This window comes from Scardinius erythrophthalmus (genome assembly GCF_964197995.2).
Source record: "Scardinius erythrophthalmus genome assembly, chromosome: 11".
In the NCBI taxonomy this organism is placed as follows: Eukaryota; Metazoa; Chordata; class Actinopteri; order Cypriniformes; family Leuciscidae; genus Scardinius; species Scardinius erythrophthalmus.
The window spans coordinates 40,634,491-40,778,669 of NC_138231.1; the positions used below are offsets into that span (position 1 = coordinate 40,634,491).

Below are 144,179 nucleotides of genomic sequence, written 5' to 3' on the forward strand. Positions count from 1 at the left end.
GCTGTGGAGTACTTGTATTTAACGTTACTGTCGTAAATACCACTCAGGCAGAGCCGTCTCTGCACTCTTCCGACCGCGCTTTCTTCGTTGACGCTCAGAAATGCGTGCTAGTGTCTTCCATAAAGGCTGCTTCATATGTTGTTGATGTATGTGATGTCGTGCCGTAAAGCAAGTCATGATTCTCGCGAGATTTGACGGGGCGCCACATCTCAAACTTGCATTGCTGGTTTTGCCAGCGGTTCTCATTTGCATTTAAAGGGATACACACTAAATGGCGCATTTTTCTCAGCCCCAGAAAGTAACAACATTTTAAAACTATTTGTTTCTATGCTTTTTCCAGGCATGAAATTCAGAGTCTTGAGACAAAGGCAATATTTGTTTCAATTTCTAATCTGCTTTTAAAGATTTAATTAGATTGAAAAGGCTCTTTATACAACCCTCTGCTCTGGTATTGTTCATTTAGCAGTCACACTCGTGTTGAGACCTTAATTGTATAATAATTTTGTTTTTATGAAATGAATGCAGTGCACTTTATTTAATTACAATACTGTTTTTTCTTTGATGTGTTATTTTAAGGGGATTTTGTAACAAAAAATATTCATATCTAAATTATGGACCATTTATTTCTATATATAAAATATTTTTTGAATAATAAAAATAAAATAAAAAAAACGCTTTATTTTTCAATTAATGCAGTATTTAAGTAGAAAATGGAGCAAAAGTACTTCAAATCTATTGAATGGAGGTAGATTAGTGCTGGTGGAAAAAAATAAAGAAAAATCATTAGTAACACCATAGCCACTATGCCTAGCCATATTTATGAATATATACAGTGCTATATTCCCTAGTTACTGAAAACAGCGTTTTCAAACATAATTACTTACTTTTATTAGATTTTACATTTGGATATATATTTAGAAATTATCAAAGATTATTATTATTATCAAAGACTTTTTGCCAAAGTTTAGATTTTAATTAATTTGAACATCCAAATTCAATAAAAATGTAATAAAATGAACAGGAATGCTTGATCATGAACTTGATTCATATTTGTGAGTGAGTGTGTCTTTTTTGCACTCTTGGACCTGGATTTAGACAGACAGGGTTTAGAGTAGAGGTGTGTTCCACTGTACCTTGGACAACTGGGCTTGAGGAGTGGTCATGAACAAAGGCAGAGTTTACCTCAGGAGTCAGGCTCCTATATCAGGCTACCAGCTATCTTCAACATTTAAGACATAAAAAAAAAAAAAAAAATCAACTCAAAGGTCACATTCAGACACCAGAAAGTATTTGAAATAACTTCCGTTTGTGATCCGACGAGGATTCTGGTCACCATATGAGACAAAAATATATTTATATGCGATGCTAAAGGCTACTTATGCTAACCATTGTGATAATACATACACACGTTTATGGAAAATACCAGAGACCGCATAAAGGATGTAGACAAATCATATATAATTAAAATTGTGTATTTATTTGGTTTCATGTTTTATCTGTCTCTTCCCTGTGCCTTTGTTGTATCCGCATATGTCATAAGACCATGCACTCCAGTTAACTCATATAATTCATAACTCCTGTTTTCTTCTCGTGAGCTCCCTCTGTTGCTCTGGATGAAAGGATAACGGTATAGTGAGATGGGAGAGATTGCTCAAACGCCCTCAGATTGAGTTATATTCAAGATAACATTACAATTGTAAATAAATGTATTTTATAAAAAATAAAAAAAACACTCTTGCCTGAATGTATCTTAGTGTGGCTTTACTTTGTTCAATTGTTTAAGTTACAGTTATAAATATGTTATGTGAATGTTAGTTGACAGGATATAATTGAGATATTTCTCCTTTAAAATAATTTGAAATAAAAAAAAACACCTAGAGAAAATGGACTTTTAACTAGACGTTTAACCTGAAAACAGACCTTTATAAAGGTTTGCCAACTATATCGCTCTGTATTTGCTTTCTGTATGTCTGATGTGAGATAGAGAAGGTCAGAAAGTAGAGGTCACAATGGCTCAACCGTCAGTCTTGCCACTGCTGTTTAAGAGTTTGTCGCTGGTAATTGACTTGGACATCTGCCCTTGTTTAATGAAGGCCAAGTTTACAGCAATGCCTGTGACTCCAAATAACATTTCCTGTGTATATAATAACATCTTGGGAGATACATATTTTACAAATACATATCAAGAATACGTCTGTTAAAGTTTAAAGTCACATGATGCGATTTCTTGTTTTCCTTTTTCTTTAGTGTGTTATGTAGCTGTTAGTGTAAGTATAAGATCTGCATATTTACAAAGCTCAAAGTCTCAAACCCAAAGAGATATTCTTTGTAAAAGTTAAGGCTCAGCCACGCCTTTCTAAAACGCTTCGTTCAAACACGCTCCCACAAATCCACGTCAGTGTGTGGGGGCAGAGTTTCGTAACACCGCCCAAATGTATACGCAAAGAAAGAAGGCATAACTTTTATTCTCGCTGTATTATTGTTGCCGCCAATGTTGTGGAGACGCTGTGTTTTTCGACGCGAAAGCCAAACTACTTTGTTTGTCCTTCCAAAAGAGGACACAATTGTCCACATTTCCGTCACAAATGTTGACACTTCTGTCACTCGCTTAAAGGAACACTCCGACTTTTTGGGACTTTAGCTTATTCACAGTATCCCCCAGAGTTAGATAAGTCCATACATACCTTTTTCATTTCTGTGCGTTCTGTAAGTGTTATTTGACACACCCACCGCTAGCCTAGCTTAGCAAAAAGACTGGATGTAAATGGATAAGGTAGCATACTAATCCCAATAAGTGACAAAATAATGCAAACATTTTCCTATTTACATGTTGTGATCTGTATAGTCACAGCGTGTACAAATAACAAGGCTATATGAGACAGAGACCATTTTTAATCGTATAAATACGGAACTATATTCTCACTAGGCGTAGGAGCACAGCTACTTGGGCGGAGTGGCTACTTGGGCAGAGTGATTAGCGCAGCACACGAGACGCCCTGTGGTGAGGAGCAGAGAGTTCGCTCAGAGTTGGAGTAATAGAGTCAGCAATTACTAGATAGTAAATTTATAGTTTACAATCATGGGTGTTCGCTGTACAGCTTCCAAAGTTTGTAACTCCTTGTCTGTGTATTCTGGCTCAAAACTATATGGTTCTGGATCTTGGTTTGATACCCAGTAAAATTCCTCTGACAATTCCTCAAAGTCAGCCATGATCATGAGTCGCGTTCACTACTAGCTAGTTAGTCACGTTTGTTTTGTTTACGGAACCATCAACAGGGCGTCTCGTGTGCTGCACTAATCACTCCGCCCAAGTAGCCACTCCGCCCAAGTAGCTGTGCTCCTACGCCTAGTGAGAATATAGTTCCCAGTATTTATACGATTAAAAATGGTCTCTGTCTCATATAGCCTTGTTATTTGTACACGCTGTGACTATACAGATCACAACATGTAAATAGGAAAATGTTTGCATTATTTTGTCACTTATTGGGATTAGTATGCTACCTTATCCATTTACATCCAGTCTTTGTGCTAAGCTAGGCTAGCGGTGGGTGCGTCAAATAACACTTACAGAACGCACAGAAATGAAAAAGGTATGTACGGACTTATCTAACTCTGGGGGATACTGTGAATAAGCTAAAGTCCCAAAAAGTCGGAGTGTTCCTTTAAGGTTTTTGGGCCAATCACAATGCACTGGATCGCCGGCCAATCAGTGCACACCACGTTTTTCAGAAAGATGAGCTTTGTAAGAATCAACGTGTTTCAGAAAGGCGGGGCATAAAGCAGCAACAATAATAGAAAGTATGTGTAAAATAATGACTTTTTTTTTTTTTTTACCTAAAACCGCGTAAACACATTGTATTAAACCAAATACACAAAAATAAGAAATATTTTTAGAACCATCATATGACCATATGACATTTAAAGGGCACATTGCAGGGTTGTTGTTGTTTGTTTCAAAATTAATATATAAACTTGTATGAAAATACCATATGCAAAGTTAATGCAGGATTTAAAATTGTTTTGCAAGACATAAGGGTAGTAGAAAACGTGAGTTTCCTTGAAAAAACAAGGAACATTGTTTTTCAACATCGCATCATATTACGTCACAAGAGGGAGTCGTTAACAGGTGTTGTGCCGAATTTCGACCTCCGCCAAATTATTACCCCCCTAGCATTGGTAGGTTTAGGATTAGTTGTGGGGGAGGGGTTAGGATTAGGCAATCAGGTACTGACTTCAACGAGGAGGGTAATCATTTGGCAGGGGGTCGAAATTCGGCACAACACCTGTTGGAAACATGATGGTCACGGATCCGTCAGAGATCACTCATTCTACATCTGTTTTACAAAATGTGCCTTTTGTCTAAAGTTAATTCATGAACATATCCTACATAAACTTGTAATGTAATGCATTTATGTGTTCGTTATTAGTCTGCAGCCAAAACTTATCATTATAGTAGATAATTCATTTTCAATCTGTACAAAACCACTTTAATGTTTGTGTTGGCTGTTTCTACATACAGTATGAAGTTTTTATACAGCAAGACAGTTGTGATTGTGATTATTTTTTTATTCATTGTCACCAAAATAGGGCCATTCAAAGCCTTTATAAAGTCCCTCTTTCTCTGGAAACTGACAACTGATGTGTTGTGGCTGACACAACACATGGCGGTAAGGGTCCAATACTTTGCTATTGCCTGATACATGATAATAATCTGAACAATATTGTGATCTGAGCATAGCGTTACCTATTGTGAGCTAATGTGTTATAAGATGTTATATGTTATATATATATATATATATATATATAGTGTTATAAGCTGACACTGGTCTCTCACCAAGACACTGTTGTCTCCTCTGACCGTTGTTTTGTCTAATCCTGGCCTGTCCCTGCTCTCTTGGCTGTATAGCAGGCTCATAATTAACTTATATGGCTGAGGTCCGTCATACGAGTAAACATTTACAATTTCCTCAGCGTCCAAAATGTCATTGCGATCCATTGCTTTCCTATTGTTTACTTTGACCGCACTCCCTCCCGTTACGCCACTTCCGGTTTGGCGGAACGACACTAGATGCCTTAATAGCGTTTATTTTATATTTATTTTATAAGTATATATTTATTTTTAAATCTAGTTCCTACATTATTTGTCTATACATTGACTCACTGGGTACTCTAACCTGCAAAATGCCCTTTAAGATTTAAAGAATGGTTCTTGTAGCTCAACTGGTACAGAATGATGCTAGCAACCCAAAGGTTAATGAGATGGGATCACATGGGATTTAAGCATACTTAAAATTAAAGTTACAACCACAGTATATGTAAATAAAGTCGCCTGTGAAAACCACGCTGATGAATATAAACACTAGACCTTCACTGCGGTTTGGAATAGATCCCTTTGATTCTCTTCCCTTTCATACTGTAACGATGGAGATAAGCGTCACATGCATTTCCTTATCAGGCCCTAGGCAAGGCTGAAGAGACCCTTATAAGGTAAGGGCCATCCTCGTGTACGAATGAAGCACTGACCAATCACCTGCTCGCTACACACCCGCGCGGGCACTCCATAAACCACAGGCAGGAACATCAATGACTTCATGTTTCTCAATTACTCTGCTCCCTATTCATAAAAATAAAGAGAGAGAAAGACAGTTTAGAATTTAGCTTTAAGTGGGTATATGATTGAGTTTGTAGGCCACAGATAGGGCGCTCCCATTAATTAATTTTTTGATAGTTCTCTGAGAAGGGGCCAAGATTTACAGAAGCATTACTAAAGCCGGGTGCACACTGTACAGTTTATAATAGTCCTTTACAACTGTTGCTTGTCAGACTGTACAAACATGATCCCCGCTGTCACTGATGTCAGACTGTACGGCAGTCAAGACACGTTAAAAACGGACGCAAGAAGACTCGTCTCGAGTTTTACATCATAAATTCGTGACACGTGTGGGATAGAAATGGTGTCAAGTAAACAAAAACAATCTCTAGCGTTGATTTTGATCATGGCTTCTCTTGAAAATACATACAAATACACAAACACAAAATAAAACAATATATAATTGACACATTCACACGCATCTTTCAACAAATTGAGAATAACTATAATTTAATCAAAAAGAATTAGTTATATAAAAATTATTACCAAAAGATAGGTTGCTAAATGACATGACAAGGATACAGACACTATAGTTGTATTAAAAAATTACATACAGACATTAATACACTAGGAAAGCTTATAAATATATAGATTTTATTTCAATATTTCTTCATAATACAGTATTTAGGCAATCTGTTTTTTTTTTGTTTTTTTTTATTCTTTATATAATAAAGAGATTTGTGAAGTGAGTTTAATTAAATTTAAAAGTGGGGATAGGATGGAATAACGTTTGCAAATTTTTGCTTATTGCCACATAAAATAAAATAAAAGTAACAATATACTCTAGAGGACTATTTTTATTAATACTGTAAATTCATTAACAAATAAATAAAAAAGTGTGTAACATTAGCAGAATCAAATTTGTGAGAACCTAGGTCAGACCGATTTTTTATTTTTTTTTATTATTTTTTTTTGGGGGGGGGGGGGAATAGGGCATCCAAAAAAAACAAATGTCTTCTTTGCACAGTCTCAATTCAGAGGCTCATCCTTCAAAGGGCTCGTTGGAACGTGGATTGCGTCACCGCTGCGTTATGAAGGCTCCTTCAAATGCGTCCTTTGTTTCCTATGAAATAAAGAATCCAGCAGATGGATCCTTGCCTACCCCAGAATTCATTGCGTGCCAGTGACAAGTTTTTTTTTTTTTTTTTTTTTTTTTTTTTTTTTGAGAAATTGCAGAATTACGACCTTTAAAGTCCTTCGAAGTATGCAGCCTCTGAATTGGGACACATCCGTTGTGTACTGAGTAACTGGTGGTTTGTAATCATGAGATGAAGAGAAATTAACAGTAATGTTTTTTCTCCAAATTACCACAGAAACTGCCTTCATTACAACCTATGTCAGTTGCCTGTCCAATCTAGTTAGATGTCCCGTTCCCCTTGGCATGCTTAGCCCCACCCCTTTCATTTAACCGGGCACCTATTTTACTCAAGTTCATGATGATTACACAGCAATTGTGTGCTTTATTTCATAATCAGAAGGGCCATGTCATTATTATTTTGTTTTGATGACCTCTAACAAGTTATGAATAATTCATAAAGTGTTTCAATATGCAAATATCTGTCTTCTGTGATTGAACACATGGGTTTAACCGGAGGGGACTGTAAAGTGTGTTTAATATTGAACTGTATTATAAGGAACAGTGTATTTAAATTAATCCACCCCTAATCCTACAGGGAGAGAGCCGGATGTGACATGACTTTAAAGGGACATCATTATGACTGAAATAACAAATAAACACATTTACGCACACACTCAAGACAAGGCATTTGCAAAATGCATAATGAGAGCTACATTTACGTTTCGAATAGGCACAGCTTCCTAACATGAATCCAGAATGTGGTCACGTTTTTATTTTTCAGATTTGCAAATGCTTTTCACAAAAGAGATCTTCAAAAAGAGCCAACTTGGTTCTATTCATCCATGTCTATAAATGCCAATTCAGTCTGTGTACTACATCTGTTTCATGAACAGATGTTGATTCTGTATCACTGTCTTAAATAATGCATCGACAGCATCTTAATGAGAAGTAGCAAGAGTAGCGATATTTCATTTTTGAGAAATAGTAATGTTTTCAGCTACTATTGCACAAAAAAAGCATCCTGATGTACAAAATAATGTTTAAAGGGGCGGTTCCCCCAAAAATGAAAATTTTGTCATCATTTATTCACCCTCATGTCATTCCAAACCTGTCTAACTTTCTTCTCTGAAAGATAATATTCTAAAAAAGATAATTGGACCCCACTGACTTTAATTGTTTTCTTTTATTTTCCACAGAAGAAAGAAAGTCATGCAGGTTTGGAGCAACATGAGTAAATGATGAGAGAATTTTCATTTTTAGGTGAACTATCCTTGTAAGTATCGATTATATTTCTGTGGCACAGTGACCCGTAGTCTGGACTCCGTAGCAGCTTTCATTGTCCAAGGACTGCCCAGACGGTGTCTGACTGATGTGTAAAGCTACCAATCACAGTTTGTTTTGTTCAGCGTCATGTTTAGGGGTGTGAAAACATAGATATGTATACGTCGATGCCACATTTGACTGCTCAAGACAAGTCGGCGCGTCCACCGTCTTGGAACGGTCAGTGTGTCGTCACTCACAGTAAAGAATTGTTTAATCATCAATGAAATCCATGATGCCACAGCATCGCACAGCTTCTGGTCGTGAAACCGCCCTGATTTAAATTCCCAAATAAATGGGATAACCTTTCACAGGTGAGAATGTGTTGGTTTTGTGTTTGTATATATATTAATTAAAATTTACAGGTTTTTGCTATGGTACTTTTAATGTTTTTTACTGTTAACATTTTAATGTTGTGTTAGCTGACGCCTTCGTCTTGTATTGTGTTAGTTTAGCAAAATCATCAGCTTAAGTCTATTGCAGATATAGATATTAATACCTGTGTATAACTAATTTGCAGACTCACAGTTAACTTACTCTTGAATGTTCACAGACCGGCTTTGAGCGTTCCAATTTGGTGGACAGTGTACATATAGCGGCCCATAGAAACAACCACTAATGAGGCATCTATATATACTGTATATACAGTCGATGTCCCTACAATAACAGACTGGCGTGTAAAACCTTTGGACCTTCGTGAACTTCACATACTTTTGAAAATCCAGCGTTTTGATCATGATAAGCACTAATGATCACAGTCGCAAAAACATGACGGCTTTCTTCTTCCATGAGGGGGTTTAGCGTCATGACGCCTTTGTTTCCAGGTGGACCGTTAAAGAACGCAACACACACGTCTCCCGTAAATCCTGTAGAATTCAACCAATCAGGTGGCAACTTCAAAACTCCTGAAGTGTTTCCAATTGTGTATGCCGTATGCATCAGAGATCCAGCCAACAGTCCATGGGCGTGACGTCTGAGACTAGGTGACCCATGATGACCTGAAGACTTATGGAAACTGATTTCTCCTCCAATACTACATTTTCAAGCAAGGAATTTTTGTTTTGTGTGGTTTAGTTTTGTATTTACAAGTGTGTAAGTTTTAGCGGTGTAACTGTACATGTATTCGTCCCAAACCATCACGGTGCGGACGTCCCGGTTCGGTGCATACAGACAGACGACGAATAAAGTCATTTACAAGCGATCCACACTACAATCCAGAAGGGGGCGCGTGGTAATGTAACACTGTTTGCTAACTGCCACATCAGGAAAAAGAGCAGAAGAAGAGGCTGTAATTTGCTATCTGTTCAAAATAAATGAAAAGAAACCTAGCAATGGGGATTTGTTGCTTTTGACTTCTGTGTACCATTACACCCCTAATAAGTTGGGGTGGGTGAGTTTCCTTGACTTAAAGGATAATTCCGGTATTTAGCACTTTGAGTCTCTTTTCTGGTTTGTTTAGGATGAACTAGAGTGGTGGACACAGAAACAGGTCCTGTCTCGACTTTTTGACTCTTTTAGAATCGCCTTTGACCGCTTCAGAGTGGCTGGCTACGGGCATGCACGAACATGTCCTTAAAACAACCCTTAACGCTCGATTTCAAAACTGTGCAACTCACCGAGTGGTTAGTGGTGTTCGTTGATCGAACGTTAAGGGTTGTTTTAAGGACATGTTCGTGCATGCCCGTAGCCAGCCACTCTGAAGCGTTCAAAGGCGATCCTAACGAGTCAAAAAGTTGAGACAGGACCCAACGTCAACATTTCTGTGTCCACCACTCTAGTTCATCCAAAACAAACTAGAAAATAGACTCAAAGTGCTAAATACTGGAATTATCCTTTAAATCTGACACAATTTGGGGACATCTGGCAACATCTTAATTTGTAAAAATAATGTAGTTACTGTATAATTACATGAAAACGATAGTAGACTACTGTATGGTACAGTATGTCCCCATTTAGATGGATAGATAAATGTGTGTGTGGGTGTACTGGCTTGACAACTAAAAGTCGGTGCTACAAGGAGGAACATTAGGAGAGAAAAGAGAGAGAGAGGTTGTGTCATTTGCACTCATCACAACACATCTGCTATCAGCAGGAATAATCAACAGATGCGATAAGACACCCATCAACAATTCTCAGCAGACACATTCACACACACACATACAGATGAACTCACTGTGATGACTAAACTGCAGGATGCTGGCAATGATACAAAACACCCATCACTGAGCTTTGGAGGTGGAGCTGTAATTTAAATAGCACAATAAGATACAGAAGAACAGAGAAAATATGCTCAAATCAAAGGAGACAGCTTTACATAACATTAAATACAAGGATATATTTTATCATGAGCTTTATAAATTATGTATTGAAATAAGAATTCATATACAATAAGCTACGTTCATCCATTTCCAATGGATTATAAATCCTGTGACTGACTGAAGGGTCACTCCGAACTGATAAGTTCAAATATGGAGTCTGAAATATGCTATAGCATTACATTTTTGATGCGTTCAGAATTTCTAATTTGGAACATTTGTCTTAATATGGTCTAAACTGAGGAAGAACTCCTGGGCTCGTATTACAGAAACGCATCATGGTGATTTAAAGGGATAGTTCGGACAAAAATGATATTAAACCCATGATTTACTCACCCTCAAGCCGTTCGAGATGCATATGTCAATCATTTTTCAGACGAACACATTTTCAGTTATTTTAGAAAATGTCTTAGATCTTTCAGTGGTTATAATGTGAAGTAATGGGGTCCACCTAGCCTAGAAATCTAGACGCACCCTAGCGGCAGCAAAATGTATTTCGCAGCCAAACCTTCTCGCTGCAAAAACCCAGATTGGGTCAGGCCAATCACGTTGTGTATAGAGTAGGCGGGGCGGGCTTAACATATGACGACAGAGTTGCGACGGTTACCTGGCTGCTGCTACTTGAAAACAAAGAATGGCGGCTGCTGATGGAGAACAACGGTCTTTCGAATCGGCTTTGGCCGCGACTCTGGAGGACTTGGAGTTAAGTTTTTCTTTGAGAAAAGAGCAAAGAACGGCACTTAAGTCATTCTTAAAAAAAGGAAAATGTGTTCGTCGTTTTGCCAGCCAGATATGGCAAAAGTTGAATCTATCAACTAAGCTCCGCTGTTGGGAAAACGCTCTGGTTGGTTGAAGCGCTGTCCTATTGCGTGCAGAGGGAATTTGAAAGTCAGCCGTTTATCCCGCCCCTCGGATTGAGCCGTGACTATGGTGAGTTTCCAGACCTAACCAGTGTTGCCAACTTAGCAATTTTGTTGCTAGATTTAGCAACTTTTCAGACTACCCTAGCAACTTTTTATTCAAAAAGCACCTAGCAACAAATTTAGCTATTTTTTTAATTTATTTGGCAACTTTTAGCAACTTTTGGAAAGTGATTCTAATCCAAACAACACACGTACAAGCTAGCTAAATAGACAGAGCGGTTCATTCATAATTCCTGAAGATCGCTGCGGAAATGTGGAAATCGCTGTGAAAACCGGAAAACAAAAGACAACGAGCGCAGGGGCGGGGCTACAGGTCTTATAGCCAGGCACAGAGGCTGCGGGCGGCAGCAGCAGCAGTAGCACGCATTTCACATTTTTGGCAAAATAATTTAAACACATTTCATGTTTCACTGGTTGATAAGAAAATAGCCTACGTTAAATGTAATTGTAAAGTGTTTAACTGTACAATATCAATGTTGTATTTAAAAGTAAAAAAAAAAACTGATCATGAAAAAGTGTTGTTTGTATTACTTTTACAAATACTGTAGCCTATGTATGTATGTATGTATGTAATATGTATACATATATATATTTATTTATTTTTTTACAAACAAATCTTAATTAGTATTTCAAATAATATCTACGTATTACATAATGGCGTAGTGTTGCGTTGCGATTACGTAATGACGTCATAGCACAATGACGTCACAACGTCATTTAGCAACTTTTAGCAACAAATTGATCTGCCTTTAGCAACTTCCCCTGAAAATTAGTTGGCAACACTGGACCTAACATCTTGATGTAGGTCTGGCTTGCCAGGCTAGGGTCCACCACCTTCAAGTCCCAAAAATGTGCATGCATCCTTCACAAAAGTAATCCATCCAGCTCCAGGGGGATAAACGAAGGCTTTCTGAGGGTAATCCGTGCGGTTTTGTCGTAAAAATATACATATTTATACATAACTTTATAAATGAAAATAACTGGCTTCCAGTAGCGGTCGACACGCGTTCACGGAGATAGATGCTGGCGTAGGACGTAGCGTAGGAAGCGTCGTGACGTAGAACGTTTTTTAACGTTTTAGAAAGTTTTCAGTATGTATATTTTTACGACAAAACCGCACGGATTACCCTCAGAAGGCCTTCGTTTATCCCCCTGGAGCCGGATGGATTACTTTTGTGAAGGATGCATGCACATTTTGGGACTTGAAGGAGTGGACCCCATTACTTCACATTATAACCACTGAAAGATCTAAGACATTTTCTAAAATAACTGAAAATGTGTTCGTCTGAAAAATGATTGACATATGCATCTCGAACAGCTTGAGGGTGAGTAAATCATGGGTTTAATATCATTTTTGGCCGAACCCTTTAAAGGAGAACTCCGGTCAAGAATTTGATAAAGAATTTGAAATGAGCTCAATTTTAACATTGAGCTCATTTTTTTGTACATTTGGAGTACTGTCAATAAAGAGAACAACAACAAAAATCGGTGTTGCCTACTATTCTATTTTAAAAATTTGCACCCTGTTGATTTCAATGGGGCAAGTAGTCGATTGCCGAGTTCACACGCATAGGTTTAGTTACCTATGATCACGCGCGTGAACTCGGCAATCGATTACTTTGGACTTCAACCGAAAAACAGGATGTAAACACAGGTATTTGCGCTGGCTTAAATAACATCATTTTTATACATATCTTTCACATCTACTGCAGTCAGATTCACTCGTGTTCACTCTGAAGGAATCACTCACATTTTCTGTGCACTTGTAATGACACTTTAAGGATGTTAAGAGGCTAAAAGCAGGTTTAGTACTTGCCCCATTGAAGTCAACAGGGTGCAAATTTTAACAATAGAATAACTCGGTGTAGGCAACACCGATTTTTGTCGTTGTTCTCTGTACTGACAGCACTCCAAATGTACAAAAAAATGAGCTCAATGTTAAAATTGACCGGAGTTCTCCTTTAAGTTAGGATCTCATTTAGGACAAAAGCTATAACAGAACTTAAGACCTATTGGAAGTTTCAGCTCTGAATTCAGTATCTCAGTCTTCACTCTTCAAACATAACTCTAAAAAATCCCACAATATCTCAAGCACAAAAGTGATGAAGAGAGGAAAAGTGATTGGCAAAGGTTGAATGGCATGTCTTGTGTGTTGTCAGGGTTTAAAATAATACTATTACAGTTTCCACTTACAGCATAAGGGTAGCCAGCGAGACCTCTGTTCTCTCAGCTCTCCTCATCCTTGGCCAAGTCAGAAAACTATTTCAGGGCTTCCTGTTACTAGCATCTCAGCACAATAAAGATGGCAAATGGTCGTGTATAAGGGCATTCTCTAACATCTACACAAATCATTTCCATCAGCCAGACTGATCGAACACCTCTCTGGTTTTAGACGACTTTAAATGTCAGCTGTCAATCATTCAGTCTGATGTAGAGACAACCTCTTTGCTCTCTTCCCATTTCTTATGTTGCTGTGGTTAAGGTACACTTATAGTTAGTCTAATATTATCTGACTGTTCCTCTGAGATGCTTAAACCGCTTAAAGAGCACTGACCTGTACCACCTGACTGCTGCAGAGTCATTTCGGCGTTGATAATGTTGCCATTGAAATGCATAACTTCGAGTCATGAACCGCTCCGAGTATAACATCACAGGTTTCCATCTCTTCCAAAGTACAGTTTTGGTTTTGTTCAGGAGGAACTGTAAAAGGTGGCTGCTGTTGCGGTGCTCGGTGACTGACGTCTGTCTAACTCTGCATAGCATGAAACGCGCTGATGACGTGTGATCGATTGGACGAAGATATTTTGAAAAAAGTTTTGGGGCACCATTGACTTCCATAGGAGGAAAAAAAATACTATGGAAGTCAATGGTGCCCCAGAACTGTTCAGTTTCCCACATTCTTCAAAATATCTTCTTTTGTGTTCAACACAACAAACAAATTTATACAGGTTTTGAACAACCCGGGGTGATTAAATGATGACATAATTTAAATTTTTGGGTGGACTATCCCTTTAAGTTCTGAGGCACCGTTTGAACAGAATGCTTTTTTTAGCGCAATTTTCCACCGGACAAATTGCGATTGTTAACTCATGATTTCTGTTCTGTGTGTCTGTGCGCACCAATCTTGCACTTCTATCTACTCCTCAACCAGACCACCTAGAGACTTCGGGTTTTCGGCATTATGTTAAGGACGGTCTAATCTCGGGATCGCACAAAAAAAATCCAGGAAAAGATTTACTATCTCTTAGTGTTGTGATTCCATGAGGTGAGAAAATTGCGCTAAAACACTCACCGAGTTTTTATTACTTGTTTTACATTCTACTGAAATATGCTCTGTTTTCCCCTTGTTTTTATATGTAAACGTGTTTGACCGTTGTTTTAGTGTTGCGCTTTTTGCAACGTCTCGAGCTCTATACTATGGTTTTCTAAATAATGTTTTCCCCTCAAACGTCGAAATAACGTAATTTTTCCCCCAAACCATTTCCGCGGAAAATCCCGCCCTGCATCTAATTTCATTGGTTAAGGAGTGAAGGGTAGGGTTAGAGATTAATGTTGGCAATTAGCACTGTGATTGACATGACCAATTAAATATTTAGAAACGGCTACTGGGCAAAGTTTCCGCTGAACTGGTTTAAGCGCCTGAATATTTAATAAGGCAAACGCTGTTCAGTTTATGATTGGTTGATGGTAAACAACTGGCCATTCAGTTCTAACTCTGCGTCTATTCTCTCAATGGCAAAATCTGAATTACACATCTGAATTCACTACATATCTATCAAAAATGCGGTTCTAACCTGCTTCGAAATCGGAGCACGGTTTCATATCCCAGGCAGGGTTAAAAGTGCAAACACCCTTTCAAAATTACAAGAACAAAAGGCTGCTTTGGGCCATTACTAATGCAGTTATGAAACCTTCCCAATTAAGTGCCGTCATTCAGAGTGTGTTATCAGAGTCTGAACAGAAAGTCCCATCATATCATGTGCCCTGATGATGCACGGTTCCAGATAGGGTTTCTGTCTTATTTCTGTCAGCACACAATCATTTTCTCATTACATAAACAGCAGGGATTTATCTCATGAATTAATATTGGTATAGGTTCACCTGAATATTTAGGTGTCATATTACTGCTTAGGGGGTCTGTGCACCACACACATACATATTACTGGTGTAAACTATCAGGGCTTAGTGCAATTATCCTTTAGTAGAAAGTTATTATTTGATTTCATCATTGTCTTAATTGAAAAAAAATAATAATTATTTCAACACCGTCTATTTGTATCTCACAGGATTAATGTCAGCATGAAATTTGAGACAGTCTTCTCTTTTGTGGCATAACATCTGAAATGCTTTTTGAACAAGATAGAAAGTGGGGTGGGACTTGTTTTGTCAATCGGGAATTGATTGGATCATTATGGTTTTCTATTGCTGTGATCTCATGTAAGTTACAGGATGTCCCACCCTCATGCCAGTAAACTTCATCGGAAAAGATGTTGTTGCACTAGGTAGGGGAAGCTATTTTGAATAAAGATTACATGGGCACACAGATTTCATGGTGACTAAGATTTAAAGCCATAATTCTCTTACCTTCACTGAGCCCAACATGACACACAAACCAGTAAAATGTCAATCACTGTTGCCCTTGTTCAGTTCTTTTGATCGTATATGAAGACAAAGACATTATGGTGGTACGACACTACAATTAATATTTGAGTCCTCAGTCTAATCTCCACAGTGCCATCAGCCAAAATAGGTCACGTCTGGCTAATAATGATTATTTTATTGAGGTGTGTGGCACTCAGGGACTAGAATTAAATATTGTGCATTTGCCCAAGTACTTCATCACACCTTATATGGAGCTGACTGGTCTGTGATACAAGAAAAAAGTCATTTTTTGTGACTGCATGTGTAAATTCTGTCTGTGGCTTAGTGGATTAGCTTCCTTGGTTGGTATAGCTGAAAGATAACAGATTGCAGACAGAGGAGAACAGAGAACAAACAAACACATCTCCCTGACCCTACATTACTGCAGATGTTTTGCTTTACAGACAGAGAGAAAAACACCCCAACTCGAGTTTATGTCTGTGTTTGTTTTAGGGATGAGAGAACAACAGAACAGAGAGAGAAAAAGAAAAGGGACAGAGAGAAAGATTTAACCTCAATTATCCTTATGAGCAGAGACATCTTACGAGTGGCTGTGAGTAATGCTCTAACGTCAACTGGATTGGAATAATATCTCCAGGAGCAGACCTCTCAAAACCCCTACAAAAAAACAGAAAATACTGCAGTCCTACCAACAACTAAGGGCACTCGCTCTTTCTGATTCAGAACGTCTCACACATCAGTATGAAGTGGAAACTAATGCATCAATGGCATCAACTTATACATGTTGATAAAGATTCACCAAATTAAGGACCCCATAAAATCAAAATTGATGTTTTGTCATGTTTTGTATATGCTTTATATTCCTGGAAAATGGTCTAAAAATATTGATCGTCTCATCCTGCGATATGTAATTTTGTCAAATCAAATGTTCTTTACATTGAGAATGTTCCGTAATACCACCTGAAACTGACTAGCAAGTTGCAAATGGTGGTTCAACTAAAGCCTATTGGCTAATAAAAAGGGATTCTCAATATGCCCTGCTCTAATAGAAAATGTCAACACAGAAAAGAGAAATGTGCTCATCAAGCCATTTCATGGGGTCCTTAACACACATCTTAAATCACATAAGCTGCATCCTTCAAAGGTCGGTGCGTCACAGGCTGTCCCAAAGGCTCTTTCAAATGTGGCCTCTTAATGCGTCCTTCGTTTCCCGGGAAATGAAGGATACAACAGATCCTTCGCGGCCTAGCCTACCCTATTGAGCATGATGACAGCATTTTTTTAGAAATTGCCGGATTACACATTTAAATGTAAGTATTGGGTTTCAACTTCCTTGAATATCTAATGATACAAAAGTATAACCGCTAACATGCGATTTTATATTGTTTATACACTTTATTATGTACATAAATGGACCAAGGTGAAGTTACCAAGTTTTGTTTTCAGGCAGTTTAACATGTTACTGTCCCTCATCAACGGCAGCTGTCACAGTTGGCGACAAGAGAAAACCTCCGTAGGCTAGATCGTCCCATTTAACAACGCTCGGTCCAACCTTCGCGGACTTCGAAGGATGCAGCCTCTGAATTGGGACACAGCTATGGTAAAACATGAAATGGATGTCATATACAGACTGTACCTAAAAGCTGCTGGCCACGATATTGTGAAGATGGGCGTTTAATATTCTCTTCAGATCCTCAAATACGTTGGTAAAATAGCAATAAAATAAATAATTTATCACAGCTATTCCTATACTAAAAGTAATGAATTTTTTGGGAAGATTCATCAAGAGTTTATTTAAAGTATTTATTTTGTTTAATCACATTACATTGTCATTGTCATTCAGCAATAAGCAAGAATGTTGGAACTATAATTTTCCAAAACTACATTTGCCATGTCTTCTGGGAAGCAGAATCAGCCACTATGAGACAGGCTATCCTTCAGAGCTACTCAAATCAATCCTGACAGTAACCATTTAAATAAAGAATCACAGAGTAAGATAACCTGACAGAGAGAGGTGACTCTGCATGCTAATCTTACAAACTGGATTCACTTGCTACAAAGGACTCTTTATATTGATATATTGTCAAAAAGGACAGACAATGTAATATTTTTGATAAAAAGAAGAGTAATATTAAACTGACTGACTGACTATTTTATTGCTATGAAGTTGTAGTCAATCATATCACTTCCTTTTGCCCCCACTTTTAAGTCCACTTGACTGGACCACAATAGGGTTTTTCTCTAGCTCGACCTGTTCGACTGTTTCAATAGGTGGCTCCTCCATTTTCTTATGTGACTGTCCCTTGAGGATGCGAGATCGGAACGCCTCACGAGCCTGCAGCATCTTTTGCCGATATTCATCCATTGTGTCCTATAACAAGAACTCAAAATGTTTTCCCCGATACATTAAAAAACATTTGTTTAGTGTGGTGTAAATCTGCATTTATAGTATTAAAACAAACCTGAAAGCCAACGTAAGTCTCCAGCTGTCTTTTCATCATTTCCTTACGTGCAATTTTTTCCTGTTTACGCTGTTCCAGAATGTTGTCCCAGATCAGGCGGAAACTTTGGAACTTCTCAGAGCGTTCCCTCCTCTGCTCCTCCTCCACCTCTTTATCCTTTAGACGAGGCTGCGGCAAAGACTTCCTTTAAACAAAAAGAGAGTGAAACAATGAGAGAAAGAGAACATTATGCATATGTTACCGGCAAAGTGTGAAATCCCGGTATTGTATAGAATGCCTGGGCAATGTATAGAATGCCTGATGGTTTTTGGCAAAAATACATTACCTAATTCTATACATTACCTAGGCATTCTATAGAATGCCGGATTACACACTTTGCCGGTAACATATACACTACCATTAAAATATATATATATTTTTTTAAATAAATCATACTTTTTTTTCTTTTGAAATAAAGTACACTTTTATTCAGCAAGGAGGCATTAAATCAATCAAAAATTACAGTAAAGACTTTAACACTGTCACAAAAAATCTATTTCAAAAACATCTCGTTCTTTTTAACTTTCCATTCCAGAATGCTGGGGGGGGGGGGATGTATCACGCTTTACACAAAGATATTAAAGCAGCACAACTGTTAATTCAAAAAACAATGATAATTCTAATAAGAAATGTTTCTTGAGCACCAAATCACCCTATTAGAATACTTCTGAAGGATCATGTGACACTAGAAACTGGGGTAATGGATGCTGAAAAGTTAGCTTTGCCATCACAGGAATAAATTACATTTAAAATATATCAAAATAGAAAACAGGTATTTCACAATATTACTGTTTTCACTGTATTTTTCATCAAATAAATGCAGCCTAGATGAACATTTTCTTACTGACCTCAAACTTTTAAACGATAATATAAAATAAATTATAATATAATATAATGTACGTGTTGTACCTGATAAATGGTGTATAATCAATATAATTTTTGTCAGCGTTCTGTGTGAACTCTCCACTCTGTTGGGACCGAGGTTGTGTCTCTAAACATTGAAATACACACATGCACATATTATGCCATGTACTAAACCCATATGCAACTATATTAAACACAATATGAGCATGTGTATCTTTGTGTGTAACCTGTCTCAGCTGTGAAAGGTTCTTTCCTCTCTGCATGTTCTTGCAGCTCTTTGAGATAGCGCAGTCGGGTCTGATGAGCCTTCAAAACAAACCAATCATTTACACATGCGGAATTGTTTGAGCAGACAGAGCTGATTTACTTCTAGTACCTTTACAGTTATGTAGTACCTTTGCTGCTCTGCCGGGCTCCGCTGCTTCCCAGGCCAGTTTCATGGCTCTGATCTCCTCCAGTCTCTCAGTGTCTTTCTTTACTTCTATATTTTCTGCCTCACTGTGGTCACTCACCACACGCAGGATCCAGTGGGGCTTACTCGCATCCAAACTCTACACACAAACACACAAGTTGGTACATTTACACTAGGATTCAAAAGTTTCAAAAGGGTCAGTGAGATTATTTTTAATGTTTTTGAAAAAACGTCTCAAACTCAACAAGGCTACATTTATTTGATCAAAATACAGTAAAACTGTAATATTATTACAAGTGATAATATATGTATATTAAATTTTCTATTTTCATATATTTAATAAGTAATTTATTCCTATGATGGCAAAGCAGAATTTTCAGCAGCCATTACCTCAGTCTTCAGTAACATGATCATTCAGAAATCAGTCTAATATGCTGATTTGCTGCTCAAGAAATTAATCATTTTAATGCATCCTTGCTAAATAAAAGTATATATATATATATATATATATATATATATATATATATATATATATATATATATATATATATATATATATATATATATATATATATAAAATATCCAAGCTTTTGAATGGTAGTGTATGCTTATAACTCATCCTGTGCAAATATAAAGTATGTCTCTTCCTTACAAGGATACACTGGCAAAAATGCACTGTATAAAAGCTTAACCTTAAAAACATCAAATGTATAAATTCAAACATGGTATATTACCCACAAAAAAAAAAAAAAAAAACCTTGTGGGAGAGAAATTTGCACTTTTGTGTAGCACATCGAACAATATTCATGAGACTATCTCTTTCTGCAAGAGAATATGGGGGCGAATGATTTAAATATATGGTGTGACTTGATACTGACATTGAAAAATATATATGCACAGGCGCACAAACTGTACTGACATGGTCCATAATGCAGCTTGACTTAGATGCTAGTTTGTCTTTGTCCTTTTCACGTTCCTTGGACTTGGATTTGGGAGCATTTTTCTGGCCTTCTTTGTTTTGTTGGTCCGTACCCACGGGCGTGGATGTGCCATCCAAAATATCCCCAAACACTGCCCATGTAAAATAGAGAGATTAAACAGACAAGGTGATCCAAAATGTCACAAATACTGAGGTCTGAAATAAAATTGAAATGTAAGGCGTGTAATTTGTTTGCAGAAACAACTATATGCAAGCCATTTCCACAACAATTTGTCCAATCTGTCTGTGGCATTTTGAAAACAGTAATTATTCATAAAAATTTGAATTTATTCACAAAGAAATAATCCTTTAAAAACCTCTAAATTATAGTGTTTAATACAAAGCCTCTTGAAGCTTTTTAGAAATGATCCTACTAGATGGCAGTATTGCTCCATTTAAAAACTGTACTCTAAATGTCTTTCCTTTCTTCTGTTATTCTAGGTGTAAGGGTACATCCTACTGGACAGTTTACTTAGGGCACCAACAGTATCCATAAGGACACCATCACAGAACCCTAATTTAATCTGATGTCATGCCGTGCTCTGCTGACAGCAGTGTTACCATACAACATGTCCCTACTGACTGAACTCACTCTCCGAAAGTCATAATAGTGTCATCACTGAACCAATAAAACAGAGAGTATGGATTGTCTATCGCTCGTCTAATTCATATTGGTGGTGGTTGAGGAGATTCCCCCTTTCTATGTAAAGCGCTTTGAGTATCCAGAAAAGAGCTATATAAATGTAACAAATTATTATATTAATGTACATTATAATGTAGTATATATATTATATATATATATACACAGACACACACACAATATATAATTAATTGATTACAGGATATGTGAAAACAATAAAATTCTGCACTGTCTGTGACACTGGGAACACTGAAAGCAAGCACAGAGGTCATTCCAGCCGGGAACCTAAAGGGCAGCCATACTTTATGTCTTCCATATGAGGCTGAGTTCAGTGCACTGGGTCTGGTTCCCATGTGCATTTATTGATTGGTGTGTGTGGTAACTGTTCAGGGTGGCTCTGCTCCACTGAGAGCCACTCAACTGGGTTAATTCAATTCTCCTTCCTCCAGAAATACTTCCCAGGTCACCAGAGGGCAAGAGCCAACTTCATTTGACTTCCCAATGACCCATTTACACATGCTTATCAGAAAACGAAATGAGAGGCATGTGTGGAGTGTGACGCACACGCTCATGGAAATACAGTGCACGTGCTGATCTACACACACTCACATCACTGATAAAAGCCCAATCAGAGACATTTAACCTCCTACTGTAGATTCAGCAAAATTTTGGATGCACAAAAAATGGAAAAAACAAGGAATACATTTAATATCAAGGGATCAGGAGGACAAAAGAATCTTAATGTTATTATTGGAGCCAGGCAATCATGCAAACTAGTTTATTTCCACAACCTCTTCACAAAACATGCAAATCCAATAGACTCCTCTTTCTCCATCTCAATCCTTCCCATTTCCATTTCTATGAGCTTCTTGTTTATTCATTTTCCTCAGTAAAATCAAGGTTGTTTGCAGCCCATCCATGCGCTGACCAACAGCAAATGACCTTATGTCATCCAACCAAGGGCAGAGCAAATCGCATTTCCCTATTTACCACAAGCAGATGAATTTAGTAGGCTTCCATTATATTTTCACGGCCAGCTCTCGGTTAATCAAAGCAGCACAGGTGGGACGAGAGTCAGCCTATTCAATACACCTCAGATTGAATGAGAAAACATGAACAGATATTTAAATCACATACAGCCAGATGAGTCCAGGACCAGGACAAGGTTTATATAAAAAATAAAAAAACATGAAAATCTTTTTCATTAAAAATAAAACCAGGAGTTTGCAAAAGACCAACAAAAAAGAAATGACATTAAATGTGCACTACAATGCTAATCAAAACTAAATAGAATAAAAGATTAAATTACATTTTTTCTACTATTAGAAGACAGTATCCTGAAGAATTTAGAATCTTGTTTCGCTGATACAAACACCCTCAAACAACACATGAGATTTGATGGCATGAACCTCACAAACGTCAGCAAGCAGTTGTTTTCTGAAATTAGTGGATCCAGACTGAATCATCAGGGATGAATCAACCAGAAATGGCGCATTTAAGCACATTTCACTGCCAAAGCACTCCAACACAGTATACTGTGTTTTTTGACAAACAGAGATTAGCTCGAGTTGAATCTTAATGGTAATTTGGTATTATTTCATGATGCATTTTTATAAAGCCTCACGTTTCTATCATCATCGGCAGATGGTGCAATTTGTTTTGCTGTAATAAATGAAAAAAAAAAAAATACAAATATAAAGTAAAAATACTAAAAATAAATTATATATATAATTTAAGATAATTTTATTTCATCAATGAAGCACAGTATATCTGTCCAATATACTGCATTATTCAGTGGGTCGCAGTTACAAGTCTAAAGGCTGTGACACACCAAGCCGACATCAAAGAACTTGCCGGACGAAAGTCGATTGTGTTTGTCACCTCGCGTCAGCTGCATCTGGGCCAAAAAGCTGTGCTTGAACACACCACAAAGACTACATGCGACTGTCAACTAGCATATGTGTTCTGCGTGTAAAGAAATAACTCTATATCAGCAGGTATCAATAATCTATATTAGTTATTCAAATAAGAAAAGCAAAACTAGGACTGCAGATATACAAACTGTAAACAAAGCAGTGCTTGCTTACCATTTTGAATATTAATCTTGCTGTTCGCATTCTTCAATCCAGGCGGCAAATAAAAAAAAAATAATTACGTATTGGAATGCTCAGGAGGGGAGATATATATAACGACTGAGACAATCAGACACATAACTATTTGTTACATTTAACAAATAAGCTTCAAAACACACTCTTAGGAATGAAACATCCCCCCAAAAGAGACAAGAGAGCAGGAAAGGTTTCAGTCGCCAGGACGACGATCAGATAAGATGTCTTTATTGCTGTGAAAAATGTGGTCATGTGGTCAGGACCTAGGCCATAGGAAAGACCTACAGACCTTAAAACAGACTTTCCTGCATTAATTTATCTACGAACTGAACTATTAATGAACATGCAACCCAGAACATTTTGTGAAAGATTTACTGTCTTGCGTAATGTCTTTTAATACTATTATTTTTTCGATACTGTGTATTTTACAATACACTCAATGGACAATGTAACCTTACCTATACCATGTTTGGTCTCTATAAATTGGTACTTTGAAGATTGAAATGATCGTGTATATGATATGTTGACAACTGCACAACATTAGTATTACATGAATCTTTCATAGTTTCTTCATCAGCAACCAATCCAGCTGCACATGCAAATGAGCACGCCTGAAACAAAAGATCCTAAAATCGCCAACAGAGGAATTTTCCCGCTTGGAAATTCCACCTTTCTCATTGGTCAAGCAAACCCGAAGAGGTGGGACTTTTCTCAGGCTTTATTAGAGACTATCTTTTCTCCTGGCCTCTACTGCGGCTTCTTCTGGTTGATGTCTGTGCAGACCGTGACCACAGCCTGCTATGCCTTCACTCTCCCAACAGAGTCAGACTGTATTTTCTTCAATCCAACTCAGAAGAAAACTGCAACTTTACCATCACTGAATGGGCAACCATCAACTCTTCCGACTTCCTCACTCCTTGGTTGCCTGCGTGGCCTCTCCGGCCCAGGGCCGGCAGGCCACCATCTGCATGTGCTCAGCCATGTGCTCATGGAGAGAGAGAGAAAACCTTCAACCAGAACAGAGTCAAACAAACCCCTCAAGTTCACCAACTTTTCTTCATTCAACGGCGAAGAAATCGATTGAGACTCATGGAACCATCAAAATCCTTCTTCAGGAACTTCAAGGAATGTTTCCACTGCAAAGGCCATGCAAGTATACATTTAACGATGTGCTCTGAAAATTATAAGCTGATGGTTCTTTTCATAGTTAAATGGATCTTTCCCATAGTTCCATTTCCTGCTTCCAGTTTCATTCTGTCACTTTCCATTTTACCTATGCATCTATGCATGTATGTTTAGATTAGTTATGTTTGTGATTTAGTTAATAAAACTTGTGCACAATTTGTATTTGGTTCTGATTCTCTGCTTGCAACAAAGTTTATTTTACTATTTAGATTTTGACTACAGGCTCCTTGTAGTACTGTACAGTAAGAAAGACATTTCCCTCCCCAAGAAATGAACATTTCTTAGAATTAATAAACAATTAACACTGAGTGTTTACGGGACGAACAGGTTGATTGATTGTAATATTAATTTTACTACATTAAGTTAATTCTATTAACTGATCCAAATATTCATAATCAGTTATAACAAGTTCTGATTGATTATTAATATTTCTTTAGAGCTAATTTGCTACATATAAAATGTATATCAGCCTTCAGTCTGGGCCCTCTTAACTTCTTTGCTTGCTCTCATCACTTTAGCTGATATTTTCATGCATTGACTTGTTCTCAAAACTTAACAGACTATCAGAGTGATCTCTCTCATTGACGGCCTTGACGCTGATTCAAACATCTGCCGCCGACATGTGGAACACACCGCAAAAACTAGCCCGACTGATACTCACCGACATCGTGACCGTCGGCTTGGTCTGTCACGGCCCTAACAGCCTAGAAAAAACAGCTGTTTGATAGGGATCGTAGTATCTAGTGCAGGGAACGGCAACTGGCGGCCCGCGGGCCAAAACTGGCCCGTCAGCAATATTTTCTGGCCCGCCGGATTATTTTGGCAGTCCTAAATGCTGTACAAAACTCTTCCACTACTTGAGAAAAGCCGTAGTCGCGCGGCGATTTCACCGCCGCATACTGTGTGAAACGCCCATAGGGAATCATGCGGTGCAGGATTACATTTTAAAGTATAACTGTGCGTTCACAACGGACGCGAATAGCGCGTCAAATTCGCGCCTGCCGCGTCTAGTTATATGCTTGACCACTTTGTGTCCATTCGCGCGTCAAAAGACGGTAGCGGTCAGAACTCTGGTGTACTTATGACGGAGCGTGCGGTCTGACTGACAATAGCCAACTCCCGACATCTTTTGACAGCGTATCCGCACTTAATTCTGACCGCCTGTACACCTAGCTCTGAGGAGCTGTTTGGTACTGAAACCATTGTCAGTCAACAACATTCTTTTTTTGCAAGGATGTTTGAAATAGTTCGACAGAAAATAGCCTACTTCATTTCGTCAGTAGGGCAATATGATTTTCGTTTATGTTGCTTAGAAACTTGAGTGATAGGCTTTGTCCTATTTAATTCATATTATTTATATTTCATATTTTTTTTCTGTGACATTTTTTTTCTCTGCTGACAGTACAATGTTAAAATAGCCTAATATTTATACTGACACGAACACAATTTTTGTATAGCATTTATAATTATTATAGGCTACTCCAATCTCCTTCTTTCCATTAGAGACATTTGAATGTGAGATTATGGAAACGAGATCTAAATTTTGTGGACCCGTCAGGTCGGGAAATAAAGCGGGTGAACACCGAGTGTATTTTAAGCGGTTGCTGAATAGAACCTTGTGGGAGCGGGACGAAAAAAAAACAGTCCCACGCAGACCTCCTTAAACCTTAGGTGTGTATGTGTGTGTCCCCGAATAAATAATAATAATAAAAAAGGAATAAAGTTCAAAAGTCGGACTGTACGGAATGAGGCATGATTGCTATTCACACCTTTATTAAAATGGCTGTAATATGTTACCACAATAGTAGCCTACTTGATCTGTTTAAAATGGTTTCCTTGATATATGCATAAGGTGTTAAATTAAAACTTAAAAATCAAAATTTAAATTTGTCTAATCCAGTAATTCATTTTTTCTATTTTTGATCTGAGCACAATCAGAAAATCAGAAAACCCGTCCTTATTTTTTTTTTTTTTTCATTTCAGTTTAGGAAATAAATAATGGAAAAACAAGTCGTTTTTCATCTTTTTATTTTTGGTTTTAATTTGAAAAAAAAAAAAACCGATTGAATGAATGATCCACGGACGGTGACGGACCCATCATATTCCGCAATTATAGGCCTATATAAGAGTATTTAATTTGTATCCATAGGCCTACTCTGTGTAGCTGGCCCGCCATCTACTGGCTAAAAAAAATATTGGCCCGCGGCCAAAGTTACTTGCCGACCCCTGATCTAGTGTAAGACTGAACGTACCTCTCATTTCATTGCGCTCTATGTCTCTGAGTTTCTGGATGAAGGAGGAGACAGATTCATCTAAAGGCCAGCTCTCCTGTAACACCTCTGCCTGTATATAATACTTATGAAACTGTAAGACACACACACAAGCATAAAAAAGTCAGAAAGTAAAAAAGTCAGTCCATAAACAAAAGAACATGCAAAATATAAAATAAATCAGCCATCAACATGCAAACAGACTGACTTCAATATATAAACAAAAAATCATGTACTTTTTCTTAGAACTTTGCAACTAGAAGTTCAGATGCTACCACAAATACACACAAACAAACACACACAAGTGACAGCAGAAGCTGTCTGTGGTGACAGGTACCAGTGTGTCTGTAGGGTGCTGGTCACTCCCTTCCTTTCCTCCGCCCCCTCCTGTCACTCTCCCTTCTGCTATAAGGCTGCCCTGATCCTGCCTCGCCCCCGCCTGGGCCACAGAACCGCCTGCAACCAATACACACACACACACAGACACAAATGAACGCCCTATAAATACACTCTGGAGCTGGCAGTGTCAGGCTGTAGCTAAGTAACTGAGACAGTGACTTTATAAAGTGAATATGTGTTAAGACAAAATGTGGAGTGGGTGGACGCGAAGTCTTGGACTAAAGGAAAAAAAAGGAGTATAAACTATAGCATTTGTTTGTGTGAGTCTATGGGGATTTCAGTCTGTGTGTGACAGACTGCATCTGTGATTTATTCATGTGTCGAAATATGTGAATGTGTATTGAGAGTCCAAATATATTTCTTAATTTGATCGATTAATTATAAATCATTTTAAGTTTAAGATAGTTTGTTGTTACCTGTTTTTATTGTATAATTAATTACTCTATATTACACTAAGTTCGGGGTCAGTATGAAAAAACCAATGAACTTTTATTCAGCAAGGATGCATTAAATTGATCAAAAGTGTCAAAAAGACATTTATTCTTTTAAACTTTCTATTCACTTGTATTTCCACAGTTTCCACAAAAATATTAAGCACACTTCTTGCCAACATTGATAATAATAAGAAATGTTAGCAAATCAGCATATTAGACAGAGTAATAGATGCTGAATATTTTTTTCAATTAGAAATAAAATTAACATTTTCAATTTTTTTAAATTGCAATTATATTTCACAATATTATAATTGGTGAGCATAAGAGACTTCAAAAACATGTAAAATAACTCTTACTGACCCCATAGTGTGTGTGTATATATATATATATATATATATATATATATATATATATATATATATATATATATATATATAGTGTGTGTGTGTGTGTGTGTGTGTGTGTGTGTGTGTGTGTGTGTGTGTGTGTGTGTGTGTGTGTGTGTGTGTGTGTGTGTGTGTGTGTGTGTGTGTGTGTGTGTGTGTGTGTGTGTGTGTGTGTACAAACCGTTGCTGGCTAAGAAGCAGTAGACTGGGAGGATGACATGCCCTTTGCCCTGACTGCTGGCGACCTCTTTCTCATGATCTAGGATATTGAGTTTAATGCTGACGTCTGATTTTGAGGTCTGAAACAGCACAGTAGCACTGTGATCACTGGAGACTTTTATCACATGTCTGGTAGGAAAAACACACAGTTTAGATCAGTCTTGATGCACTTAATCTCAATTTCATTGCAATGCTGTGCAAAGCTAAAATCTAAATGGTAACATGAAGCTCTGCAGTGATTACAAAATAACTTGAACATAAAATATGCATATAAGCAGGGGTGCACATAAGTGGTGCGCATGCGCGACCAAAATAAAAAATGAGCTGGGTAAATAAGTCCAGATCACTCATTTGCATACCGACATGGTCGACAGCTATTAATGCACAATCACCATTTTAGATTGAGTAACTGTAATACTGTATAAGATTTCCATTTTAACTGAATACATAATAAATCTGCCGGTTTCAGAGCAAAATGCAAAGCTGTGACATTCACTGACGCGCTTCACTCATCAGTGCTAAAACAAGCAGTGCATATACTTACTTCCTGGCAACCCTCCAAAATAAAAGCGTGCTGACTTTAGGTTTGAAAATGTTGAAAACTCATTTAAAAAGAAAAGTGTAAAAAAAAAAGAAAAAAATGTAAATATTAGTAAATTATTTTTAAGTGTACTATAACATAATTGTATTTGATTTAATACTATTTTTATTTTATTTTAAAACATAATAGTATTATCACACTTTACAAAATAAAGTGCAATTATGCTATTATTAATTATTAATTTTTTTATAGTTATATTTAATGGGTCACACTATGTGCAGTGTGAGCACCAAACCGAATCTCCAGGTGCTCTCATGAGAACCAGACTGAAAAACAGGCATATAAACTAATACGTAGTACGCTTGATGCATGTGCTAACCTGCAGATGATGTTCGTTTGATTAGGAATGTAGTAACCTTTCAACTCTTTTAGTGAAAAGATATTGCTTGGGGTTTCTCTGGCTAGTTGTGGTAGGGGTTCTCGGGAGCCAATCAGACGCAATCGCCACTGTCCTCCAATCACATGCGTGTCTCCAATATGTGCCTCAGCTACAAACGTATAACCACCCTACAAAGTGTAAAACAGAAGACATATAATATAAAAAAATACAATGTATGCATGTAAAAAAATTATGGAGAGGGGTTGTCTTTCTGACAAAGACAAACCTTGTTTGGCGTGTATATGTATGGCTCCACCCTGTTAAAGACTCTGGGTATCTCCTCTAAGGTGTCATTATTGATGACATGCACAATACATACAGGAAGAGGGGAGAAGATCTTAGGAACAAGCAGCATGTTCTTAGGAACATGAAATACCTCCCTGGAAATGAGAATTGACATGAAAAAAAAAGGTTATTAAACAAATACACAAGGAAACTTTGAGCTCAATGTATGCATTTTTTAATAAAAGTCTTTTTTAGTCAATTATTGTTTTGCTTTAAATGTAAAATGACTGTTCCTGACCTGAAGATCAGAATCCAGGAGTTCGCTGCCTCTGGTACGGGCACTGAATAGTCAGTGAACGTTATTCTGTTGTACTCGTCCTCTCTACAGGGGTACAGCTCTGCTATTCCTTCACCATTAGAAACCATGTGTCTACCAGAAATGCACACTTAGTACTGGATAAAGATTCAAGCAGACAAAAACCAACCCATTACACCCAGATTGTCAGAGTCGGCTAGGTTAGACTACAAGCGCTGGGAGAAGATAGCACCCACCCACTGAGCCCAGACACATGCCACATTCAACCCTCCAGGCCAGAGGTCACTCTCTACAGACCCTCCCCGCAACTAAAGCTAGGCGAACAGACAGTAAACAGCAGATGGTACCACCGAGGGACACGACGGAGGAGAGAAATGATTCTTTAAAAGGAATAATTCACCTCAGTAAAGATACGGCATGTTTCTCCACATCTGATTCCACAGGAGCCCACATCTCTTGCAGAGTCTTAGCGATGCTCAAATTTTCCTTGGTTCCTAAAAACACACAAACAAACAGGAGCACACCGTAATATGTACTCATACAAACCCACACCGTACACCTTGGAGCTGTGAAATTGGATTGAATAACATGGTTAGAATTGGCCCAGTTTTAGATTAAAAGATGATGCAGAAAAACATCTTTGGCAGATAAATGAACCCAACAAATCTCAGTCCCTATGCTTCTATAATGCCAATCATTTTACCAGCCAGTTTATTGAAATATTGTTCTCTCCTCTCTTCAGGAAACATAAAATTATATTTATTATATCTGCCTCTTGTTAAAGGAGAGCTTGAAGGGAAAAAATGCCCCTAAAATGAAATTAATTTCATACTGGTAGATATGAGACAAACCGTTCTGAGGCTCATTTGTGAATGAAAGTCATAAAGACACAAACTCTTTCAGAATGATAAAGAGAATGACATTCATTAAAAAAAAAAAGTGGAACCAATCCAATTTTACATTTAATAACTAAATTTAACACTGCTAAAATGTGTGTGTTCTATTTTCAATCTGTTATTTTAGTATTATTAACAGTAGTATTATTAATCGTTCTATTATAATATTTATTATTATTTTGAATTAGCTTTCATTTTTATATATTTCAGCTTTCATTTTTATATATTTCAGTTTTCATTTTAATTTTAGTTTTAGTAATTCTTTTTAGAAATAATGATTTTATTTGTTTTTATTGATTTATTTGTATTTGTTTTAGTTTTAGTAATTTTTGTACTCCAACTTAACTTATTTTATTTCAGTTTGTTGCCCCAAGGCAACATTTCTTATTTTCGTTTTAATTTTTTAAGTTTAAGTTTTTCTATCTAATATTATATTTGATTTCATTTCAGCTTTAAATAATTAATGAACTAAATATTGAAAAGAAAGATATGAACTGCATCTTTCTTTCCTGCACGACCAGCTCATAATATTAAAAATGTGGATTTATGGTTTAGTGGCAAATCTTTTAAAGACTCTTGAATAGGCTCCTGTTCATCTGTGTGTGACTGCTGAATCCACACCGTAATTTTCACATAATAAATGGAATTTTTGAGGTAACTAAAGCTTGATGAGCAATAGTAGGATCTTTGGAGACTGCTTGCCTGTTTTAACTCAAAGTTGGTTGAGCTTCCCCGATGCTATTGCTTCTTGAAATATAAATTGACATTATCTTGCTCAGTCGGATTCAACTACATCCTTTATCCTTTTTATTCTTCCTCTCACTTTCCCTTCATCCTTTCCAATACCGCTGCATCTTTCTTTCTCACTTTCTCTCGGCCACTCTCCCTGTCACTCATGCTGTCAGGCTGGGAATGGAGTGATGCTTGGAGGTATGGAGCCAGATGGAGAGAGAGATGGAGAGGTGTGTTTCTCTCTTCTGTCATACTAGCTTAGAATGACTGGCAGCTTCATTGATAAGTATGAGCTCCAGGGCCTTGCAGCTCTCTCTCTCTCTCACACAAACATAAAAACCGACAGAACAGATGTCAGACATAACTGACCACAAGAGAATGGGTACGAATCAGATCGGAAAGACAATTGCCATAAACTCCTGAATCCAGTCTCTTCTCTTCTTTTATACTAGGTATCATTAGATCCATTTCAGGTGAAGCTGGACTTTACCTGGTCTTGCTGCAGTGAGGATCTCTCTGACAAGGTATCGCTTCCAACCTGCCTGCAGGACCGTGGCTGCCTGCATTTCCTTGTCTGTGGCCTGCCTGCCGTTCCAGCGCTCTGGAGTGTCATCTATTGCAGGGCGAAGATACACGTGTACATAAAGTCATGCTATGATAGGTGTTATATGATCAAACCCAAAGAGAGACTCTGTTAGCCCCACATTTCAAAGACTCACCTGATCGTGCATCCATGGCTTTATCATTGCTGCCATGTGGCGATGGGTCTCCGGTCAGAGTCTGTACAGCAAACAGCTCCTCAGAGGTCAGTTTCCGCCCCAGAGCAGAGCAGAACATATGATACACGGCCTCGCTGAACACCTGTACAAGACAGAAACAATATACATTCAAAAATATACACTATATAAAAGCAATAAAATACAATCTACTGACCTCTATTTTTATCTATTACTGTGTTTGTCTGCAAATTTAACCAGTCATTTATCACATTTGTCACTTTTACATTTATTAAATGTGGGTTGTGTTCTATCGCCACTGTCTGAAGTACAGAGCAATGCACTAATTTGTTTAGTGAAACAAACCAAAAAACTAAAAGCAAAGCCTAACAAAACTTAACTTTAATTGTAAAAATTAATAGTTAAGATGTAATTAAAGAGGAATAAAAGATGTGAAGAAAATGCATTTTGAATTAAACTATAAATACAAAAGATTAGCAATGACATTTTAACGGCTGCTTGCTGATACAGTGGCGTGAACATTGCTGATGAGTCATAAAGAGCTCAAATTCTGAAAGACAGTCATTATTTTAATTAATAAAAAAATATGTGCTATGCTATGCAGTTGATGTATTTCATGGCTGTTAAAATACAAAAGGAAATACAAAATAGTTTTGTATAGTGCTGTGCATGTTCCCAGGGGGCCGGCCCATAGCACCGACTCTATATATAACCCACCCTTTGTTGCTGTATGCCTACACCATGGGTCTTCTCAAGTTCTTTAGAGGTTGATGGTAGTTCCTCTGGATCTGAAAAGCAGCTGATCACTCGACCCAGAGCTCTCACGATCATTACAGCCTGCTCACAGAACCTCAGACTCTCCTAGACAAAGGCAAAAAAGAAACAGGAGGCATAAGAACTGACAATTTTATTTTTGCACCCGTCCAAATTGCTGCTACAGGTTATTATATAAAGCCAATGACAGTCACTCATTGCTACAGTATGTATAGAACAGCTGGTATTGATATGTCAGAACTAATCAACTAACAGTGCAACCTCAGAGTGTATTTGTGTGTGTGTGTTACTGTGGACATGCCTTGCCAAGGTGTGGCATAACAGTCTCCTCATCACCAAACACAAAAGGAGACATGCTGCAGAGATGAAGGTGGAAGGCAAATGAAGCGCTTGTGTGCAAATGAAGAACATGACGCCTAGTGAGAAGAAACAGTGATGAATAGAACTGTTAAGAAGGAGAAATTCTATCATTGTTCTTTAGTGCTACATTGTACAATTTTAATTGTTCAATTGTTAAAGTTAATTATTAACTTTAATTTTAAAAGTTAATCTAAAAAAAACACTGGATCTAGTTTGTTGAATATTTTGATTTCCATAAGAACAATTAATGTAGTCATCCCCTCGCACTTATCACCAGAAGCACTATTGCTGATGCAAAAGGAACCATATATCTAGCATGTGATCATCATATGAGTAAAGGCCTGTTCACACCAAGAATGATAGCTATAAAGATAACTATATTGGACAATATCATTCTGTTTATTCTAAGCACGTGCTTGTCTGTCACTTTAAATGCTCAAGCTCATTACAGCAGGATGGATTCTGATTGGCTGTCAATGTTTTTATCCTTCATCAACTGGATAAAATCGTTCTGAAAGTGATTCCAATGATATTGTTTCTCTGTGACATTAACGTTATAGCTGTGGTGTGAACTCTGCTATTCTTTAATATTGTTTATTTTTTATTTTTAGAACTATATATTTATCTTTATAGTTATCGTCCTTGGTGTGTATGGGCCTTAAGAATAAATCATATTTGGTTCACTCAGACTGAGCTAGGAAAGAAAAGAGTCAGCTTTGTTTTCAGGTTTGGCAGAACACTCCTAATTCACATATTCTAAATAGGAGACTGATTTGCAAGATCATGAACTATACAAGATATGATACAGGGATTTTGTGCATGTACAGCAGATCGCAGTCAGCAAAATCTGCTTTACCAATTATTACAATTTCAACTGAAGTTGCTCTTACGCCTTTTTTATGCGCCCTCATAAATCCTCACAGAATCGGGCAGGATCTGCATTAACCTATTAGCTTTACATAATTTGCAGATGAAAATCTAAGGAAATCAGGATTTCTCATCACAGATGAGTTTAACAGAACAGTATTAAGTTGCAATAGAGGAAGACAGTGAATGAAATAAAGAGAGAAAAACAGCATGTGAGAAGTACAGAAAGGCTTTTCATAAAATCTTATTAATCTTAAATATCTTATCTTTCCTTTTTCCTGAATGCATGTACATCAAAAATCAGATGTGCCTACACTTGCAGTGTGACCTCTGAATATAAGCCCTCAGCTTTTAGGCCACTATGCTGCTAGAAATAGCAGACTGGGTCATATCTCTCTCTCTTTCTGTATCTTCTTAACCCATCTTCTTATCTCTCTCTCCTCTGTTCTCCGCTATTACAGAACTGATATCACAGGTTGGACCACTACTGAAAACACTTCCAACACATTTATACACATATATATATATGATTTTGGGTTCCATGTTTTATGGGGACTTTCCATAGATATAATGATTTTTATACTGTACAAACTGTATAAACAAACCCCTGCACCTAAACACAAAAAACTTTTCTGCATTTTTATATTTTCAAAAAACATTTTAAATTTCCCCACAAGGTCAATGATTTTGGGAATTGCTAATCTTTTGGGGATCAATTTTGTCTTTTGGAGTAGACTTACACTACTGTTCAAAAGTTTGGGGTCATTATGTTTTAAAAAAAAAAAAAAAGAATTGAATACTTTTATTCAGTAAGGAGGCATTAATTTGATCAAAAGTGACAGTAAAGATATTTATAATGTTACAATTATTATGACCGCCGCTAGCGTAGCTAGCGAAAGCGGTCATATAGGGATTGTCAAAGTTTTTTTTTTTTTTTTTTTTCGTCACCTTACTGAATTTTTCGTCAACGATACCAGGGACACCGAAGCACCGGGGAACATGAAATTTGGTGGGCATGTAGCCCCACTAGACTTCTAAGGAAAAATTTCGTTTGGTCCCCGGGGGCCACTCCCCCCCTGCGCTGGGCCCCCCCAAACCCCAAAAAATGCAGTTTTTCCTAAATAACTACCTGAACCGTGGCACCGAGGATGAAGAATTTTTTATGGTATGTTGGTCTGCTAGATTTTTACGGAAAAATTTCGTTTGGTCCCCGGGGGCCACTTCCCCCCCGCGCTGGGGCCCCCGTAAATTTTTCGTCAACGATACCAGGGACACCGAAGCACCGGGGAACATGAAATTTGGTGGGCATGTAGCCCCACTAGACTTCTAAGGAAAAATTTTGTTTGGTCCCCGGGGGCCACTCCCCCCCTGCGCTGGGCCCCCCCAAACCCAAAAAAATGCATTTTTTCCTAAATAACTACCTGAACCGTGGCACCGAGGATGAAGAAATTTTTATGGTATGTTGGTCTACTAGACTTTTATGGAAAAATTTCGTTTGGTCCCCGGGGGCCACTTCCCCCCCGCGCTGGGGCCCCCGTAAATTTTTCGTCAACGATACCAGGGACACCGAAGCACCGGGGAACATGAAATTTGGTGGGCATGTAGCCCCACTAGACTTCTACGGAAAAATTTCATTTGGTCCCCGGGGGCCACTCCCCCCCCGCGCTGGGCCCCCCCAAACCCAAAAAATGCAGGTTTCCTAAATAACTACCTGAACCGTGGCACCGAGGATGAAGACATTTTTATGGTATGTTGGTCTACTAGACTTTTAAGGAAAAATTTCGTTTGGTCCCCGGGGGCCACTCCCCCCCCCCCCCGCGCTGGGGCCCCCGTACCAAAAAAATGCAGTTTTTCCTAAATAACTACCTGAACCGTGGCACCGCGGATGAAGAATTTTTTATGGTATGTTGGTCTACTAGACTTTTACGGAAAAATTTCGTTTGGTCCCCGGGGGCCACTTCCCCCCCCGCGCTGGGGCCCCCGTAAATTTTTCGTCAACGATACCAGGGACACCGAAGCACCGGGGAACATGAAATTTGGTGGGCATGTAGCCCCACTACACTTCTACGGAAAAATTTCGTTTGGTCCCCGGGGGCCACTCCCCCCCCCCGCGCTGGGCCCCCCCAAACCCCAAAAAATGCATTTTTTCCTAAATAACTACCTGAACCGTGGCACCGAGGATGAAGAATTTTTTATGGTATGTTGGTCTACTAGACTTTTACGGAAAAATTTCGTTTGGTCCCCGGGGGCCACTTCCCCCCATTCGCTGGGGCCCCCGTAAATTTTTCGTCAACGATACCAGGGACACCGAAGCACCGGGGAACATGAAATTTGGTGGGTATGTAGCCCCACTACACTTCTACGGAAAAATTTCGTTTGGTCCCCGGGGGCCACTCCCCCCCCCCCGCGCTGGGCCCCCCCAAACCCAAAAAAATGCATTTTTTCCTAAATAACTACCTGAACCGTGGCACCGAGGATGAAGAAATTTTTATGGTATGTTGGTCTACTAGACTTTTACGGAAAAATTTCGTTTGGTCCCCGGGGGCCACTTCCCCCCCCCTGCGCTGGGGCCCCCGTAAATTTTTCGTCAACGATACCAGGGACACCGAAGCACCGGGGAACATGAAATTTGGTGGGCATGTAGCCCCACTACACTTCTACGGAAAAATTTCGTTTGGTCCCCGGGGGCCACTCCCCCCCCCCGCGCTGGGCCCCCCCAAACCCAAAAAAATGCATTTTTTCCTAAATAACTACCTGAACCGTGGCACCGAGGATGAAGAATTTTTTATGGTATGTTGGTCTACTAGACTTTTACGGAAAAATTTCGTTTGGTCCCCGGGGGCCACTTCCCCCCCCGCGCTGGGGCCCCCGTAAATTTTTCGTCAACGATACCAGGGACACCGAAGCACCGGGGAACATGAAATTTGGTGGGCATGTAGCCCCACTACACTTCTACGGAAAAATTTCGTTTGGTCCCCGGGGGCCACTCCCCCCCCCCCCCCCCGCGCTGGGCCCCCCCAAACCCAAAAAAATGCATTTTTTCCTAAATAACTACCTGAACCGTGGCACCGAGGATGAAGAAATTTTTATGGTATGTTGGTCTACTAGACTTTTACGGAAAAATTTCGTTTGGTCCCCGGGGGCCACTTCCCCCCCCCTGCGCTGGGGCCCCCGTAAATTTTTCGTCAACGATACCAGGGACACCGAAACACCGGGGAACATGAAATTTGGTGGGCATGTAGCCCCACTAGACTTCTACGGAAAAATTTCGTTTGGTCCCCATTCATTTATGTGCACATTTAGTGACTGTACACTCATCGGCCTGTAGATGGTGCTGTTGAGCGAAGGGTTGCTGGTTTAGGATGATACTGTCACACACACACATGCAGGAATACAAACAAACGCAAGCATGCACACACACTGACATCCACACGCACAGACACACCCATACACACACATACAAATCCACATGCACACACATGTACGCACACATACATACACGCACAGACACACACACACACACACACACACACTTACACACACATACACAAACACACACACATACATACACACACACACACACACACACAGACAGACATGCACATACTATTACTGTTTTTAGGTATATACATAAACACACAATACAGCCAAATTACTCCACGTCATTTATTTTTGTGGTAAGCCAGTGCAGGCCTGAGCGGCGGTCATATTTTGTACCGCGATGCGGTACATCTAGTTTATAGTGTTATTTATAATGTTTCCATTTCAAATAAAAGCTGTTCTTTTGACGTTTCTATTTCTATTCTATTCTGTAGACTAGAGTAATCACTGCTGATAATTCAGCAATGGTGGTGATATAGTTACCCAGGAGGAAGCGAGAGTAAGACAGCTTTACTAGCAGTGGTTTGGATCTGCACCACGGGGAGTTGAGAGACAATGCTCTTCCACGAGAAAGGCTTAGCTGTTAAAGAACCAGGCCTGGTTGATGACTCCTTTTCTGAGCACACAATAGACACACACATTAGATTGGATCCTTGTTGTTGTGAAAAGACAAACTGAGTGTGTATAGTATGTCCATGTGTCCTTACTCTCTTCCACACTCTCTCCCCAGTGCACTAAAGCTGAGAACCCAATGACAATTTCTGTGGGTAACAGGTTATCAACAAACAGGAAGTGAGTACCTCTTCCATCTGCAGACTGAGACAAGGAAAAACAATAGACAGAATGGGTCAGCATCAGCACATATTATTGTGTTTCAGCTTTGTATTTATCTCAGGAGACAATAGAATACACACACACACCATTACATAAATTTACACTCACAGTAATTACCAAATATTAAATCAAACCACATGTTCTCATGGGATAAGGTTTAAAAAAAAAGTATTACAGCACAACAGAGAGAGAAGAGCAAAAACAGCATGGTTATCGAAAACCACCCATTGTGTGTGTGTGTGTGTGTACCTTTGTGTAAGCAATTCCAGTCGAATCAGGTTGTCTAGCAGGAGCGGCCACAGAGTGGGTGGAGGCCACAGCGTTGGACAATGCAGTAGCAGACAGTCGAGAGGAGACGGAGTTCTAACAGAGAATTGAGTCACTTTCATGTTCTTTCCTAACACAACACATCCCTCCCACCACAGATACCATAATTATACCAAGCTCCATTACAAATGCCACAACAACAGGTTTAGTTCAATCTTGTATTAGGTGTTTTTATGATAATGCATTCTGAATGTCATCGATACAGTCAGCAAGGGTCCCAGCCCACCTGTAGGGGAAAACAAATTCCAGTTACTATAGCTACGCACTCAATCCTACTGGAAAATTAAGAATTTAACAGAGAAATAGATTTAGATATATATTTAGAATTTATTTATTAAATAAAATGTTTGTTTAAAGTGGCACTTTTTTAGCCAGTGCACTGAACAAATAAAGCTAAGAATAAGTATGGTGAACCTTAAATCTTACCCCCAGTAAATGGTTATGTATATGTTGCTGACTGTATCAATCCTCAAGAGATTTACATATCCATATAACAGTCAAAAGTGACAGTAAAGACATTTATAATTACAAAAGATTTCTATTTCTAATGTTCTCTTGAACTTTGTATTCATTAAAGAATCTCACGGTTTCCACAAAAATATTAAGTGGCACAACTGTTTCAACATTGATGATAATAGATAATAAGAAATGTGTCTTGAGCACCAAATTCGCATATTAGAATGATTTATGAAGGATCATGTGACACTGAAGACTAGGAATCATCACAGGAATATATTGATGATAAAAAAAAGGTTACTTTGAATTGTAATAATTCTTCACAATATCAATGTATTTTTTGTGTAAACTAGTAAAAATCTTAATATTCAGGCACACTTGATATAGTCTTTTCCTTCAAAACCCTACCTTAAAGTGTGATGTCCTGCATTGATGAACATATTTGTTTGGCTTGTGGAAAATCAGCAACGTCCTACAAAACATGATTATTAGCATATTTCAGCCTGCAGCTTAATAGGAACTTAAGAACACGAAGAGTTAATGTGACAAAATAGCAAAGGATTAGCATAATATGGCTTAGGCTTTTTCTGAAGATGATAGACCCTTACTGGAAGCATTTAGTGAAGTTGTGCAGGTCCACCCAGGTCTCCAGCAGCAGGGGTTTGTCTGACGCTAATGCATCCTGGGACTGAAGCAATGCAGCACTGGATTCCTTGGGTGTCTGCACCCTCTCCTTATCTTTTCCATCTGTCTCTTTGTCAGGGCCTGAAGTTGACTCTACTACTTCCGTATCTTGGAGAATGAAAAAAATATGTTATGCAACAGTCTATTACAAACCAAGCAAGCAATGAAATGCTGGCAGGAATACACAAACACATGACCTTGCCTTTTTCAATGCTGAAATAGTAACGCTGTATTACACATGATATGCAATAACAAAGGCCTGAAGTTATTTGTAATTTCCTGCACAGATGTTTGAAATGAGATTATCTGAATAAATATAGAGAGGTACTATGTTAGCATGGCTACTACTGTACATCCATACAATAAAAGCTATTTTGTTTGCTTAACTTTTTTACAAACCTTTTCAAAAATGTATGGAAATAAATCAAGAGAAATCTGTAAAAAAAATCTAATTGACAATCTTAATTATTTAACATTGTACAGTTAGCATTACACAGGACCTAATAATGGGACTTCAAGTTGAGATGAAATGGAAGTTTTGACAAAAATTTTCTTCAGTACTGTGACGAACATCGGACTAAAACAGACTATAATAAAGAAAAAAAATGGATGGGGACTTGGTTCCCCAACCATCAACCATCGGTTGATTATTGGATAGAGGCAGATCTGAATGTGTGCTTAGTACAGCTTACCAATGATTTTAAGTAAGAGGTGGGTTGTCATTGTCATAGGTCACCAGAGATAAGTTAAAGTCATGACCATTCGATTAAAAAGGTCAAAAAGAAAAAAAGAAGAAACGGAAACATGGAAGAATCGTTTACAATAAGATCAATTACAGTCATTTAGAAAATAGATAGGGTGAATTTCCATTTCATGATGACAGAAAGGATGTTAAACAATAATCGAGCAACTACTCTTAAAAGAAAGAAAAAACAACATTTTAAAACCAGCCTAAGCTATTTCTTTTTTAGGATATATTAGTTTTCTTGGAAAGATTGACTTTCTAGGCTGACAGGGACTTGTGTGCAGGGAACAGTAGAACTACTGTTACGCTTGAATGTAACTCTACACCCTTGCTTCATTTAGTATACGTGGATTCATGAATATGCATATTATTAGTCCCCGCCTCCACTCACTCACACCAGTTCCGAGATCCACCCGCTATATTGCTAAATGTACCCAATTTTTCATATCAATAGAAAAATATACCGGGATAACCTGGCTCTTGAGACTCCCCTGCTTCGCATAGTTACCGATATGCTAAAGCCTGCCCCCCTCGTGACGGGATTGGTTACAACGGCATTTGTGACGTACAGAACGACTGCTGATTTTAAACCACGTTTTTGAGACTGTCTTTGGTTCACAGCAGTTTTAAGGAGAAAATACTCAGCAATAGTGTTGACTTATGAATTTGCACATGGTTTGTCTTAGGCCTATAGCATATTCAAAACCCCACATACACATATAAACTTGATTTTCACCACAGGCGGTCTTTAAAAAAAGACTTTTCATGAGGATACCATGATTATCTCAGTGGTGCCAATCAGTAGAGCTCATTAAACCAATCAGTTGCACCATATTGAATTTATAAATGCTCTTTCATAGGTGTCACTCGATTCATTATGACAATTAAGTGAAATACTGTTATATATTGCAGCTTTAACTCATTACACTCAGTGTGGTGTTCTGACGTATTAAACCATATAATGAATATAGACGCCGTAGCAAAGCCATTCACTCCATTTACTTATCCACAGGTGTTACTAAGCAACACACTGGGCTCTCTGGGAAAGCACATAATTGGCCTGTCGTGATGAGGGGCGAGTGCACGATCATGATCACAGAGATAGAGATGATGCCATGCGTCTGTGTGTGTGTGCATCTGTGTTTGTGCTGATGAAAAGAAGACGGATTGGATGGAGGAAGAGTGGGATAAACGAGAAAGTGAAATTGTGAAGGCAGCCAGCTATCATATCATTACAGCAGCTATTAGCCTCCCTGCTCTGATGGCTAAACAATGACTGGAGGGATATAAGTGAGGCGAATTATCGTCTGCCTTTTCAGATTCATTATCTCACTTTACTTTCATTTCTATTGCACATTGTTACAGAAGCACTCAATTGAAAATGAGTAATGCTTTCCCAATATTCAAAGTGAAAAAAAGCTTATAAATGATGGCACGGTTTTTGTGAATAAATATATTTAGCTCACGATCAGCTTTCAACTTCAAAATTTTTACTTTTTGTAACTGCTAACTGAGATATGTAATATATATGATACATTACAGTTTACGATAAGTGTTTGAGTGACAATGTGGACTGTGCAGTGGCATTGCTCATGGAAACAAGTCTTACCGTTGGGGATGCTGTCATCCTTTTTCTTGTCCTCTGCTGTTACCTGGGGGAAAATGGGGGGATTAAAAAGTGTACACAGTGAGCTGGGAGAGACATGGCGGAGGAGGGCAGAGGAAAGCAGTGGAGACAGAACGTCCATATTCATCCAGTCAGCATGCGCTGAGCCCGTTTGGCTTCCAGAGCACAATGAGAAATCCTCTAATCTGACATCTGGACTCGCACCAGAGAGGGCTTTCTCCTTCAATTAACTGCTCACAGGAGAGCAAATGCCATAAATATTAAGGGCACTCGGAAGGTGACAGGATTAGAAGACACGGGTTTGATTAGCATGTCAGTCTTTACCCGCTAATTGAGACACCTTTTTGTAAAACTATTCAAATGTAATTTTTTTTACCCTTTAAGTAACAGTGTGGTGCCATGGAAACAATCCAGCTGAAGGCCTCAGAAACTTCTCCAATGTGCTTTTTTTCCATGATTGAGCCCCAACCTCGTGTCACTTAGAAAAGCCTTTTAAAGCCTGAGGAGTCGTCCGACTGTGCAATTTAAATGTGGAGGACAATTAGGGGCTCTCTCTGTGCCACATCTAACGAACGACAGCACCAGTGATTCAGAGATAGACTGTGACTCACCGAAGAGAAGAGAAGAGAAGAGAAGAGAAGAGAAGAGAAGAGAAGAGAAGAGAAGAGAAGAGAAGAGAAGAGAAGAGAAGAGAAGAGAAGAGAAGAGAAGAGAAGAGAAGAGAAGAGAAGAGAAGAGAAGAGAAGAGAAGAGAAGAGAAGAGAAGCAGCGGTATCTAGCTATATAAAGAGTGAATGTTTTATACATGGCAGTAAACACCTCAGAGTGCATTCCACACATTACTGTGGTAAAACTGCTCCTGTTTATACCGAATTCAGCTTACAACATTATCAAAAACTCAATAATAAGTCTAAATCATATCAGGTGACCTCACCACTCATTTCTCATGGCATGATCCAATAGCTACTGTAAATGAACACTATGTACTAGAAAATGTACTAGATATTTTGAAGAATGAATCAGTCACTCAAAAAGGGTTTATAACCTATACTGGGACCAACCACCGGGGGCGATTGAGACGCTTTGGCTTCACTTTTCAGGACTTGTGCGGCACGCTTGGGCAAAACTAAGTGTTATTTTAGTATTATTTATATATTATAATAATATTTAATAATATTTTAAATCAGCTGTTGCTTTTTAGTCATTTTGCTATGTGATTTTGTCATTTTTATAAGCTCTTGTTTTTTTATATTTCTATTCAGCTTTATCTTTACTTCAGTTTTCGTCATTTTAGTTCTTCAACTAACACATTTCAGGCAACATTTCTAATTTTCATTTAGGTTTTTTAAGTTCTTTATTACAATTACATAACTTATCAAAAATATTTGAATAGCTTTAGTTTTATTTAACAATAACAACACTGTAAAAAGACTGGATGTTATAATTTTCAGTGAATAACCACTTAGTTTTGTGTGAGAAAAAGACCAAAAATGTATTCAACTTCCAATGTATTCAACTGAACGGGAGTCATGTACTTCTTTTTTTTTCTTTCACTGTGTTTTATTGTGATTTTACAGCTTTACAGACCCAGTTTTCATTCACTTTCATTATATGGAAATGAGTGGACAGGATAAATAATCATGTGAATTTGGAAAAACTGTAAATAATGTAAGTAAAAAAATGACACTGATGATTTTATTTTTGGGTGAACTATTCCTGAAAGGGTACAGCAATGCTATTAGATCCCACAGGCACACACACTTGGACAATTATCTTACAAACTACATGGAAGCTATCAGTCTCAGTACGATCTCAGCTGACCCCCCTGTAAGACATCCACTCTGATGACTGACAGGCTAATTGTGCTGCTTTTTATACATTCCGAGGACACGACCTGTCCTTTTATGTAAAGAGGCACGTGTGTTTTACCACTCTCTCTTTCTCCATCTCTCTAATACTGGATCTGCCAGTGGCGCTCTCTTGATTAGAGAGACAGGCAGAGTGACATTGGAGCTGGAAAGAGAGAGGCGTTAGAGGATGTCATAGCCTGTCTCGGCCTCCCGGCCACCAGCCGCACTGCAGCCAGAGAGCAGAACATGTTGATGCACACTGCTTGTACAGATGACACAAACTGAAATACACTGCCAGAATGCTGGGCATCAACAGTGCAACCCCTGGAGTACAGTCGAACCCTTGACTGAATCTGTTCCGAGAGACCAGTCACCATTCATACGACAAACACTACTGTTTAGAAGTTTGGGGTCAGTAAGATTTGAAAGACATTTATTCTTTTAATCAGCAAGGATGTTTTAAATTGATCAAAAATGATCAGCATGTCAGAATGATTTCTGAAGGATCATGTGACACTAAAGACTGGACTAATGGCTGCTAAAAATGTTTTTATTGTTTTATACAGCTTTTACAGTATTTTTGATCAAATTAATGCAGCCTTGGTGAGCATAACACTCTTCTTTTAAAAACATTTTTAAAAAAATTACTGACCTCAAATTTTTAAATGTTATTGCACCATTAGGGAATCATTTCCCTTAGGCATACCTGAGTGGTTTCAGTGATGTCCAGTGTATTAAGGCTGTTTTGGGTGATGTCATTCCGAGTGTGGCCATCTTCACTATCATCCATTTCAGAAAAGGAGGAGAGATTAGAATTATACCCACGCCTCTTTACACCTCCCTGCTCCCTAAAAACAGACACACAAATAAAATAATTTAATAACAAACATTACTATTTTGTGCTTATATGAGAAATATGTCAAACAAAACCACCAATTTCTGAGGTTAAACACACATTTATTGTGCTCTAAAGAGATTCAGATTAATTAAGTATGACTGAATATTGTCTTGTGCTCGAGAGCAGCACAATGAGAACCAGTCTCTGTCTCTGTCTGACTCTCCCACACAGCCAATTACTGCTTTTAGCACTCAGTGTACTAATGTACTCACATGTGCAACTGAAAAAAAAAAAAAAATACCTGGAGTTAAAACAAGGCTCATATTCAGACTCTCTAAATAATTCATGCCTGGTGGGATTCAGCTACGTCATTGGTTCAGTTATGACATGTTATATCTGAGAAATTGTGCATTATCTATCGATTGATATGAAAAAGCAAAGTACTTATTACCACTTGGCCTATAGAGAAATGTACACATTCAGTACATAAATAAATGCACCTGTGTATACATTCAGTGTTAAGTAGTAGCCTAACTACAGATGTCAGGCATCATTAGCTCTGTTTAGAATCTGAGCAAGTGATTCCTGTTTTGCAAATACATAGTTTGAGTCAGTTCTTTCCAATGAATCGTCATGAAGCGGTTTGCGATTTCAGTCTGGACAAGATATAATGTTTTCTCACTCTGTAAAATAGTAATGGGAACAAAAAGAGCATTTAGTGTGACATTTGCCAGACATGTATTTATTGTCAGTAATTAGTGGTTTTGTTTTATGTTTTTTGTGGGATAAATAAAAAAAAATGGTTAGGGAACATTAAAGGGTTAGCCTAGTTCACCAAAATAATGAACATTCTGTCATCATCCCATGTCATTCCAAAACTTGTACGACTTTCTTTTCATCCATGCACCACAGATGAAGAGTTTGGATGAAAAAGAAAAAGTAACCAAAAACAGATTTTAGTTACCACTGACTTCAACTGTATTCCCAAAAAAATGGTTTCTCTTTTATGTTCCACAGAAGAAAGAATATAGGTCATACAGGTTTGGAACAACATGAGTAAATGATTAAATTTATTAACATTTTTAGATGAACAATTCCTTTAAGCTTCAACACACACACTTCTGGTTTACTATCTTTGTGGGGACTCTCCATAGACATAATGGTTTTTATACTGTACATACTGTATATTCAATTCCCTTACACTAACCCTACCCCTAAACCTACCCATCACAGAAAACTTTCTGCAGTTTTACATTTTCAAAAAAACTCATTCTGTATGATTTATAAGCGCGTTTCCTCATCGGGGACCTCAAGTTAGGTCCCCATGAGTCAGTATGCATTCAGGTTGAAGTCCCCACAAAGATAGAAAAACATGCATACACACAGACACACACACACAGACACAGACACACACTGTTCCTAGTTGTCGTCCACTGATGATGCCAACATTTAATTTTAGACACTATATCTGGAAATGCATCCTATAATTTGCCAGCAATAAAGAAGGTATTTATTAAGTTAAACACCTGGATGTGCATCTTGTAAATGATTCAGTTCTGCAAGTAAATACATTAGTGACTTTCTCTAGTTTTCAGGGTAGCTTGGGTATTTTCCTTTAATGTAATTGGTAGCTTAGTTTACAGCGCACACACACACACACACACACACACACACACACACACACACACACACACACACACACACACACACACACACACACACACACACAGAGCTTACATGTCATGTGCAGCCGTAGTCATAAGTTTGAAGTTGATGAAGGGGCTAGAAACCTCAATGAACTGCTCTGGCTTCTGAACAGGGGGCTCTAAAGGGCATAAACATCAGTTTGATCCAACTCAAGCAATTATCATAATAATTACATAAGAAATTAAAACACATAAAACACACACGTCTTACCCTTGGGTTCATCTGTGATGTTAGTCTGCTTGCGGGGGCGGATGAGTTTCCACTGAGGAACTGGGGGTGCCTTAGGAGGGGCCACCAGGGGGCAGTCTCGAGTGCAGGTGAGCAGCACAGGGTGACTGAAGAGCTGAGAGAGCCCATACTGCCTCAGACTCTCAGACGAATCAGCCTGGAGAACACACCCATCACAATCTGACATTTTAGAAGAGAAACTTAATAGCAGATTAGACAACCAGCGCTAATCCAAACAGAGCCAAATATGGGAGAGGGAGGGAGAGTGCCATTTGGGACAGGTTTTAAATTAATGAGCTTTAGGCAAGTGTGCGCAGTGGAAGAGTTATATTAAACAAGCTGAGATATTGGTCTAACCCTAATGTTTTTGAAAGAATTTTTTTGTGCTCATCAAGGCTTCATTTATTTGATCAAAAATACAGTGAAAACAGTAATATTGTGAAATATTATTACAATTTTAAATAACTGTTTTCTACTTCAATATTTTTTTATGGGTTTTCCGGTTATGGTTTTCAGCATCATTACTCCAGTCTTCAGTGTCACATGATCCTTTAGAATTCCTTCTAATATGCTGATTTGGTGCTCAGCGTTGAAAACAGTTGTGCTGCTTCATATTTTTGTGAAAACTTTTTTTTTTTTTTTCAGGATTCTCAGATGAATAGAAAACTACAAAATAACAGCATTTATTTGAAGAAACCTTTAGTAACATTATTAATGTCTACACTGACACTTTAGATCAATTTAATGCAGCCTTGCTAATAGAAGTATTAATTTCTAATAATTTTTTTTTTTTTTAAACTTACTGAACCCAAACTTTTTAAATGTAGTGTGTATAGTACAGATTGAAAAACATGCTTACCATCCTTGTAAGCACTGAGGTCCTTTTCTCCAGCAGGTGCAAGGGCTGGTAACTGGCACACACTACCATCTGAGGAATAAGACCAGTGGCTAAATCAGAAAGAAGAAAGAGAGAAACAGCATGTGTGAAGAAGACTAAAAGAATTATACATGAAAGGACGTGTCATTTTTAGGCCCTCAAAATCTAAGCTAAACTTTTTTTTCCTGTTGTCAGACTTCCGTTTCTTTAATGCTTAAAGCATAATCAAATGAATGGAGCGCAGCCTTGAATAAGAGGAAGAAAGAACGAGTGGATAGATCAAGGTGTTAGCCCAACTAAAGGTCCAATGGCGGTCTCCAATTATACGGGGAAGGTTTCTGCGCGTCTTTCCTTTTACGCAACACAACAAGATTAAATGAAATACATTTTCTCACATGTATTACCTCGTTATCCATAAATGAAAAAGGTTTTAATGATATCTGAGCATCATTAAAAGTGAGCGAATGTTTGATTATTCTTTTTAACTCTAAGTATATTTTACCCATTCCAGATTAACTCAGAGGTCGCTCAGAGGTCCTCACGTCTTCTGTTTAACGCGGGTCTCGCGTACACAAGCTCATCAGTTTTGATCATCAAACAGAGGTAATTACTATGTACCTGAGATCGGTCACAATCACGCTTACACAATCAAAGATACTTTGGTAAAGCCCCCATGGAATTGAATACACTTGAATTTAACTTAGCGTTTACTTCAGTAGAGGTATGGCCACTATTACAGATATAAGCTGACCAACATTACTTCTCTTATAATAGCTTTGGATTGGCCATGCCGTGGTTTCCCACGTACACTTATCTAAAGTAACATTAAATTAAAACAGAGGTAAGACACACCCAGATTTAGGTTGGTCAAGCAGCATTTGCTGTTCCAAAACAGAAATTCACTTCTTGTCTTTGCAAACCAAGTATACTTGAATTGGTGCCAAATATTAGTCGTCACTAATTGACGCAAAACTTGCGGGAACATACGAATCCGTTTAATCTACTTGGGAAAACAATTTCAGAGTCAAATCAAATGTTTACAATTTATTGACCAGGTAATAGAACAATAATTCAAAATCCAATTCATAGAATAAAATCATCGGTCAATCAAATATAATAACAACAATTCGGAAATCGAGGGATTATAGAAATATTTACCTGGCAATGATCGTGTGGGAAGTCTACCTACAGACTCCTCGAACCCTTTGCCCTTTTTCCTTATAAATCCAGATAATCAATTTATCTGGGTTTATCTGGGTTATTGATTTGCTTACCAAATGGTGGTGTCTGTCATTATAATTAGATTTTGGTCCCCTATTGAGGGGTTCACAACTGTGAGATCACAATATGTAATTGAATGGGTTAATACTGATTTACTGATAATACTGATATATATATATATCCCTTTTTTAGGCTTGTTCCAAATGTGATAATCAGGGCTGCAAACCTCAGAGAAAATAGAACATAAAACAGTGCATATAATATTAGCAAAACATGGAAAATAAAATGAAAAGTTGTCAATCCACATTTTCTAGAGGTTAAGCACCACCTTTTACAATTTGTTAAAAAAGGACTTTAAGAGGTGCTGGACCTATTTTGTGTCCTATTCATGGAAAGTGCCATAAATAGAATGAACAGCGATCATGTGTGAGTACGTTTCAATAAGAGATTCCCCTTTAGGCATTGAAGATCTAGGCCACGGTGCCAAAGTGATATATGTCAAAGCATGTTATAATTTCCAACCCATTAATTAGTATCAAACACCCAGAGGGAGTGAGAGGATAACAGAGGGGACGGATTCATTATATGGATTAAAGGACCCTATAGATAAGAGGATAGAGCAAATGAAGAATGTTTGTGAAGGATAACAAGAGAGAGAGTGACTTTCAGCAGCAAACATTGCATTATCCCAGTGTAATCTGAACCACTCACTTTCAGAAGCCAATTATCCAAAACAGACTATCTGAACAGCAAACCATTAGCCTCAATAGACTCATCAAATTGTTAGTCTCCAAAGACCTGTCAGAAAACCATGTTTACATGCACACTGACAATTACACCTTCTTATCACAACAGCACTGAGCTTTTCAAAGCAGGTCGGTGTAAAATTGATGCATATTGTGTATGTGTGAGTGTGTGCATGCCTGATTCGCTGCTCTTTGCTCTCCTTGCATATTTCAGGCATAAACTGTACAGTAACAGAATTGACAGTGCTCGCCCGAGGCCATGCCAGATAATTCAATTCAGATCACACTACCTGAGAGAAAAACACTAGCGCTCTGTTCACTGTCTGACACAAACACACATACAGTTTAACACACCCTTCTTCGGTGAAAACACAAGCACAGTTATGCACACAAAAATACACGTGCACAATCACAGAAAAGGGGTTGTTTTATTTATTCATGCTCATGTTACACATCTGGCAGTGAAGGCTGTGGCACTGACTCCATAATGCATGAACCTGCAGAAGAAGTGATGCATGGAGACGGAAGAGGGTGCAACCTGAAGATGGGGGGTCAGAGTGGGCATACTGATCCTTATGGGTCATTTTACCCATAATGCCTCACTAAACAGATCACCATCCCTATACGGAGAGCTCAATGCCACATTGGCTGCAATTTATTATTGTTTTCAGACCGCATATAGAGAGTTTCTGTATGAAAATCAAATATTCAACTACACTGAATAATGTATGGTTAGGAGAGAAGGGAAAAGAACCATATATGAAAATTTGTATATATACACAAGTACAAGGACAAAAAAAAAAAAACAATACTGACTTTGATTTGGATGGATAGCTGCACTGGGCTGAATGGTCTTTCTGCCTTTGTTCTTCCTCTTAGCTGACTCTTACAAGAAAAACAGAACATTTTATGTCCACATCTTAAAGGGTTAGTTCACCAAAAATGAAAATTCTGTCAGTAATTACTCCCCCTTATGTTGTTCCAACCCCGTAAGACTTTCGTTCATCTTCGGAACACACATTAAGATATTTTTGATTAAATCTGAGAGCTGTCTCACTCCTCCATAGGCTTCTATGGGATCGAAACTTGACGGCCCATTCATTTTCTTCTGTGTGGGCCTGAGTGAATTAATGTAGTGTAACAGCGCAGCGCTTCTGTGTTGTACACCACAACATAGGCTCACGCATCACACACATGACCAGCGTCAGCGACTTTTCTGGGCCAGCAAGTCTCAATCCCATAGAAGCCTATGGAGGAGTGATACAGCTCTCAGATTTAATCAAAAACATCTTAATTTGTGTTCCGAAGATGAACGAAAGTCTTACGGGGTTGGAACAACATGAGGGTGAGTAATTAATGACAGAATTTTCATTTTTGGGTGAACTAACCCTTTAAGGATCATCTTTAAAGACCCTAAGAATATGACAATTTCAGTTTTCTTGTTTTGTACTGACATTAAATATTAAAACGTTTTATTTTATTATTTATTGTTATTATTTCATTATAAAAAAGTCAGGTGGCTCTCTATGGGAAAAGGCATTGGGAAAATAATCAAAATACAGGACTATAGAAGGGTCCCCACACTTTCGGATCAAAGAATTTCCATGACTTTTCTATCCTTTTATGATAACTGAATAAGGATTCTCAAAAACTAATTTTATAGAGATCACACGAGTAATGTCGGGGACACACTAAACAACCAGCTGAAACATTCTAAGACTGAACTGAACACACTTACAGACTGTTTCCAACGACTGGAGCAGATTTTAAACACCGACTGAACGCAACTATCTCTGACTAGAAATTACATTCATAATCGGCCTTAGTCGTTAAGTGTGTCCCCGGCTTAATATGTAGTCGAAGACATAATCTGAGCATTACCAGAAATTTGGACCATGACTTTTTAGAATATTATTAATTTCCATAACTTTCCGTGGCAGTCACAAAGAGCAACTTTAGCAACTAAAATACCCTAATATTAAATCATCAATATTTGATCATTTTCCAAGAAGAGACTATAACCTTTAAATTTGTATATCTGCAAACACAGAGGTCTTCAACCCTGCTCCTGAGACCTAGGCTGCATTCCAGTCCAAAATTATCATGCCCTTCACTAGCTAACTTCCCTCCGTCTCATTCACTCGGATGTAGGAGCACAGCTACTTGGGCGGAGTGGCTACTTGGGCGGAGTGATTAGCGCAGCACACGAGATGCCCTGTTGTTGATTTAGCTGTCCTCCTACGCCTAGTGAGAATATAGTTCCCAGTATTTATACGATTAAAAATGGTCTCTGTCTCATATAGCCTTGTTATTTGTACACGCTGTGACTATACACATCACAACATGTAAATAGGAAAATGTTTGCATTATTTTGTCACTTATTGGGATTAGTATGCTACCATTATCCATTCACATCCAGTCTTTGTGCTAAGCTAGGCTAGCGGTGGGTGCGTCAAATAACACTTACAGAACGCACAGAAATGAAAAAGGTATGTATGGACTTATCTAACTCTGGGGGATACTGTGAATAAGCTAAAGTCCCAAAAAGTCGGAGTTTTCCTTTAATAATATAATTCAGCATCCAAATGTATATAGGTGTATTTGGGTTGTTTTAAATTAAAAATATATATAATTAATATATCATAGAGTTGTTTGTTGTGGTGGTGATTAGACGAGATTTGTGGTGAAAACAATCGTACTGCATTGTGGGACATATAGGTGCCTGAAGTGTACATATAAAGTAGACTCGCTCCCTCGGTCAAAATCGAGGGAACGAGGGTCTGTCCATATAAACTTCCCTCATCCACTTCACGAAGTGGAACGCACTTCAAAATGGCGGCAGGGATTCCCCCGAGGGGAAGTGCTTAGGGAAGTTCGCAAGTGCGTGTCTAAAAGTGGACTGGAACACAGCCCTACTGTCCTGGAGAGTTTAGCTCCAACCCCTAATCAAATAAACCTGAACAAGCTAATAAAGCTCTTCAGGACCATTTGAAAATCACATTAGTGTGAAATTCAGGTGTGCTAAAGCAGGTTAGATATAAACTTTGCAGACAGGTCTAAAGGAGTAGGGTTGAAGACCTCTGTGTTAAAGGGTTCATTTTGTCAATTTTTAGGAGTGCGCTAGCACGGATATGACCTATAAGGCACGGAAAGCCTTCCACTTGCAACAGTTCTATAGTGGTAACCACATGGCTTCAGATTGATCATGTGAGGCCCTGTGGATTTCAAGTGCAAAATAGCTATTAATATCCCTACTCTCACTAAATACTGCCATTGTACCTATAAGCCTAGGAACAAAAGGTTACCACTATGCCACTGAACTTCTACACTGCAACATTCAGAATGACAATCTTGTGCATTTACAATAATCATCATAATTATGTTTTCATTAGCCTCTATATCAACTTACAAAGAGTGTTAGCACAAGGTATCATAGACTGAAGTCTCAAATACTTGTTGAACACTTGATATTCTACACCGTCAAACTTAAATGGCTTTGAATTCTAAAGCCCCATTTTAAAATTCCATTAGAAAACTCTTAAAGAAAGAGCCATTTGCACAGCAGGCATCTTGCCATATCGATTCTCTAATTTACTCTCTCTGCCGGTGTCTTTTAATCAGACATGTCACACACTGTTAAGGGATAAATGACTGTGATGTGTGTGCGGGTCGGTACCTCCGCGCTTAAGTACTGTGGGAGATTCAATCTTGATCTCGTTCACATTAGAATCTGTTGTCGTGGTCTTCTCCTCTGAGCTCTCTTCCTCCAACTGGAATTGAGAAATATTGTCCCTCAGATATTCCCAAATTTTCCCTGTATACCAGGATCTAGGAACAACATAACACATGGAAGATTAGTGTCAAATGTTTTGATCTCCATCTCTTAACTGGGGTTTTACTGTGAGCTTATCTAATAATCTCAATTTATTAAGTCTGAGAATAACAAAAGGCTTGCATCAAATTAATGGGCAGTCACAGGGTCAATGGATGAAACTTATAAAGCTTAACAAACAAAGCCTCTGCACTTTCGTCCAGTCAATAAATAGCAATTAGAGACAGGTGAGCAATGTTCAATTAACTGGTACAGGGGATCACTACAGCTTGAATTAAGGTCTAAACAGATAAAAACAAAGGCAAACAACACACACTTTTATGCTTGTATTCAACTTGAGAATTTAACCTTCAAAAAACACTACCATCCAAAAGTCTGTGGTCTGTAAGTTTTTTTTTTATGTTTTTGAAAGAAGTCTATTATGCTCACCAAGGCTGTACTTATTTAATCAAAACTACAGTAAACCAGTAATAATGTGAAATATTATAACAATTTAAATTAACTGTTTTATATTTTAATATATAAAACATATTATATATTTATATATCAGCAGCTTATACTTTAGCTTTCATTGTCACATGATCCTTCAGAAATCATTATAATACGCTACAGGGTATACAGAAATTTCTGTACAGTTACATTTTGTAGGGATTATTAATGAATAGACAGTTCAAAAGAACAGCATTTATTTGAAACTATTTGTAACATTATAAATGTCTTTACTGTCACTTCTGGTCAATTTAATGTGTCCATGCTGATTCATTCTTAAAAAAAAATCTTATATCCCTTAGACTGGGTAAACTCAGCCCGATTTGATTTCGCCCTGCAGCTCAGGCTGGAAACCTGTACATTTTTCTATCCTGCTTCCGTTACAAATCTGTGGGGACCAATCACAACCTGGCTTATCCACCTGGCGCGCTATTGTCAGGTTTAATCTCGACAATGCTCAATGGCTTTTTTAGTTTAGCAAACAAATCGCTCGAGTGGGTGTAAATACCACTCACTTTCATGTTTTTTTTGCACAACTTGCAAAAATCGCTTGATGCCATTGCTGCTTCTGCAAACCACTGATCAATGCTACAAACCAACACGTTTGTTGACACGTTTCCTGTCTGGAGGTTTCACTGCAAAGTACATCACCCGGATCATTGGTCTGATTGGTTGAAGGACTATCCAATTGCGTAGTCATTTGAACTATGCCTGTTGATCACGCCTCTTGTACAGCAGAAAATACAGAACAGACTCCCCAGACTAATGTTCAATCTTAAAAAATTGAGCTTGGTCTGCTGATAGCTAGACTATATATCCCTGGTAATCTTTGAAAAGTTTCTTTTCACTCATCTACTTGTCCATGTTTTCTAATTTCATGCTGAAAAGTTCTCAAATTGTTCTGCCATCACATCCTACACTGTAAAACAACTTAAAACAATAAGGCATTAACACATCCAACTTTTTAAGTTAACAACTCATTTGCTCTATTAAAGTAGATCTAATGAGTAACAGGTAGTCTTTTGAACTTTAAATTCTTGTCAAGGCAACCATAGAATGTTTAGCATTTAGCAATGCAAGCAGCTATAATCCTTGTTTAATCATCCCCATGTTTGATTTAAAAAACAAAAAACATGACATGAATATTATTTGATTATTAAACTAGAGACAAACTTTTTACCCTGTTATGCAAATATACTGCAGATCTGCGATTAAAAGTAGCAGTGAGAAGCACATACAGCTCAACACACACATCTCAAACATTGTGATGATCAACAAATATTAATTCAGTAAAAATATGAACTCTCAACCTTATGACAGCTACAGACAGTAATAATAACAGCAGCAGCATATTAAGCTAGTAACTGCAAAGCAATAATTAAATTAATAAATGTAAAAATTTAAATAATATTTACCACATACTTTTTTCTAGCTGCAGTGCATGCTGAGAAATGGCACAAGATTGTTCAACAAAAAATTATTTGTTCAGATAACCCCTTTTGGAAAGTTGGGACAACATTTGGACAAGTTTTAGACAAATACTTGAGAATCTAAGTAAGTCAACAAAACTTTTGTTCGCAACTTGTTTTGAGTATTCTTATTTAGTTCACTCAATATATAAATATTATATAATAATAAGATAAACAACTGACTTGAACTACAAAATAATCTCTGTTCAAGCTACTTTTAATTTTTTTTCAAAAGAACATGGTTTTCTTGGACTCTCTTGGCTCTCTGATGTTCAGGCTAATATGTGAGCTGTTGGAGTGAGATACGACTCCAAGAACCTGCAGGGCTGCAACGTGAAGTAAATGACCTCAGGAGACTTTACTTTGATAGACACACCAGCCAAGCCTCGAAAAAAAATGATAGCACTCTAGAAGATATGACAGCAAGATGTGTGCTCTCTTCTCAGCGCAATTTATTTCTCCAAAATACGAGTGTACGCTCTCTGAAAACGTGTTTACTGGTCTCTTGAGGAGCCGCTGAAACACGGAAACTCATCAGAGCGTAAATTACGAGACACCATGCCGTGTTTCCCAAAACAGAGCAGATGTGAGAGTTATGCTGAGGAAGTGACAACAAACTACAGAGACAGAGTCAAACACTAGAGAAGAGTAAGTTACACGCTAATTTCACAACAACATTCCTGCAGTAACTCGATAAAGCCGGAACAGCAAGGAAGGCCAGCTATTTGTTTGCAGAACAACAGCGTAGTGTCTGCAACCCATTTCCTCCTAATAAGGGTGGCATCAGTGCACACTGTGAGGAAAAGAAGGACATTCTGTATCGCAAAGCACAGCTTAATGAAGCTTGTTAGCACATACCACAGACAAACACAAAGCTATAGGCAGAGAGAACGGGCTAATAACTATACAACTTAACTAAAAGCTCTCAAAAAAGTGAAAACTTGTAAGACACCCTTAATTTAGTACATTTTAATAAAGTGAAGAATTCAGTGTTACTATAGTAATGAGTGCTGACTATTGCAAATCCAATCCAATTTACTATAAATATGTTTCGATGTGTTTTTTAAGTCGTGATGTAACAGAAGCACCGACAAATCTTTTCTTCAATATGGTGACGTACATCTGAGTGAAACAGATTACTGAAAAAGAAAAAAAAAGTAGGGTGGGGACTTGGTTCTGTCCATCCGTTGTTGATTTGATGGTTGCAGAACTAAATGTGAGCCAAAATGTATTTTTAAATTAAACATATACAGTACATGGATTAATCATCCACATTTAGATTAATAACATGCATTTATAAAACAGATAAACTGTTTGTCCTATCCCAGTGTCTCAGGCCTATGAAAAAAATAAAAAAAAACTTGTTTAAGTATTCATAAAGCATATCAAAACTGTGATATAATTGGTACATTGTGTGCTAACATTAATTGAAGATCAATCTGTAAAGCGATAAAAATGTGCAGACCAAATAATCTTCAAAAACAGAAACCTGGGCCTCATTTTATCTAGTAATCAGGCATCACAGCTGCCAAAGGGCCATGCCTAACTAAATATTTATTTAATGATAATCTGAATAACTTGAATATGAATAACCAATAAATTATAATTTATTCACACTTTTGACTAATACCCCACAACATTTAAAAATGTTGTATGTAAAACAAAAAGTATGTCATTTTTTAAGAGGACGTGTTTAAAGAGAGCCTCACTTTAAAGGAATGATCTCTGGTATCCATCCAGTGAGACAGTGCATGACTGTAAAATCTCCAAACTCTCTCCCAGAGCCTGAGACTGGAATACTGGAAAGAGAAAACCATATCACTATTACACATTAACAGTTTACTTGTTAGCCAGACAGCCATACAATGCATTCAAATAGGTGTGGGTACATCCTAAAATACCAGAAAAAAAAAACATTGGTTCTCCTTTCAATAAAGACTGCATGAATATGCACGCTCAGTTCCAGTTCCATTGTGTCATTTCAGACATTGATCTGTGCATGTCTATGAGTGTGTGTGTGTGTGTGTGTGTGTGTGTGTGTGTGTGTGTGTGTGTGTGTGAGAGAGACCTCTTGCTCTCTTTCTCTGAAGAAACCAGATGGCTTATGTTCTAATTGTGCCTCACGGGATGTTGTATTCAACCAGTCCGGCAGCTATTAATTATCTGCACGATTTCACTGTTCATCTTCACGCAAAGAACCATTCCATCATTATCACTGCCACACAAGAGCGCATGCACACTTCAAACTGGATGTACAGTGGCTTCAGGTGAGTCACGACTGTGATCACTTTAGAGCCAAACCTTGGCAGTAATGAATTCTACAGCATGTACTATGTGTTAATTGGGAATTGCCCTCTGGAAGCACACAAATGTGTTTTTTGTTTCCTGACCATTTTATTTCGAACCATAAATAATTAACTGTCTCAGAAATGGTTCATTTCCTAAGCTATATAAAACTTTAACACCATGAAAAAATGAGTCCACTCTTTCATTCTTCTGGGATGCACAAAACCTCTGCAAAATAAATTTTGGGAATAATGCACTTGTTCCTTTGCATGCAATGCATGGAGACAGCCATTTCAAAAATGATGCTAAAGCCAATCAAAATATCATAAAAGTGGCCCATTTTAACCAAGCTTTCTGTGATGAGCAGACTGAAATTTATGTTGTTATTCACTAATAAACCTGCACTGGCACGGTGAGCTATTCTAGTGTTAAGTCACGTAAGCTGAAATCGAGAACCTGGTCAGTCAGATTTGTGAATGAATCATTTGGACTGGTTTTATGAACTAATTCAACCGATTATTTGACAATTCAAACACTTGAATTAAGTTTAAAAATACTCACTCAGTACTGGCCACCTTTAGTATACCCTTAGCCAACAGCATCGGCCAAAGCTCTGATTGGTTTGTAGTAGCAGGAAGCAACAGGTTATCATCTTTGTCAAATGGTAACATGTCATCAACAGTAATCTTCCTCCAACTTCCCTAAAAAAGCAAAGGACAATTATAAAAAATACATCCATTATCATTAATGAGATAGTAAAATATATCAGATACACTCAGTAAAAGTAAATCATACAATGGCACATTCCATCTGGATAGATTGTAAATAGTCAGATTTGTGTGACTCAATAACATTTATTCACTCATGGATGTGCTGTATATAAGGAAAGTAAATATAACAAAGTAATACATTCAATTTGTAATGCTCTTCTCACCATCAAACTCATCTTAATACACACAAAACCAAAGGTGCATCAATCAGAACTCAGATGAGCCTTTAAAGTCCACGGTTCATTAGTGTGCATTTTGTACACAGTAAAATGTGCAGTGAAAATGCTGTGATAAACATCATTAACTCTAATGGAGTTATGTTAAAGAGAGTGATCTTAGAAGATCAGTCAGCAACAAAATAACTATTGCCCAGCACATAGGCCTTATCTAAAATGCTCTTGTACTTGAGAGAGCGCTACTTTACTATTCTTTGATATCACCTGTCAAACAAATCATTGTTACCAACGTGCAGGTCAGTCTTTTCTCATACTTACAAGCCGTTAAGATAAAAAATAAAAAATGAATTCTCGGTTGTCTGTGACCAGAGGACAGAGCACTCTACCAACTTTCTCGGCTCCCTGATAAGCATTGTGTTCTCACTTAATCACAGCCTTAAGGAGACAGTGTCGTTCTAGCAGGAGAATGTGAACAAATGCTACAATAGGTATAGCATATTTGGCAATTTTGTGTATCACCATGCATAACCTCTCATTCATTAAAAGATCATTTTGTATTCCAAAGATTAATTAAATTTGTGGTTTTGAAATAACATGAGGGTGAGTTTATGAAATTTTGTTTTTTGCTGAACTATTTAGTTATTCCAGGGTTTTTGGAGAACATTACTTTAAGTTTTTCTTTGAATTCTTGTAACAACACTGTTCTAGTTATTCAACTGTAAAAGAGACACAAAGCTGAAAGGAAATGCAGTGAATGTTGTTCACATGTTTTCAATAAAAACATTTAATATGGTGTCTATACTCAACCTGAACTTACCATCCAGTAGAGTTTAATGACATACTTCCCATAGGCATTATAGAGGGGCATGTGATCCTTCTCTGCTTTACAAAGGGAGTAGATGTGTTCCCAGGGTCTCCAAAGGTTGGGAACTGTTTCCGTAGAGACGGCCTTGTCCTCTCCTGTGTTGCAGACTTTCCACAGAATGTAGAACTCACTAATGATCCATCGAATAAGCTGTGAAATCGGCGAGCAGGGCGAGGAGTGACCCACTGTAAGTTAATGCCAACTAAACTAATAATTTTTTGTTCTAATCAGTAACGCAAGTCATCCGAAGTGATTTAATGACTCACCTCACTTGAGAGTAAATGCTCATTTGCTGAGGTGAGGTCAAAGGCAGATTTATTTTCCACCACAACAGGAGTCTGTTTTAAAGGACAAGATACATATAATGTCAGTTCCTGAAGATCTACCTTGATGATTTTAGTTTTCTACTCTAATTAAACACAAACTCAAAACAAACCTAAAGCAAGTTCAACCTAGTTGTCTTTTATTAAATATATATATACACTATTGTTCAAAAGTTTTGGGGTCAGTAATATATATTTTTAAAGAAATTAACACTTTTATGCATTTAAATGGCAAAGTTATAGTAAAGATTGTTACCAAATAAAAATGGGGAAAATTATTATTCCACAGTATAGTTTTTCAAAAAATATTTCAGAGATGTTTCTTGAGCACCAAATCATCATATAATAGAATTATTTTTAGAGTAAGAGTTTTGATTTAAGACTAGAGTAAATGTACAGGGTGGGCCATTTATATGGATACACCGTAATAACATGGGAATGGTTGGTGATATTAAAGTCCTGTTTGTGGCACATTAGTATATGTGAGGGGGCAAACTCCTCAAGATGGGTGGTGACCATGGTGGCCATTTAGAAGTCGGCCATCTTGGATACAATTTTTGTTTTTTTCAATAGGAAGAGGGCCATGTGACACATCAAACTTATTGGTAATGTCACAAGAAAAACAATGGTGTGCTTGGTTTCAACGTAACTTTATTCGTTCATGAGTTATTTACAAGTTTCTGACCACTTATAAAATGTGTTCAATGTGCTGCCCATTGTGTTGGATTGTCAATGCAACCCTGTTCTCCCACTCTTCACACACTGAATGGCCCCCAAGGTCTCCCGATCTGACCCCCTTAGACTTTTATCTTTGGGGTCATCTGAAGGCAATTGTCTATGGTGTGAAGATACGAGATGTGCAGCACCTGAAACTACGGATACTGGATGCCTGTGCTGGCATTTCTCCTGCGGTGTTGCTATCAGTGTGTGAAGAGTGGGAGAACAGGGTTGCATTGACAATCCAACACAATGGGCAGCACATTGAACACATTTTATTTGGTCAGAAACTTGTAAATAACTCATGAACGAATAAAGTTACGTTGAAACCAAGCACACCATTGTTTTTCTTGTGACATTACCAATAAGTTTGATGTGTCACATGGCCCTCTTCCTATTGAAAAAACAAAAGTTGTATCCAAGATGGCCGACTTCTAAATGGCCACCATGGTCACCACCCATCTTGAGGAGTTTGCCCCCTCACATATACTAATGTGCCACAAACAGGACTTTAATATCACCAACCATTCCCCTGTTATTACGGTGTATCCATATAAATGGCCCACCCTGTATATTAAAATGATCAAATGATTGGTGACTTCTTTCAAAAACGTAACCCCAAACCCAGTGTGATTATTTGAGATTGCACCATAAAACAGCTAAATCTAACTGAACAATAATTATTGAAAGTGATTATAGTTTTGCTCACTTGGTCTATTATAAATATTAAAATTTGTGTCACTTGAGAAATATCTCCCATTTTCCAAATGTTTTCTTCCCACTACTGTCACAGATCATCTCTGAGGGACATGAATATTTGCTTCCATGAATATTTGATAATCTTCTGTAAGTGGACTTTTAATTACATGTAAATCAAAGGCTCTTAGTATCACTCACATACTAGGAGAGAAGAATCGCAGCTATCATCTTTTTATCCCAAATGTTGCCATGGAAATGACAACAGAGCTGACCTTCATTCGTTCTCTCAATTAAACATCTTAAATACAGCTAGTCAGATGGCAAAAAAAAAATTGGTTTTAGAGCTCTAGTGCCTAGTCTTGATTGCATTGTGATTTTGCAGCTTGTTGTGACTTTTTAGCATCCCATGACTTGGCAGAGTGAAATGCTCTGCTAGGCATGAGGTAATTTAATCACAACCCAAACATGATATGAAAGCAGCATAAACAGATTTCATCAAGTAAGCTCGGCATTGAAGATAAGACTGGATTTTTCCAAAAACATGCAATTAAAGAGCAGAGTGAACACAAATATGAGTTATTTGGTCATTTTTAACATGTCAGTTCAAATAGTACTTCACATTGTACTCAAACAATCTCAAATAAAGTACAAAAAATGTGACAAAAAGCTCTGTTTAACTTTACCTACCCAGGATAATGCAGTTCCATCAAGTTTGTTTGACCTGCTAGTGATGATAATCACTTCTGTGGCTACTGAAAAACTCTTACCTTATTAAGTATGTACTCTGAAGGACGTTTCCAAGTGTGTACTCTCAAGGAGGCAGGAAGTTCAACCTTCCCTTCTGGATCGTCAAAGAGCTGTTGACAATGTTGTTACATAAAAGGCTCAGTATGGTTTTAGATTCACAATCAAATGGGAAAACAAATACAAAAAGTTAAAAAACAATGATCAAATTGCAGAGTGCATGGTACCAGCCACTCTGACTCATCAATTGCAAAGCTACAACTCTCAAGCCAAGCAGTTTGCTGAAACAGATTTCTACTCTTACCAATGGACCAACATAGACATTATTACGAAAAACATTGAATTGTTGTTCTATTCATGAATACTCACCTTGTTCTCCTTAGGGGTTTTATTTGAATCCCATTTCTCTGCATTGACCTCAGTGTCGCTCCACTCCGGCCAGAGAGAGATGAGAATCTTTGGCTCTTCAGGGCTTTCTGATGCAATGATTACTGAAGATGCTCTAGAGACAGTGCTTTGCTTTTTAATGTAATCTATTAAAATTATCACTATTTAACATAATCATTTCATTATTGGTACTTACAATGTAAGCATTTGAATTTGCATATTGACTCGTGGTTGGTCTTTTCAATTATTATTATTATCTATCTTTAATCTAAATTGCATATTACCATCAAGCTATCTCTTACTTTAATTCCAAACACTGATATGTTCTCAGGAAATGCAAATCTAATTCAATTTTATAACAGGAGTAAAACATTAATATAACTGTGTCATTAACCTATGTTTGACCCATTGACCTAAACGCAAAGAAAATGCAATTATCCGTTATAGATGGTAGAAAAGTATGCCTGTTGTTGTTAATGTAAAAAATACACAATTTAGTGTAGGCAACCATAAAAGCCACAAGAAAAATGCAATAAATTAACTTGCCAAACACAAATGATGTAACGTTAAGTTAAGTTAACGTTATGTTGTTGTCAAATTCACAACTGGCAAAACAATCCGTAACGACCTCCAATATTGTATTAAAACATAATATAATAACATAATACATAACATAATAGTAAAAATATAAGGAGAATTGGTGAAATAAAGGCTTTATTATTTATATCATCTGTGAAAATATTTTGCTGCCATGGCATCATCACAGGATCAAGTCAATTCTTACTCTTTTTTGGGAGTTTGTCCAGGCGAGGAAGCGACGAGGCTGGATGAGGACACCTTTTTCTTGGGTGTCTTCGACATTGCAAGTGTATGTAGGCCTTGTTTCTAATAAGAGTTCATCGTTTGAAGGAACACTTGGCTGAATAAAGCACGGAAATTAATGATGAACAGGAAGCGATGGCCAGGGTGAGACTGTTTTCAGTGGGGAAAGTTTGCCATGTTGCTAGGCAACAGGATCGCTGGGGATTGCCGACAGCTCGAGCCGCAGAGCTGTATTACCACCTCGCGCCAATGCACTCCTCCTGAGTCCTGACCTCTTTAAACAAACTCTTATGTCTATCTACTGTCGTTTAGTTTCTCTTTTCTTCTTTGGTGTTTCACGGCAGTCGGCATGAATAATGCTGCATTACTGCCAGTGCCACCATAGTTTCTCTTTTCTTTTGAACAGTTCTTTTCAAAGAAAGAACCGATTCCAAAAAGCTGAATCAGCTTTTACGTAACCACGTAATTACGTCATTACGTGACAACGGATTTTTTTTTTTAAGTCACCATTAATTTTGTTTCTTTGATTTAAAAATATATATAAATTGAAAACAAATTCATTTGAGTTGAGTCATTTCTCTACTCACGTTCGAATGAAACGATACTCGGTTCAGAGTTGTTTAACCTGTTTAAAGACGATTCATTGAAAAGATCCGACTCAAAAGAATAATTTGTTCACGAATCGGACTTTATAAAGTTTCTCCAAAACACAGTTTGCCTATCCACAGCCTCTTAAAAGCCCATGCGTATGAAATTTGTGAAATCGATGGCACTCCACTGAAGCAACCTGCAAATAGGCTATTAAAATATAGATAGCTATTCATATTTCTTATCATACAAAGCTCATCCTCAACCTTAAGATGACTTCGGCAATTTTTTGTATATTTCATCATAATAATAATGTCACTTTTGTTAGAATTTGGAATTCATGGCACATTCTCTCATATTTATTGAGCATACAAAGAAAAACCCATGAACATTTAAAAAGTTTTATTTTGTCAGAAATTGTTACTTCAACAAATGTTTGTTTGCAAACTTGACAGAATCGGTCCAGCATATTAAAAATGTATATTTGACCTTCAGTTCATTGTAATATAAAGCCATGGACAGAGCAAGTGCTCAGATCCCTCATTCAGTACCAATTAAAAAACAATTACCGTAATAAACACGTTATCATGTACAAGCCTGAGGAAACCCAACATGAACCACAAATGTACATCCATATAGGCCCATGATTCTTTGGCCTATATGGTCCATTAGAAGACCTATTCATTTTCTTTTTCCTTGATAAAATGGTTTCATGGTAAAAGCTTCAAGATTGTTGGTGGTTGGATCTTCACAACAGACTAAATGCCCTGGGAATATGTAAGATTTTTTCAGAAAGTGACATCTTGAGAACTTTTTTCCTGCAAAATTTAGGGTGGCAATTCCCAGCTTGTGCAAATAGTCTAGCAGAGTACATTAAAACAGCTCACCCTCTGCGACAAAGGCACTAGTTTAATTGAATTTTGGCTAAGAACTTTTACTGGTATTTGCCAGGTCCTATGACACCCATTTAGTTTCAACATGCACACATTGAAGTAACTTGCTTGACACTACAAAAGGACAAACAAGGCACGGGGCAAGAGAGAAAACTGGTCATTAAAAAGACCAGAAAGATGTTTTATCTGATCAGATCATCTGTCCTTTTGGTGATGTCTTCTCCTCCCCTTTTAGAGCACGAACTGACATCTGTTGGCCCCTGGTTGTGATTGTGATCCGTGGCAGGGATGAGTTGGGATGGGGTTTGGGGAATTTGTTGAGCCTCCTGCCTCCTATCCACAGCGGATAATGGGACACACAAGAGCATCCACACTAGCAGCAACCTGGCTTGCTCTCAGCAGGCACTGTTTGTTGGTCCAGTTTAATCTTGTCACCATTGTTTTCTTCATAGGAAAGACCTTTATCATTGAGAAGGATGTTCTCCACCAAGAACCGGGCAGCCTCATCAACGTTGATGTTGTCCTGCAGTGAGCAAAGTCAAATGTTAAAGGGATAGCTCACCCAAAGATCGTTCCTCATGTCGTTCCAAACCTGTATGCCTTTCTTCTGTAGAACACAAACTATGATCTTGCTCTTGAACTGTTTTTGAACATACAATGAAAGTCAATTGGGTCCAAACATCAACAGACCTCATTGACTTTCAGTGTATCGCTGAGACATTCTTCAAGGTATCTTATTTTGTGTCCTGCAGAAGAAAGAGTAAAGTCATACAGGTTTGGAATGACACTGGAACTTTTCCAGAATATTCAGATCATTTACAGAATGGTCAATAGACTTAACTTGTTAAGCTAAACTGAGTGCGTGGTGAAGCTTCAAGAGGTACTTCAGCATGAAGCTGGATTGATGGCACCCGCCTACACAACTTCTCATCTGTTTTTTGAGATACTTCACTCTTTCCATTTACATCCCTCTATCCTTAAGTAGTCTGTGGTTTCAAAGCGAGAGTGTGAGTAAGATTGATTTAAGGGAAAGGGCAGAAAACAGAAAGGTTAAACAAAAGCCAACCATGCGTATTTGTCATTCACCCAGAGTACTGAGCACAATACAGGTGGCAAGGCCATGCTGAGAGACAATTAACGTTTGCATGAAACAATTGATGTCCAGTATATGGAGGGCAAGAAAACACTGTTTTCTTGGAGTGAGCAGTGTAATTAACTTGAATGTTCAAGCTTGTTAAGAACATCATGAGACTGCTTTGAGCCATGACTTTCAGAGAGTGTACTGTGCCCTTGCTTGTTTTGAATGGTGGTGACCTGTTGTGATCTCTTTTGGTAGGAATGATGGTTGAAATCATTGCCATTTAGAGATCTGTATAGGCCATTGAGAAGCTTGTATCAACTCTACCCAAAGACATGCTATGAAATTATGATAATAATCAAATAAAACTAAAGATATCAAAGAAGACCTTCAGCCTATTTGTCTGCCCACACAGAGCAAAACAACAAAATAATAAACGGAGCAATTCCAAATATATCGGAGCAAGTATTTTTTTGTCTTATTTTCCAGTAAAAGTTTCTAAACATTCTTAAAAATGTATACATTTTCCTTAGATGCAAAAAATGTGTATGACATAAGAGCATAACTTGAATTAAGTTTGCTGTTCAATTTGCATGCAATCATGAGACAACTGCATTTTAGTGAGGTTTATGCTTAAAACAAGAAAAAACATTTTTTGTTTCAAGTATATTTATTTTTAAGGATGTTTAGACATGTTCAATGGAAAACAAGAAAAAAATCCTACTTTTTTTTAGGTGTGTTTTAATGGAACACTTTTGCAACCTCTGAATGAATGAACAAACGAACGAATGAACTAATGAATGAACAAATCAATGAACTAATGAACGAATGAGTGAGTGAGTGAATGCATGAATGAATGAATGAATGAATGAAATTACAACTTTCTCCTAATTTTTCATAAATGCTATTATGTCTCCCAACGTGACTGTTTCTCACAATGTGACTATTTCTTATTTTAAACTTTATCTCACAATTATTTTCTTCCTTTGTTTTTTACTCTCAAGCAATACGGGCCTTTCCATCCATAAATGTCATTTGAACAAAAAAGGCCTAAAAACTAAATACACATGCATCCCACTGGGAGAGGAGCGATAGAAAAAAAGAGAGACTCATACAATCTCCCCGGACTAGTCAGCACAGAGGCTTGACTGAACACAAGGAGGTCCTGATAGACACATTCACCATGCACACATGTACATGCACTGAACACACATACATATACACACACACACGACAGGTGCCAGAGCTCCCAGCCAGACATCTGTGTGCTTGAGTCCCTAATGGAGAGATCTATTTCAGAAACATGTGCTTATGCAGACTGACTGATGAGACACCTTCTGTTAAACAGTTAAGACCAGACACCGCAACAGACAGAAACTGAACAAACACTTTTTAAATAGCAAGACACAGTCAAGATATTTAAGGCCAAATCGTGTGACTTGAAAATGCATTTCAAGGGGTACAATTTAACAGGGTGTTAAATACCTACTCAATCACACACTCCTCAAGACACTGTATTCCCCAGAGTTAACAAACAGACATTTTCTTCTCTTCCGCCTCCTCTCTTTACCTGTTTTCTTCCTTCTCTCTTATTTCTACATAAGACTATTTCTCTTCAGCCAACTTAATTTACCCAGATCCACCCAGCATCCCTCAAAATGTGTGCGCAGGAAAGAAGATTAATTTGCCAAATACATCAAAGAAACTGCTGATGTAAGACTATAAACACACATATTTTGTTCCCTTTACTCTTGCAGTGTTTTCAAGATTCAGCTGACACTGTAAAATATGTGACTATGAATGTTGGTCATGAATGACATCCCTTTGTAATAAGAACCATGTGAGAGTCAATATACTGCAGGCACTAAGAAAAATAGATGACTTCCATTATACAAAAACAATGCCATAAATAATAGCAATAGTAAAATAAATGAATAATTAAAAAATGCCTGCTGCTATTTCTCCAGTCCTTAGTGATCCTTCAGAAATCATCCAAATATGCTGATTTGGTACATTTATTATTATTACACTTGAAAATGATTGTGCTTCTTAATATTTTTTTGGAAACAGTGATCCTGTTTTTCCGAGATTCTTTAATGAATCGAAAGATCAGAAAAACAGCATTTATTTCATATAAAAATATGTTGTATACATAAATGTCTTTATTCTTTACTTCTGATCAATTCAATACATCCTTTCTAAATAAAAGCAATCAACATTTATTTCTTTAAAATAAATCTTAAAGTCAGCATGAAGTGGAAGTCGCGATCGTCTTATCTTCCATATTATGATGTATAACTGCGTGAAACAGCTTCTTGAGCGAGAAAAATGTAAAGCGGTACTTGATTTTCTAAATTTCCTTTATTTTCATTGTATGTGTATGACTCTCATTGCACCAGTCCAATGAAATTACATGCATTTGTACACTAGGAATCGATTGAATCACTGTCGTTTGCTAATTGCTACGATCTCATGTGAGTGAGTGAGTGGAGTGTAGGGATTATTGTCCCTCCCTTGCACCGGTTTATCCGTCATCAAGAGTCAGAGATGGCATTTTGAATAAAGATTATGAGGGCATGAATAATTTTTTTTTATTATTATTATTAAAAATTCATCATTTTTATTTCTATTTTGATTTCATGGTGAATTTAAATGAGTCCAAACTTTTGAACGGTGATATCCATTTAAAAAATAAAAATAACTCATTTTAATAAAAATAAATGGATTAAAAATGTATATAATAAAAATCAATATTGCACTGGTCATAAAAAGGCAATATCAGCCAATCTATTAATGTAGCAGTATCAATCAATTTTGATACTCAATTTTTCTCCAGTGTATCAAACATTGTTCCACTATCTATCCCATTTTAAAACAGTGGGCAAAGACTCAGTAGTTGAATAGCTGAGAAAAATCTCCCTTAAAAATCCCATACATACGGCTGCTTCACGTGATGAGCTGCACATTGCACATTTGACATATGTCAGGTGATTCAGGCATGAGGAGTGGCTAATGTTCTTAACACTGCTGCAGTGATGCCGTTTTGGCCCTAATACCATGGAGAATGTCAACCATCTTAAATACTTGATCTAATATGGCAGCTTTCATGGTCGTCTGAGCAGATCAGAGAGGAAAGGTGTAGTAAGAAGCTTCTATTCTAAGCAAAACTCTATCGTGACAAGTTCTCCTTCATTTTGACCTAGTACAAACAAACACTTAAGAGGCTAAGTGAACACAGAATGAGTTTAGATTACCTTAGCTGATGTTTCAAACCAACCCAAAAACCCAGCCTCCTTGCAGAAGTTGTCCATAAGTGAGGAACTGTTGGATCCATCTTTCTTCTGGTCACATTTATTGGCCAGAAGGACGGAAGGGATGGGATTGCCATTGGCCAGCTTCACCTTGCTGTCCAAATCGTGCTTCCATTTTGAAACAGCCTCGAACGTAGAGCCTCGGGTAATGTCAAAAACAACAAACGCACCCACTGCCTCCTTATAATAAACTCTGGTCATGTTCCCAAACCGCTCTTGACCTAAACAAGAGAGACAAACAAAACAATAAAAGCAAAATTATTTTGAGTCATATATATATATATATATATATATATATATAATATATATATATATATATATATATATATATATATATATATATATATATATATAAATTTATTCATATATATACTAATAGGTCATTTTCTAATAACTAATAGGTCATTTTCATTGTCATTTAAGTGAAATTACTGAACTTAAATATACAAGCTTGATAAAAATGATCATTCTAGAAGAAAATTTCAGATGGCACTTAGAAGCTTTTCATCTGAACTCTTTATATATATATGTGTATATATGTGTGTATATATTATATATGTATATATATGTATATATATATATTTATATATATTTTATATATATATATATATATATATATATATATATATATATATATATATATATATATATATATATACACACCCAAAAAAAGGTAATTCAATTAAAAATTATAAAATGTATTAAATAAGGGAAGATTTCATTGTTTATCAAATTAATTACAATTAAATAATATATATTAATTCGAAAATAAGATTTAATAAACAATCAGGTCTACCCCGAGTTTTTGTCTGCTACAATTATTAAATTATCTTGAATATCTTCATGTGGGGATGGGGAGGTTCTCAGCAAATACTGATATATATTGCATGTATATCATGTAATTTTATTTAAATTTTAATTCAACCAATTTAAATTCAGTTTAATTTCCCATCACAAACCCATAAATATTTTTAATAATGGGAGATAACGGGAGCATGTGGCTGCTAATTGAAGCTGGTTTATGTGTAGCACTGCAATGCTGCAGTCAATAGTGTTCCAGCCCAGAGAACATACTTTCTGAGCAAGTCTGGACACAATCAGTTTTAGATGTGCTGCTCTGTCTCATAGTTCATCTTGCCTGAGGAGGGATAAAGCCCGGCACAGCACAAAGTCTTCGAAAGCTAGATGGACAGAAAAAAGGAAGAGTGGAGCGAAAGATTCGCCCAGCGGTAGTTGCTAATAACACACCAAAGAACTGACTCAGTGCACACACCCCTCTCATATCCCTCTCACCTAAATTCACCACACTCCCTTTATCATTACATTTACTGCCTTGATATGTAAAAACCAAGAGAATACATTATTTTATATTCAAGCTTTAATATTCAAGTGTGCATAACACCACTGTTACAGAAGAGATTAAATGAAAAATGAATAGACCTTGGACCTTCAGTGAAAATGGCATTCTGCTTCACACTTGCTCAAAAGGAAAAACTGAGCTTGACCTTTTTTATACAACACAATGAGGCATTAAAACAAAGGGGGGAGGAAAGCAATGGACAATTAGAGTAAGAGAAAATGATAGAAAGAGACAGTCAACATTGAATGTTAAACTCAATGGAGGGAAAATATAAATAACGATTTCTACAATAGCAAGATTAGCTGAAGACTTTAGATTTTGAGTAATGCTGCATTCACAGTCCTAAATGTCAGCATTAGTCCAAGACATCTGCCATTTTAGCAAGCCCAATATTAAAAATGAATGGGTGCCTTAAAGCTACACTGTGTAGGATTTTCTCCCATCTAGCGGTGAAATTGTTTATGACTACCAACTGAATATTACTTTCTAGCCCCTCCCATTCCGAGGGCGTTTTAACTCCTACGGTGGCCGTATTATTTCAAATCTGCTGGCAGTCGCGAGTAATCTCCCTCTCGCATTCGTCACGGCGCCACTGAGTGTAAAAACGCAAAAGGTGAAGCTTGAATTTCCAGGTATGTCCCTCTTTGGCTAATGTATTTTCAAGATGGAGGCGCAACATGGCTGCCGCCATTCGAGCGACTCGCTCGTATGTATTCTAAATGGCAGATTCTACGCTTACGTGAATACTTGATTAGTTGGAAGAAGTAATTACACATTAATGAGCACATATAATTTTGAAAGAACAAAGTGTTTTTTGCTAAGAATCAACTTAAAAAATTACACAGTGTAGCTTTAAATCTAATCCTTCTAAATTGGCATCAAAAAGATGTTAAGACAATTTAAGACAGAATAAACAGGTAGGCCTATATTAACAGTAGGCTAAGATAAAAACTAATTTTCACAAATGAGATGTGAACACCTAAATCAAGCCACCTACAGGCAGACCCCTCAGAATCAAATCAGTGGCTTGTGACAATGTGCTGTTTCGCATATGAATAAAAAGACTTCAGAGCAGCTTCATGTGTCTAGAACACTCTAGTGTTTATGCCACAGTTAAGCCAGAGCCCAAAGCACTCTCTCAGATCAGAGTTCAGACAGAGGAAGACTGTAATCATGGGCCTGTCTCGAATGCCTGACATTGCTTTGTTCTTCACTCTCTTTCTCTTTCTTCAGAGTGTGAGGGAAGCTGGGGAAGTGCAACGAGGCATCCATGTGCGTTTGTGATAAGAGAGATAGTTGATTCGCATATTTGTGTCAAGAGGCTGAAGGATATTGCTATTTCTGGTAACAAATAGCAATGAGTATGTTTAATATTCTACTTTAAAGTCCAACTGAAATCAAAATGGACCGTTAGTCTGCTATGAGCAGAGATGGAGAGGAGGAGCGCTAGAGTAAAACCCTGCCCTCTGTTCAATATTCTGTTTCACTGGGAAATACGTCACAACACTGGAGAAAAGTCATTTGCAACTTCCGGTTCACGCGGACTTTAAATTTCTAGCTAAATTTGGTGGGCAACATCCCACAGTTTTTCCCGAATACGGCTGATCATCTCAACCTCTAATGGATGGTTATTCAGATTTTTTTTTTTTACGTTTTTGTTTTTTTAAGAAATGTTAAATAAATAAGCGAGTTAATATTCAGTAACTTAGATTTACAAACGTACAACTTATATTATAACTTAATAACTTATAAAGATTCTTTATAACTTATAAACAATATTCCCAGTTAAATCGCCAAAGAAAGTAGCTCAAGCTCAATTAAATGGCACATATCTCAGAGCAACTCACAACAGTGATGTTTCATTCCTGAATGTTGTTGAATGAGTATCTGAACAGTACACAACCCTAATGCACAAACTGACAGTTGCTTGTTTGTTTGTTTATTTATTCCAATGTTTAGTTCTAATAAACTGAAAATGAACTCAATAATTAAGATATTAGTAAGTCTGACAGTATTTAAAAAATAGTTATGACCGGCACACAACTCAAAGAGACGACGTTAGACGAAGAGGGAAAAGGAGAAGGAACGCACAAAGTCCCGAAGTTACATTGGAAAAGCCTGCTTCAGGAAGCACGGAAGGGAGGGGACGGGATGAGGAGAAGGGAGGGTCGAGCTAGCCTCCATTTTGTTTGACGATACTTTGAACGTCAACAAGAAGTGACGTCACCCAACATCGCTTAGAGCACTTTTAATTAAAAGAAAATTATCATTAAAATTACTTAATATGGTGGTTTATAAACACACACACACACACCACAATCATATCATGTTAACTTGACAGATTTTATAGTTACTTATAGCAGTAAATTCACTTCAAAATCAATGTTTTACTGTCAATTGTGCATTTCTTGTGACAAAAATATGCAAAATTAATAATGCTAACTGCATTTGATATTCAGTAATAATACCTCCTGCTATTAAATTCATTCATTCATTCATAATCAGGCCTTCAAAATGTTCATAGGGGATTGTGTGGACCAAACGGACTGGATTTTTTCCAAGGCCGGATTTTAGTCCCAACTCCCAACAGTCAAACCCTGCTCTCCAGCATTGCATTCAACACAGTAGGTTTGTACCATATAGACTTTCGGATGTCTATATTTGGTTTCCAGTGATCAGCATTAAAACATGGAGCACATTTCATCCCCCAACAGTCTCAGTTGAGTTCCATTATCTTCGCTCGTTCGGCTACGCACTTCACACGTCAAAAGCTTCTTAGGTCTCTCGGCAGCTAATTGCTCTTGATTGCTGGACTAAATTTAGACCATTTAACCTCAGGTGAACACATGGGAGGGCTGACACATAAGAAGACAGAACCTAATTTTTGGCTCCCAGTCCATTTTGGGCACACAGCCCTAAAAATCTTAAATAAAAAAAAACTGCTTTGATGAATTGAAGATACCGAGTATTCAGAGACCAGACACAAACGAACTCATGAACGCATTTGGCGAGTTGGGCCAGCTGTCACAGAGCAAGTCAAGCAAGAAAATCGCAGAACTGCTTTTAGTTCCTAAAGAAGGGCCAGAATCATTCTCTTATGCTCAATACTTTACGCCACATTGTGCTGTGCATGCTGTTATGTACTGGCATTTTCTCACAATTAATAGTTATATGTGTGGCGCTATTATAGCAAAACAGAAGACCAGTGAAGTTTGACTGAGCAAGCGAACATTAGGCTACCTGAAGTGCTTCACAGAGAGTCGGCTATACTTATCGAAAGAGAAAAGGAGAACTGCTGGGAGAATAGTGTGAAAGAAGAGGCTTAGCATGAAATGAAAAAGGCAAAATGGAGTAGTAAGCTCTTGTATTAACTGCGAAAAAGCCACAGTGTGATGTAATAGTTTCACAATAAAAGGTGCTTTCACTGGTCCATGGCTCCCTGAGGGGTGTGTAAAATTACTCTAAAATGAAGAAGCAGAGAAAAACATTTTCTGAGTTCATCTAGGTTGTGCAAATCAAAGAAATGCACTTTTTTCTTTGATTATGAAAACAATTTATTGTCACGTTATGCTTGTTAAAACTTTTACTTTCTGTAATAAACTTTGGCTGAGGACAAAATCTGAGGACAAACCATCCAATTGGATTTAGAGAAACTGTGGAGAAAATAATTATTTGATCCCCTGCTGATTTTGTAAGTTTGCCCACGAACAAAGAAATGAAGGGTCAATCATTTTATGGTAGATTTATTTTAACGGACAGAGACAGAAAATCAACCAAAAATCCTGAAAAATACACATTATAAATTGATTTGCATTTCAGTGAATGAAATAAGTATTTGATCCCCAAGCAAAACATAATTTAGTACTTGGTGGAGAAGCCCTTGTTGGCTAGCACAGAGATAATATGTTTCTTGTAGTTGGTCACTAGGTTTGCACACATCTCAGGAGGGATTTTGGTCCATTCCTCTTTAAGATCCTCTCTAAATCCTCAAGGTTTCTTGGGTGTTGCTTTGCAAGTCAAAGTTTTCGCTCCTTCCACAGATTTTCTATGAGACTGGAGACTGATTAGGCCACGCCAAGACTTTAATGTGCTTCTTGAGCCACTCCTTTTTTGCCTTGGCGGTATGTTTTGGGTCATTGTCATGCTGGAAGACCCATCTTCAGTGATCTGGGTAAGGGGAGAAGGTTCTAGTCCAAGATTTTACGGTACATGACCCCGTCCATCAGCCCCTCAATACAGTGAAGTCGCCCTGTACCCTTAGCAGAGAAACAGCCCCAGAGCATAATGTTCCACCTCCGTGCTTGACTGTAGGGATGGTGTTCTCGGGGTCATAGTCAGCATGACCCCAAACACAACGAGTTAAGTTGAGTTCTCTTCCTCCAAACACAATGAGTTGAGCTGATGCCAAAGAGCTCAATTTTGGTCTAATCTAAGCACAGCACTTTCTCCCAAGCCTTCTCAGAATCATTTAGGTGTTCATTGGCAAACTTCAAACAGGCCTGTACATGTGCCATCTTGAGCAGAGGGACCTTGCGGGCGCTGCAGGATTTCAGTCCATTATGGCGTAGTGTGTGTAACCAATGGTTTGCTTGGTGACTGTGGTCCCAACTGCACTGAGATCATTAACAAGCTCCTACTGTGTAGTTCTGGGCTGATCCCTCACCTTTCTCATGATCATCCATACCCCATGAGACGAGATCTTGCATGGAGCTCCAGACCGAGGGTGACTGATGGTTATTTTGTATTTCTTCCGAATAATGGCACCAACAGTTGTCTCCTTCTCACCAAGCTTCTTGCTGATGGTCTTGTAGCCCATTCCAGCCTTGTGCAGGTCTACAATCTTGTCCCTGATGTCCTTTGACAGCTCTTTGGTCTTGCCCACGGTGGTGGAAAGGTTGGAATGCAAGATACAGATTCTGTGGACAGGTGTCTTTCACACCTACCTTACACCCATACACCCTCAATACCTGTGACCTGGACTTTGCATTGCTGCAAAAACACTCCAACAACCTTACCTCCATTCGATTTATTAATTGCACCATGCACTTTACTGGACATAGCACTTTATGGGGTTTTCTAGGGGTATTTATGGGGAGTTAAATTAGGTACAAAGTCATGGGTAATTTAATTTATGGGGACAAATGGGTGAACAACTTATAACTATATGCCAGTCTGTTTTTGCTCTAACAACATTTCGTTGTTATCCCGTAACAATGACAAATAAACTGAACTGAACTGAACTACCTTGTTTGGTCCGGATTTTCTGACTTTTCAGTTTGGTCCGACGAAAAGAGGTAGTCTCGGTGCGGATCAAACTGAAGAAAGGTTTGGTTCATTTCTAGTGTGAAAGCATTTTCTGTATGGTTCGGACATTCAGAACATTTACAGGAAGTTCCGGGAGTTCCCGCGTAGCCTAAACAACTGAAGAAGAATATTTATGTGCAGATCTGTCAGTCCTGCCCACAGCGTTTCTTTCAGCTGATACACACACACACATACATACACACATATGTCCTGCGTCCTGCTGGCGACGATAAAATGTTCGCACAATGAGGACGTTCATTTGGCGAATTTGAACTAGCCTCTAGAACAGTTGGTGCTGCAGGGAGTAATGGCATAATAATAAAAGTATAGTGGCAACGATATGCATCTGTTCATTCATTCTTGTCAAAGTTCCCTGCCAAATTGACAACACGGTTGACGTCAGATGCACGTCTGTTAACAAACCAATCAATGTCAAGATTCAGTCCATATAGATGATGACGACAGGACGCAAGTACGTCATGTAAAGTTCTTTAGTGCGCTCGCATAATTGCATGTGAAACCAAACCAAAACTAACCGAATGTATACAATGTATCAAAACATGAACTTTGGTTCGAACCTTGGTGCGGACTTTCAGGTGTGAAAACACCCTTATACACATAACAAGCTGACATTAGGAGTACTCTCCAAAAGTGACAGGACTAATCTGTGTTTCACATGGGCACATAACCAATCTGTGGGAGGCAGAATTCTTGCTGGTTGGTAGGGATCAAATACTTATTTCACTTGATCAAATGCTAATCAATTTATAACCTTTATATAATGTGTTTTTTTTTTCAGGATTTTTGGTTGATATTCTGTCTCTATACGTTAAAAAAAAATCTAGCATAAAATTTCTAGACCCTTCATTTCTTTGTAAGTGGGCAAATTTACAAAATCATCAGGGGATCAAATAATTATTTTCTCCACTGTATATATTTGGATAAAAGAAGAAAAAAAACTAACCTTAAATTACATAATATGGGGGTTTATTTGCTTTCTGTATTTATAATATATATATAGTTTGGAAACATTACTATTTTTAATGTTTTTTCCTCATGCTCATCAAGCCTGCATTTATTTTATTTATATATACATATATATATATTTTTTTTTTATAAAAACAGTAATATTGTGAAATATTATTACAATTTAAAATAATGGTTTTCTATTTTTAATATACTTCAAAATATGATTTACTTCTGTGATGGTAAAGCTGAATTTTCAGCATCATTACTCCAGTCTTCAGTGTCACATGATCCTTCTGAAATCATTATAATATGCTGATTTGATACCCAGTTATTATCAATGTATACTGTATATATATATATGTGTGTGTGTGTGTGTGTGTACTGTATATATAAACCCCCATTATAAGTCATTTAATGATAGTTTTCTTTTAATTAAAGGTGCTCTAAGCGATGTTGGGTGACGTCACTTCTTGTTGACGTTCAACGTATTGTCAAACAAAACGGAGGCTAGCTCGACCCTCCCTCCTCCTCATCCCGTCCCCTACCCCTCCCTTCCGTGCTTCCTGAAACCTTTTCCTTCTTCTTTGCAATTTGTTAATCGGAACGTCGTCTTTTTGGCCATGTGTCGGCCATATCAAAATTCAAGAGAATATAATTCTAATGTTAGTCGTTGTCTAGGACATCTCTCCTCCATTTTCAATGTCCAACTTAATTCCAGACCATGTTAAAATAATATTCAATACATTTTTACCATATTATGAGGATTTTACAGAAAATCATGCTGTTACTGGAAATGTCCAGTTCATTCTTTGTATGTAAAACTTGTAAAGCTTGTATATACTTTTTTTTTCAGTTAAACTTCTGAGTAAGAAACGCGAAGGTTCAGTTGAGCCAAAAAGGATTGTGCTTCCCCTGTATTTGATCAAACCTCTACTCATTACAATTTACAATGATGATTCCAATGGCTGACAAACCATGGCTTGTTACGTAGGACAACCACAAAAGATCAGAATTTTGTTCTTTAATGAAAGGCCATTTTTGACAGTGATGGTAACTTCTTGTTTTTTTATTATTCTTTTCGCGCTGCTGATCAATAATGTGCACTCCAAACTGTTCATGCCGGGAATAAGAGTCAGGAATGACATGTCAATAATTGTGCAGAGGGAGACCTTATTCTCTCCCCTGGAGAAGCAATGTCAAGAATCAATCTCCATTTATTAACAATCAGTGGTCTTGTCTTTATAACTCACAAAAGAATCGATGGGACGTCGACCCGCCTGTAGCATGTGTAAATATAACACAACACAAACTGACAGTTTCTCACCAGCAAAAAGGGACCCGAGGTAAACAAAAGCTTTGACTGCATGACAGCAATAGAGACAGGCCGATCAACATTTTGAGAGGTCAATAGCGGCTAATCCTTTGCAATAAATGTGATTAGCAATGAACTGTTTTGACAACACTGAGTGAGTCTTAATGATAGTGAAGGTTTATTCAGTGGCTAGTTCTGATTGATGTTTCTGCTACTTTCTCTTTAAAACCACAACATGTAGCACTAGCTTTATGAATTACACAATCCGTCAAATTAGATGTCATTGCATTACATATTTGGAAGAGAAATTCAATATAGGCAAATTATCTTTAGGAAACCGCTTACAATATACTGGGTCAATAAAATAAGAATGTGCCAAGTTTTCATGTTGATTTCACATGGTTTTAATAAGGAAAAGTTTCAATAATTGAATCACTCCAAAAATGTAATGTGGTGTAACCATAAAGTAAAATTCTTATTATTTTTTAAGTTCTTGAATTTTTTTTTTCAAGGTTAACATTAAAAAACAGAAATTAAAAGCATGCCCATATTAAAGTAACTGCATGAATTAACATTTTTATGTCACTGATCCACATCTTCGTACTGTACATTTTAAAATACAATATTATTAAATTTCTTACTAAGATGTAAAAACAAATCTGTGTATTTCTAAATATGACTGCTAATGTTAAATATGCTGATTCTGAATTGAAGATCACTTAAAAGCTTGAGACAGTGAGAGAAAAGAGAGGGCGGAGGCATAGGGAGACAGGGATACTTGCTGTCCATAGCCATGGAAACCTGAAGTTTCTCCTGCATGGCCTTTATCAAGATAACAATCTTGTGGGTGTGTTGCTATGGCAACAATCCAAGCCAGACGAGCCAGCTGCATATTTTTTTTTCTCTGTGGAACAACAACACACTTCAGACGCTTTGGGCCATCATTACATACCCAACCAACAGCACAGCTAATGACCAGAGACAGAGGCATCACTGCACTGGGGCAAAGGCTATCTGCAATCAACACCCCAAAGACCACCCAATACTGACAGCAAGCGATTTAACTGTGATTCAAACTAATTTCAGCCATTTAGAAAAGCTTGAGTATTTAGTTAGTTTAGCAGTTGAGCGCTGAATTGGCCCGTCTCTATTGCCGATGGATGGATGGATGGATGGATGGATGGATGGATGGATGGATGGATGGATGGATGGATGGATGGATGGATGGATGGATGGATGGATGGATGGATGGATGGATGGATGGATGGATGGATGGATGGATGGATGGATGGATGGATGGATGGATGGATGGATGGATGGATGGATGGATGGATGGATGGATGGATGGGGCTTGTAATGTCAGTCAGACATGAATTAATGAAACACACTGCTTTTCTAGCATGTCATCCCAATCACTGGCACAAGGTTAAGACTTTTCTTTAAAACTCCTTGTCTGTAATAAGCATGTCCCTTTCAGACAGCCTCAGTGGAGCACTGCTATTCTGGGCCAAGGTAGGCGGGTGAGCCCCTGGCTTCAGTCAGGGTCCGACACATACACATTTGCAGAAGGCCTTGATTACAGTCATCCAATTCAGGGTCATTATCGTAATCGCTACTCGGTGTGGGTATGGAAAAGCAGCGTACTTGATTAGTACCACTGAGCTACCAATTATGTGCATGATTAACAGGGTAAATTAGCAGTGTAGAAGTAAATGCGTAAATGGGACAGACTTTGATCAACTTTATCCAGGATGATACAGGTCTGGACTGGCTTCGGGAACTGGGCCAGGATGTCACAGTGAACAATTGAACGCCTGTGTTTTTAATCCCACATCCTTGTGCGCCACAGTACCGTACCGTATATATTCCAGCTGTTCTCCAGACACATTCAAACATGCACCCACATACAGACTGAAAGAATGCAACCTGTGTAATTCACACATCACTGACGTTGTCCTTGCAGCTCACTGTGACAACCATGGCTGCAGTGAGAGAATAAAAGGCTGAGTGAGAAAGCAATGAAGGAAGATGGAAACAAAAAATTGAAGGAACACTGGGGTCTAAATGAAGAACAATCCACAGTTGATGAAACTGCCACTCACTGCCCAAAAAACAGCTTTTAAAGGCTAAAACCAAAATATGGATGGAGACACTGTTTATTTACAATACATATATTTTTATTTGCCATACCTAATATCACGAATTCAGTTCTTCCTGTAAAATAACCCCCCCCCCCACTATTTGTTCATAATTGCCTTTTGAATTGGTTCTCAAAATGTCCAAATGCTTAGTAAACAACTGGAATGTCCAGATAATTTCACAATAAATTTTTCTTTGAAACTTCCTCATATGAGCTATCATTTTTCACAAAAAGCCTTAGTTCACACAACATGTTTTTCCACTCCTACTTTACCATTGTTTTTCTATGTAAACATGCGCTAGTCGGAAGTGTATAACCGTTGCGCTTGCATGTCATGGCATTCTAGAAACACAGCGCTCAAGTTAAAGCTACACTGTGTAGTTTTTTAAGTTGATTCTTAGCAAAAAACACTTTGTTCTTTCAAAATGATATGTGTTCATTAATGTGTAATTACTTCTACCAACTAATCAAGTATTCTCGTAAGCGTAGAATCTGCCATTTAGAATACATACGAGCGAGTCGCTCGAATGGCGGCAGCCATGTTGCACTTCCATCTTGAAAATACATTAGCCAAAGAGGGACATACCTGGAAATTCAAGCTTCGCCTTTCGCGTTTTACACTCAGTGGCACCGTGACGAATGCGAGAGGGAGATTACTCGCGACTGCCGGCAGATTTGAAGTAATACGCCCACCGTAGGAGTTAAAACGCCCTCGGTATGGGAGGGGCTAGAAAGTAATATTCAGTTGGTAGTCATAAACAATTTCACCGCTAGATGGGAGAAAATCCTACACAGTGTAGCTTTAAAATCAGTTCAACTTTTACATTGCGTTTTTTCCCCCATTCCACTGCCCGCGTCTCACGTTTTTCAAAGCAAAAACGCGTTCTGTGAGAAGGAGCCGTTTACAATGTCTTTCAATTTATTTGCCTGAAATTCTAAGACAGCAAGTTAAACAAACCTCAGAGGAGTTCCCAGAAGGCAATCTAGCCAGCTTGGGTAAATATGGACAATTAAATATTAACACTTTAAAGATAAATGGAACTTCAAAACTTTTGCTCAGTTTCATAATACTACATTTACACGACAACGATATGTTTAAAATGGAGAAGTTTTCCTTTGAGTTTTTCGCTTGTAGGTAACACCATTGTCAAAACGATCCTCATTCACACGGATCCGCGAAAATGACTAAAAACCCTGTATTCTGCTGCCAGGCCATTAGATGGCGATGAAACACTACAGACTGAACACATAATCCGCATGTGCATGATTTCATAGTCTTCAGAGATATGCGTTTTTGTTGTTTACACGGAGACCATTTTCAAAAACTTGAACTTTGAAACCCGTTTTCAAAACTTTGCATTTTCAGGCACCCAAAAAGCTGTTTACACGACACCGTTTTCAACTAAAACCGTAAAACGTTTGTGTTTTGGCCGTTCGGTTAGGCCCTACTTGACATCTGTGTTTTGGGTGCCTGAAAACGCAAACTTTTGAAATGGGTTCCATGCTAACAACAAAAATACATGTTAAATCTATAGTGTTTCATCACCATCTAATGGCCTGGCATACAGAATACAGCGTTTTATTTATGTGTGAATGGGGATCGTTTGACAATGGTGTCGTCTGTACGCAGATAACTAAAGGACAAACTTCTCCATTTTAAGCATATCGTTGTCATGTAAACATACCCTAAATATAACTATTCAATCAATTCAACACATAACACGTAATCTTCTCAATGTCTCAGGTGTAACCAAGATCAGATGTTTTGGCTCTGCATTGTGTGTCCCAGTAACAATATATAATATATGTTATATCAGACTCACATTCATGACAACGCGGGTACAAAGAGCACCTCAGAACATCAGAGATATATTTTAACAAAAGTTTTACAGGCAAGTCTCAAACAATCTGAAAATACATGTCTCATGCTAGAGTGAAGAGTTTAAGGTGCAAAGCAGAAAAGCGATAAAGTTGTTTATGCCCGTCTCGTTATATGTAGACTTGTAGACATAAATGCACATAAACCATCCCAGCCTAACAAATCCTCCGATTCAATTTCACAGGATGCTGACGCACATGTCACTGAAATTAAATTGAAAACTGCAGTTGTCCATTTGTTTGCTGTGGACAGTTGGTACAGTATATTGAATTAAACATGCCTCCATGGTCCCATTGTGCTCGAGGAATACTGCAGTGGAAAGGCATAATCTGTCATTGGGGAAATATAGATATTGCAGTGTGGGTCTTCTCTAATATGAAGAGAGAGAGTGTGAACAGATTACAGACAGCTCATCTTCCAGCTCTCGATTGTCTCAGGAGCACTTTAGTGTGAAAATGCCAAGTCATTCTGAGGCATATAAATTAACCCTATAAAGCCTGAATACCTGACGCCTCTAAATTAGCTGAACTCTAAACTTTGCTGAAAAACCTGTTGTAGACAATCTTCAACATGACTTCCACCAAATTAAAACAACAGAGCATTTAATATCATTTTATTAAGACATATTATTGGGATTTATATGTGACAACAGATATGTATATGCATTTTATAAAGGTAGCCTGTTATTTATTTTAATTACATTTATTTATTTAATATTAAAAAAAGATTAATAAAAACACAATATCTGCACAAAATTGAAGTTTGGGAGTTGGGACTATAAATCAAAATGATGCTTTTTCGTCCTCAAGTGGGAGCTCCATATTCTCACTAAATCATATTTTATAGACCATAAAAGGTCTACGATATAAAACATGCAAACTTCATATGAAAGGTTCAATAAACTGCATAAAGGTCATGAGCAGCTTTAGAAGAGCTGTGTTGTTTTTTCCCCCTTCTGTGGAGCAATCTGACGAAAGTGATTTTATAAGCAACTGAAATCAAGTAGTTACACTATTCTCCCAAATTATCTTTCATGTCATATAAAAAAAGAAAGAAAGATTATTTTATGAATTGCTTGCATTCCACAACGGCACGTTAAGCTTTCGGCGGTTGATACGTAATTTCACTTCCCTTTTCAGCAAAGCATGCTAGGTTACACAACACTGGTACTGTGGGACTGTTTTGCCACAGAATCAACATAGGATAACATTATGCGGGTTAGTGAAGTCACGCACATAGAGCTCCTTCTCAACATTTTTAGGCACGTTCCTGTCCGGATCATGTGGTAGCAATAATGGCATGAAGCATATCACTCCCCTCCCTTCTCTCTAGTCTCACAACATGACCTACATTGCGTTAGTAATTATGTTCGCTACTCAAACGTGGTCACAGTAGCCTAAGCTAGAGCTCGCACTTATCCTGGGCTTTCAGAAAGTTTAGCGCCTTCTTTCCAAACAGAATTTTGGCGTTTATTCAACGGTCATATTGCCAAAGCAAGGTCATACAATGTTTCACTAACAGTAGCGTTGGGGATGCGTATTGTAACCGTGACTCAAGCGATGACCGAATCGTTTCGAGTCGGATCTTTTCAATGATACAATTGAACCGGTTCACATAACGATACTGAACGGAGAACATCTATCGATCACACACGAATCGTAATGATTCGAGAAAACGATGAGTGTGTACATTTTTATTTTATTGAATTTTCTAAATTATAGAATTTGATATCAAGTTCTTGATACATTTCTTTTACACATTTTCACATTTGGTAAGTAGCCTATAAACAACAATCATTTGGAAAAAAGAAAAGAAACAAACAAAAGATAAAGGGCATCACAAAAATTCATTTAGCGGAGATAGCCTACAGATCTTTGGGCTTTTTGTTTTTTTATGAGTGTGTAAAACTAATTGATAGATGTAATAATTTCGCGTAGAAAAAAAAGGTTTAATTTAACTCATTCAACCAAGGCATGTAAAACGTTGAGTTTAATGTAGCCTGCAAATTATTAAGGTTAAATTTCTACGTATAGCCTAATTAGGATACATGAAATTGCACAACTAGCCTATCCTTTAAATAAAACTTCAACGAAATGTAATTAGCAAACTGTGCTATTGATTTTATTATTTATCAGATTTATTGGAACAGACTAGTTTATTGCATACATGCTATCAGCCCTATGAGTCGACCACGCGATGACGCAATAGGCCTACGTCATACTGTCATTAAAAGTTCCATCTGTGCACGATTACGATTCTTTGAAACGAACGGTTCAAAAGAACCGAATCTCGGAATCGAGTCGGACTTTTCATCATTAGTCTCTCAAGCTCAGCATTACGTCAAGAGTCATATGCTTGAAGGCTTATTTAATGTCGAGACAACTAGACTAAACTTAATATTATAAGGGTGGTCATACAAAGGCTAGTTTAAATAAAAAGTTAGTTTAAGACATTTCCGTTTAAAAGTCTTCCTTACCTGCGATGTCCCACAGCTGTAGCCGCACTAGTGTTTTGCTGTCCCAGTGAAGGACTTTGAGTGCAAAATCCACGCCTATGGTCGCTCTGTAGTGTTGCGAGAAGAGTTGATGTACGTATCGTTTGATGATGCTCGTCTTACCCACACCAAGTTCCCCGATCACCAAAACTTTAAACAAGTACTCTTTACACTCCGACACAGATCCGCCTGCCATGCTGCCAAATGTCAGTTATGAGAAAGGAAAGTTTTGGCAACTTTGAACAACCACTTCCCCTCTACTCCCTCAGACAGTTTGGAGAAGTGCTTTTGGTTCGGGGACTAGAGTAAGGAAAGTATTCAAACAGAAAGCACACACTCCCTCTCCTCCCACCGGACAACCACCTGATAAGTCATAGGACCCGGAAATATCACGCCTCGATTGGATTGCTTTGCTTTTCATCCGCTTGGGTTTTAGGGTCAAAGAAATAAAAGAACACGCACTCATGTGCTTCAGTCAGGTGAGTCGTGGAAGTTGAAAAAAAAAGTGGTTGGATTTTAACGTGCAGTTCTCGACTGTAAAAATTTCGTAACATCACATTTGGTGTGATCAAAAGCAGACAGAAATTAACAATCTAAATAAAAACCTGATGTTCTATTTAGACTGCATTAAATACACAGCATGTGGGGTTAGAAAATGGTGCCTTATGAAATAAAGAACACATTAAAATCCAATTTCAGAGATATTAAAGATAATGATACCATGTCATAATATAACTAAATGGATACTAAACTGATCCTTAAAGCGGTGGTTGATTATGATTTCACTTTTCTAACTTTAGTTAGTGTGTAATGTTGCTGTTTGAGCATAAACAACATCTGCAAAGTTACAATGCTTAAAGTTCAAAGCAAAGGAAAGGAAGATATTTGCTTTTAAAGAAATCGTTATTTAAGGACTTATAACGCTTATAACGTGATTTATAGATTATCATGACAGAATATGCTAATCAATGACTAGAAGATACTTAACATGAACTTCATAAATTCATAAACTAACCATTTAGAAATGTCCTGTTGCATTCTACATGTTGTAACTTTTTCTTGAGTCTCTCCATTATTGTCCGACTCCGGTTTTAACTAGGGCAATATTGCGATTGCGATATGCAATAAAACAAATGGTTTCATGAGTCAACTTGCTTGGTTCTCAAGGAAAATAAATGCACACACAGATTAGTGATAATCTGCCTAAAGAAAAAAGTTATTTAGTCAAGAGCAGTGAGTGTTTTTCTGTTCCCTTTGTTCTTTGATTAACTTTAGCGACAGATATAATTAGTGGTACTGTGTACTGTCCCTTTAAGACCAGCCGCTGCTGTCAGAGACGCGGATATCTCACGCGCCTCATTCTCTCACGAGTCACAACTCTTCACGTTCATCATAAGACTACTCCTATGTTATGAAGATACTCGACAAAATACTAATATACTAATACTACATAATTGTGTGTGTTATTGTTCGTTCAAGCTCGAAAGATAACTGTATTCTGGTATGCTGTTTTGTGCGCACGCACGATTTTAGCGCGAGTCTTTCTGTGTGTCACAGTCAGGACATTCACAGCACATTCTTTTTTGTCTTATCGCGCATGAATGGTTTAAAATCATGCATGAATAAGAGCGGGATCATGTAATACTAGCCAAAGGATGCCAAAAATTAACAGATGCGTTAATTGCGTTAACAGCGCTAATTTGTTTATTTAATATAAAATCGCAGCCGCGATTGCGATTAATCGTGCAGCACTAGTTTGAACATAAACATTGAAATTTCAGTGCATGTCTGCGTGAGGTAAAAGGACACAAACTGTTGAAGCTCCGCCCCCTGTGCTGGGAGCAGCAGCTCATTTACATTTAAAAGGACAGACACAAAAACAGTGCGTTTTTGCTCACCCTCAAAAAGTGACAATTTTAACATGCTATATAAAAATACTTGTGTGGTGTTTTGAGCTAAAACTTCACATACACACTCTGGGGACATCAGAGACTTATTTTACATCTTGTGAAAAGGGCATTATACCACCCCTTTTAATAGTGTATTAAATATCCACTTGTATTTGCAATTCATAAAACAAAGTGCATTTCATTCTGAATCCATATAAGCACCAAGCTCTGTCTTACACTGAAAAGTTGGTGAATAAACTAAAGACAGCATTAGATATAAAATATTTATTTTACAGCATGATTTGTCCTGGCAAAAAGAGCATTTCCCTCATTTAACCATGTAAACAGGTGATCTGTCAATTACACTGAGCAAATGATTCTGTTCCCAAACAACTTACACTAAAATACCTAATATTACAATCCATTTTAACATTTACAATATGTAAGATATTCAAGAATATTGTTCTTTTGAGAGTTGCATCCTAATAGTCCTGTTAAACTTAAAGCGTTACAGTCGCAAATTCATGTGATAATCCTACGCAAAATTGGCAGTAAATGCTACAAGTTACCACTAGAAGCAACTACTCATAGATACATTTTAAAAATGGAACATTTAAAAGTTTGTAAAAGTTGCTGAAAAGTTACTCCAGCTTCAGTGCCACCATATACGTCCCTTTATCACAAAGAGCAAGTTATAAGACTTCGTTTTTAAAACTTACAAATATCTCACATTCTAATCATAGAAACATATAGCAGAAATACAAAGACACCATCTGTGTGGAAAACGATAGATGGCAGAACAGTATACAAATGTTTGAAAACATTGTTCCCATTTTCAAGGATGAGTTCACACATGACACAGTTTCTTTTATTTACCTTGGCTCCACATTTAAGCTAAAAAGTATTCTATACCTAACAATCAGCATTCTTGCCTTTGACTCTAAGCAAAAAGCACTGAAACTTACATTTGGGAGCCACAAGGAAATTGGAAAATACCTTAGCTGGGAAACTCCATATTCACTCATCCAGTCAACCAAGTGAGGGTTATTGTGCACACATGGTTTCATTGTTTCACTCTGACTTGTCCACAGTTACTGAAAACTGTTTAAAAATGGAAATCAGATACTAAAACCACACAGCAGCCTGATACTAGATGTGTGTGTTGTACTTATGTCTCAGTGCTGTCTACATCCACAAACCCTCATTTTTCCATCAACTTTTTGTTAGTAATAGTAATAGTAAGTAAACTTTTTAATCAGAACCAGTCCAGCTACATTGTTCAAAAGCACAAAATCCCAGAAAGTGCGTCTCATCCTGCTAAGAGTGTAATAGTAAAGCAGCAAGCTAGCATTATCACTCCTGGACTGTTGTGATGTCATTTGCCAGCGGATTTCGGGCACAGCAACACAATAATATTTGGCACTCCAACTTTCTGCAGCATTTTTGGAAAACGGATGCTGCCAGCGCTGCCTTAGAGAAAAATATTCCCAACAGGATGTCCCACTTGTTAATTTTATGGTCCTTCTTGCTTTTCTGAAACATTTTGACAAAGACTTGCAAAGATAGCCGAGTAAGCAAGCAAATTATATCCTGCAGTGATCGATTAATAAACAGCGGCGTCCTGAGCGTGTGCTTTTACAGCGTAAAAGAGCTTTGTTTTGGGGTGTAGTTCATATTTATGGAAAAGGGAGGGTTGTTATCAGAGCCGGGGGATCCGGGAATGGACTCCCCTGACCGAAGCGAATCCCTGAAGGGGGAAGGTGGAGTGAGCAGAGTCAGCTTACTCTGTGCCAACTCTTCCTCCACACCTTCCTCCTCCTCTTGTGTGGCACTCTCACACAGAAACCCCTGAATGAGGTCAAGAGCTTCCATTTCAGAACCTTCCACAGGGAACGCCTCTCCCTGCAAGGGAAGAGGCAGCTGATTGGTGGACAATTTATAGTCGATGGGGCTTGACTTGTTGCCCGTGCCAATTACAAATTGCTCAAAATTAGGAACCGTAGAGCTCAGAGTGTCCACCGGCCCCCCTTGAGGACAATCAGTGTTGTGGTCTATTAAATTAGGGGGGGAATAGGAAGGTGGTACCACTCCCTCCTGGGTTGTTGGATGTTGGGGACCCACATCGTGCCCCTCGTTGAGATTGTAGAGTTCCTTGTCTTCGGGGTGAGAGCCATTGGGGGGGGTGTTGAGACCAGCATCATATTCAGACTCGGGGGGTTGTGAGGCATTAGTTAGGGGTCGTATGACCGCCATCTGACTCTGGCCGACCGCTTGCCTCCTCACATGCACAGACAGTCTGTGGAACACACTCGACCCCCTCCCCTGGGGTCTGGCACCTGATTCAGACCATGACACAGACTTTCCATTAGGACTATGAATGAAACAGAGACCCAATGTTATTCCCATGGAGAAACACCAGAATGCGACACAGAGACAGAGAAGAACATGACAGAAAAATGATCATTATGCATGTCATCATTCATACAATTGATACAATTATCAGCCATAAAACTCATGATTAGGGTTAGCACACGATGCGTTACTCAACATTGTTAATTCATGAAGTCGCTGACAGAGACCTCCCTCAAACATGCTAATTGCATATGCTCATAATGACCTGCTTACAGAGCATTATGAAAGCCACGATGGCCCATTCTCTGCCATCCCTTCACTGCACTGCTATGCTTAAACTGAACGTCATGCAGTATGAATAAGGGTTTCATGGTATTCCCCTCAGTTTCAGATCAACGTGGCATTCGCTGTCCGCTCTTAGTGTAATTAAGTTAACCGGACAGAGAGGCCTCAGAGCTGAAAGCTGCATCAGAATCAAGGGGCGTTCACACAGACAGTGATTTGCAGCACCAAACTGGAAGTCACTCTTTTTCAATGAGAGTGAATAGACTCTGGGCGATGCGATGTGGGTGTGTGCAGTGACGCGTCAATTTAGAGAAACGTTTTAGTCTATGCAATTGAGCAGCGACTACCAATGGAAGGAAAGTTTTTACAAACATTAAGGTTTGTGCAAATGAGCATCGACTTAATGTGGCGTCAAGTGATGTGTCAACGTTAAAGGGATACTTTAAAATGAAAATTCTGTCATCATATACTCACCCTCATGTTGTTTCAAACCTGTATGAATTTCTTTCTTCTGCTGAACAGAAGAATATCAGTAACCAGACAGTTTCTGGTCTCATTGACTTCCATAGTATATTTTTTTCCTACTATGGAAGTCAATGAGACCAGAAACTGTCTGGTTACTGACATTCTTCTAAATATCTTCCTTTCTGTTCAGCAGAAGAAAGAAATTCATACAGGTTTGAAACAACATGAGGGTGAGTATATGATGACAAAATTTTCATTTTAAAGTGGAGTATCCCTTTAAGAAAAATTCATGTTTATGCGAATGAGCAGCGACTCGACAAGATTCCATGTCAAAATAAAATGACTTATTTTTAATTAATCAGATTTTTGATTAGATTTGTGATTAGATTTTCTAAAGCCCACCATTCACTTTGGGGGCATCGAGCTGTAGGAATGTCAACTAGCACAAAACATTACAGCAACCTCCAGTGATAAAATCATTGTCAGCGTAAACGGGGCATTAGAAGGGAATAGGATATGCGAGATACAGCCTCAGAGAACTGGGTTAAATTTTTAGTCAGGAGAAGGTTTGACATGGGGGGGAGGAGGCACACTGTGAAGTGGGTTAATACTGAGGAGGAGAGAGAGAGAGGGACTAAGTAAATGGGTAGTTTGATGAAAATTAGGTTATGTTTTTTGGAAGAGGACTCAGCACAGATAGAGGACGACCGGATAGTGTCAGTCCCTAGCCAAATGCTACGTACATACTCTTGGTTTGCAGCAGGTAGAAAAACATGGGAGAGACAACTCAAATACACACACATGCTAGAAAGAACACTTTCAGTGCTATCACTGCAGTCCAACTTGTTGGTGTGCTACTGAGAAAGAAATACTATTATTTTATTTCCATACGTTTCATAGCCTGTATGTGCATTTAGCTGATATTTCAGAAATGTGACTCAAACCTATTATTAGGTGTCACTCACTTGGTGCTGCCGGTCGCATTGTTGTTGTTCTTCTTCTTGCGAAACATGTTGAAGATGCTGTTGCTCTGGCAGGGAGCTGGCTTCCCATCGCCCACGTGCATACGAACCACGTCTGAGGTCGTGAAGGCGCTGCGCACGTTGCGCTCAGGCTTGGAGATGATGATGTACATCTTGGGTGTGAACATGCAGCCCAGTGCTACGGTAACACTGAGACTGACAGAGAAAGAGGTGGTGATGATCTTGTAGTTGGAGCCGAAGTAGATGGGAACAAAGGCCAGCCAGATGATGCAGGTGGTGTACATGGTGAACGCGATGTACTTGGCTTCGTTAAAGTTGGCCGGCACGTTGCGGGTCTTGAAGGCGTAGTATGTGCAGCTCATGATGAGCAGGCCATTGTAACCCAGCGGAGCCACTACGCCCACGTTACTTGTGTTACAGATGAGGAACACCTCCCTGATGCTGGGGTAGCTTTTCACCGGCTCGGGGGGTTCCAGCACGATCAGCGTGATCTCCACAGCCAGCTGGAGACTGATCAGGACGAAGGCGATGACCAGCTGGGCCCAGGCACTCATGAATCGGGGCTTGCGTGTGCAGATTTTCTTCTTGCTGCCGGCTAGGATGCGTGCAATGCGGTTGGTCTTGGTTACGAGGGCGGAGTAGCACATGGAGGACGACAAGCCCACCAGGAGGCGCTGCAGGTAGCAGGAGAACACAGTGGGACGCGCGATGAGTGTGAAGGGGCAGATGTAGCCAAGGAAGATACCCGCCAGGATGATATAGCAGAGCTCACGGCTGGAGGACTTCACCACCGGCGTGTCACGGTACTGGATGAAGATGAAGGTGACGAACAGCGTTACCAGGATGCCGAGGCAGGAGAACACCACTGCGATGATGGACTCCACGCTGCTCCACTCTAGGTATTTGAGCGGGAGAGGCTTGCATTCTGGAATAAAGCAGATAGGAAGTCAAAGTTAAGTGGAAAATAAATGAAGAACAGGACAACGAGACACAAAGAATTGGACTTCTGGATCTGCCAATCTTCTTGGTTGAGATTGAATCGCTAACATGCGGTTTATTTACCATGCGTGTGAGTTTTGATGTTGTAATAACATTGGATAAATTATAAAGAAAATGGACAAATCTAGTTTAAAATATGTTGGTTTCACATGGTAAAACTCAGATGTGACTTTAAGAAAAGTTTCATTGTTATTAATTTAAAATGACTGTTTTATATTTTTTCATCTATTATTTTAATGGCTTTTTATAACAGGACAGTTAAAAATGAAAACATGCTTTTTATAGAAGAGGTCTATTCAAGTTATATGTACACTACCTTTCAAAAGTTTGGGGTCAGTAAGATTTTTTTTAAATAAATGGATTCTTTTATTCAGCATAGATGCATTGAAATTGATCAAAAGTTACAGTGAATACTTTTACATTGTTAAAATTAACAGTATTTATTTGAAATAGAATTTGTTTTTAACATTCTTTTCATTAATGAATCCTGAAAAATATATATATATCACGGTTTCCACAAAAATATTACGGAGCACAACTGATAAGCACCAAATCAGCATATTAGAATGTGAAGCATCGTTTGACACGGAAGATTGCAGTAATGGCTACTGAAGATATTGCTTTCACATCACAGAAATAAATTACATCTTAAAATATTCAAATCGAATTTTGTACAATATATATTTTTAAGTTGTTTTAAACTGTAGTAATATTTCACAATATTACTGTTTTTTATTAAATAAATGCAGCCTTAGATTTCTTTAAGACACATAAAAAAACGGTAATGTAACGTTAATTACTTTAATATATTTTTGAATAAATTAATAGAAGAGTGTCATCGACCCTTAAGCATATGCCCCACTTTTTCTGTGTGCATTCTTAATGCTCTCATTCTCTATGACAGAGCTTTCTATACATCTCTGAAGGGCCTCTCTTTCTCATTCACTATGACAGAGCTTTTTCTCGATCTCAGATCAGTCTGTCTCTCTGGTAATCAGAATTCCCTGTTGCTGCTCAGGTTCCGTGGTGAAACTGTTGAGCCTGACACACGGCTGCTGGGTACTAATGGGATTCCAACCTCAACGTTATCCAGCTCTGCTCGCTGCTGCAAAGAGCTGTCAAAATAACGCGCGGCTCACAGCCCAGAGGGAGAGAAAGGGGTGGTGTTGGGTAAGTAGGATGCGAAGGGCATAGAGAGGAGTGATAGCAAAAGAGCCGGCAGGGTAAATGGGCTGAACAGAATCTAAAGTCATAAACGTTGCCAGAATACAGCAAATTAGTATTTTTGAGTTTGAGCTATTCTCAATGAAATAGTGGTCTAAGTATTTGAATAAAGAGCTATTTTAATAAATGTGTGGATAACTGGGAGAGTGAATAATATGTAAACAAAGTCTCTTACCTGACAGTTCGTCATCAGGCCACCAGCCCAGGTCACAAGCTTTGCAGGTGAACTCATCCTGAACGTATTCATTATCTTTACATGTAGTGCAGATCCAGCAGCAACTCACTTCACCTTTACGGATAACCTACAATCAGAAAGCCAGAACTCTTACACTGAGTGTTAAAAGTTAAAACTTCATTGATCTCGCACTAACTAACAATGGAAACTTTTATTTACAGTATATTGGTATTAGTATATATAGAAAGTAACATTAGCCTAAATTAATAAATGCCGCAAAAATATTAGCTCATTGTTAGTTCATGTTAATTATTACATTTACTTTATTATTATTATTATTATTATTATGTATATTTTAGTTATTTATTTTATATAAATGGATTGAAATGATACATTTTCTTGAGATATTAATTTACTTGCATGAAATATTGAGACTGAAGACTTAAAAAAAAACTAAAATGTAAGATATTCATTAACACAAGTATCATAGTTTTGCTTCTCAAGTAAATTTGAGGCCAAATATTTTTGGATTTTTTTTACTGGAAAATTATACAAAATCAAAAATAGGATTTTTTATTTATTTTTGCAGTGTACAACATTACTGCAGAGTCTTACCCCAGATGTGTTAGTTGACAAGGTTAAACTGGAAACCATAAATATGAAATATGTCAATACTGTATAAGTTTCCATCCCGTCATTGGACAATCAAAAGGATGGTCCCGCCCCTAACTCACGAAATTGGGTTGAACTAATCTTGTTGCACTGGGCTGGGTGAGGGAAGCCCAAACAAGCAGAACAATGTTTTGATAGCTCAGGGAAGCAACACACTCATGGAAGTAGAATCTTAGAAAGTATTTAACAAACAAAAACAGCACACTTCAGCTTTAAAGTGCTTTCATCTGGAGAAATGATGTACTATGCATACATAATTATGGCACATACACACCTTGATCTGTCCCTTGGAGCATGGGTCGCTGCAGACAGATCGGACCATCTCAGTGCGGTTCGTCATGAGTTTGTAATCACTGATGCTTAGGAGACCTTCATGCCACGACCCCACCTTAATGTAATCAAAGCGGCCAATCTCCTCCACATACTGTAGATTCATAATGTCATACCTTAGATAGAAGAAAAAGTCAGAGAGGCAATGATATGGGTAGATAAAAAAAGAGAAAGAAAAAGCGCAAGTCTTCCATAATAAGTAGCTCAGTGTTGCTGAAGCCTCGGGTCTAGCAAGAGGCAGAGTTCACACTTTTACCATGTTCACACATTCAAGTCTCTCAACTTTCCATCCTCCACCTGGGATATGAATCCACAACCTCCCGAGTGCTCAGTCCACTCATCCATACTAATGACACTCCCTATCTTACAGATGAGGCAAAGTTTCACAAACGCACACATGTACACAAAGCCGTGGCAGTCTTGGCAGCAGTGGAACTGTCATCTTTTGTTCATGTATAGCCAGGGTGACAGGAGCTGACCGCATCATGGTATTGGAGTGGAGAGGACTGAAGCATCTCCTTGAGACAGGCAATCTGTTCCACTCCAAGCCCATTACCATCCGATATGCACCTCTTTGCATGTGTTGGTTAGGCTGCCAAATCTAACCTGACGGTGATGATCAATTGTTGCCTTAGAGTAAGGCAGGGCAACTATTGCCTTTGAGATCCACTTTCCAGCTGAGTTTAGCTCTAATCAAACACACCTGACCAAGCTAATCAAGGGCTGGGTCCGAAAATGTAGGTAGCTGCCTTGCTGCCTTATCATACAATGGCCCTGTCCCAAATGGCGCACTTCATGTGGACTTTCAGTCTCGTGGACTTAAATTGCGCGTGCTCACTGAGTCTACGAGTCCGTAGGCCGTCCCATTCAGCATTTTAACGCTCTGAATTGTGCTCAGCAGCGCCCCCTTTGTACCCCGCATACAGATGCAGGCTCCACACACTTTAACTACCCAGGAATCCTTGCGAAAGGCCAATCAGACAACAGATGGAAGGAGATTTCTCTCATGGACAATTGTTGACATGGCTGAGAAGAAAATATATACCTAGATGTACATTTTACCAGTTGTTACCTACAGTTTATACAAACATTATGGTCATCGACCAGTGGTTGATGTCTCAAACGTAATAATAGCGCGTTGAATAATACGATCGCATTATGATTCATTAAATAAATAGAACCGAATGTCAGGGCTTTACTGAGTCATATGTAAACATAGAATGAATATTGAAACCTGTAAATTCATCTGAAACTCATGCACATTTTCATTATGTGTTAAAATTGTAATCTTAGTTCAAATGGAACATTATGCATTATTTTGTACAACTGTATCATTTAAATAAGCAGGATGTATCTATTGGCTAATGCCCAGGTGGCATGCACAATATCAAAATATAGAACTGTAAAATTAGGCTGTGCAGTTGACATGGAGATAAGATGTCTGAGCGCAAAAATGTGATTTCTCCTGTCCAACAACAACCAGACCGTTATTTCCGGGGTGACGATCGAGTCTGTCCCAAAAATACCTCTCAATGCGCCCTCGTGGACTCGTGCCAAGGGCCCTATAGGTCTGCACTACATGACGTCACCAAAGTGTGGACTCTGAGGAAGTCCACAAGTCCGGAGTGTGCCATTTGGGACAGGGCCAATGACTTTGTAGGCAGCGATTCTGCACGGAGGTACCTTTTCAGACAGACTTCTGAGGCAGCGTAACGGTTTAATGATCTACAGCCAAATAGAACAAGCTTTGGTGATAACTAAGCAAATATTTAATAACTGCAATATTATTTCTCTCTAGAAATGACATCAGAGGTCATGTCAGAAATGAGAAAACATTGTTAAAAAAACAACAAAAAAAACGACATTTACACACAAACTGACCACCAATCGCAACTTTTAGATGTCATCTTATTTTTTAGTTCAACTGTCACAGAATGGAAAGCACAGGATTGTGGGATATCAAAGGCAGGATAACTATAACAGGCAGGTGTGTTTGATCAAGGTTGGAGTTAAACCCTTCAGGAAAGTGGATCTGTGGGCCTAGGGTTGCCACCTTTGATTTGTGAAAAACCGGGACCGAAATCATTGTTTTTGCATGATTTTCCAGCGTAGTTTTTCCTTCATATTTAACTGAAATTTTTAACTGTAAAAAAAAAAAAATCTTGCATCACAATAAGTTTAGTGACAACATGTTACAATGTTTATATGGTACAATTTCTGGTAAGCTACGTTTTTTATTATTGCTTGAAACAAATTTCAGGATTTCAATTCAGTTCAATTCTTGTGATTTGATTTAATTGACTAATTTGGATAAATATTAGGTACACAAGATAGGCATTAGTTTTTCTCAAGAAAAAAAATTCACCTAATGCTGTAAACATACAGAGAGCCCTATCAGCTGGTAGTATTATTTAAGGTTAAAAATAACTCAAATTAGGCATATAATGCGTTTTTTATTACAATAACAACTTTATTTAATGATAAGTAAAAAGCTCTTTTTTTCTAGCCAACTAAGTGCTATAGCCCAGGGGTTTTCAAACTTTTTGTGTGTGTGGACCACTATTTGTATTTAAGAATTTTCGCGGACCACCTCATAATACACATAATAAAATACAGAGTCCTACCTGAATTAATCTGCACCTCTAAATAGGCTTAGGCTACTAGCACTAAAACTATAACTGGTCATCACATCAGTAGCTACAACAGACTTGTTAAAAGAAAGTTTACTGCACACAACGGCTGCCACATATTTAATTTATTTATTTACTCAAGCGCCCGATCGAGGGCAATCAGGGCATAATCAGGTTCATTTGAACAACAGGCTTGAAATATATACAGTAATAAGAACACTGGAATATAGTCAACATTTCAAAACCTTTGGCGATTTTAGGGGATTATTAATCTTCAGAGTTTTACAAGTCCTCAAAAAGTACAGGCTTGAGTTTGTCCACTTAACAGCACATCTGCAAAACATTTCAGAAACGCGAGATCAAGAAACTAACTGGAAATTAAAATAATAACAGGCCTTATTCATTCCATTTATAAACATTTCGTTTCATAAACTAGATGCCTATTACTGTGCGTTCACAGTTATAGACCCCTTTTGCGCCTACGTCACGGCGCTAGCTGGAGGCAAAACAAACGGAAAACTGGAGGCGGTTAATACAAACCAGCACCGATTCGGCTACATAATAAGGAGCTTAAATTATTATTTTTATTATTAAAAGTCATTTTGTTGTGTTCTTGGGTGCAAGAATCAATGAAAAATGAGTATGCTGTATCTGGAATTTTTATTTCTAGAAAATATTCATATCATTAAAATTGCACCGTAGTGTCACTCTTTACATTGTCGTCTTGGCGCTGGCTAGGCAGAACTGCAGATCGCACCACACAAGTCTTTACATGACCATTCAGCACATAGTTATTGGTCAAGCGTATCACTAGACGCGGCAGGCGCGAATTTGACATAATCCCTTTTTGTACACATTGTATCAATTCGCGCGTCAAGAGCGAAATTGACGCGCGTAAAAACAAAAGTTTGAAGCGAAATTTCATCCGGTGTGAACGCACCATTAAAGGCTATGCGTGTGATGTGATAATGAGAACATATTAATTTGCCTCTGCCCTTTTCTCCTCAGAGAACCTGTTGCTATCCACCGAACCAATGTTGTGGTTCTAACGGCACTGAACTTGAATGTCACGGCCGATCACCACTAGGCTATTAGTAATCACACAATAACTTGACTATTTAATTAAAATGTTATATCAATATAGGCCTACATATTCTTTTTACTTTTCTTTTTTTATGGGAATTTCCTGGTAAAATGAAGGTAAAAAAAATATTATTTTATATTTTATTTTGCCTTTCCACGGACCACCTGCAGTACCCTCACGGACCACTAGTGGTCCGCGGACCACAGTTTGGGAATGGCTGCTATAGCCTATATTATGGTCATCAAATGGCTTTCCTGAGGTAAATGTTAGGATATGTGACAATTGTTCTCCAGCTGTTTTATTGACCCTTTCCGCGGTTGAAAAACACTGATTGATCAATATTATGTATGATGAATATACATTTTGGTAAGTTGTACTGTTTCTTTTAACATTGTTCATTCGTGTTTATTTACTATTAGCTAGAGATGATCGGTTCACGTGCCGCTAGGGATCTTTCACGTCACATTTACAAACGGCAAAACGTGTTTATTGTTTGAATTTCGTAATAAAATTGACAGAATCTGAGAGCTGAGATTTTTTTTTATATCATAAGTAACCTGCTCTGTCTAGTCTGTCAGTCTCCGTGTCCTCTTTGCTTCGCGATTTTTCTGTGCGTGAGAAAATGGATGTGTGGCGTGAGAGCGTGTGAAAAGTGTCAATTGCGTGTGGCAGCTCTGCAGTAACAGTAGAAGGAAACGGTTTAATTTGAAACCAGGAAATTCTACTTTAGAAGTACATTTTCACAGAAAACCCGGACAATTCGTGTCCCGGGAAAAAATATACATTTTCCGGGACTGTCGCTCAAAAAAGAGAACAATCCCTGGAAAACCGGGACGGGTGGCAACGCTATGTGGGCCTTGAGTTGAGAATGGGTATTCACAATGGTCCGTGTCACACTGGCCATTCAGCTATGAGTTGTCATACTGACTTTAAACTAGATCTTTTCCTAAATCTAGTGAGCTGGCTTCCAAGACACCTTCCTAAAACTCATTGAAATATCAGATTTGGAACTCTCAACATAAGCAGCAATTCCACACACAATTGTTTGTGATGTTAGCATGTTGCTAAGCTAACAGCATAATACTCCAAGCATAAACAAAAATATTGGGTTACACAGTCAATTTTACTCTAAGTTATAAGCTGGTATCAGCTGGTAGCTGGACAGGCTTGTTTTACAGTGGCTTTGGGCACTTTTTAAACTCAAGGACCTGCTGTCTGTCATGTTAAACGAGCGAAACACCAGCTTTGCCAGGCTGGGAGGTCAGCAGTGAACAGCAAACCAGCATAGGTTGGTTTAAATGTTTGTTTGTTAGTTTTTTTTTTTTTTTTTTGCAGAATTTCAGCACGTTTGGGTTAACGTGTTGCATAAACACATCCATAAAAATACACATATTTTGGGTAAACAGTCCATTTTTATTTACTCTGAACTATTTTAGCACCGAAAGAGCACTTTACTATTAGCAGTTAAAGGGGCAGGTATAGCTTACTAGGTTTTGGAACAGAGCACTAGTACATATTAGTCTTGCCATTTACCTCCCAGGCGAGTCTCCGTTTACATCAAAGTAGATTTCCTCCCCAGATACGCCGGCAAAGGAGGTCTTGAGTATATAGTCCAGCAGCTTACTGCCGTCAATGGGATCCATCGCCTCACACAGGCCAACGTCGTCCGGGCACAGCTCTTTGTGCATATCATGAAGGCCATGAGCCATTGCATAAATCGCATTGATCACAAAGCCCATCTTGCTGTCCTGGACATAGTTGTCTTTCAAGCTCTCATTTCCTGTCAGGGAAAGATTTTAAACAAGTGTGTGAGATTAAAGTAAGAACTATTTTCATATTTGTGCCACTCTGCCTCCATCCATGCAGGATTTGACATGTTTATCTGTTGGAATTGCTTGCAATTTAAACAATTAGAAAATTCTGACACTAGATGAATCCAGCCAGAGGCTCTGTGCTGTCAAAATATAAACCAAAAAATTGCAAATTTTCTCATTATTATAGACTGACTAAAGGCAGAATGTCACTTTGTCTAAATGTTATATATAATTGTATGCCCCTAATATTAAAATATGATCACATTTAGAGAGTGTCACTAAGAGTGAATAAAGGGAAGGAGAGTCCTGCTGGCAGGCTGGCAAACTACATGCGTTCACTTAGTTTCAAATCTTAGCACTGGCAAGCCACTGCAAAAAAAGCCATATTCATAAGCCAGCTGATGGAAAAGCCATTCCAGTGCTACATTCAAGAGAGATCAGAGGCAAGAAATAAAATCATAGATTCATTAAATAGAATTCTCATTTAAATGCAGTTTCTGGAAGTTGTGCACTGTCTTGTTTTTCAGTAAAAATGCCATCCTTAAAACAAAATATATTCACATGAAAAAAAACCTGCCATTGCCATTAGTTAAATGTTTTTGTTGTTGTTGTTGTTTTAAGCATAAACTAATCAGAATTTAGTGAGATTTTTGCTTAAAACAAGAAAATAAATGTAAACATTAAAATAATGTGCCAATGAGATAAGAAAAATAAACTATATTCACTGAAAATAAGTTAATTTATCCAGTAAAATAATGAAAATAATAATTTATCCAGTTTTGCTTTAAAGGATGTTTAGATATTTGTACAGGAAAAACAAAACAAAAATACTGATTTAGAAAATGATTTTTTGCAGTGAATAAATCATCCAAGTGAACTCTTCACTCTTACACGCATGCAGACGGTGTGGGTATACCTCGTTACTCTGTGACTGTCTTTTTTTGCGCATTCACACAGTTTCACACACACTTTGTGACGGAATATTCTCCTTGTGCAACAAGCTTCTCTTGTGCTTTCAGTGCCATCAAGCCAAGCAGCACATAAAAGCTGGACTGATATCTTACTTTGGCAGCATACAGTCTGACCTTGCTTGACTTTTAGACTAAACTGAAGTCTTCTCGAAATACAGCTCATCAAAAGTTAAAGATCAATATCAATCTGATTCCTATCCAAGTGCATGGTCAGGCTACAACAATGAAACGTGAGACAAAGAATAGCACAAATCATAGCACACTTTGAGCTCAATGCCCATAGTGTATGTTTATTTTACAGTGTCAGCAGCTTAATAAATGATAATGATGAAACTAACTGATGTATTTCTGTAATTTCCCATCTTCACTGTATGTGATGTACCTCTCTGAACTGCACATCATCTTCATAACTGAGAATAGCTCTGCCAATCAAATAAGCCAAACACAGTCCAACCTATTGTGCTGTCTGTTGCCATAGTGAAGTGCTTCTTCAGTGCAGGTATCATAACATCATAATGTCTCTCATCAACTCTCACTTACCACCATGAGTGTCTTTCAGAAGAAGAGAACAATAACAAACTTTAAGCTTATTAAAGCAATCAAAAACGAACCGACATTACTACAGTCTTATATATTTAGGATTCTAGTGATTCAATTACAATATGTGTCTGATTATTGTTATGCTAGCAAAATAAAGTTTTGATTAACTGTGGGAGAAGCAGCATGTTTTCTCAAGCACTGTCTCTCAACAATACAATATTATGTATAGAACAAAAAAAATTATTTCTATGTGGACAAGCAAATGTGAAAATTATTGGAAAAGCACAAAAGATGAGGGCATACAACTCAGTTTACCTATGTCACCTTTTAAAGCGCCAACCAGAGGATAATAACATGGAAAAAATGGAGGGAAATATACAGAGTTACCAAACATAATTCAGTAAAATGTCATCATGCACACAATATTTTCCTGAAAACTGAATAATTAAATCAGACAAAATAACAAATCTTTTTCATTCAATTGCCAAACAGACCATATACAATAATATATACGTATATATGTATATTATATAATATAATATACAGAATTATACAAATATATCACATTTACTTGTTCTCCTTCATTTTATTTAGCCTAATATGAAATGTTATTCTTATTAGATATCAAGTGATATCTTGCATATTCATACAGATATCATTTGAATGTCTTTTGGTTCTTTGTTTACCTGTGCAGATTTTCTGGAAGTTATGGTTCTCCTGGGGATGACCAGGAATGCGGCACTGGAAGCGGTACTGCCAGAACTCGGCAAACCACGGGTTCCTTGTGTTGGTGTCCAGACTCAGCTTCAGAAAGTACTCATTAAACGACTGAACTTCTTCCGTTTGCAACTTCATTGTGATCCCACCATCTGCTTCCTGCTCAAATCCTTCTACCACCTCATCACGATCTGCCCAGCCATCACTTTAGAAGAAAAGAGAGAACATAACATGTCAGAGGATGAGGAGTTTGTGTCATAACGATCCAGCTTCTTTGTATAAACACAGCTTTCATTTTTCATACAAATGAGAAGAGATTCAGTGGGCACCAAAGCATTTAGTGTTGAGCTGTGAGTGGTTGTGTTTAGTTGATCTAATTTAATTCTGGGAGTAAACAGAACATTTCAGGATTTTTTAAACATGGAACTTCTGAACAAATAAATACATTAAAATAAAAATGATGAAAAGTTATATTTCTTGAATGACAGCAGCATTCTATTCCTTGAGACTAAGACATTATGAAAGTCATCTTCTCACTTAAAAAATTATGCCAATAATATAAATGTATTTAAAACTGAATTATTTATTTATTACTAAATTAGAAGCATACTTTTGGACCCCATTTTCTTTCTCTCCTCTTTCAATCCTCTCATATTTCTCACAGTTACTGCCAAATTTTTGCTCATTTTGTTTTGTTATTCAATATCTTCATCATTCTCTGCTCGCCCATCCTTCCTCTGCTTCTCCATGTGGTATCATACAGTGAATTAGACAAAATTACCTTTTAGAGGCTTTGACCTAAAATACATCTCCCTAAACAGCTTTGCACCCCACAGTAGAGCAGAAAATGGCAGAGATTAGATAGAGCAGAGCTCTACAGAGAGTTTTATAACCTCTATGAATAATGAATGAGCTGAAGCTCAGGCAGAAACTCATGTGTGCTGCTATGATAGGCAGGTATGGCCGTGTCCTGAGGCTGAAGACAGGCTAACTAGAGAGGTGATGGGCCATACTATAGGAGGACAGGCGCTGTTTGACTTCATCACGGCACAATCCTTCCCTATTTCCATGCGTAGATTAATCTCAACATGTTCACCTTCCCCAAATCATTTTTGACTTTCTCGTTTCTCGCATCGTCTCAATGCACATTAATTGTGCCCTCTGTTTACCACTTATTTTCTCCTCTTCTCTCCATCCTCACTTTTCGTTCTGGTCTTTTGAACTTTCTATTCATCAAAGATTCCTGAAAATAATGTATCCAAAATATTAAGCAGCCCAACTATTTTTACCATTGATAATAATTCAGCAAATCAGCACATTCAAATGATTTCTGAAGGTTCATGTGTAACATGTATGCTGTTTTTACTTTGTTTCATTGTGTTTTTGGTTCTGTCCTGTTTACCCGTGTGCCCTGTCAGCTGACCTAGTTGTCCTAGTTTGTTTCTGTTTGATTTATTACACCTGTCGTCCAATTAATTCCTCCCTCCCTCGGCTCCACCAGAAACCATCGCCCTGACGGCTCCACCGGGCTCCCTCTTCCCACCAGCTCCGCCTTGGTCAGATGTCGTCCTGCCTGCACCTTCGGCTCCATCTGGCTCCACCTTCGTCCTCAGTCCCACCAGCTCCACATCAGTCCTCAGGCTCCCTGATTTCACCTTGGACGCTAGTGCCAGTGATGTCTCGTCGGCTACACCTAGGTCTCCATCTCCTCCATCGGTCGTCCCCAGGGTGTCGTTTGTTGTTCTGCTTTGTTTTGTTGAAGCTTTGCCATCACAGGAATAAATTATATTTTAAAGTCGACATATAGCGCCGTTGCGCTTCGGGCGACGAAAGTTCGAGTCCCGGCTCGCGGACCTTTCCCAATCCCGTCCCCTCTCTCTCTCCAACCTTGCTTCCTGTCCACTCTATACTATCCTATCATAATAAAGGCAGGAAAAAATCGTCAAAAAAAAATCTTAAAAAAAAAATACATTTAAAAGTAATATGTATTTTTAATAAAATAAATGCAGCTTTGGTTATCATAAGAGACTTCTTTCAAAAACATTTCACAAGATGTAAAATAAGTCTCTGATGTCCCCAGAGTGTGTATGTGAAGTTTCAGCTCAAAATACCCAACAGATCATTTTTTACAGCATGTTTAAATTGTCATTTTTTGGGTCTCAGAAAAACGCGCTGTTTTAGTGTGTGCCCTTTAAATGCAAATGAGCTGCTGCTGGACGACCCAGGGGGCGGAGCTTCATGAGCTCGCGCTCAGTCTCTCAGGACAATTTCATCTCACAGAAGGAAGATAATATCAGAAACTCTCAGTAACGGTGTTCATTTCGAGTCGGACAATAATGCCTACAGAGTCAGAGTGCTGTATAGAGATGAAACAGGTATAGTTTAGTAGTTTAATTACGGTTATTATAACATATTTGTCATCTGCTTGTATGTATCCATTATTTATTAATAGTCTACAAGTCTGCTGTTTCGGACCAGGTCCGAATGATGATCAAACATATACTGATGAGTTTAATAAAGTTTATTGTACACAAAAGATGAAGCGTCAGTTTTACTTCAGAAAATCACCGTAAGAGCTGAGTAAACACAGTAAGTTATTAGAAGTGCGCAAGTACATAAACGAATTTCGGTAGAGTTGAGGGAGCATTCCTGTGGGCGGAGGTTAGTCAAAAAACGGTTTTAATGACATCATTAAAGAAAGAAGTAGAGGGATGTAGTCCAAACGGGCCGTTCGATGTAGGCGACTTCTGTTAAATAAAATATCTCGCTTGGCATTGAACTTTGAGCTTTATAATTTTACAGATATTATTTATGCTCTAACAGCAACATTACACACTAACTAAAGTTTGAAACATGGGATCACGAAGAACGGGACCTTTAAAATCTTACCGACCCTAATCTTTTGAATGGTAGTGTATGTTTATACTGTACATTTATATTGCATTGTCATATAAACAAAACGTCAGTAAAACAGGCTAATGTAAATACCACATAACAGTAACGGTCGGTTACCAGTTCATTTTGAATCAGATATATTTGAAACTGAAAAATATCAGTTCAGAGAGGGAGTCAATTGTGAACTCACAGGCTTTGGCTGATTCACTGAATGATTCGGATTCAAACTGCTAACTCGCAAGCAAGTTCAAGGCTTTCCTTTTGAATCTTTTCAACTGACTCATTAAAAAGAACCAGTTCATAAGAGTAATTTGATAAAGAACTAAACATCCCGGCTTGCACTGTGTTTGTTGTTGCATGCAGGAAACGCTAAAAATCTAAAGATGCAATTAACTAACATCACTAGATGATGACAAAACTGCATATGTGGATGCAGACAATGTTTATCCGACTAATGCCAATGGTGACTAAACGCTCTCCTTTTCTGTCCTCCTCTGCTCTCTCTTCCTATCCTCTGTTCCCTCATTACTCATTCAAATCCAGTATATTGTGCATGTGTGCTCTGGTTGACTGTTGCTCGATCCTCTCTAGAGGACTGAGTAAGACAGTGCAGGCTTAGGCTGAGGGCCATTAGAACTCATCCAGAAGCCTTTACTAATTCATGGCGCTCCAGTTAGCAGCAGCCTGGCTCTGTGTTTCACAAGCAGCATTGCTGCTGGGAGCCCCCATCACGCCCGCTCTAGCTCGCCCCTCACCAGCTTTCATCTGCCTCCATTACTCTCTCTCCCCTTCTCACATTCACACACACACACACACACACATCACGAGACTTTTTCATGTCCTCTCTGCATGCCTCTTTTTTTCTCCTAAAAACCCAAATCAGTCCATTCACACCCAAAACCTTTCAATGTCAGCCTCTTTCTAAGATTCTTTGAATTCACACGGGGCAAAACTTGAAAACTTGCATATATTGACATGAAGTAAACAGTGTAAAATCAACTTCTTAAACATTACAACAGCAGGTTGAGCGCAAACAGATGTGCTTTAGGTCCTATGGGACGTGGTGTAATACAGTTCCAATGACAGGGCTGCTGGGATGCCTGCAGGCTTTCCTCGCTCTAATGTAGTTTTGCTGTCGCTGTTTGAACCTTAAAGACTTGAAAGTGACATCAGAGCATCTGTGAAGCGCTGCTAAAGACTGGCAGGTCAACACAAACAGGTTTATATCTCCAGCTTCCCAGAGACTGTAATGTTAATGCTTCAACCCGGCTAGCTTCCTTTTGGGCTTATTTTTGAGGCAGAATCTCACTAAAAGAGTTTAGTGAATTTTTCTCTCTCCTGTCTCTTTTTTGTTTCTCTCGTCTTACTGTTCCATCCCAACTACTTCTCTAATGAACTGATTTTTTTTTTTAGCCAAATGTGGGAACTTCCCATATACAGCCATTTCGAAAACCTGTTAAAGTCACTCTTTCTCACTCTCTGTTCGCCCTCATGACTAATACATCTTTTAATACATTCAAAATGGAGGGCTAATGAGAAAGAGATGTTTCCTGAGAATTAGCCTCCGTGGGGCTTTACGAGAGCGGTTCTCTTACAAAACCGCAATATCCGTAGTTGATAACTTCTACAAGGAGGTCACAGGCAATCATGCAGCACTGCATGCACTAAAGAACGCTGAATCCAATTCGCCACATTACTTGAAGAGACAATAACCTCTGAAGAAAAGCTATTAGGAGAGTTCAAATGCACCTTTGAGTAAATGACCCACTTAAATGCAAACGTGGTAAAGAACGGTGCTAAAGTCATATGGCAAGTTTAGAACATGAAAGGGTAAAAAAAAAAGAAGTAGGAGTGAAGCCAGGGCCGATCTCAAGGACATAATGCTTTATTAAAAGTATTGATAGTTAAAATCAGATAAATTAAGGCCAAGCACTTCAAGTCATTTTATCATTATCAATGGTCGATGAGTCATATATGAAACAGATGTCCTTTTCCAGTTTGCTAAAAGAGAAGTTATTTACTGTTATATACAATACAAATAATAAGTAACATAAAATTTAACATATGTTGGCATATAATTATGCCTTATAAAAAGATAATTTAAAGCTTTAATTTCAACAAATAATTACTTTTCAATTATCAGTAGTTTATTTGACAAAATTATAGAAATAGGGGTTAACATTTTAAGATTGCCTCCTAATGATAAACATAACAAAACATAAAAGTAAAAGTAAAGACAGAAACTTTCTGTTCATCAAATAACCCTGAAATAAATGTCTCATGGTTTCCACAATATTAAGCAGTGCAACTGTTCTCAACATTGATAATAGTAAGAAATGTATCTTGATATCATCATATTAGAATGATTTCTGAAGGATCATGTGACACTGAAGACTGGAGTAATGATGCTGAAAATTCAGCTTTGCCATCACAGGAATAAATGACATATGAAAATGTAAAATATTAAAATAGAAAACATATTACAGACCCAAAACTTTCGAACGTTAGTGGTCCCATATTTAACCTAAACAAATCCCATGCAAATAATGGTCTATTCACCTGAGACACACTGATAAGACTCCTAATTTCTCTATATAAAGAGAGGCAAAAATCATGACAGCTGATTACAGAAAAAAGAAATCAATATGCAATATTCTCACAGAATGACCAGAGCTGAGAGGCAGCGTGATGCTAATTAAAGAGAGAGGGCTTCTCAGGGACACTCAAGTTGAAAGTTGTACAGTAATAACAATATGTATGTCTATATATATATATATATATACACACACACACACACACACACACACACATTGCATGAAGGATGAAATCTAGGAACCAAATGTGGCAAAGTAATGCACTAACAACCACTAAAAACTCTTAAGCAATCGTACAGGTGCCAAGTTTTAAAGATGGAGAAGCACTCACATTTTCTTTTCTGAAAAATCTATTTCTCTCTTCTTTCAACTGATCTTAGAATAATGTGTAATGAGAGGGGAGAAGGAGTGTTTGGAGGAAAAACGCAAAAAGATTAGGAACTAGGAACACAGAAGGCACTAGGGGAGGAGAGCGCTGCTATTTAAACATTTAATTTGGATTCCTGTTAGTGCTTGAAACAACACAGCTGAAATACTGAAGAGCTGATGTTGTTTTTCTGTCCTGAGAGCAATAATATGTGCCTATATGAAGATATCTCTGGGGCACATGCTGTATGGGACACCAAAAAAGAAGTTAGAAATATAGCGGGAATTCATTTGATTGAATTTAATTTGATCATTAAAGCTACACTGTGTAATTTTTAAGTTGATTCTTAAAAAGCACTTTGTTCTTTCAAAATGATATGTGCTCATTAATGTGTAATTACTTCTTCCAACTAATCAAGTATTCTCGTAAGCGTAGAATCTGCCATTTAGAATACATACGGGCGAGTCGCTCGAATGGCGGCAGCCATGTTGCACCTCTATCTTGAAAATACATTAGCCAAAGAGGGACATACCTGGAAATTCAAGCTTCGCCTTTCGCGTTTTGACACTCAGTGGCACCGTGACGAATGCGAGAGGGAGATTACTCGCGACTGCCGGCAGATTTGAAATAATACGGCCACCGTAGGAGTTAAAACGCCCTCGGTATGGGAGGGGCTAGAAAGTAATATTCAGTTGGTAGTCATATACAATTTCACCGATTTCATAAGGGAAGCTCCCTGCGAGACTGAGGATGTTGATTAGAAATTACAAAGTCAATGTTTTTTCTACTGCTGTAGAAAATTACATAGCCTGCTTTTTGGTAAGACATGAGCTGGCTAAGAATAAACAAAGCAGAGGAAGAAGAACACCTGGACCTCATCCTCTTTCACAGAAGAGCTCTCCAAACATACTCCCTCCCTTTCTTTCTCTCTCTCTTAATCACACTCTCTTTCTCTCTCACTCCATCTCTATCTCAGATACACATCATCAACTGTCTTGCTTGAAGGCTTGGACTCAGATTATCATGACAATGCAAGGCATGTTTTAATGAATAAATCTCCATTAGTTCCCGAAAGCAGTTCTGATGTCTGTCTGTCTCTCTCTCTCTCTTTCCCTCTGTTTTCCTCTCAAACATGTACTGATAAAAACACACATGTTCGTTTCTATTACCCAACTGAAAACCGAATGAGACAGGGTCATGCAAACACGAAAGCAGACGAAAAGCCAGACTCCAGACACAATGTTTTGACCTAGAAAGTCTGTTAGCTGAATATGATGGCCTGTCTGTGATTGTACGTGGGTGGGCTATAGATGCTGTCTTGATATAGATTAAACAAGATAGCTGCTACAATCCATTTCCAGATCTTCAAGTCTGCAAGGATTCCGTCCGTAAATATTATCCAGCATTGCTCTGATTTCGCTATCAGACAATTTGAACGATCAAAGAATAGCCTTTGTAAATCAAACCCAGAACTGTGAGGAAAGTGTAATATCTTTGATCATATGACAATACCTCAAAACACTATTTACCCATTTGGGGTCCTGAAGGGTTTATTTTTTTCCTTTGCGATATTGACCAGCTGACTCTAAAAGGTACAAAAGCTGTCACTGTGGCGGTACCTTTTCAAAAGGTAAACCTTTGTACCTAAAGAGTGCATATTAGTCCCTCAAAGGTACATATTAGTACCTAAATGGTACATATTAGAACTCTTTTGAAGGGTACCGTCCCAGTGACAGCTTTTGTACCTTTTTTTTCTGAGAGTGTGTTCAGTATTCAGCTTATTTACTCAGCGATTGAATTCTGCAAATATTAGGACATTTCAGACCACTCACTCTTTAAGAGTGTTCTCTCGCAATAACAAGAAGTAGCAAAGAAAGAACACAATTTCTTGTGGTGGTATGGCTTATGGGGACCAGTGTTATTTTAATAATATTTATTATAATATTAATGATATTTTGAATTAGCTTTTATTTTTATATTTTCAGTTTTCATTTTAATTTTGGTCATTTTTAGGTGGTTTTATAATTTACATTAGTTTTTTTTTTGTTTTGTTTTTTTTGCTTTAATTTATTTTTATTTCAGTTTTATTGTGTAGTAATTTTAGTACTTCAACTTATTTCTTCAACTCATTTATGCCAGGGCAACATTTCTAGTTTTTTTTTTTTTTTTTTTTGGGATATTTAAAAAAATATCGGGTGATGTATCGGTTGACCACAACTGAAAGTTCATCTTTGCCATCACAGGAATAAATTACATATGGAAATGTAAAACATTACATTTAATGCTCTACACTTCTGTGACCGATAATACTCCTATTCCTCCCTATGAAGACACACATCTAAAAACAAATGGCAAGATGACAGCTGATTACAGAAAAAAATTCTATACAATATGTAAATATGCAATATTCTCACGGCAATATTAGTACTTCAACTAATTTATTCACCTCATTTATGGGTTGCACATTATTTTACAGTACGTGCACTTTTAAGGTACTTACAGTGTACTTATACGAATATACTGAGTAATGTAAAGTAACAACATGGGTTAAGGTTAGGTTTAGGGGTAGGTTCAGGGTTATTACTTACTACCTAGTTATTACCCAGTTATTGTCATTACTACAATAAGTACATAGCATGCACATGCGAAACAGGATTGTAAATTAAAGTGTTACCCATTCATGTCAAGGCAATATTTCTTCTTCTTTTTTAGCATTGATGGTGCGAGGACCAAGTTTTTCATCTAATATTTATAGCTTTAATTCAATTAGCAAAAACATAGTTTTAGTTAACAATATTATATCTAATATTTTGTTAACAATAATGAATATATTATATTTTAGTATTCACAAGTGATGACATGATGCATGAGATGAGGTTGGTTTACCAAAGATCAACTTTTGCTTGCCTACTTGTTATTTGCCATCAGATTCATTTCCTGAGAGTCTGTGAGATTGAATATTTAATACTCAGCCCACAGCATTTTTCCATGCCTGATCTAAAATCAAGTGACGAGCCTTTCTGGCACACGCACCCAAACATAAACTCAAACACTGACACCCTATAAGACAAAGGCAGGAAGCAGGAGGCAGTTTCCAGGGATGTGTGAGCCAGCTACTGAATCACAAATTATTCATTAGTGGCGAAAAGTGTGAAAAGCGCCTCTGTTCGCAATGTTCATATTTAATCTCATCTGGTTTCCCTGGAAACTTCTGCATTCAGTAGCAACACTTATTTCCAAGCATTCCGATGTCTTTTCTTCTTTCGCCATGGTTGGAAACACATAGATCACTCAAAGCAACACATAAAATGTAATAATATTTATTGACAGTATAAGAATCATATCTGCGTATTTTGCAAACAATATGCAAAAGTATTTTGCTCCACCAAAAATGATTCAATTGTGATATAACCATGAGCAAGACAGTGTGGGTGTTTTGCATTTTGACTCGTTTGCCCTTTGTGTCTCTTTCAAAGCTCGCAATTTATTCCTCTGACGTGATCGAACATGAGCAAATTATAGCTAAGCGTTCTCAGGGATGCATTTTTTCTTGGTAAAACCTTACCTCCCAATTAGCTGGAACTCTCCAGCAACCCCAAGGCGCCGCATGGCCATCAGCAGGCCACGCACAGTCATTCCTTCACAGAAGCAGACGACCACGCGGGCTTTGGGCAGACGCTCCCGCAGTTTATTAAGCAGACGGTCAAAGTGCTTTTCGCCAGCATTACTGTATATCTTATCAGAGTGTGCGATACACAGACCCTCGTCTGCGGCCAACTCCTTAAAGGCTTCCATGCCACTCTCACCATAGTTACCTGTGGTCAGACACAAAATGTAGGACGGTTAATAAAGGATATGAACACACGTATGAAACTAGTGCAGCTTTAATCAAAGACACAGAATGGAGGATGGATTACCGCCACTGATCCAACACCTGTCAGAACAGTCAGAGTCCAGGATAAGAAATGGATGACAGTTGACTATGGAGGACACAAAATGACAGGCAGACAGGCAACTGAAAAAGACATGAAATGGAGAAATGGTCACCACCATTTAGGATACAAAATGGTGTCATACAGTTAGAATGAGAAACACAAAATTAAAAAAAAAAGGTCATTATCATGCCTTTTTGGAATACTTGATTCTGATTGGTTGACTACTGCATTCTGAAATTAAATATTCTAAACTGCAAAACATTTCCTAAAGGGATATGATAGTTCACCAAAAAAACGAAAATTCTATTATCATTTACTCGCCCTCATGTTATTCCAGATTATGACACACACAACAAAGATCAATTACAAAAGGTCTCTGTGCCTTTGTGTACACACAATAAAAGTCAATGGCGGGTTTGGACAGATTTGAAGTTGAAACATTCTTCAAAAACATCAACAGAATTTTCATTTTTGGGTGAACTATCCCTTTAAGTCACTCATCCCTTTGCCCTCTCATTCTTCTCTTATTCCATAATCATTTGTTTATTTATCGAGTAAGTAGCCAAGCAATATTTAAGTTAAGGACCGACTGACTGATCATTATCCCTTAATTGTATTCCACAGGCATTGTACAGTAACTAGACAAGTAGGGCACCAATAACACTTTGTGGTGCTCTTGAGAATTACAGAAAATTACCATAATAGGTCACTTGAACACACTGTGTCCTTTTCAAAATATTGTATGAATCAGAAACGGGTCTGTACAAAAGCCTGCAGCTCACGACGGTACACTTAAAACATCTTTCGTTCCGTTCTACATCTGGGCTGCCAGGCGAAATTTACATCTTATTGTGAGTGCAGCAGAGGTCACTCAGAACAGTGAAGAACAGTGGCTCTGTCTTATCAGGAGAGATGAGTGGTGTGTGTGTCTGGTCACTGATGACTGTCTGGAGGTCAGTCTGGGTGGAGTGACAATCTGAGCACATTCACAGGTCTGTGGCTCTCTAACAATCCCTTTTCTCTCTCATTCTCTCTTTCTTTAGGTTGTTTGGAACAGGTTAAGGTTATCCCTTTGTAGCTTTCTCTTTCTCACTAGTCATTATTAGTCATTAGAGTATTAGTACTGTCTGCTTAAAGCAATACTAAGGAACTTTTCCTCTTCGGTCCCCCTACAGGTTGGAAGCGGAATTGTCCATTACCGCTGTCGTAAATAATTTCGCTGCCCGCAGCCTACTGTCGCACACACACTCGCTGTTTATCTAGCATCGGCTTTGGAATGAACGATGTCCACAGACAGGGTAGAGTATGTTGCATGATTTCATGAAAGTATGATGTATTGCGACATCAGAAACGAAGAAAAACTAAATAATGACTATTGTAACGCTTGATGTAAAGCAAGTCAAATTTGTAGTTTTCTTATGTCTCATTCGAACTACAGAAACGCGACCCGGTTTGGCAAACTTGCACGGTGTGGTTATAGCAGATATAGGGCTGCAAAGCGACTGCAGAAGTGCCTTTCACCCTGTTACCACTTGATGAACCACTGATACGATTTTGGAAACATTATTTTAAGGTAAAAAAATGTCCTTAGTGTTGCTTTAATATCTCCTAACACTCAAATTATTCCACTGACTAGAAGCAATATTTCAAGTACATGTCAACTTATTCTACTAACCGTAACAGTCTACTAATACTATAATGATAGTTAGTTGATGTAGTTGATGTAGTTGTAAAGTTACTTATAGTTAGTAGAATGTCTAAAGTGGACTATCTAAATGAAGTGTAACCATAAATAATAAAACTGCATGGTACACAATATGGTTGTCCTACAAAGTGAGAAGACCAAAAGGTTTACTAGTTAAAAAAGGCAATACTGGTTTTATTGTCTTGTATTTTTTTTTTCTACAAGGGAACGATGGTGTTTTTCATTTTTAAAGGCATCTCATTTTAGCATTTCTGCTCACGTCCATAAAATTCTGTGGGGGAAAAAAACAGACCTGTGAGTTAAGATACCAAACACTATAATCCTTGCTTTTATTCATTCATCTTTGATAGATCATGTGAATCTGATTTGAAACAAATACTTCAGTTGAAAAAACGAAAGTTAGTGATGTCCTCCTGGTGTCATATCAATAGCATTTGACCTTATGTAGCCCCGCCCCTTTTCAGCGCTGCGATCGTTGTCTTTTGACTTCCGGTCTGTATTTTCACAGCGATCTTGCGTATTTATGAATGAACGGTAGGCCTGTCGCGATAGTCGATAAGTCGATTAATCGCACGATAAAAAAAAATGAGCTCGATAATTTTTCCGGCCGCGATAATTCCATTTGCATGCTTGTTTGTTTTCCTCGTCTCTCTCTCTCTACCAAAGAGACTGGATGACCACTCTCGCTCGGTTCTTTAGCGTATAGGAGGAGTGAACCCTCTTGTTGTCAGTTGCATGGTCTTTGTGTGAGAAGGCGGCGCCGCGGCGCTTGTCAGTCACATGGTCTTTGTATGGGAAAGCGCCGGCGGGAGTGTTTGCGGCTACTGCCGGGAGAGAGAGAAGACGCTAGTTGTGAGTTGCGACAGCGAGCCCGATCACATGAAAATGCGTATCTATACCACGAATGTTATTTCTCGTGCCATTTATACGCCAAAAATAGTTTTTGCGTGCATATGATACGCTCTTTATGGCGTGTAATACGCACGCACTCCTCACCCCTAATCCTAACCAAGTATTTTCAGTGCGTAGCATGCACGCAATAAAGTGCGTCTCCGTCTTCCCGACAGTACACAATCACTTGACAAAGTAACAGGAGGACAAAGTAACAGGAGTAACAGTGCAAAATTGTGCGATATGGCTTGTTGAGGCTTTTTTTTATTTGTTTACAAAGGTCCTAACTGTCAGTTTTGCCTGTTATGGAATGTATCACTATTTAATAATGTCTAAAGCCTAATGTTTAATATTTTTTGAAGTGCAATTTTGTTTCATTTTATTTATTAACAGACATTTATTTTGTTAACAGACACTAAGAGTCCATTGCTTTCATTGTTTTTGGTTGTTTTGTTCATTTTTTGGGATATTTAAAATGTTTTCCGTTTTCAATGTTTAATATTCTTTAGAAATAAAAGTTTATAGATCGTTGAAAAGGTGTACCTGCATTATTATGCCATTATAATTATATGAAATGAAAATGGTCTCAGAACGACAATATTATCGTTTATCGCGATAATTTCTTGGACTATTTATCGTCCAGCAAAATTTGTTATCGTGACAGGCCTAATGAACGGCTCGTTTTAAAATCTTCCCGGTCGACTAACATTTGTTAAGTCATCTCCTTTAAACATTACAGTCCTCATGATAACTTTCGTTAACTTTATATTAAGTAAATCCACTTCAAAAGCTAATTAGCCTACTCCTGGACAGCAGCGCCATAGAAATATACAGAGCGACCGCAAAAAACGGAAGTTCAAAGACAAGATTCTAAGATGGCGGCACCCTCGTTTCTCCGGTAAACCACAAGCACAGTTAAAAAAAAAAAAACTATTTGATGCTTGTACTCAAAGTTCACTGCTCTGTTGTTTTGGTGATAACTAATGAAAATACTGACATGATTTGTTCTTAGAGGGATTTTTGTAGCACTTTTCAACTGGGAGATCAGCCAAACCAGTTGAAGACCAGGATGGGTGACCAGCTTAAACCAGTTGAGACCAGCAAGCAGGCTGTAGATTTAGTTCGATTTTTCAGCAGGATTTACATCAAAACAATTATCTTTTCAAAAAGATTGGCATGCAAGGTTGTGTAAAACTGATGCCTGTTTAAATAAGGCCATTAAAATGTCTCTAAACCAGACATTAATTTATATTTGGCTGGGTAATTAATGTAATCAAAGATCTTTGCTGTTACTATGAGCAACAGACAGCGGTGTCCGACACAGTTGCTGATGTTGTGTTAATGAGTTATTGTCTACAGTTCATGACTGATAAACCATTACAGAGTCTCTCCTGAAAGGGAAAAGTCATAGTTATTATCACCAAAATAACAGGACAGAGAACTGAGCATCAGCATTATATTGCTTATTTAAATCTGTGCCTGTGCTGCCCCTTTAATTTAGGAAATTCAAATATTGTGAACATAAACTTGTAAGGAGTAGGCAGACATGTCATAGCCTATTAATAAGAAACCAGGAGGACATCACTAACAAAAATTCAACTAGTATCACATTACGACCTGGCATGCATCTGAACTTCAATAATATTTTGGATTGTTTTTTGCTCACTGAAGTTTGCTGACAGAAATCTAAAAAACTAAAAAACTTTTAATTCCACCAGCTAGCTGAGAAACAGAATTAAAACACTATCAGCATAAAAGAAAACAAAAAGTGATTAGACCTATACATTAATCATCTCAATGTATGGTTTAACAGACAAGCCTTCCACCTCTGGACATTTTATAAACAAATCAACTGAATTGAAAATGATACACATAACAATGCTAGAGGCAGCAACAAATAAATGTGTGTGTGTGTGTGTGTTGTAGGCGGAAAGGGGAGAATACATTATTACCCTCATTATGTATGGAGAAATTAAAGCATGCTTCCATATGCAAATAATAAAAAGGTCTTTGGTCCACTTGCACTACAACTCTAATGGAAGTGAATTACCATTTAGGTACATTTAAAGAGTGGTGCACTCATTATATTCAAATGAGCATTTCCCAATTGTTTTGACTTAATTGAAAAAGTTAACACTTAAATCATATAGTTACATGTTCATGTATTTATATTCAAAGCCTGACTTACAAAACCTCAATCCAATCTAGGGTTGTAAGTAACATGGAGTCAAACCCATTAGAACTGAGTTACAGTGGTGAAATCACCATCATACCACAACCCACTTTGACCACCAAAGTGACAGCAGAAGTTATAAGATTATGCATAAGTAAAATGTGTGGCTTATATTTTGATTTGTGATCGTGATCAAGTTTGACATGTAACATCCACACCAGCTTTGATCTGCATGTTTCAAAAACTGCAAATATCAATGCTGACCATCATGGGGAGGGACCCCCGGTTATTGCACATATTGGGCTACACATTTGCACAACACACTATTTGTTACCAATTTTATTTTCTGTTTATTTTAAAATGCTTAAAATAAAATGGGATATTGAATTATTATTATTTTTACCACAAAATAATACACAAAATTTAAAATGCCTTTGTTTTCCATTGGCAACCCATCCATTAAAGAGATTGTACAGAATGTACTGTGCATTCATTTACACAGTTTTTGGGATGAGTTGTAAACTACATTAAGTTACAGTTGAGTTTTTTATTAAGTGTAACAACAAACAGAAAAGTGCTACAACACTCTTCTGTCTCCGTTACTAAGTTAAAACACCTGCTCGCATTAATTTATGAATTTACAAAGGTTTAGCAGAAAAATGTGTGAAGTATTAGTCAAATAGCAGAAAAAAAAGAAAAAAAACACAGGCAAACAAAATGTGTTACAGTAATGAAATGAGAGATAGTTTACCTGTATTCGTACATTTACAATGTTTAGAAAAGTTGTTTGAAATGTCTCATAGCTAGAGCAGGCGCGCAGATGGCACTGGGGACGGGGGGGACATGACCCCCCCAGATTCATAGTGACCCGATCCGTCCCCCGCCCTCACTATCCCTACGAAACGCGACAAAAATCGGTAAAACAGGGGATTAATCAGTGTTTTCGCTATACATTATGTGTATACACTATAGCCTACATAAACGTGTTTTTGCAAAACGGATTTAAATCCGATCTTCAATTCCCGCGCTTGGTCCCGCGTCTGTGACTTACTTTCACTTTGATTTGCGATAGTTTGCTTGATGAATATGTTCAGCTTCTCGTCTGCGGCGATGCTGTTCCAGTAGCGTCGCCATATCTGGCTATAACATTACATATAGCCTATAACACGCTCTCACACGTTTATTTTTTAGCATTTTTGGAAGGAGTAAAATTTACATATATGGTTTCAACAACCAGATGCATTTACACTTGTCCAGTTTCGTCTGGGATGCGGCCCAGAGCTCCTCCTGAAGTGGTTTGAGCGCTCGGATTCAAATCTGTCTCAAATGCGTTTCGGAGGACATTTACACCTGGTCTTTTCACGATCGGGTAGCTATCCCATCACAGAAAACGCATGAAGTGGCCAAGTGTAAACAGCCCTTCTGAGCTGAGCCGGTGATTTTCTGAACTGAAAAAAATTGACTGTATAAATGTCATATAAAGGCGATGAAGAGACAAAAAAATCACCTCGTTTTTTCAAAAACCAAACAATTAGTATTATTATTATTTGCACATAGGTTCTTTGCTTTTTTGTTCATAATGATAGACTTTGTATGCTGAGATAAGCAAATGTTTTAAAAAAAACATACTTTGCTAAAGACATGAAGTTTTGGTGGGTGATTGGCATACTAGTCAAATAACAGTCATGCATTGCTAGTGGTGATCAGGTAGGCTTTTGTTTACCTTTGGTCATTGTTGTTTATCCATGATTTCAAATAACAATCCCCCAATGGCTTTTTAATGCAAATCATTAGCCCAAATTATGCAAAGTTACTACTTGAGCACTAGTTAAAGCCCAAATTACGAAAATAACGAATTGAGTTTAAATCATTTGCTGACAGCTTGGTCCCCCCCAGTTAAAAAATTCTATCTGCGCCCCTGAGCTAGAGGACTAGTGAGAACGGCAGGTTTCGCCAGTGACTTACCCTCTGTGTGAACCGCAGACACGTAAGTCCAGTTATAGTGTTGGACGATGTCGAGCATGGCGCGCGCCTGCAGCGTGTCAGAGGGCACGACACGGAGGAAGTATTTGAAGAGGGTTTTGTCGCTCAGGTCTATGCTGGTGGCCGAATAAGCAATCTGGGGGATGTTAAACAGCTGGAGGAGATTCTGCACCTGGATGGCCACCGAGCTGGAGCCCGGACCTATGACTCCAGCGATGGGCTTCTTACTGGGAGGAGGCTGGTTGGAAGGCGTCCCGTCGATGCACCACTTAGATCCGTCTTTGTCGTCCCGAATGGAAATGAGAGAGTCTCGAATGAACTCGATGCTTTGCTCCAGAGCAACGGATGAGTGCCAGCATGAGTCCCTGATCTCGCAGCCCAGGGTGATGTTGGGCAGCAGGTTCTTGTCGGAGTTGATACGGTCCAGCGTATAGAACATCGCCTCCACCCGTTGAATGCCGTACTGCTCTCGCACATCCCCGCATTTTCTATCGGCCACGCGTTCGGCGGACGGCTGGTGGTGCACGGAGAAGAGCGCGCCGATGATCACGTCGCCATCCATGCGGGCGACAGACCGGGCCGCCGCGCGCGGGACCACCGAGCGCTTGTAGATGTTCCCAAGCGCGTGAGATAAGAGTGTCGGTAGAAACAGACACATGAACAGTGGGAAGTGTTCGCACGAGACACGGGGCATCTTCAAGCGTGCCATGTTCCACATTGTGTGACGGGCATAGCGTGCGAGCTGCTCGTGCCAGCGGTGCTCGTTTCTCTGCAGTCCCAGATTCAATTAAGCAACCGTGATGCGCACGTGAGACAACATTAATGCGGCCTGACACCTGCTGAGAAAACACAACACTGAGTTAGTTAGGGGTAACAAGTGCATCTATTTCAAACCATTAATGTAATATGCATCTATTTTTTAAAATGCATGCATAAAGTAATGCAAGAGAGTAATCATTTAACACCGATGTCGAAACGGAGTGCTGTGTTGTAACAGTTTAACCAATTAAAAATGAGTTACATGGGTGAAATCACTTCCCTAAATGCTGAGATGGTAGTTTATCGATTTATAGGACAAATATAATGCGCTAAACAGAAAACAGATCATGCCAATAGTTTAGAATTTCATTTGTGATCATATTGATGTTAAATGACAGAACATCTGAATGTCTCAGATCTTGTTTAATCTGATACAGAACATCCACACAAGCTTTTCATCAGTCTAAAACTAGAAACCCCATGTCTAAGTGTTGTAAAACTTTGCAACTTATTTCTGGGTGCAAAAAGATTGCACAGAATTGACAGTTTGTCATGCTTTTAAAGTTGTTAGCCAATGTTATCTTGCATTTTATATCTGTTGTATAATTTTATGTGCAGTTTTGAATAAAAAGATTTCCTATAGATTATACTATTTTAATTAAAATGGGGGTGATATAACAATTATTTGTACATTTGATCACCACAATAAATACGTATAATTTAAAATACATGTTTTCGGTTGTTGTTAGAGCTCACCTAGTGGGGTAGGCTGAAACAACAACACCCTAGTGACAGAAAATTACACAGTTTAGGGATAAACTGTAGATTTACAAACTCGTTAGTCAAGTGGCAAGACAAATATACGACACACGCCTTGCCAATGAAGTTTTCCTATGAAGGCAAACTTACGTTCAGTCTTTGCAAAATAACTGCGAACGAGAGACTCACATGTCAAATTTAAGACAAAGAAACATATAACCACAGAATGAGCAAGTTTTATTGACGAGGTTGTCGTCTTTCATGTCCTTGCATGGACAAGTTTGGGCGGTTTCAGCACCGCGGACAGCGCAGACAACCGTATGACCATGACAATGAATGAAACTAAGACGCGCCTTTAGTCAAAGCACAACTATTGGATGCAATGTGTTTGCACACAAACCTAGGATACCCTGTGCCCCCTTAAAACTCAATGCGACTATATACAAGACAGCCTTATTTTCATACAGAACAAGATTAATTGAATTGCCCTCATCTCACTAACATCTTAATTTCAGTATAAATCCAGAGAAAGCGAACAAATAGAAGCCTGAAAACAACTATTGTGCCAATATCACACATCATCGCAAAGATAGATGTCTTATGCCATACATTCAGATTCGTTGTTCTATCGTTTTCATTCAGCGTGCATAAGCATTAATGGCTTAATCGATTGCGCTCAATGACAAATGAGATATAATTACGATGCAATGCCTCCTGTACTCGCATTAGTGACATTGCCGCACATCTGTCCGTACCTGCAGTTACCAGAGAATACAAACAACAACGGAAACATCTGCACAGGAATTCGATCGCTACGCACCTGAGTCAATGAGATATCGCCTCACCTCCTTCTGAGACAGCTGCTGCACTGATGATATACTTCAGTTATCAGTCTGCATCCCAGCCAGTGGATCTCCTCTCTCTCTCTCTCTCTCTCTCTCTCTCTCTCTCTCTCTCTCTCTCTCTCTCTCTCTCTCTCTCTCTCTCTCTCAGTGATGTAAATATCATATGGCACGTACAGTGTGGATTGATTGACAGCCTAACCGAGCCTAAATAATTATAACCAAACTATTTTTTTTTTGTGAAAAACTTGTTATACCTATCTATAAATATTTAATAAGTTTACAAAGTAATAAAGGATGTCTGTAATTATGATTTGTCGATGTATCAGAACGGAAAACGTTCGAGCAGGATTCTGTTGCTATGGTTACATCCTCAATCGAACGCGAATTCTGTTCGCGAGGGTCGCTAGGTGAAATTAAAAGCTCGGACTAATTTGTAATGAACTTTTTTTTTTTTTTTACTGAAAAACTTGCATTTAAAAACAGACATATTAATGAACATAATTCTATAAGGAATAGGTAGGCTACTATTAAGATCGAACAGGTAAAGCCAGCATGGTCAGGCTGAGAGACCATCTTAAACCAGTTTAAAGCAGGTTTAAACCAGTATAGACAGGTTTTTAGCTAGATAGTTTAAAATGACTAAAGAAAGTTTTGGAATGGTGGAAAAAGAGGTAGGGGTGTGGAAGAAAACCACTCAAAGTTGTGTTTTAATTGGGTTGAAATCTGCATAGCCTAAAAGTATGTTATTAGTTATTGGCACATATGTAACAAAATGAAAGATTAAGATGAATGAAGCTTGCATGGTCCTCGGACATATGCGTCACAATGGAGGCAGCAAAGGATGAACAACGGAAATCAATGGGATTGAATTCACACTGAACTGACCTCAGCTGAACAATGACACTCTTTGCTTTTTAACTGAACTCTGTTTGCATCATTGAATCATTGTCTCCCTGTTTACTCCTGTTAAGCTTCTTTGAAACAATCTGTATTGTAGAGTATAAAGCGCTAGGCTATATAAATAAAGGTGACTTGACATGATTTAACACTAGATAACATATTAAACACTAGATATACATATGCTGATATGAATCTCATGTGAAGTAGCATAATTGCTGAATATTTATCGAATCTCTCCACTAGCAGCAGCTCTATATTCTCTTATAGCAGTATGAGGGTGAATAGCATGTGAAAGTATACAGCGCCACCTGCTGACTGACCGACTCTTCGTTTCTAGACTTGATAAAGTCTAATTAATGACATTCTGCCAACGTCATGCTGTTCAATATTTATTACAATGCTTCTCTCTGGTGATGGAAGGTTGATATTACAATACAATACATTTAGGTAGAGTGAAATAAAGGTAGACTTTTCCATTTCATGTTTTGTTGATATCCTCATACTTTCTAGATGACTTTTACATTCGTGAATAATATTGCATAATAGTATTCTTTCTTTTTTGCCATGTTATATAAAGGTTATGTAATAACAAATAAAACGTGTTCTAAACACTTGCAGAAAATATTTATGGTTTCACATCAACAGATTTCACAGATTGGAATGGACTCGTCCACTGGGTGGCAGCATAGCAACAGTTATCTGCCAAGTAATAATCCTAAAACAAAATTAATCATTTACTGTTGTGTTTGTTCTGTACCATTAGCCATTTAGACCAATGTTAATCATTACGTGTATGGGATATTTCAGCGATTGTTGCCTGTAGGTGGAATGTCAAAGCATTGTTAACTGTTCCAACAAATTATACATTATTTAATACCTTTTTTTTTTTTGAGTAGGCTACTGGCATAAAATAGATTATATGATATTATTTTGGATTAACATATGTTCACCTGCTTCTATATCTCACAAAATTAGCTTTTTCTGGCCTAACACTCCATAGATGGGCCAGTAACTAAATGAATGCATTGGCCTATCAGATAAGGTGGTACGAGGACATGTGGTTTTAAAGTTAATGGTACATTCTCTGATTAATCTGCCTTTTTAAAAACTAAAGACAAGCAAAGTTCTATGTAAAGTTGTTGTCCCATGTCTCAAAAATCAGTGACAGCTCTAGATTGCGTTTTCTTATTAATCACCGGCATTTTGTTAGGAGGGCTGGGAAAGGTTCATGAGGTAAAATCATTTTGTAGGCCTACTTCGCTCTATGAATTATTAATAAGCTAAACAAAAATACTGCACGCAGGGTTTCGCCAGTTAAGCTTTATTTTTATATCTAGGCCTACTGCATAAATACTGCATGTGTGTGTGGATGGAGCTGGAAATCTCTCTTTGGTTCTTGGGTTTTGGAACAAACTCACTTGAAGCTTGTTTGTGAAATTCCGTGGAGGATTGTGAGCTAATTTAAACAGTGTTTCCGATTATTTTCGCTAATAAAGCAGTGTTCAACGTTTATGAACTTTAGATATTTTTAACAGTTGTTTTTATATTGACAGCAAGTTGTGCCACGTGATAAAATTGGGAAAAGACTGACTAGCTTAGTTTTGCAGTCCATACCCTGCTCATCGTCTTTTTATCAAGAGTTAAAATGTTTTATTATAGGCAGAAAAAAAAACTTTAAAATGTATAGGCTAATGTTTCAAAACCATGTGAACCTGTCATTAATAAACAATAGGCTACTTTTGACTAATGTCAACTTGACATTAATGAACAATACTGAAGGCAATCTTTTCAGATAAAAATGTTGATTAGCTTGTCTGAATGTGAATGTTCAAATATAAAGGCAGTTATGATAAAACTTACATGTTATCTGTGAAGAAAGCCTCGAAAAGTGTCAAAGAAGTCGATGCTGTGCTGCTTTTCAACAGTTCTACAGCACTGGATGCAAGTTTCATATAAAACATATCAGGTAATGTGTAAAAGATGTGTGAAGATGACCCCCTTAAGAACAATGTTCATTTACTTTAAAATTGTAAAATATTTAGACATAAGTTTAGCATGCACAGGATGATGATGCATCAGCCAATGTGTTATTAAAGAAATAAAAACAAACATTTGCACATTTAGTTGCTATAACACAAAATGTAAAATTATACAAATTATTCCACTGGAATCACAGAAAAAAAATATCCGTCTGAAAGTTACATTTATTCTATGACGTGTACACAGGCCTATGAATATTTACACATCTGGTTGCCCTTATTTTTAATTGAATATATGCCACAATAGCAACACTATGAATTCAATCTGAATTATTTCAATCAATTAGCCTATATAGGTTTTAATGAATAGCAACGATGTCTGAGAGGCCTACATCTAACTTATTGAATTATTGAATAATAGCCCATAAATTAAAACGAATAATTACATTAAAATATAATAACACGTCACTTATATTGTGGACTACGCGCATTCAAACTTAGCAATTCATGTTTCAACATAAACATCTTCAGATTCTTGTGTTGAAAACTATTTATTTCTTACTCATATCTTGGAAAAATAAAATCAGTTTAAAAAAATACTGTTTGCATTTATGATGGAAAATATGCATTTCAACACTACAATTTAAATGTTCAAGCTCAAGTTATCACATGGGGAACTGCCTCATTCTGGTGGTCTGGGTCTCTGTCTCAGCACTAGCCTATCAGGAGGAATTAAGTTTGATGATTTGAAGCTAACAACTAAACTGAAACTTAACATAATGTAACACAGTCACCTTGGAGGGTGTATAAAGATGCAGGAGCTGTCTGAGCTCAGTATTCTGTTGTTGTATATCCTGTACAGAAGCTCAGCCCTTTCAGTCAGTGCAGTGCTGAGGATAAAACATCCTTATTAGGCTATTACTAATAAGTAAAATTCAAGGTTTTGATTTGGGCGCTGGCAACATTTGCTGGAAGTGTGAGGGAAACACGTGGCAATAGATATCAGAAGGAAACGATGTCTGAAACAGGCGGGGCTTAGCGGCCCAAACGCTAACGTTAAATACGATGAGATATAAAAAAAAAATACTTTTCAGTGTTTATTTCCCCATTTAAATTCAATTAAATGCTCACGGTGTAAATTAAATATCGTCTAGATTGCTGTTAAAGCGGCGCTGCGTTGTCACGTGGTAATACATGTTACTTTTCTCAGCGCCTGTTAGGATGAGTCAATCACGGTTGTTTGTTGATTACTATTATTAAACGTATTTTATAGCGACTGTCTGTGCAGGTTTCTATTTCAATGTCAGGTACCAGTTCTAGTAACTAACAGCTTTAAACGATGAAAAACACAAATGGCGCCAATCAAACACAAAAGTTCCTAAGATTTGTTTGCAGCTCAATGGAAATATAGCGTTGTGAGCCCCCGAGCGCCCCCTGCAGGACAACTAGTGTTTACCACACGCTTTCAAGCCGCATTTCCCATCCAATGATGACAAGAAGATCCAGTCACGTGATCTTGAAAGCAGGAAGTGCAGCCACATCCACAGCAGCGCTACAGTGAAACTGCAGACAGCTCGAGCTGAACGCCCGAACAAGGACTAAGAATAGACCAATTAGGCACCATGGTTTGGAGACTTTTCTTCGTGACATTATTACTAGCCCTATTGGGATCAATGACAGGACAGGAATCTCTGACGGGTGAGTAAATTTATCATATTTAATGTAACAGTGAAACAGCGTGTCCTGTTGTTACGACGCAAACCAAAACAGTCTCAGTCACGCCATCGGCTACACCTAAACTGTGATTTTAATTAACGTTAGGGGTGGTGGCGATTCTGGTTTTATAACGATATCATTAACGGTTGTTTCAACACTTTTGAGGAATAAATATTGGGTAATGATTCAGATCTTATTGCATCAACTGCCCTCCGTCAGTCAGTTGCCAAATGACGAGGTCAGATTTCAACAGAACTGATAAAACAATACTAGAAATCAATTAAAAACTATGTTTACATAGACATTTTAAAGTAACGTAACGTACTGATTTATAAGAGTCATTCGCGCGGTAATCTGACTACATCGGTCTGCATGTTTTATTACACTAAAAATAACCGATTCCTAAGAGTCATTTATTCAGGAATTAAACTTTTCCGGTCGCTCTGAATGATTTTGACTTATAATCGAATCGAAAGAATCAGCTGTTTGAGTATTTGTAATATATTGGTCGGGATTTATGTCTCGCGCTGTAGATACAGTAGTGGCGTAGTAGCCTACAGGAAACTACGGTGTGTATTCCATACCGGCGGAAGTGTGAACGCTCGACGGCCGTAACCGTTAAAAACAATTATTTTTTAATTAATTGTTCTAAAGAACAAGTTGTTAAACGCGGTTGATGCACTTTTGCCTCAAAGTAACTCAAATATTTAGACATTTTAAAAATGTTTCTGTTTTCTTTATTTGGTTTCGATTTTGCCCTGGGCTCTAACGTTACCGAACTCAAAATAGTATAGTTTTTTCCATAACTGAAACGATTATTAATCTCTTTTAATCTGTCACTCAAAATGATCGCTGTTATGTAACGTAATTAAATACATTATGGTTTTCTATTTTGCTATCTTGTGGCTTTGCTTCAATTTAGCTCTACTGCAATTTGAAGATCTATATTTATCTAGAGAATCACATGTTGGGCTGTAAAATAAACCAGAGAATTCTGTCTTCACCTCTCTCTCTCTCTCTCTCTCTCTCTCTCTCTCTCTCTCTCTCTCTCTCTCTCTCTCTCTCTCTCTCTCTCTCTCTCTCTCTCTCTCTCTCTCTCACACACTCTCTCTCTCTCTCTCTCTCTCTCTCTCTCTCTCTCTCTCTCTCTCTCTCTCTCTCTCTCTCTCTCTCTCTCTCTCTCTCTCTCTCTCTGTGTTGGGACAAAGACATAGCCAGTGTTTCATCAAAATGTCATAACTTAATATTACGGTGAAGTATGCAGGACTTCTCCATTAATTTCAGTCTGCTTAAACCCGGCCTGCAAGTTTGTTTATTTGCCTTCACTTTTGATTGCAATGCTCACATCTCAAAAATCAGTCAACAACCGATACACAGAACCAAGTCCCCAACCTAAACTTTTTCTTTTTTGATTAATCCATTACACGCGGATGTACATCACAATGCAGAAGAAAAGATCTGTCTGTTAACGTTACTTCCATTTCACTGTGACTTTAAGTGTGTCACTTGGGTTTTAAACAACCTTTGTTTGGGTTTTGCCAAAGACGTCAGATCATATTCACTTGATCACAAGACTCATTGGTCCTCTTCCCAGTTTTTCTGTTCAGCTACTCCTCATCTACACTATTTAAAGGGATAGTTCAGGATTTTAGACATGAATCTCTATAGCTTCCCCATAAGCAGTGTGGTGCATTGACCATGACTTACCCCCGACAGCGTCCTGTGAGCCGAGCTCCGGTGTAGCAGTCGATTCTGTTCCCTATCGGAATTCCTGTTCCCCCTGAACGAGCCGTGTCTGCTGACAGCGCATGCGTCAAAGCCTTAATAAACCTTAATAAATCAAAGCCTTAATAAACATTACATTGAAATCTGTAATAATGTTTTAAATTTGAAAAGAAATAATCTGGATTGAATTGACAGATGGGGGAAAATTCGCTTCAAATAAAAATAAAAAATAAAAACAATAAAAAACGCTTAAATTTCGGGAAAAAATACAATCCTTTTTTAACCTTTTGGCTTCCCGTACATCCAGTTGTGCTTCTTGCTCGTATTCAGTTCTGATGGTACGCATGGTAACTCGACAACTACGCATGATTTGTAGTATGATTTGCGTAAAGGGAACAGGAATTCCGATAGGGAACAGAATCGACTGCTACACCGGTCCAGTTTTGGTCAAGATGAAATTAGTCCGGCAAGTTTGCTGGGGTCACGGCAATAAAGCTTTTTTCTTCTCAAATCAATATGTGTTCAAAAGAGTGATATATTTGCGTCACAAAACCGCTGTCTATGGAGAGGTCAGACCTCGTAATGGCTTGGCACTATTTTCTCCCCCGTCATATCACTGCGCGCTGCCGCTACCTACAGCCAGCTGGGAGCCGCGCACGTGTCACTTTGTTTACAGCTCGTAAACATGTCTGACTACAGCAGCGACGATGGCAACATTGACTTCGACACACAGCCAAAATGATATCTTTTGGGATATCAAAAGGATAGCTTCTTTATCTTCGCCAGTTTGGAGTTCACATTGAAGCCCAGAGCAATGAGCCAAAGTCGCCTCAGAGCAACATCTGCCACAGGAAATCTTTGAAATGTGTGAGGAGAAAGCGCCACATCTTTGTTTGTACAGTCCGGATAGTCACAATTCCGCACCATTTTCTACAAAGCTTGTACAAACTGATCGCTCTTGGTGAGTAGCTATGTTAGCTCGTTCGTGTAGCTGTTCTGAGCACGTAAACACTGCTGTAAACACTGCCGAACAACTGAAAAAGTGGTGTGCGCCTGCGCAGCTCGCAGCTGGCTGTAGGTAGCGGCAGCGCGCAGTGTTATGACAGGGGAGAAAATAGTGCCAAGCCATTACGAGGTCTGACCTCTCCATAGACAACGTCTTAGAGACGCAAATATATCACTCTTTTGAACACATATTGATTTGAGAAGAAAAAAGCTTTATTGCCGTGACCCCAGCAAACTTGCCGGACTAATTTCATCTTGACCAAAACTGGACCGGAGCTCGGCTCACAGGACGCTGTCGGGGGTAAGTCATGGTCAATGCACCACACTGCTTATGGGGAAGCTATAGAGATTCATGTCTAAAATCCTGAACTATCCCTTTAAGATTAAATATGTCAGTTCACAAGCTGAGAATATTCTAGATTGGCATATTGTTAGCATGGTTCTGTTATCTTTCAACCTAGAGACTTGGAAAATGGATTACTGAATGAATTGTGGTTACATAGTTTTCCTTGTTTTCAGGGTTAAAGGCAAAGAGATAACACTGACACATGCTATGGGAGCAAATCTAGCTCAACAATGGAGTAAACCTGTATTAGATGGGACAGTGTGTTCCTTGCTCATGATATGATTGTTGTAAATCTCAATGATATGTTGTTTGGCATGCAAGATATGTTATTTATTGGTTTGTTTCTTTTGCAGATGATGTCTGTGGTCCATTGACATCTTGTGAGGCATGTGAAAATGCGACTTGCCAGTGGGTGAACTGCACAGGTCAGTCCCTCCTCCATGTCAAATTCAAAGCTCACATGACAACAATTAACTGACCTGAAAACAGTGAAATGCAGACAAGCCATGGTTATACCATGATTAAGCAACCTCTTCTTGAACATTTTGGATATATAATTACATATATGATAAGATTTCTTCATAAGTGGGATAAATAAATAAACCAGTTTGCTCATATTAATGGAAAGCCTTATTTTTTCCCCATTACATGGAGAAAATTCTAAGCATAACCTGTAGTTCCCAGAGTATCTTAGTAGGTCTACTCTTAAATTAATCTAAACACAGACCATGTGACTGTCTAAAGTGTTCCTGATGTGGCGTACAGATAATAAATGAACACCAGTGTTTGTGTGTTTGGCAGTTCATTCAGTGATTAATGCTGGCTTCGGTCAGTGTGAACCTGAAGTAACTGCCCTTTAATCCCTGGAGTCCTTCTCCATGCCGCTTTGCTAATGGATGACGTGAAATGAATCAGAGAGAGTAAATATACTAATGAAACGCACACACTGTTGCTATGGCACTCAAGGCTCTTCAGGGGGAAAAAAAACAGGAGAGAAAGTAAGCAGAAAGATGGCTGTATCATGGATGAAAGGAGTGGAAAATTAAAATTGCAACAGAAATGATTGAGTAATAATGAAATATATTTCATATATTGTTTCAAATAAAATTAAATGAGGGCTTTAAAGTCGTAAATGATCTTGAACTTCCCGTTTTTGTTGAATAAATTTGCACAGATTTGAGTTTGCTTTAACACACGTGCTCATAAGTTGAAAAATTTAGGAGCACAAACTTTAGGGGCGCAATGCAAATTTTTCAAATGTGTTTGTTTAATAATGTGAAATATAAAGAGACATTATAAGGAGAACACAAAGTACACAAGGTTCTTTGAATATTATTGCTTCAAACTATTTTGACTAATTGAGCAATTATTAAAATGAGCAATAGCTCGAAACAGTAGTTATTATTCGTTAACGTTAATAAAAATACAACTGTTCATTGTTAGTTCATGTTAGCCATTGGTATTTGAACTCATCTAATTTGTGTTTGACTAAATAGACTTTACATGTCTTCAACTCAATTTTCATTGTAAACACAACTCAAATACTTTGTGTAACAGAAACATAATTCAACTGAGTAAACGCCAGTACAATTAGACTTTTACCGAATTCACTTTACAACAACATGCTTTAGCTCTATTTCACTATTTACATTTCTGCCGTTCCATCAGCTTTCAGAAAGTGAAGGTCATTGTCATTCAGCGCATCCATGCTTTTCATCAGCGTTATTTATTCAATTAAATAATCGCCTTTTAAAGTTTAATAATCATACTAGGCTGTATTGTTATTTTTCCATAACCAAATTGAAACCATCTAAAAATGACAAGTCGTTTTTTTAGTCGCAAATGCGAATGAAACGTTCGCACTGTCGAGCCCTGACATGGGAGAGATACCTGCTACCAGATAACTTTAAAAGATCCTTGGCTATTCTAAGATTCGGGGTAAACCATTTAAAATAGGCAGAGACTGTGATTGATAGCTTTTTATTGTTTGCTATTATGCATAGTATTCTGTTAAAAATTTCAGTACAGAGCCAGAGGTTTGTATTCAGAGTTTATATTCTACAGTAATGACAATTCATGCAAAAATCTGGGGGGAAATAACCCTTTTTTCCACCTTTTAAAATCTGTCATTTGTCACATGTCTTTTAATTTGCATATTAAACAGTTCTTGCTTCACACAGAAAGGCAAGAAAAAGCTTGTTGAATCTGCCTTTTTGCCGGTTTTAGTCTATGGAGATAGTCCACAAAGACCCTGTTGAAATCTGTGGATTCTGTGTATCATTCAGAATTGAGAGATTTATAATGCATGCAAAGTACTCTGTCAATCACTGTGTATTATATGAAATGGTTGGTTGGCCCTCACTTAACACAAGAAGGCTCAAACATTGGTTGACCTTTGTGTACAAATCAATAACTGGACACACTCCTTCATATTTAACTGCACTCTTAGCACCTAGTAGATCAGAATACAATCTAAGATCAAGTAGATACAGTATATATGATGTTCCACAAACTAAAACAGAGTTTGGCAAAACTGCTTTTAGTTACAGTGCTCCAACTTCATGGAAAAATCAGCTAAAACTGCAGGTTTTTATTTCACATACTGAATTCACATACAAGTCCTACTTGATACTTGTTTGCAATTGTTTTAAAATGTAATTTTCTCTTTTTATTTTTAATATTCCTGTGCATTCCTGTCTGTTTGTTACTTGTTGTCTGTTAAAGTTAAAGTGTATCCTCTATGTGCTGCCTTCTTGGCCAGGGCTCACATGTAAAAGAGATTGTAATCTCAATGTGATTTTTTTTTTCCCCCGGTAAAGTAAAGGTAATATAAATTAGGTTAATAGTTAAACAGAATTTATATTACACTGCCTGCAACAACATAGTTATAAACCACTTCCTTGAAGGTTCGCTTTCACAGGCTTTGTTCTCAAGCTTAAATTAAAAGTCAGCTGTCATTCTCCACAATCCGTGAGAGACTGTAACGTGTCTCAAAGTATGAGACTATGCTTGACCGCAAAGAGAAGTGGTCTGACGTGCCCGAGCAGGTGTAGTGTCTGTAACCGCACCTCCCCCAGAACAAAAACGGTAGCATTAGCATTGTGTTATCGGCTCCCTAGAGACGATGCTATCGGTTTACACTCATTCAGTCAAACAACAGACTGGAAATATCTGGGTCTTTCCTACTGTAGAGCAAACTAGTGTGTACTGGTTCTGTAGATAATTCAAAATAGGTTTGCAAATTTTAGGACAGGACTTTTTTCGTTTGAGGGCGTTTCCACAAAGCCATGGTTTCTGAAACAATGTTCAGGCTAAAATCTATGTGTTGCGACATGAGCTGTAAATATACTCGTTTGAATTATTGACGTAGGACTCTGTGTGGGTGTAGAGGGAAGGTGAGACGAACTGGAAGGCAGTGTTTGCACAACAAATATTGAAACGTTTCACTGTTATATATCAATACCTGTTTTGCTGATGTTATCTGACATAATCATAACTTGATAGCATGCTCTATATATAAACTCACCAACATCACACACTTAGATTACATGTAGTGTTTCATTCACTTATCTTACAGATTGTTGAAACAGTCTTTTATAATAATAATATTAATAATTTTGTTCTTTTATAATTATTGATATTTATAGCTGCATAATACCAGTACATATCATATGTTCTTATTGTTGTAGTCTAAGGATGTAGTTATTATTATGGTGTCAAAGCACAAATAAAACAATTATTGAAAATCATTTAATGGGATAGTTCACCCAAAATAAAAATAAAAACTCATCATTTACTCACCCTCAAGTTGCTCTAAACCTGTATAAAGTTCTGGGGCCTCATTTATAAACGTTGCGTACGCACAAAAGAAGGCGTACGCCGCTCTCTACACAATAATTGGTATTTATAAAAAGCGAACTTGACGGGAAAATGTGCGGTCCTTCACGCAAGGTCTTACCCAGGCGTACGCACAAAAACGGGTGAAATGAGAAATGGCGACACCGTCGGCAGATGGAAGAAACACGTGAAAGTGTGTGAAACTGTAGACCGTTGTGTAAAAGAAATGGCAATACTGCCTCTCATAATAACGTGAAGACTTCACAAAGCAAGTCTTACAATTAACAGCCTACACGAACAGCCGTTTGATCGATCTGCAGTGTAAAACAAACAAAATCAAACGAAGATTAGAACAGAAATTCAAATTAACACATATTTGCAAAAAGAAAAGTGAAATATGTTCTGCAATAATACTGGCATGTTATGCAATTCATCCTCATAACACATCTGTAGCTTGTCAGATGCAATCAAATGGATGGTAATAAAATGCCATGATGCCGTCACAATGCGTAATGACGTGAGTGAAGTTACGTTTCTTGGTTTTCCTCTCTGTGTTTGCCATGATTTCGCAATCGATGAATATTAATTCTGGGCGTTTTACGGACTATTTATGGACAACTATGGGCGTGACATGAAGCCGCAAAAGCTGCGCTACATTTAGAATTGATTGTGATTTATTAAGGGAAAACTGCGTAGGACGTGCGTGTGCACGGTTTTATAAATCCGAATATTTCTGTGCGTACGCACGTCCTATGTTTCATCCGTACGCCACTTCTGACGCAAATCCTACGCCAAGTTTTATAAATGAGGCCCCTGGTTTCACTTTATTTTGATGGTCCCTTTAACACATTCTGTTGTCTAGAAGTAACATTGCACCTACATGTCTACTAGCTCTCATTAGAGTATTAGTAGACTGGTAAGGTTAGGGTTAGAATAAGTTGACATGTAGTTGCAAAGTTACTTATAGTCAGTAGAGTGTCTGTTGGAGGACCATCACAATAAAGAGTTAGTAGATATTAAGCAGACACTCTACTAATACTCGAATGAGAGAGTTAGTTGACATGTAGTTGCAAAGTTGCTTATAGTCAACAGAATGTTCAAAAGGGACCATCAAAATTAAGAGTTACCAAAGTTCTTTGTTCTTCTGAACACAAAAGAAAAGATATTTTGAAGAATGTTGGTAACTAAACAGTTGCTGGCCCCCATTGACTTCCATAGTATGAAAAAAAAAATACTATGGAAGTCAATGAGTTTCAAGTTTTTATTTATTTATATAGCACATTTAAAAACCGCAAACAAGGCTGACCAAAGTGCTGAACAATACACAAGATAAAGAACAAGGACAAACCACACATTCATGACAAAAACTCACAATGAATTAAAAGCTAAAGAAAAAAAAAAGGTTTTAAGAGAAGATTTAAAAGCAGTTAAAGACTGAGCCGCTCTGATGTGAACCGGAAGGCTGATAGCAATGAGTGAGTAAATGGTTTTACTATCCCTTTAAGTTTACTGCATGTTCTTTTTCATAACAGTTATGAGACTCTTAACCCTAAAATAACCTGTATCTGTCATAAAAGATAGTTTGGGTCTATTTCTAGTTATTTTACTACCGGTAATTAAACTTGTGGAAGTTTTCGTGTGATATATCTTTCCAGTAAAGTATGTGGCGCTTCTCATTGGCACATGTGGACTGAGACAGAGGCACAGATGTTCACTCTGGTCTGTTAAGAGTAGAATCTCAGCAGCAGGTTTTGCAGTCTAATCTGTGAAAACCAGTAAAAGCGGGCTGATTGACATCATATTCATTCAACTGATTGCTCCAGAAAGTGCCAGTGCAGTCCTTTTAAAGTAATGAACATGTATGCATTTCCCTTCAATCATTACTTGAGTCGGGTAGCTGAGTTTGGTTTGCTGTCCATGCAAACTGCTGAGGGGTGGGAAGCAGTGTAGGAATGTAAGGACATTTTTGCTAGTCAAGCACTTATTCAGAAAGCTAGGAATTGAAAACATCTTGATGTGTTGTCATAGTGGAATTTCAACATGAGAGTTGTACCTTTCACAAAAGCATGTGACATTTCTTTCTCTGTGTATGCTGTCTTGAGGCATAAAGAACACAATGCACACACTTCATACACTGAGCTATAGTTTAACACAACTGGTAAAGCTTTTTCTTGGGGCTCAGTTCTCACCGAGAAGCGCTTCTTTTGACATTAAATACTCAAAAGTCCGTGACAGTCAAGGACACATACTGAAAGAGAAGGCTAGTATGCTTGACTCCTCAAACTTGTAGCAAGTTGTAGCAACAACTAAAATCTTTTATACTGGCCTAAACTAAGACTACACAAGATTATTTCCTAACTTGAGAACTTGGTTATGTCATTAATATAATATAACATAATATACCCATATTGTTCCAAATATAAGACGGTGCTTTTTATTTGGAAATACATTTGAAAAAATGAGTTGTCTTATATTCAGGGTCTAGACTCTTACATTTCAATAATACACCACAACAATAGGGAGCGTCAAATACGTGTAAAACAAGTGTGCCCCCCAGGACTAATAAACGCATCAAACAACTCTCTTTTCAGTACTATGTGATCAGCGTAAGGAAAAAACATTAATATCCCCTGGATCAGATAGGTTATGCGGATATGTTTTTCTGTCACTATACATAAAAAAAGGTGAGAAATCACTCATCAAATGATAACTGCAGGTTATTTTTATGGTATGCCATGAAGTGCTTATTTTTAAATGTGATTGTTGGTACATTTTACCAGTATTTACCATAGTTTCAATACAAAAATATGCAAAAATACGAAAAATATGCAATATAAAAATGATAGAAGACAATATTTGGTGCTCAAAAAGCCTTTTTCCGAAAGGTACATCTTGAAAAAGGGTCGTCATCGTCTTATAATCAGGGTTGTCTTATATTCGGAACAATATGGCTTATAATAAAATATAAACAAATTCAATGTTTTTATTTATTTATTGTGATTTGAAATGGTTCTACATTTAAGTATTTTATTTCTAAATAATTTTATGTATAATATAATACATGATTTCGGTGTGACAATGTTTGCATTTTAAGCACATTATCTGTGAGTGAATGAGTCAGTGAGTCCATTGTGACGGGGCTTTCTGAACTTAAGTCAATGACAAACTTGAGGAAGAAAACAGTGTCGGTAAAGTGGATTTCGAAACAATGTGTATAAATTGAATTATTGCTATTACAAGGAATTCGAGTGCTGAGCTGTCTGTCATACAATGCTGTTCATGTGTGACGGAGGAGGTAAATGGAAACCAGCTGATTGTGACACAGAAGTTTCTGGAAAATCTTGCTTGATTCCTCCTACTCTCTCTTTATCTCTTTCTTATTTGAGTGTGACATACTGCCAGTTCCTCCTTATTATTTCTGGACCAATAACCTTTTATAAGTCATGGGACTGTTTATGTGACTTTATTCTTTATCTGATGGAATGTTAGGTGTACCGAAAAATCGATGCAATCACTCCAGTTCTTTCTGCATCTTTTTTTCTCCCGGTTTTTTTTTTTTTTTTTTTTTTTTTTTTACTGTTATATTCCTAGTGTTGAATTAAGCAATGTGGTATGTCTTGCTGCTTTTTATAACAAGTTCTCCACCTCCAGGGGCTGGTTTCACAAAGCTATTTTAGACCGGTCTATTTAGAAAAGTCTAACATTTATGGAAGCTTGTTTCCGCCACAAAATAAAACATTTTAAAAGATAATTGCGACTTTTTATCTCACAATTGCGAGTTTACATCTCGCAATTCTGACTTTATTTCTCAGAATTGCAAGATATAAAGTCAGAATTCCGTGAAATAAAGTCACAATTGCGTGTTATAATGTCAGAATTGCGTGAAATAAAGTCGCAATTGCATGTTATAAAGTCAGAATTCGGACTTTTTTTCTCGCAATTGCGACTTTATATCACGCAATTCTGACTTTATAACATATAATTGCGAATTTATCTCGCATTCTGACATATTTTTTCAGAATTGTGAGATATAAACTCAGAATTGTGAGATATAAACTCACAATTGTGAGATATAAAGTCCAATTCTAAGGGAAAAAAAGTTTTTTTTTAACTCAAAATAGTTTATATCTCCAAATTCTGACTTTATAACATGCAATTGCAACTTTATATCTCGCAATTGCGACTTTATATCTCGCAATTGCGACTTTATTTCTCAGAATTGCGACTTTATTTCTCCCAATTCTGACTTCATATCTCGCAATTCTGAGAAAAAAAGTCAGAATTGTGAGAGAAAAAGTTGCAATTATTATTATTTATTTATTATTCAGTGGCGGAAACAAGCTTCCATAAACATTTGCTCATAAGACTAGTCTAATGCAAGTTCGATTGTTTCACAAAAATAAAGACTTGACTTAATTTAGACCAAAAAAATTAGACACCTCTTACCCCCAGGCTAACTGAGGTCTAAGACTCTGTTACCTTGGCAACCAGCAGTAACAATCAGTTACATTACAAACAGCCAAAAGAAAAGGGAAAATGGCTAATAATTTAAACATTTCTTCTTGTTACTACATTCTCCGTTAAATTTCCCAAGTAAAATGTCCTTGTAACTGTTATATTCCTCCAACAAACACGGTTGAATGATCGAGATCATTCAAGATCGAGATCATCGAGTTGCTTACTCGATCCGCCATGTTTTTTTGTTTTGAAAAGTGTCTTATTTTACCCAGAATGCATTGCAGTGTAGTCCTACTTAAGATAGTCAGAGTCTTAAGTGCTTTGTGCAACGGTCTGATTTAGATGTCTATCTGAAGTCTGACTATCTACTATATCTGAGCCATAGTCAAAGTCTATCTTAGTGAAACCTGCCCCTGTGTACAAGGATTATTTGAGTCAACATTACAACACCGCAAATAATAAAACAAAATGCCATTTGTTGAAGAACTTTTGCAATTTTAATTAGTGCAGCTAAAATATTTCAGTCAATCAGTTTGTATTTAGATGCCCATATTTGAGTATCAAATTTCTCTTTCTCTTTCTCTTAAAGTGCACAGTGATGTTATTTGGTCTTGTTTGTTTAGTTTGTTTGTATTTTTGTCTCCTCTGCATTTCAGTTGATGCCGGTAAAACCGAAGCTAAGTGCGTTAATGGCAGTGTTGAGAGCCAAATAGCCAACTGCACCAGTATGAACTGCACAGGTAAGTCCTGTCCCACTATCTCAAGCTTGTTTTTATAATAACTAAAATAGTGCTTGGTTGTAGCATTCATCAACTCCAAAACATAAGCAATTGACTCATTAGCTATGATATGAATGTTCTGTGACTTGACCAATTGTATGTTTGGATGATGACTGTTTTCTCTGGACTGCAGTACCAGTACCGGCCACGACAGTGAACCCCGCCACGTCAGTGAACCCCACCACCCCCACCACCATGAACACTACCAATGGTACGACCTTCCACACTCGCATCATTTGCATTCATGCGCACCTCACAACACAGAACTACCTAATTCAAAGCCCAATGTCAATTTTATTCAAAGAGCACATTTAAATACAACACATAAAATAGAATGACAGATAACAAAAGTGAATAGAAAAAGTAAACAATAAAATCAACAAATTTTAAATAAAGTAATTAATTGATTTAATGAAAATGATTCAGGGCCACTATGAAAGAAGCAATGATACCTCCTTTACTACATGTTAATATAGATACAGGCCTAAGCAAACACTCAAATAGAGCATTTTATCATGTGTATCCGTCTCACAGTGACTTTAAAACGCATTAAAAAAGAAAATACACTCACATCAGCTTATAACAAAGAGCAGTCTGAAAAATGTGATGTATTGGCATTTTTATTGTTTACTGATACAATACAAAAATGAATCTGAACAGCACTTTTGTTCTGTTTAGCTACCACGATAATCGCTTCCTCAACAATCACCTCCACTTCTGCTCCGACTTCAAACGGGACGGCCGCTAGTAAGTACAGCTCTCTCTGATGTCCGCACCTCTTAGAGAGTGAGACACTTCTTCACCCTGTCAGGTTTGACTGAAATTTTTTTTTTTTTTTCTCAGACAGTACAACCACCGTGTCACCTACAACTTCTCCATCTAAGACGTCCACATTTGATGCCGCCAGTTTCATCGGGGGAATTGTGTTAGTCCTTGGCCTTCAAGCTGTCATCTTTTTCCTTTACAAGTTCTGCAAATCCAAGGATCGCAACTACCACACCCTGTAACTCTCTGCCACCTGGAGGCACCACCCGGCACCACAAAACCTACACTCCAACCCCAAAAGAGAGAGAGAGAGAGAGAGCAGTACACACAGATTCTATGATATTTCTCAAACACTCTTCCATGTTTAGCCTGATATTTGACATTTGATGCCTGTGATTGGAGCTTTAGCGAATTCATTTATGTTAGAGCTCTCACAAGCACTCAAGTTCGTTAACACAAATTCACACACGTTTTTTTGAGCTGTGGAATTATGGGGTTTCCTGCTGCGTTCATGAACAACCACAACTTTCAAAATTAAGTTATATCTTTAAATGTTTCAATTATTTCATTTTTGATGACCACACAGTGATTCGTCTCCTCAATGTCTTGGTGTTTCCCCTTGAGAAGGGGCATGAGCTGGATCTTCTCATCATGCCTGTGGCAATACTTCCCCCATTTCCAGTGTTAATTTCACTATGGTCAGGTCTCTTCACTAAAACAGTGTTTTATACAGTTGCCATGACTTATGGTTTTTTATATTCTACCCAGTCATCTTCACCAAGTGCAAAAATAATATCTGTATATTTCAGGAGTGAATGAATGCCCCCCCCCCCCCCTTTCTTCAAATCTGCATTTTCATCACATACTCTTTTGGTTTGTGACTGCCTGTGTTGTGGTGTTTATTTTTAAAACACTTTTTTTGGCCATTGATCTCATTCATACCAACCAAGAGAGCCAAAGTGTTTGCAATAAATTACATTCCCCAGCTTTAACTATCTACAGTTAGAGACATCCATTCTCAAAACTAGTTCAACCTGGCATCTCGCTCCCCTTTTCCCTCAATTTTTTGACAGTGGAGTGCTAGGTAATGTCAGAGATGCGTTATAAACCCTTAGTTAACATCCCATGACCTCATTGGGGATCATTGTGGTGGACTTACCAGCGTATAGGCCATTTTAAGTTGTAAATTGATGGAGCTTTGAAACAACAGAGGCTCAGCCAATCCAGATGAAATGAGTTATTAGAATTATAACATTCTGCCGGACATGAGAACGAAACGAGGCACACTGTGAGTATCGAGGATCCCATTCAGAATGATTAACAGTTGAGTCAAAGTGCCTTTAGGTGGAGGCAGTGGCTTGCTGCCTTAAAAGTAAGCCTTAAAAGTGTGAATGCGTTCTTGGTGGGCCGCCGTCGAGGCCAGGCTCTGTGTTAGTGTGTCTGCCTGTGTGTCAGTGTGTTTATGGACACGCATGCGTGCTTGTATCGATGAAGTAGATCTAGTGTCTGCCAGCTGGACTGATCGCTATATTATACAGAGTAGATAATTAAAAGGTTTGATTATGGATTAATGTTATGTTTCCCTAAAGCTTCTCCCAGTTCTCAAGGGTCATTTCTTGCTTGCCCAGAAATATCAGTCAGATTCTAGAGCTCCCATTCAAAAGTAGATTGAAATTTGTACATAATCTGAACTCTTTGACCATAACCTGAAATCAACATAATTTTATATAAGGCACTGAAATGTCTTAAACTGAGGTTGTACACAGAGCCTGATGTTTTTTAGGAGCATTTGTGTTAAAAACCCTTAAAGAGAACTGAATTGTTCCCTAGAAAAGTGCATTCAGGATATGTTTAGATCTGCAGATTTTGATGAACTCATGATTTAATGCTTGGGTTTGATTTCTGGAATATAAAAATTGAGCTTGAGTAGATTTGTTTTAAATGCAGAATTGACTGCCTTCTTCAGCATATTTCGTTTAGTACTCTGTTCTTAAATGCATTTGTCTGGCTATTGCGCTGGTACGTGTATAGGCCTAGGGCCTGTTTTTTTTATTGCATTATTCTAAAATTTGAAATGTAATAATCTTGATTAGCTTGCTGCTAATAACTTCCTCTACGAGTCGTAATGTGGTTGGGTTTAGGAAGTGATTCATGTTATTTGGGTTGCAAATATTGTAATGGCAGAAATGAATAGATTTGTTTGGTGCGTGCTTTAGTTTCATCTGCTTCCCTGACATCCCCAACGTCGAAATGTTCGATTGCCAGCATTGTGTTAACTGCATGTTTCTCAAAAGATGACTGTTAAGGCCTCACTCTTTATTGAACCACTCTAATTGCTTGTGCGTTGTCATACTGTATCACGGTGCTTAAATGCCAAAGGTGTCTATTTTAGCATGAGTCACTGAAAAGCTGCTATAATGCTTCACAAGCTTCATCTTGCCTGTAGTGTAGTCAGATACAATCCTACTGTTTGCCATTTCACTTCAGCTTTTCCAAATTAAAAACACTGGTTACATAAATGCATAATTACACAACTCGTCATCGTATTGTGTGTGTGTATAGCATCAGGCTACATCCAAAGATCCCACTTAATTGCAAATGGATTTTAGCTGCGCATGCAAAGGGCTGTAAAGGGCATATTACATGTATGGATTTAAAGGGATAGTACACTAAAAAATGACAATTGTCACTTATATCACATATATATATATATATATATATATATATATATATATATATATATATATATATATATATATTTTATAAAAGAATAAAATATTTTTTTTTTTTACCTTCACGTCATTTCAAACCTTTTCTTCAGCAGAAAAGGTCATTGTAGGGACAAAACACTTTTCAGAATAGAATTTGTTCACTGAAGAATACAGTCGTACAGGTTTGGAATGACGTGAGTGTGATAAAATTATGATAATTTAACATTTTTGGGTGAACTGTCCATTTTAGATCCCTATTCAGAGCTCCGTGAAGGATGCTAATGTTTATAGATAACCGACTCAAATCCTTTCGCACACTCAGAGAATTCATCCTAACTTTAATTAGTCTGTGGCCTTGTTTTCTTATGCCATTATGTCTGTGTGCATGCATCAGATTTCGATTGAAACAGCCATAACAATGCCATATTTTACCATCGCTCCCTGAGCTAGTGTTGCATTCCTTTCTGCACCTTTTGAGGAAAAAGTGCCTTAATTATTTAAGATTATGAAGACTTCTACTCAGAGACTTTGAGCGTTTTAGAGTGAAGGTTTAAAGATTATTGAAGTTGTGAGTAGTTAATGAGAGAAACGTGGAGTATTGCATCTTGCCTGAGCCAACATTTAGTTATCGAATTACAAAGAGTTAATAATGTCTTTTTTTTTAATAACTGTAATTACTTTGGCCTATTGTTCAGTAGTGCATTTGCTTTTCATAAATCACTGCACACGCCCCACATTACACTCTTGTTGATTACTTTTTTGTCTGTTTCCAGAAAGTCTGCCTTAATTGTTTTATGCTCTATTATGTTGGTTTTATTTCTCTGGAACTCGGATATCTATCTTTTTGTTCTTGTGTTTTCCCTCGTTTCAGATCTGCATTCGCATTTAGGTTGAAATGTGATAAATTAATTAAAGTTTGAGTAATGTAAAACAGTTGTGGGTGGTGTTTTATGTTGCCTTTTTCTTTAAGAAAGCTTTGAGAGTAACACTTTTACAGTGGCATATGTTGGAGATCCGCTCTCATCTCAAGAGTAAAATAAATCAAATTTAAAAAAAAATTGTAGCTCCCAATGCACCATTAAATCTTGCAACTGTGACTGTTTATTTTTTTATAATTGTCACTTTGTCTCCCATCTGTAACTGCATCTAACAACATGACTATTTCTTATTTCAAACTTTATTTATTTTCCATTTTGGAAATGGACTTTATAAATCAGTTCGCTAAATATAAGGATTGTCTTTTCGGTGTAAAGATGTTTTTAGGATTTCACTTTAAAAGCTGCTAGAGAAAAATCAATATCTTAGACACAAACCATAAAACTGAACAAGATCTCATGCACTTCTTCACTGTTAAATATGAGCAAGCAAAAATGTGATTAAAGGTTTATGTACAGTAGCAGTCAAAAGTTTGGAAACATTACTATTTTTAATGTTTTTGAAAGAAGTCTCTTATGCTCATCAAGCCTGCAGTAAAAAAAAAAAAAAAAAAAAAAGTAATATTATGAAATATTATTACAATTTAAAATAATGGTTCTCTTATATATATATATATATATATATATATATATATATATATATATATATATATATATATATATATATATATATATATATATATATATATATATCATTCTAATATGATGATTTGATACTCAGTTATTATCAATGATGGAAACAGTTGTGCTGTTTAATATAGTTTTTTGGAATACTTTTTTCAGGATTCATTGAGTAAAACGTTAACAGCATTTATTCATAAAAATAGCATTTATTCAAAATAAAAACATTTCTAACAATATAAATCGTTACCATCACCTTTTATCAATTTAACGCATCCTTGTTGAATTAAAGTACTAATTTCTTAAAAAAAAAATAGTTATTGTTCCCAAACTTTTGAACGGTAGTGTATATTGTTACAAAAGATTTCTATTCTAAATAAATACAGTTCTTTTTAACTTTTTATCCATCAAATAATCCTGAAAAAAGTATCTCAGGTTATAAAAAAAATATTAAGCAGCACTGTTTCCAACATTGATCATAAATCAGCATATTAGAATGATTTCTGAAGGATCATAAGACACCAAAGACTGGAGTACTTGCTGATGAAAATTCAGCTTTGCATCACAAAAATAAATTACATTTTAAATCAAGTATTAAAAAAGAAACCATTATTTTAAATTGTAATATTTCATAATATTACTTTTTTTTTTTTTTTAACTGCAGGCTTGATGAGCATAAGAGACTTCTTTCAAAAACATTAAAAATAGTAGCGTTTCCAAACTTTTGACTGGTACTGTATAATAACAGATCACCTTTATAAAACCCAAGGTCACTTGCAGAGCATAATAAACAAATGGGTGTACAGCTTAAAGAGCAATGACAGAACATTATTGACAAAGATAGAAACGGACAAAGCAAATGCAGTGTGTCAAGCATCCGAATCAATCTGAATATTTCAGACCCGCTGCCCATGGAGGATCATCTAAATTCAGGGAATAACAATCACACCAGCACTAGAGAACAGGGATCACGCTCTGATATTATCTAGAATAAAGAGCCTTAAGATAATTAAGTTTACAACAAAAATCTAGTCACGGTGTCTGTGTTTAATCTATTTCAATGTAACTTTGTCCTAGAAAACAGTCCTTAAAACACCCTCTGTAATGTCTAACTAACAGGATATGCGCTCACCCTGAGGGTTAGCTCCATTCCTGCTTAGTCTGCATTAAATCCTCACATATCTTCTCTGGACAGGATGTGCACATATTGTGATTTAATGTTTTCCTCATTCACACACACACACACACACACACTATTGAAAAGATTATCATAAGGGTGCACGATGCACAGTACCAGTCAAAATGTCACAAAAAATAGTATCTCGCCAGAATCAAGGATTGTGATCACCAAGAATCAATAATATTGCAGTCTGTGTGTGTTCGCCAGTGTTTCCTGTATTCAAATGAGTTTACGCAATACTGATTTAATCTGTACTGTGCCAGAGCGTAATCCAATGAAACCGTCTGAACAAAACAGAATCCATCTTTTCTGCCTGGTTATGCTTTTGTTTCCCTTTTTACATATTTTTGTCATCTGCTCTGTTATTTTCACATCTGTGGTCTCTCAAGGTGAACAGCGTGGTTGTAATAAGATACGTCGGAGAATGGGATCATTTTGTTGTGGAAACAGTGGAGGAAACAATGTGTCAGCTGACTGTAAATCTCATAAGAAAGAGCTGATGCTGCAAGGATGCTCGTTTTTCCCTTGTGACCTACCTTTCCTGGTGTTATTTTCTCTTACTTCGGGTGAAATAAATAAAAAGCCT

The 144,179-nt window shown here is 37.8% G+C and overlaps 4 protein-coding genes across 4 annotated transcripts; 1 reads left to right on the top strand and 3 right to left on the bottom strand.

Annotated features, from left to right (window-relative positions):
* Positions 1-17,834: 17,834 nt before the first annotated feature.
* On the bottom strand, positions 17,835-63,311 carry adgb (androglobin; the record flags this gene model as incomplete). Its single annotated transcript, XM_081377883.1, has 35 exons — positions 17,835-18,259; positions 18,351-18,534; positions 19,299-19,380; positions 19,481-19,559; positions 19,649-19,804; positions 20,585-20,736; positions 26,830-26,941; positions 27,185-27,303; positions 28,248-28,414; positions 29,206-29,393; positions 29,492-29,645; positions 29,789-29,920; positions 30,207-30,300; positions 31,925-32,047; positions 32,154-32,295; positions 32,889-33,032; positions 33,247-33,361; positions 38,037-38,169; positions 38,261-38,369; positions 38,637-38,750; positions 39,579-39,642; positions 39,779-39,962; positions 42,209-42,251; positions 44,783-44,924; positions 46,652-46,739; positions 46,832-47,006; positions 47,709-47,797; positions 53,370-53,521; positions 57,193-57,282; positions 58,331-58,470; positions 59,533-59,730; positions 59,847-59,918; positions 62,087-62,176; positions 62,433-62,565; positions 63,235-63,311. The coding sequence occupies 35 exons, from the start codon at positions 63,309-63,311 to the stop codon at positions 18,071-18,073; spliced, it is 4,425 nt and encodes a 1,474-aa protein (XP_081234009.1). The 3' UTR covers positions 17,835-18,070.
* Positions 63,312-64,247: 936 nt separating this feature from the next.
* rab32a (RAB32a, member RAS oncogene family) lies at positions 64,248-85,236 on the bottom strand. Its single transcript, XM_081377882.1, has 3 exons — positions 84,583-85,236; positions 69,086-69,363; positions 64,248-65,276 (listed from the first exon to the last, which is right to left on the bottom strand). Exons 1-3 carry the CDS (start codon positions 84,794-84,796, stop codon positions 65,127-65,129), a joined length of 642 nt encoding a protein of 213 aa, XP_081234008.1. The 5' UTR covers positions 84,797-85,236; the 3' UTR covers positions 64,248-65,126.
* A 2,888-nt stretch (positions 85,237-88,124) lies between these two features.
* On the bottom strand, positions 88,125-118,991 carry grm1a (glutamate receptor, metabotropic 1a; the record flags this gene model as incomplete). Its single annotated transcript, XM_081377881.1, has 8 exons — positions 88,125-88,860; positions 90,557-91,499; positions 92,973-93,099; positions 93,919-94,090; positions 99,222-99,468; positions 101,700-101,935; positions 111,152-111,401; positions 118,256-118,991. 8 exons carry the CDS (start codon positions 118,989-118,991, stop codon positions 88,125-88,127), a joined length of 3,447 nt encoding a protein of 1,148 aa, XP_081234007.1.
* A 6,042-nt stretch (positions 118,992-125,033) lies between these two features.
* On the top strand, positions 125,034-140,674 carry cd164 (CD164 molecule, sialomucin). The gene is made up of 6 exons (XM_081378825.1): positions 125,034-125,213; positions 128,661-128,732; positions 137,259-137,342; positions 137,515-137,592; positions 138,060-138,128; positions 138,225-140,674. The coding sequence occupies exons 1-6, from the start codon at positions 125,138-125,140 to the stop codon at positions 138,386-138,388; spliced, it is 543 nt and encodes a 180-aa protein (XP_081234951.1). The 5' UTR covers positions 125,034-125,137; the 3' UTR covers positions 138,389-140,674.
* The last annotated feature ends 3,505 nt before the right edge of the window (positions 140,675-144,179 follow it).

What these genes read in the sequence shown, in the direction of transcription:
- cd164 (XM_081378825.1), top strand. Translation starts at nt 125,138, where the DNA reads ATGGTTTGGAGACTTTTCTTCGTGACATTATTACTAGCCCTATTGGGA. An exon ending in AGGACAGGAATCTCTGACGG is followed by an intron (nt 125,214 to 128,660) that starts GTGAGTAAATTT and finishes TTTCTTTTGCAG; the next exon opens with ATGATGTCTGTGGTCCATTG. An exon ending in TTCAAACGGGACGGCCGCTA is followed by an intron (nt 138,129 to 138,224) that starts GTAAGTACAGCT and finishes TTTTTTTCTCAG; the next exon opens with ACAGTACAACCACCGTGTCA.
- rab32a (XM_081377882.1), bottom strand. Translation starts at nt 84,796, where the DNA reads ATGGCAGGCGGATCTGTGTCGGAGTGTAAAGAGTACTTGTTTAAAGTT. An exon ending in ACAGCTGTGGGACATCGCAG is followed by an intron (nt 69,364 to 84,582) that starts GTAAGGAAGACT and finishes TCTCTTGTTTAG; the next exon opens with GTCAAGAGCGGTTTGGGAAC. An exon ending in GGTTTGAAACATCAGCTAAG is followed by an intron (nt 65,277 to 69,085) that starts GTAATCTAAACT and finishes TGCTCACTGCAG; the next exon opens with GACAACATCAACGTTGATGA.